The 144,179-nt window shown below is 42.2% G+C and overlaps 5 protein-coding genes and 1 long non-coding RNA gene across 6 annotated transcripts; 3 read left to right on the top strand and 3 right to left on the bottom strand.

Annotated features, from left to right (window-relative positions):
* Nucleotides 1-21,251: 21,251 nt before the first annotated feature.
* LOC137048268 (GTPase IMAP family member 4-like) lies at nt 21,252-25,399 on the bottom strand. Its single transcript, XM_067426368.1, has 4 exons — nt 24,814-25,399; nt 23,891-24,705; nt 23,559-23,782; nt 21,252-21,324 (listed from the first exon to the last, which is right to left on the bottom strand). Exons 1-4 carry the CDS (start codon nt 25,397-25,399, stop codon nt 21,252-21,254), a joined length of 1,698 nt encoding a protein of 565 aa, XP_067282469.1.
* A 16,824-nt stretch (nt 25,400-42,223) lies between these two features.
* Nucleotides 42,224-45,637, top strand: LOC137090957 (uncharacterized). Its single transcript, XM_067454988.1, has 2 exons — nt 42,224-45,010; nt 45,522-45,637. Exon 1 carries the CDS (start codon nt 42,377-42,379, stop codon nt 44,726-44,728), a length of 2,352 nt encoding a protein of 783 aa, XP_067311089.1. The 5' UTR covers nt 42,224-42,376; the 3' UTR covers nt 44,729-45,010; nt 45,522-45,637.
* Nucleotides 45,638-57,935: 12,298 nt separating this feature from the next.
* On the top strand, nt 57,936-59,082 carry LOC137048265 (GTPase IMAP family member 3-like). Its single transcript, XM_067426353.1, has one exon. The coding sequence runs from the start codon at nt 57,936-57,938 to the stop codon at nt 59,073-59,075; it is 1,140 nt and encodes a 379-aa protein (XP_067282454.1). The 3' UTR covers nt 59,076-59,082.
* A 13,541-nt stretch (nt 59,083-72,623) lies between these two features.
* LOC137091216 (uncharacterized) lies at nt 72,624-74,072 on the bottom strand. The gene is made up of 3 exons (XR_010908052.1): nt 73,665-74,072; nt 72,859-73,172; nt 72,624-72,703 (listed from the first exon to the last, which is right to left on the bottom strand). It is a non-coding gene; the product is annotated as an uncharacterized lncRNA (long non-coding RNA).
* Nucleotides 74,073-75,579: 1,507 nt separating this feature from the next.
* Nucleotides 75,580-89,206, top strand: micall1b.2 (MICAL like 1b, duplicate 2). Its single transcript, XM_067455021.1, has 14 exons — nt 75,580-76,185; nt 76,786-76,834; nt 77,682-77,823; nt 77,919-77,977; nt 80,154-80,272; nt 80,788-81,191; nt 81,357-81,532; nt 82,622-82,744; nt 83,132-83,258; nt 84,077-84,155; nt 84,458-84,531; nt 86,192-86,306; nt 86,388-86,434; nt 86,524-89,206. Exons 1-14 carry the CDS (start codon nt 76,043-76,045, stop codon nt 86,640-86,642), a joined length of 1,776 nt encoding a protein of 591 aa, XP_067311122.1. The 5' UTR covers nt 75,580-76,042; the 3' UTR covers nt 86,643-89,206.
* A 1,440-nt stretch (nt 89,207-90,646) lies between these two features.
* LOC137048258 (uncharacterized) lies at nt 90,647-105,902 on the bottom strand. Its single transcript, XM_067426341.1, has 5 exons — nt 105,759-105,902; nt 104,563-104,663; nt 95,580-98,236; nt 95,447-95,474; nt 90,647-92,145 (listed from the first exon to the last, which is right to left on the bottom strand). The coding sequence occupies exons 2-5, from the start codon at nt 104,660-104,662 to the stop codon at nt 90,647-90,649; spliced, it is 4,284 nt and encodes a 1,427-aa protein (XP_067282442.1). The 5' UTR covers nt 104,663; nt 105,759-105,902.
* Between the last annotated feature and the right edge of the window lie 38,277 nt (nt 105,903-144,179).

Below are 144,179 nucleotides of genomic sequence, written 5' to 3'. Positions count from 1 at the left end.
AATCATATTTAATAATTTACTTCTTGAAGCCATATGTGGCTCAATATGATTCATATCTAAATCATTACCTGTACAATTAAAGTCACCACCCAATACTAAAAAACTTTCCATATTACATTGTTTTAGATTATCACATAGAGTTTCAAGGAACAACATTCTTTCCATTGATTTTACAGGAGCATAAACATTTATTAGTTCCATAGTAACATTTTCAAACTTTGCTGTTACCTTAATTAATCTACCTTGTATTATTTCTAAAACGTCATACGATATTGGTAGACAAGTCTTTGAAAAAAGAACAGCCACTCCAGCACTAAGAGAAGTCTTATGGCTCAGCACAATCCTTCCTTCCCACTCCTTCATCCACTCAACTTCATTGTCCTTTGTGCTATGAGTTTCTTGCAAAAACATGACGTCTATATTCTTTAATTTCATTAACTCATAAACCTGCGCTCTTTTGCCTGCATCCCTCGCCCCATTTACATTCAGGGAAGATATTTTAAAATTACTCATTATGAGGGATAAAAGCACCACAAAAAGCCAGGTCCATTTAACTCCGTTATTCCTGTGACATATCATTATGCATTGTTTGGGGACGCACTTTTTGCACAATCTTTTTTAAACGATAGACCTCAGGATTTGACAAACATCTTTCACCTTTTTGCTTCATTAAACTTTTTGCTGAGTCAATGAATAAAGAAAGATCAGGAAAATAGTCTACAGCTTCAACATTCCTCATTCCTTTAGTACGCTGCAGGAAGTTTTTCATTCTTTCCAAACTGTAACCATTATAATCTTGTTCCTTAGCTTGAACATCCGAACATTCTCGCTCACTTTCTGAGCCAGAAAAATCACTTGCGTTCACAACCTCATCAGAACTTTTACTGACAGACTCATCTTGTGCCTTTTTCTTCGATGTACTTGGTGTCTCACAAGAATTCGACTTCCTTTTCACTGATGGCATTTTAAATACTGCTTCGTCCTCTTTAAGTATTTCACCCTCCATCTCTTCAAATTCAATATCCATTGTATCGTCTATTCTTTTCTCACTTCCCTTTACTTTACTACCTTCTGGTTCTTCTTTGTCCACACTCAAATCCGAACCCCCTACAACTTCACTTTCTTTTTCCACACTCTGCCCTTCATTCTGACTTTGAGAACCAGTTTCATCTTCTGTACCATTTGACACCTTTTTTTCCGGACAAACGCGTACCAAATGCCAGACTTTCCCACAGCCAAAACACTTCATGCTCTCAGATGTTGCAAAAATTACATAATGAAAACTGTCAATTTTAAATTTAAAAGCCACATTCAACTCATCAATATCACTCCTCAAAATCATAAACACTTGCCTACGGAAAGACACAACGTGTTTCAACAACGGGGATTTGCAACCCAGAGGAATTTTTTTAATCGCAGAAACCAACTGTCCATATCGAGACAATTCCCGTTTCAGCGCGTCATCACTAATAAACGGGGCACATTAGAAAGTAAAACCCTTCTCGCTGGATTATCAAGTGGAAACACCTTAATCAAACTATCATTGAGATCTATCCCGTGTTCAACCACTGCATTCACTTTTTCGACTTTGTCTAAAAATAACACAACAGCCCCATTCATTCTAGACGCCGAACGCACGCTACTGTGACCAACCACCTCACCTACCGCTAACACACACTCTTCAACGGAGCACTCAACTCCAACCGGCACTTTTATTCCATGCTGCCGGGTGAGTTGCTCGTAACTCCCCATCTCCGAATTCGCCATGGCAGCCAGTTAAGAAACTGGCTGACTGACACAACCTGCTTTCACCACAATTTGTTCAGTGCTTTGTGACCATACACATTAGAAAAAAAAAATACTTAGATAAAACCCGTGAGAGAAACAACACTTAAGTAAACAGACCTTTGAAACTGGAAAGGACTCCACAGTCGCGCTCTGATTCAAACTCCACTCAATCAACAAACGCCCACGCATGCGCACGAGAGAGAGAGAGAGAGAGAGAGAGAGAGAGAGAGAGAGAGAGAGAGAGAGAGAGAGAGAGAGAGAGAGAGAGAGAGACTTAGGCAACATAGATAATGGTGACCAAATATTTTGAATAAATCAACATCTAAACCTCTGTTATTCAACAATCAATCAATCAACATTTATTTATACAGCCCTTTACAACACACAAAGTGAACCAAAGTGCTTTCCAATAAAAAAAATTACGACAACTAATAAAACAAAACATATTAAAAAGAAACCAACAGCAACAGAATACACAGAATGCCGCAGCAACCACTAAACATTGAAAGCCAGTCTAAAATGAGTTTTAAGCTTAGCCTTAAAGAGGCCCAGGTCAGTGATTATACGTAAATCAGCCGGTAGCTGGTTCCAAAGTCTGGGCCCAGCTACGAAAAAAGCCCAATCACCCCAGTGTTTGTACCGTGTCCTTGGGACTTCCAGCAAAAGTTGGTTTGCTAATCCAAGAGTCCTATGTGGCTGATGCAAAGCTAGAATCTCAGTTATGTACTGTGGTGCAAGGCCATTGAAAGCTTTAAAAACGTCTCGGTTACGTATGTAACCCTTGTTCCCTGAAAGAGGGAATGGAGATGTACGTCGGAGTGACCGATGAATTTGGATCACTTCTGGGAGCCCCTATCAGCTTCGAGATATAGAAAACGGGCCAAGGAACATTGGCGTGTGTGCTTTGCATATCGCACCCCGCCCCGCTGCGCGGGTATAAAGCGGCAGCGATCGCCACGCACTGTTGTTTTTCACTGAGGAGCCGAACCCGTGGCTTGAACTGCAGTGATGGTACAGCAACTGTGGCGATGGGACGTACGTTTCCATTCCCTCCTTCGGGGAACGAGGGTTACATACGTAACCGAGACGTTCCCTTTCAGACGGTCACGTTCGACGTACGGAAAACGCCACAGTTACTACCACATCCAGCGCCCTGCGGGAGTCCCTCGGACCCCGTCTCAACGGGCGGGGAATTTCCTGCAGGGAGAGTCACACTGCCATCCCACAAGACCCAATCAGTGGACTATTGGATAACGCTGGGAAAGCGTGCCCCTGGAGGCCGCTACCTAAGCCACACTCCCCCGAAGGGGATACCTTGTGGAAATTACATGAATGGACTGGCCGTAGGCAGTACAACATATGGGAATCCGAGCGGTGGCCCCGGCCCTGACTTCAACGGAAACATAGAACACTCACAGCGGGCTCTGGAGGCGGCGGAGCGGGCTCTGGGCAGCCTGGGTGCGGCTCTGGGAGCAGAGGAGCGGACTCTGGAGGGAGCGGAGCGGGTTCATGAGGCTGCGGAGCGGCCTCTTGAGGCAGCGGAGCGGGCTCTGGAGGGAGCGGAGTGGGTTCAGCCCAGAGATCTATAAGCCAGCCCTCTTCTGGCTCTGATGTGGTGGTGGCGATCATAGGGCTTGGGGCGTGGCTCTTCTGTGGGCCCTCCTCGGCCTCCTTGACTGCTTGACTGGCGTTGTGGGCTCGTGGAGGGTTGGAGCCGACTCTGGAAGCCCTTGGGCAGACTCTGGGAGCGCTGGGGCGGTGATGCTCAACCGACAGCTACCTTCAGAACCGCGAGTCAACAATCCATCCTGTTATGCCGGTGAGCCCACTGAGTGCAGAGCCTTTCTCATACAATATGAGGTCTTCGATCTTCGATTGTGAGGCTTCACGGCGTTTGTTGGGGGCGTGGCCAGCGAGGTATTAAAAGCCTTGTGTGTTTGTAGCATTTTGGCTAGAGGTGAAGCATTGATTGACTGATAGACAACTACTCTGTAAGTGTTTGTAACTTTTCTCATTTGATTGTTTGTTCATTTGTTGTTGGATAAGTGTGTCTGTGTAGTGCAGTGGTGTGTATTATTAGTTCCCTTTCCAAAGGGAACTCGAGCTGCGTCAGCTGACGCTATGGGGAACGCCTCCAGCGTGACCGGTGTCTGAGCTACTTTCAAATCACAGCAATCCTATTGACAGGCGACAGCCTATGATGTCATCAAGGTGCAACCAGGAAGTATATTATAAGGGCGCCTTGCAAACATGACACCAGCTTCTTCGTCTTCAGGGACTGTTTTTGTCTGAATGCTTCAAGTCAAAGGTAATCCAAATTCATTTATTTTCTGCCTGTGATTAAGAGCATGAACAATCAAGCTCTTGTGGAGTCATTTGTTCGATTGTGTGTAATGTGAGCGAGGTTTTCAATCCGAGATCGCTCCGTTCTCGTCTAGCGCTCTTCCTGAGGGAAGAGCGTTTTTGCATCTGAGAGTAGTGATGTGGTCCCCGCTCACGCCGAGGCTGAGCGCAGATGCGCGTTACAGTCCCTCGGATGGGGTCGCCGATCGTCGCGAGGGGATGTTTCCCTCCGGCGATCTAGCGATTGACGAGATTAATCACGAATGCTCATAGGGATGGCTGGTGAGAAGGGAAATACATTTCTCGGCCATCCTGACCGTGTATGCTGAGCCGATGGCTATTATGAGCGCGCTGCATGCAGGCTGCGGCCGTCATGCGGGCGCATTAAAGGAGACATCGCTCATTTAAACGGAACGATCGACTTCTCCCTGGCCATAAAACCATCGGCTCAGTTGAGCTTTTCCATTCCTTCCTGATCTCCTGACTGAGATCGTGAGGGTATGGAAGAACCCATATTCAATGTATTCACGGACATCAGCGGGTGGTTAATGCTGATGTTTGGAGGATGGGTGGATATGGGTATGTGTTCTTGCCCCGGATTGCTGTTAAGAATAATCTAGAAAGATCCGTGTAGGCGGGGACACTAAGAGCTCCAACCCTGCCATCTGAGATTCTTTCAACTATGTTTCAAGAAGTTTAGATGGCAGGGCATACACGGCAGCGGGTCAGCCTGGTGCTACTTTTACGCCATGTCGGTGTTGCAAGTGTACTGGGAAGACCTACTGAGGGATCTCAATCAGGGAAAATACCCTGACGCACTGTGCAGCTGTGCGCCATATCAGTGATAGCAGGGCCCGAGGGCCAGTGTCGCAGAAGAATGGGTGGTGGTGTCCGAGGACCCGCATACCGCTCAGATCCGGGTCCCAGGCAGGCGGGAGGCGTCACGGTATACGGACCAGAGACGGGGCCTGAGTGCCAACATCGCCTCTCGTGCTCCCCGCCGTTAAGGGCAGGGCGCAAAGAGGCGGACTCCCACAGAAGAGGAATAGTATCACAACTCTGTTGGCGTGAATGAAATATCCCTCCCTTAGGTCGGTGAGTTAAGAATTACATCTAATTTACTGCTCTTCTTCATTGTCTCCCCAGGCGCTTCTTACATCCGGCCCTGAGTGGGGCCATGACAATGATACTCTAGATCCCGCCTGGCTGGCAGAGGTGTCAAGTAACGAAGTACAAATACTTCGTTACCTTACTTAAGTAGAAATTTGGGGTATCTATACTTTACTGGAGTAATTATTTTTCTGCCTTTTTTTTACTTCTACTCCTTACATTTTTACGCAATTATCTGTACTTTTTACTCCTTACTTTTTAAAAATAGCCTCGTTACTCCTCTTTCATTTCATCTTGTTTAAAAAAAAAACTATGCAGATAAATCGCATCATCCAGATAGTGTGAATTTGATTGTGGTTGGATGAGAAGTGTAAACATATACCATTCCAACACCCTATTGGTTACTACGCGATCCATCGCGTATGTATTCATGACAGCCAGGTTTTTAGCGCGATAACTCGTCGTAGATGTATATTCAAGTGATTGCTATGCTAAAGTGGCATACATACAGTATATATACACAAGCCGTTTCTACAGTAAGGAGTCGTAGAGTGAACAAACTCTCAAACTTGGATTACACCTGTGACTCGAAGACTCTTTATAAATATAATCATGATTCCTGTCCATCATAATATACACACTCAGGACATCTGCCCAACCCCAACAGCTGCTGAAAGAGGTTTGAATCAATGATGAATCAGTTTTGACTGGACTAAGTGCATGTCCTATGAACTTCACAAGGGTACTGTAGTTTTGTCAGAGTAAAGCTAAGCGCATTGTTGTTATTTTTTTGTCTGCGGATTATTGTACAGTATCAATAAATTACGCATTTTGGGTGTGGTGTTTTTTAATGTGTGTTTTAGTGTGGTGTGTGTGAAATGCCTGTTAATTATGTGCTTTTTCTATCTCTTATATTGGGCACTGTTTGCACTTAAAGTGGCTTCTTCAATAAAATATCATCACATTATTTTTGGCAGTTTTGGTGACTTTTGAGCCCTGCACAGGCCCTGCACAATCCTTCTTATGACACACTCCTGCAGTCATTAAAATAGTTCAGCTTTGTTTGTAATGTCCAAGTAGTTATATTTCGTTTAGTTTCTTTATTAAAGTTAATTTAGAAAAATGTTTGGATAATTTGTTTGTTTGTTAATTTTTTTTAAAGTGACAACCAAGCAGTCAGCGGCCAGTGGGTATGAGGTTAGGGGTGTAAAAAAAGTCAGGGCCCGTTGGGCTCTAAAGAGTCGACTCAATCTGGCAACACTGATCACACATGTAGCCTACATTTACATTCCGATAAAGGTTATTCATTACTTATAGGCAACTAGTCATCATATCTTCCGCTTCAGGAAACATGTTAATGCTCAGCAGTACACATAATGGTATATTTCCATTGTACTAAAATGCATTAATTTTCAATGGGTATATATGCGGCTGAAACAGGTAGCCAGTGCATCCCAAATTTTTCAACATTAACATTTTAATATAACATTATAGTCATTATGGCCTTTAGAAAAGTGTTTTTCTTGAGGAGGTGGGGTAGTGCACTCCAGGCCCCTGTGGTGTGGCCTAAGCTTTTGTCTTTAATAGTATTTTTTTCCTTACATTACTTTTACTTTTATACTTTAAGTAGTTTTGAAAACCAGTACTTTTACACTTTTACTTAAGTAAAAAGCTTGAGTTGATACTTCAACTTCTACAGAAGTATTTTTAAACCCTAGTATCTATACTTCCACTTGAGTAATGTATGTGAGTACTTTTGACACCTCTGCTGGCTGGGCTGTGAGAAGCGCACCCTCAGGCGGTTTGCCTCCTAAGCATGCATACTGTGAGTAAAACTTATGCGTGGATATCGTCGCGCGCAGGAGGCGAGCTAGTAAGTCCCCCTTGTGAGGGAAACATTTATTCTTTATGTTGTGTGAGACTTCATGCTCCCCGCCGAGGGTTTGGGGATCACGGTATCGTGGAGGACACCATAGGGCCCTGTAGTTCCCCTGTCCGGTGGCTAGAACGATTTTTTAGATACCATTATGTGGTATGTTTAGAGCTAGCTTTGCTAGGAGAGAATAGCCGCCGTTGTATGTACAGCTGTGCAAACAGTTTTTGCCTTCTCTCTGTGTGATGAAGAAGTATTGAGGCAACCGCTCATTCTTGTGGGAATGTGCTGTTGTTTTAGGCGAGTGTGCTCTCCTAGTCAAACAGGAAGCTCTTAGCCACCCCAGTGTAAAGCGGTTAACGTTGCCTCTCGTGGAATTTCATAGACGGGAGGGTGAGTTCAGGCTGATGCACGAACTACGGATTTATGTCTAGCCTCGCAGGGCTTGGACGGAGAATTATCGAGGTTTTTTCGCTCCCCCAGCCGCGGATAATACTCTAATGCAGGCTGGCCCTCTCCGGGCCGCCGCATCTGTTGGCCTAGGCTTTTTCGGGATGGGGGGCATTTCTTTCCAAAGAAGGAAAGTAATTATCGCCCGAGGCCCTCTGTTTGAATATTGCAGGGCGTTTTCTTTCGCATCCCTAGTCAGCCTCCTCTTAGATTAGAGTCGTCCGGCCAAGGCCCGCCCCCTTCTCTGCGTTTTTAGTAATGCAGGTTGGTGTGAAGCAGAATGAACAGCGACTTAGCCAGTGGTCGTGGGGCGGGGTTTGGCGTCCCACGCTTGTATGCGGGTGGGCTAGTTTTGCGAAAACCCCGCTTTCCAGAGCTTGTTGTGGCCGCCACCTACTGGCGGCCCCTGGCCCCATCCTGGAGGATGTTGGGCCGGTGGGTAGCATATTTGTGAATATTTTTTGCCCTCTGCTCTGTGTCTTCTGCTCCACCTTTTAGGGCTCGGGTTGAGCTGCACTCGCAACTTGGGTGCTTCGTGATGGTTCGGTCGGATACTCCCCTGGAAGCTGAAGGATTGCCATGGCTGACGCCCTAGCGTGAACGGTAGGCCGCTGCATGAAGGAAGAGCAGCCGCCCCAACGCAGGTGACGTAAGTTGTACTCCCCTCGCTTTGAGGGTCTAGGTACTTTCTGCTGAGTACACTGCTTTTGGCAATGTGTTTAGGCTATGTCTGTAGGCACTGCCGGATGGGACTGCGTCATCGCATGGAGGACCCCGTGAGCCTCTGGGATGAAGCCAGCCCCGTGAGGGGCATGGGTTGCCAGCTGGCTGTGAGCAGCCAGCTTGGGCAGTCCTGGCAGTGGACTCTGAGCAGGAGGCCTCCTTGCGGGTGAGTCGCGACAACGGGCCAATGTGCGCCAGGGAGGAATATCCCCCACGATGTCGGCTTCAGCAGTACCTCGTCGGCAAGCAGGCCCATCATGGCCTCCCTGGGGATGAGTCCCCAGGTGGTAACTGGATGTCTAGTTCTTCGTCAGCCAAGCAGACAGCCACTGTCAGCACGACTTGGAGCGGCCAGCATTCATCCAACCTGCCAGCGAGCATTTGTCGCTGGCATGGCTACAAGCCCAGTTAGTAGGCCTCGCTAGGCCTCCCTGAGGGCCTGCTGGGGTGCAGCAGGCCTTGCCGGGCTTCCCTTGAGGGGGTATTACCGTGCTTCAGGTGTTAGACGGCAGGTAGTAGGCCTCACCAGGCCTCCCTGAGGGCCTGCTGTGGTAGCAGTAGGCCTCGTCTGGCTTCCCCCGAGGGGTTGTTCCTGGGCTTCAGTCACTGGATGACAGGTAGTAGGCCTCGTGGGGCCTCCCTGAGGGCCTGCTGGGATGCAGCAGGCCTCATCTGGCTTCCCCTGAGGGGGTACTCAAGGGAATCAGCGCTGGATGACAGGTAGTAGGCCTCTTCAGGCCTCCCTGAGGGCCTGCTGAGGTACAGCAGGCCTCCCTGAGGGCCTGCTGAGGTACAGCAGGCCTCCTCTGGCCTCCCCTGAGGGGGTGTTCCTGGGCTCCAGTCACCAGATGGCAGGTAGCAGGCCTCACCAGGCCTACCGGAGGGCCTGCTGGGTTGCAGCAGGCCTCATCTGGCTTCCCCTGAGGGGGTGGTCCAGGGCCTCGGCCTCTCTAGGCCTCCCGGAGGGTGAGCCCCGGTTCCCAGTTCCCATGATAGTGAGCATGGTTGCTAGCCAGGGCGGCTAGCATGGTCTGCTATCAGGTAGCAGGCCTCACCAGGCCTCCCTGAGGTCGTTCCCCGGCCTCAGTGCCGGCTATGAGTATCCTGGCAAGTAGTAGGCCCTCGGGGCCTCCCTGGGGGGAATGAGTTCCTTGGACGGAGACGCATAACTGGATCAAGCTGACATCTAGTGGTTCCTGCCATCAAGCTTCGGTCCTAGCCGGCAGTACCTGATGGCGGTCGCATACTCTTGCACGACGAGATGACGCTGCTGCTATGCGGTCCCTACACGAACGGGGACCTGCATAGGTTGCCTACACCATGGTACCTACCAGGCAGGCTTAAGAGCTCCCCTCTTATGAGGGTCGTCTGTGAGCTTACGGCTGCCTGGGCCTGATCAGTTGGTCGTAGGCCCCTCGGGGCCTCCCTGTGAGATCAGCCTGTAGGCCTTCTCAGGCCTCCTGAGCACCCCTGTAATGTATGTGCTCGGTAGATCCTAGGATCGAGCAGCTGACTCCCCTCGCTATCCCGGGTCGGAAGGCACTGAGGCGGACACTGCCAGTTTGCAAACCCTCAGCTGGATGCCTCTCCAGAGGTGAGTTTCCAGAGGCTCTGTTTTTTGAGAGACAGGGCTGGTCAACGGAAGCGTCCCGCGTTGTGAAGCCAGGTCAGGCCTCCCTGGTGGCATTCGGTGAAATTCTTCCTGAATAGTGACTGGCTGGGGCGCCCTCGGGTCCCCTAGCCACATTCCCTTAAACCCCTTCTGTCGAACAGGTTGGTTCCAGGCCTTTGAGCGGCGGGGGTAAGGTACATGAAGGTGCCCCAAGGCCATGGCTCGGGCTATGACCGTAGGGAATGCTGTCACTGACAGCCTAATGTGACCAGAGGGGGAGTGGTTCAGGCATTTCAGTTGAATATGCTTGTTCTGACAGTTGTCACTGCCAGTAGGCATGCACTCCCCTCGGCATGGCGGCGTGGGTATATCATTCCCCATAGCGTCAGCTGACGCAGTTCGAGTTCCCTTTCGAAAGGGAACGTCCCCGGTTACGACTGTAACCTTAGTGCCCTGAGAACAGGGAACGAGACGCTGCGTCACTTTGCCATGCCTCGGGGCCTGCCTGCGAACAGTCCCTTCAGACGAAGAAGCTGGTGTCATGTTTGCAAGGCGCCCTTATATACTTCCTGGTCGCACCTTGAGGACATCATAGGCTGTCAGGATGGCACTTGATAAACACATAGCCACAGACTTCAGCACTCTACTGACTTCATTTGACCTTAAGTTAGTATCTACTACGACTACTCACAGATCAGGTAACCAATTAGACCTCATCTACACACGCAACTGCTCCACGGACAACACTTTAGTTACTCCATTACACATCTCAGACCACTTTCTCATCACTCTTAACCTCATACTGCTCCCTGATACAACACGTACTCCTACACAGATTACCTTTCGGCGTAATCTACGCTCACTCTCTCCCTCTCGCCTATCCACTATGGTTTCATCTTCACTCCCTCCACCTGATCAGTTCTCAGCACTGGATGCTAACAGTGCTACTGACACTCTTTGCTCCACTCTAACATCCTCCTTAGACAGTTTTTGCCCCCTTTTATCCAGACCAGCCCGCCCCACCCCAAGCAGCTTCCAAATCCTCTGCTGGATCTGTCTGCTACTTTTGACACAGTTAACCACCAGATCCTCCTGTCAACAGACGGGGATCTCAGGAACTGCTCTCCAGTGGTTCAGGTCTTACCTCTCTGGTAGGTCCTGCAGGGTGTCATGGAGAGGTGAAGTGTCTAAGTCACATCATCTAGCTACTGGGGTTCCCCAGGGCTCAGTCCTTGGACCACTTCTCTTCTCCATCTACATGTCATCATTAGGTTCTGTCATTCAGAAACACGGCTTCTCTTATCACTGCTATGCTGATGACACGCAACTCTACTTCTCATTTCAACCAGATGATCCTACAGTCAGTGTTCGTATCGCTGCCTGTCTGACAGACATTTCTGACTGGATGAAGGAGCATCACTGTAGCAAGTTCGTGAATGTGAGGAAGGAAGAGGACACGGGGGTCGGCTGGACGGTTGATGCTTTCTTTATTTAGTATCTCAATACTCAGCAGCACACTCAGCGTGTGACTTCTATCAAACTCAAAACACAATGATCACTTCCGGGTCGGCACTTCCGGCTTCCGGTTTCTCAGTCTCTGGGTCTCTGGCATCAACCGTCCGAATCTCTCTCTCCCTGGTCTCCGGTTCCACTGGCGTTTTATCCCCTCTCCACGCCCATTACTAGAACAAGATACAGGTGTTATTAATCTGTGTCCAACCCACTCACTTACCGCTCGTCCCGCGGCTCTCTCTCCCGCTGCAGACCTCGCTGAACCACGCCCCCTTGCCACAATCACCTTAAACTCAATCTTGCAAAGACAGAATTACTTGTTTTCTCAACCAACCCAGCACTTCATCAAAATTTATCCATTCAGCTTGGTTCATTGACCATAACTCCATCAGGGACAGCCAGGAACCTTGGAGTTGTGATCGATGACCAGTTAAACTTCACTGACCACATTACTGCAACAGCCCGGTCCTGCAGATTTGCTTTATACAACATTAGAAAGATTAGACCCTTCCTATCAGAACAGGCTGCACAACTCCTGGTTCAAGCTCTTGTTTTCTGCAGACTGGACTATTGTAATGCTCTTCTGGCTGGGCTTCCAGCATGCACTATCAAACCCTTGCAGCTGATCCAGAATGCAGCGGCGAGAGTGGTCTTTAATGAGCCGAAGAGAGCGCATGTTACGCCTCGCTTCATCAGACTGCACTAGTTGCCAGTGGCTGCTCGGATCAAATTCAAGGCCCCTACAAAACAACCACTGGCTCTGCACCAATATACCTAAACTCACTTGTTCAGACTTACACACCCTCCAGAAGCTTGCGTTCTGCGAGTGAGCGGCGTCTCGTGGTTCCATCCCAAAGAGGCATGAAATTGCTCTCACAGACATTTTCCTGGACCGTTCCCACCTGGTGGAATGACCTGCTGATCTCAATTCGTGCTGCCGAGTCTGTAGCCATTTTTAAAAAACATCTTAAGACACATCTTTTCCGATTGCACCTGACCAATACAGAATAGCACTTACTGATCACCACAGCAATGACCAAAAAGTGCACACTCCTGGATCATATCTACGTCTCTCATCCGGATTTGTGCCTTCAGGCGGGTGTGTTACATAGTTATCATAGCTATCATAATCGGGTGTTCTGTATTTTGCGTACGTGAGTTTTTGTTGTAGATGCCTATTGCTGCGCGTTTAGCTAGAATGCCATACAAAACCAACCCATTGGGCCACTGAATCTGCATTAACGACAACAGTTTTTATTTTTAAACCTACAAAATGTTTTGTCCCTTATCTAAAGTTATCTATTAAGTGATTATCTATGTTCAAATTATATTTGTGACACAAACATCAGTGCAAGAGAGTTTCTTTATTTAAAGCGGATTACTTTCAGCAGCTGAATGCTTTTTTGTTGTCTAAGTTCTATCGCATTTATTATTATATTTTAATAATTTAGTATAAATGTATACTTTAAATTTAATTTGTTTTATACATAAAATATATACTAAAACTCTACAACATTTATCAGTGACATGTCAGTGACAGTAATTTGTTGTTCTTTTTTCCATTTATTATCCTTTTTAACTCTACAATACACCTTATTCGACTCCACAACACCATAAGATCTGCAACATATATATATATATATATATCATCCATATATATATGATATATATATATCTATATATGATATATATATATATATGATATATATATATATATATATATAGATATATATATATATCATCCATATGAGCTATAACATCAACTTAATGTCAATTATGCAAACACATATAGGCATTAAAATAAGCGTAAAATCAAATGATGGCATATAAACAGTTAGAGTGTGCAATGTTGTGGAATGTATATGCCAAAACTCATTTTGGTGTGCATATTCTATGCTGTTTTGGTGTGCATATGATATGCACTTTATGGCATATTACACGCACAAACCACCCACCCCACCACCCCCATCCTACCCAAAAGTGTGTCATATACACGCCATAAAGTGCGGATCATATGCACGCCAAAATGAGTATTGGCGAATACATTCCATGACATTGCACGCTCTTACTATTTATACACATTCACATGTGATCGGGTTGGCCATATCAATGCATAAATATACAGTCTTGTTCAAAATAATAGCAGTACAATGTGACTTACCAGAATAATCAAGGTTTTTAGTATATTTTTTATTGCTACGTGGCAAACAAGTTACCAGTAGGTTCAGTAGATTCTCAGAAAACAAATGAGACCCAGCATTCATGATATGCACGCTCTTAAGGCTGTGCAATTGGGCAATTTGTTGAATTAGTTGAAAGGGGTGTGTTCAAAAAAATAGCAGTGTGGTATTCAATTACTTGAGGTCATCAATTTTGTGAAGAAACAGGTGTGAATCAGGTGGCCCCTATTTAAGGATGAAGCCAACACTTGTTGAACATGCATTTGAAAGCTGAGGAAAATGGGTCGTTCAAGACATTGTTCAGAAGAACAGCGTACTTTGATAAAAAAGTTGATTAGAGAGGGGAAAACCTATAAAGAGGTGCAAAAAATGATAGGCTGTTCAGCTAAAATGATCTCCAATGCCTTAAAAATTGAGAGCAAAACCAGAGAGACGTGGAAGAAAACGGAAGACAACCATCAAAATGGATAGAAGAATAACCAGAATGGCAAAGGCTCAGCCAATGATCACCTCCAGGATGATCAAAGACAGTCTGGAGTTACCTGTAAGTACTGTGACAGTTAGAAGACGTCTGTGTGAAGCTAATCTATTTTCAAGAATCCCCCGCAAAGTCCCTCTGTTAAAAAAAAGGCATGTGCAGAAGAGGTTACAATTTGCCAAAGAACACATCAACTGGCCTAAAGAGAAATGGAGGAACATTTTGTGGACTGATGAGAGTAAAATTGTTCTTTTTGGGTCCAAGGGCCACAGGCAGTTTGTGAGACGACCCCCAAACTCTGAATTCAAGCCACAGTACACAGTGAAGACAGTGAAGCATGGAGGTGCAAGCATCATGATATGGGCATGTTTCTCCTACTATGGTGTTGGGCCTATTTAGCGCATACCAGGGATCATGGATCAGTTTGCATATGTTAAAATACTTGAAGAGGTCATGTTGCCCTATGCTGAAGAGAACATGCCCTTGAAACGGTTGTTTCAACAAGACAATGACCCAAAACACACTAGTAAACGGGCAAAGTCTTGGTTCCAAACCAACAAAATTAATGTTATGGAGTGGCCAGCCCAATCTCCAGACCTTAATCCAATTGAGAACTTGTGGGGTGATATCAAAAATGCTGTTTCTGAAGCAAAACCAAGAAATGTGAATGAATTGTGGAATGTTGTTAAAGAATAATGGAGTGGAATAACAGCTGAGAGGTGCCACAAGTTGGTTGACTCCATGCCACACAGATGTCAAGCAGTTTTAAAAAACTGTGGTCATACAACTAAATATTAGTTTAGTGATTCACAGGATTGCTAAATCCCAGAAAAAAAAAATGTTTGTACAAAATAGTTTTGAGTTTGTACAGTCAAAGGTAGACACTGCTATTTTTTTGAACACACGCCTTTCAACTAATTCAACTAATTGCCCAATTGCACAGCCTTAAGAGCGTGCATATCATGAATGCTGGGTCTCATTTGTTTTCTGAGAATCTACTGAACCTACTGGTAACTTGTTTGCCACGTAGCAATAAAAATATACTAAAAACCTTGATTATTCTGGTTAGTCACATTGTACTGGTATTATTTTGAACAAGACTGTACATAACTGACATTTTGCTCCTTTTCAACCATGTACTAAAATATTATGTGTGTTTGGTTTTATTGGAAATGTCTCAGTGCGACTGGTACAAATATCTCATCACCACAGAAGTAAACCAGAACATAATAAATGATTTAAGAGTTTAGAGATATCTTTTCTTAGCATGATGGGTGTGGCTTTCAACCATTTGGTCTTTGGTCAGTAGAGGTCTAAATGCAAATTTCCATTGTTAACATATGTTTCCATTTGAAAGACTTTTTGCATCTGGTTCTGGGTATTTAAAGGAATGTTGCAAAGAAATCAGGGCTTGATTCTGTAATCAGGTCAGCCCGTAATGCTTGATCTCTTAAGATAACCCAGCATTATGTAATTTTCAGAAGTCAGGTATATATTTTATTCTTTACTTCAGAGTATTTGATGTTATTTATGGATTAGGCTATCTTTGAATTGATTGTATAATTGGCTTTATACATTTACCTGACTGTTAATAAATTGTTAAACTTTGATTTATTCTAACTTACTCTGGAATTATTATTTATATTATTGGTTATGAATGGGTATAATTTCAACAAAGGATTAAACAGAATAATTAAATGTGTGGTTAGTTATTAAATATAAATTACCAAATAAACAACTGGCGTTCTAACCTAGATTTGAGGTCATAATAAAATGGAGTCAGATTAAGAGGAATTGGAATAAAATCCCTTTTCCCAGCTGAAAAGACCGAACGCGCAGCAACCTTCACTCACCAATCGTTAGCCTCCTTTGGGACAATTTGGGCGGGCCTTATTATGATTATACCAGTGTAGCAAAGTTCGATATGATAAGGAAGGAAGAGGACAAGGGGTCGGCTGGACGGTTGATGCTGTATCTTTATTAAACTCAATATCTTTGCCAACACACACTGTGGTGTGGTATCTCAATGAACAACGATCGCTCAGTCACTTCCGGGTCGGCACTTCCGGCTTCCGGTAACTCAGTCTCTGTAAGGGGGGTTTGGCATCAACTGTCCGGGCTCTCTCTCTCCTCGATCTCCGGTTCCACTGATGTTTTATCCCCTCTCCGCGCTCATTACTAGAACAAGAGACAGGTGTTATTAATCTGCTTCCAACCCACTCACGTACCGCTTGTCCCGCGGCTCTCTCTCCCGCTGCAGACCTCGCTGAACCACGCCCCCCTTGCCACATACCCCCACCGCCCGACTCAGGCCGGGGAGCCGTCCGGCCTGCAGCCCCCCCCCCCCCATTTCTGGAGAGGAAGTCGGCCACAGCCATCTGAGCACCCGGCCTGTGGACCACCTGGAACTTAAAAGGCTGAAGAGCTAGATACCAACGAGTGATCCGCGCGTTGGTATCCTTCATGCGGTGGAGCCATTGGAGAGGAGCGTGGTCCGAACAGAGGGTGAACTCCCGCCCCAGAAGGTAGTAGCGGAGGGTGAGAACGGCCCACCTGATGGCAAGGCACTCTTTTTCGATGGTGCTGTACTTAGCCTCTCTCTTCGAGAGCTTACGGCTAATGTACAGCACCGGCCGCTCTCCCCCCTCCACCTCCTGGGCCAGGACTGCGCCCAGCCCCCTGTCCGACGCGTCAGTCTGCAACAGAAAAGGGAGAGAAAAGTCAGGGGAGTGTAACAGCGGCCCGCCACATAGAGCAGCCTTAACTCGGGTGAAGGCCTGCTGGCACGGCTCCGTCCATTGGACCGTATCTGGTAGCCCCTTTTTAGTAAGGTCAGTCAGAGGGCTGGTGAGGTCCGAATAATTTGGAATAAACCGTCTATAATATCCCGCCAGCCCCAAGAACTGCCTTACCTCCTTTTTGGTCTTGGGCCTCGGACAGGTTGCAATTGCGGCGGTCTTATCAATTTGGGGACGCACCTGCCCATGACCCAAGTGGAAGCCCAGATACCTTACCTCCACCCGCCCAATTGCACACTTCTTCGGGTTGGCCGTGAGCCCCGCTCCCCTCAACGACCTCAAGACCGCCCGGACATGCTGCATATGCCGCTGCCAATCGTGACTGTAAATCACGATATCGTCCAGGTAGGCAGCAGCATATGCGGCATGGGGACGCAAAATCCTGTCCATGAGTCGCTGAAAGGTAGCGGGTGCCCCGAACAAGCCGAAGGGAAGCGTGACGAATTGGTGCAATCCGAACGGCGTGGTGAAGGCCGTCTTTTCTTTGGACAATGGAGACAAGGGGATCTGCCAATAGCCCTTCGTTAAGTCCAATGTCGAATAAAATCGAGCCGTGCCCAGCCGATCAAGCAACTCGTCAACCCGCGGCATTGGATACGCGTCGAATTTCGACACTGCGTTCACCTTGCGGTAGTCCACACAGAACCTGACCGAGCCGTCGGTTTTAGGAACTAAAACGATCGGGCTCGCCCAGTCACTGTTGGACTCCTCTATTACTCCCATATCGAGCATTGCCCCTAATTCTTCCTGAACTACTTTTTTCTTGTGTTCAGGTAAGCGATACGGCCGGCTGCGAACTACCACGCCCGGCTCGGTCTCGATATGGTGCTGAATTAAGTCGGTACGTCCCGGTAGGGGCGAGAACACGTCGGCGAATTCCGCCTGTAGCTTTGAGAGATCAGTGAGTTGGGACGGTGAGAGGTGATCTCCCCCAGGGGCCAATGCGACCGATTGTGCTTTGATGCTCGCCTCTGGCCCGAGATCATCCTCTCCCCCGATCACCGTCGCCAACAACACTGATTCCACCTCATTCCATTTTTTCAGGAGGTTGAGGTGATAAATTTGCTGTGCCCCGTTCCTATCGGACCGTATCACTTCATAATCGAGGTCTCCCACCTGTCGTGCGACCTCAAACGGCCCCTGCCACTTCGACATTAATTTAGAGCTCGATGTAGGGAGTAATACGAGCACTTTCTCTCCCGGTGTAAATTTGCGTAGTCTCGTACCCCTGTTATACGACCGGCTTTGGCGGTCCTGGGCTTGCAACAAATTCTCCCTAGATAGCCGCCCCAAGGTGTGGAGTTTTGTTCGCAAGTCCAGCACATATTGAATTTCGTTTTTGGCCAAAGAAGGTCCCTCCTCCCAAGTTTCTCGTAGGACGTCCAGCACCCCCCGGGGCTGTCGTCCGTAGAGAAGCTCGAAGGGGGAAAACCCCGTGGAGGCTTGTGGGACCTCCCGCACAGCGAATAAGAGGGGTTCTAACCACCGATCCCAATTTTTGGCGTCTTCCTGTACGAATTTACGGATCATGGATTTAAGAGTGCGATTAAATCGTTCGACCAAGCCGTCTGTTTGTGGGTGATAGACGCTTGTCCGAATCGATTTGATGCCCAATAACCCGTATAATTCGCTTAGCGTGCGTGACATAAACGCCGTGCCTTGATCAGTGAGGATTTCCTTCGGAATCCCCACTCGGGAGATTAAACGAAACAGTGCGTCCGCAACACTCTTCGCCGAGATGTTGCGGAGAGCCACTGCTTCCGGATATCGCGTTGCGTAGTCCACGATAACTAGCGCAAAACGATGTCCGCGTGCGGATCGCTCTAATGGCCCGATGAGGTCCATCGCAATTCTCTCGAAGGGGACCTGCATTAATGGAAGGGGGCGCAATGGCGCTTTTGGGGAGGCCAGTGGATTCACCAACTGACATTCAGGACAAGACGCGCACCACCTGCGCACATTGTCGTGAATGCCTGGCCAAAAAAATCGGGTCATTAAACGATTCAGCGTGGCCGCCTGTCCCAGGTGGCCCGCCATTGGGTTAGAATGAGCCGCCTGGAAAAGCATTTCCCGGCGGCTCTTTGGTACTAACAACTGGGTTGTATCTACCTTTGTCTGAGCGTCTTGGGTCACTCGATACAACCTGTCCTTAATTATGGCAAAATAAGGATACGTGACGGGCAGGGCGGGTTGAAGGGACTGACCGTCGATAGTGCGGACCTGTTGGAAAGCATGTTTTAGGGTATCGTCCTGAGACTGCTCCAGAGGAAAGTCATCGCGGTCCGAGAGAATCAGTCTCTCGACCCCGCTCGGTTCCTCTGAAGCCGTTTCCGAGGGCCCCGTATCAGTCTCGCCAACCTGCACCCGCACCGCCCCGTTCCTAGCCTGGCTCCCCCAAGCGGCATCCGCGCATATCGACCCCAATAACGCCGGAAAGGCGGGCCAATTCGTCCCCAGAATTAGCGGATGCCGGAGGTGGGGACTAACCGCCACCTCAACACTATGATTTTCTCCCCTGAACTGAATCGTGACTGGTACAAGCGGATATTCCACCACATCCCCGTGCACACACCGCACCTTAACCATGCGGCTTGTATCCAATGCCCCAGGCTGCATCAGGCTTTGATGGATCGAGGTTTGGTTACATCCTGAATCCACCAAGGCCTGATATGTACCCCCCTTGATACTCACAGGAACTTGGTACTCTCCTGCTTGATCAGGGGTGGTCCGCTGGACGTCCGGGACCCGGATCATTGTCCCGATATCCATCATTGGACATCGGTCCACAAAATGGTCCGGGTCACCGCACCGCCAGCAGGCCAGCCCAGGCCTGCCCGCCGCCCCTGCGGCGGGGAGTGGGTTGGAATATGAGCGCGGAGGGGGGGTGGAACCGGAACCGATATCCCCGCCCGACCCCAGCAGCCCCGCCCCCCTGGGCGGGGCCCTCGAACTCCCGTATTGCCCTGGGCCCATTCCACCCCGACCTCTGGGGGGAATACGAGGGGGCCCTGGAGGGCGGGACCTAGGGAGAGGGACAGGAGGAGAAGGAGAGACAGAGGGGGGAGAGAAAGAGGGAGAAGTTAAACGGGGTTCGCCGACCCCTGGGCACGCCACCAGATGGTCCTCCGCCAGGTTGATGGCCGTCGTCAGCGACGTGGGCCGGTGGCACTGGACCCACTCGGCGGTCTTCTTGGGAAGCCGAGCGATGAACTGTTCCAGTACCACCAGATCGACGATGTGGTCCACGTCGCTTCCACCGGCCAATAGCCATTTGCGGCAGGCGTCCCGGAGCTGGTGGGCCATCGCGAAGGGCCGGCCGGTCTCCCCCCACTCAAGCGAGCGGAAACGCTGACGGTGTTGTTCGGGGGTCCGACCGACCCGCTGAATGATGGCCCTCTTCAGATCGTCGTAATCCAGGAGGTTCGCCACCGGCAGTTGTTGGGCGGCCGCCTGGGCTTCTCCGCTGAGCAATGGAATAAGGCGCACCGGCCACTGTGCCCGGGGCCACCCGCAGGCCTCCGCCGCTTTCTGAAAAAGGTCTATGAAGGCCTCGGGATCGTCCTGTGGCCCCATCTTGTGTAGGGGCACGTGGACCGGTGCGCTGGCGAGCCCGGCGGCTTCGGTGTGAACCTCCCGGTCTATCCAGCTCCGGAACCTCTCGCGGTCCTCTTGCTGGCCGCGGACGATGGCCTCGAATCGACGCTCCTGGTCCGCCCGCAGCTCCAGCATGGCCTGATGTTGATTCTGGTGGAGGGCCGCGAGAGAGGTGATAATGTCCGCAAACGGCGTGGCGGAGGGCGTTGGAGTAGTCATGGCGGCGGCGCGGTCCTACTTCCTTCCCGGGTTTTCGGCACCACTGTAGCAAAGTTCGATATGATAAGGAAGGAAGAGGACAAGGGGTCGGCTGGACGGTTGATGCTGTATCTTTATTAAACTCAATATCTTTGCCAACACACACTGTGGTGTGGTATCTCAATGAACAACGATCGCTCAGTCACTTCCGGGTCGGCACTTCCGGCTTCCGGTAACTCAGTCTCTGTAAGGGGGGTTTGGCATCAACCGTCCGGGCTCTCTCTCTCCTCGATCTCCGGTTCCACTGATGTTTTATCCCCTCTCCGCGCTCATTACTAGAACAAGAGACAGGTGTTATTAATCTGCTTCCAACCCACTCACGTACCGCTTGTCCCGCGGCTCTCTCTCCCGCTGCAGACCTCGCTGAACCACGCCCCCCTTGCCACAACCAGGGGTCCCCAAACTCAGCCCTGGAGGGCCGCTGTCCTGGAGAGTTTAGCTCCAGGACAGCGGCCCTCCAACCCCAATCAAACACACCTGCAACAGCTAATCAATGCTTTTATAGGACCTAATAAGACATTGATGAGCTGTTTCAGGTTTGTTTGATTGGGGTTGGAGCTAAACTCTGCAGGACAACGGCCCTCCAGGAGCGCGTCTGGGGACCCCTGGATTATACAAATATACTTTATTAAACATGGCTTCAAATATTTGTTAGCCTACATATATTTTAATAAAGTTATGAACATTTCCTGTCAACCATACTTTGCAGTTACTCGTGATCCGGTTTTAAACAATTTGACAGTGTAGACTGCCCAAAATTAAATAAAATCCTATATAAGCATATTGAATGTTTGCATATGTTGTTTAAATAAACTTGCATAAATTCATCATATATTGTTCACATACATGGCATTAACATACAGTACCATATAAAAAGTCATCATATAAGTCATTTTAATATATGTATATATAATAATTCTTCTATGGGTATTTCATACATTGTATCAGGAAAGTCACTAGGATTGAAAGACAGGGGGGGCTTAGCCCCAGGGTTTTTGTAACTTGCAAAAATGTATTTGCTTGTTCACTGTAGCTAGACTGCAGTTTTCCATAGTAAACCAAAATATCCCCTTTTCTTTACCTCAAGAATACGTAGCTAAAGGTATAAGCAGGTAATTAAAAACAACTTACAATTGGACTCTGTATCACGATTCACGATACTTACCAATCTTCCTTTCACCATTAGCGTGTGTATCGGTGTATGTGTGTGTGGGCAGGAGGGTGCATACCGAGTTCAGACCAAACTAAAGTTGCCGATGCAGGAGCCGCGCTCGCTTATTGTGCTTTATGCTGCATTTGCAGTGCGCAACTGATCTGCGGCTGTATACCAGAAAAACAGCATTTTTTCATAATTTTTTATTTCAAATCTAAAAGTTGTTAGGCTACTGAACATGATTTCTCATCATTGCAATTCTTTTGTATACACTCTTTCATAGATGACACGTTTAAAAGCACTAATATAAACAACATTTTATTCAATTTCTTTATTCCAATTTCTTTATATTTATGTAGCTTTTAGATTTATATATTACATTGCTCACACAAGGCAAGTGGTAAATCATTTAAACATATGTTATAGTCAATGTTAAAAATCACACATTAGACAAAATAATCTTGTATTTCTTTCGTAATTTTTGTTTTAATTTACAAAAAATCCAACAGGCCATAAAGAACTTCCGAGGAAGGACGAGTGTTATCCATTGTCTTCTTATTTAGGTAAATACTAGGTACGATGTTGTTTTCCTTGCTTTACCTGAGGCAAAAAGCCTCATGATGACTTTGAAACAGAGTATAATTGTAAATTATATTCAAATTATAATAGTCTGTGGTGAAATTACTAGATTTTTGTGTCAATACATGTTTATTTTCATGTGAACATTGCGCTGTCACTTAAATTCAGCGCATCTAGCACAGCAAAAAAGAGTCGTTGCGGCATCGATCGCCGCACTGCTCTATACGCACCACTCCTGGGGTCTCATTTATAAAACTGTGCGTAGGATCCCTACTAATAGTTTACGTGCGCCCCAAAAGCCAAATATTTTGTACGCCAAAAAATATTCAGATTCATAAAACCGTGCGTATGCACACTTCTAGGCAATGTTCCCTTCCCCAGATGTGTGTATGTGAACCAGCCTCATATCCCACCCTGTACATTTTTATCCATAAATAGTCAATGCAAATCACCTCATGAATGCTGATCAGCATGTAAATGAGGCTGCAAGCCCATATACCTGGAAAGCTGGCATGCGACCCGCCAATTAATTAATCCAAGAAAGTGAAAAAGTGTATTTCTGTTACTTTGAATAATGGCGACAGGTCAGAAAAGAGGAAACAAATTAATTTCTCAGACACTATAGGTACTCGGTATTGGTAAGTACTCAAATGTAAGTACCTGTAATTGGTACTTACAGGTACTTAAGAACATTTTGGGGTAGCTTCAGCCCATATATAATTTTGGGGTAGCTTCATGTTCATATATCATGAGAATGTATGTGCTTATAGTGTATTTCCTTATGAAACATATGACATATACTACTTGGATATAGGGGCATGTATGTGCATATATTACATTTCCATATTAACAAACCTATTCTATGAAATTCTGATAAAATGTATAGATTCATTTTTTTTAATATATTGTCATTGATCAACTTTAACCTACATTTAATTTTGTATTCTTTGTATCTTTCATGATACTTACAATATAGTAAAAGTAATAAAGTAAAAGTAAACACTGGACAAGTAAAAGAAACAGATCTCTGATTAATCTGCTAACATTTTATGAAGTAAGGCAGTAAGTCCACCAACTCCAATGCCTATTAAAAAATATTTTTTATACTTTGAAAAAAACTTATTAAATCCATTGTTCTCATTTTGTCCCTTTGCTCTCTCCTCTGCCTCCTTTTTTGCTCTCTCTTTCTCTTGTCTTTGTTTATCCTCTTGTTGTTCTATCTCCCCTTCCTCTTTCTGTTTTTCTGCTTTAAGTTTTTCTAGTTCAGATCTCAGAGCTTCCATCTTTGCTCGTATTCTCTCCTCCGTCTCCTTTTTCACTCTCTCAATCTCGTCTCGTCTTTGTTTATCCTCTTGTTGTTCTATCTCCCCTTCCTCTTTCTGTTTTTCTGCTTTAAGTTTTTCTAGTTCAGATCTCAGAGCTTCTATCTCTCCTCTGATTCTCTCCTCTGTTTCTTTTCTCACTCTTTCAATCTCTTGTCTCCTCTTTTCTTCATCTTGTCTTTGTTTCTCATGCTCATGTTTTCTCTCCTCTTCCTCTCTCAGTCTCTGCTCCTCTTCCTCTTGTCTGAATCTCTGAGCATCTTCAAACATCTGATTACTGTAGTGTCCTCCTCCATTCTGCTCTATCATTGAGTCAATCTTCTGCAGTAGATCATTCACCTGCTCTCTGTTATTCTGAGCTTTATTGTTGAAGACGTGAAATCTGCCTCCACACTGATCAACTAGATCTCTTAATCTACAGTTCTCCTGAATGAGCTCCTCTACAGACTCTCGTCTCAGCTGATCTCCATGAGTGAAGAGAATGATGGAGTATTTTAACACCTCCTGACCAAACAACATCTCAATTTGCTGAGGAATCTGCTGCTCATGTTCAGTGAATCTGTCATTTACTCTAAACACAATGAGAAAAGCGTGCGGTCCAGGACTGGATATATAAACACTTCTGGCTATCTCCATCGCTAACTCCTCAGGGTTCATCTGTGTGTCGAAGAATCCAGGAGTATCAACTACAGACACAGATCTGCCTGAAACAGTGGAGTGAGTATTTGAACAAACACTGGTGACTGAATTCATTCTCAACACAGAGTCAAACTCTCCCTTTCCCAGTATTGTGTTTCCAGCTGCACTCTTCCCAACTCCAGTTTTACCTAGAAGAACAATCCGTCTGGATGAAGGACTGGAGACAGGAGCGGCTGGTTCAAAATCTGTTGTAATTTTTCTTTTCAGTCGATTCAGTATCTCTTCTACTTCTCCTGCATAAAAAGAAACAACATAATTAATACTATTTTTAACAGTCACTTACCACTAAGAATTGTAATTATAGAGTGTATATTTATTTAATATTATTATAAAAGACTAACCCTGTATGTCAATGTATGTCTGAAGTATTTTTATAAGGAGGTCTTGAGCTTGTCCACTGGGTCCTTTCTTCTTGTTGTTGAACACGTGGTATCTCTGCTTATATTTCTGAACGAGTCTCTTCAGTGGTTCGGTGTCATCGATGAACTCTTTTATAGTCATGTTTTCATCCTCCAGTTCGTCTCCTCTGGTGAAGAGAATCCAGGTTTTCTTCAGTCGTTTTTTTCCCAGCAGCTTCTCAATCTTCTCCACAGTTTTTCTCTCTTCTTCACTGAATCTGTCAGCTTTGATGACCAGCAGAAACACACAGCGACCAGATTCACATTTCTGCAGAACCTCTTCATATTTCTGCTGAATCTCTTCATCTTTCAGCTCTGTGTGCCAGAATCCTGGTGTGTCATAAACATTGACTGTAATGCCACCAACAGTTCCAGATTCAACAGCTACGTCTTGAGTGACTGACTTTGAGCTTTTCTTTGAGATGAAAGCTTGTCGTCCCAGGATTGTGTTTCCTGTTGCACTTATCCCAGCTCTGGTTTTTCCCAGCAGGACCACATTCAATGTTTTGTCTGTATTTGTTTCCCCCATTTTCAGTGTTTAACCTAAAACTAAATAAAACAACTTCTTGTGAGATAGAATCAATTATTATACAAGTTTTATTATATTCATTATTATATGTTTAACATCTAACCCAGTCAACAATTTGAACTATCAGTGATCTCACCATGTGGTCAAAATGTGACAATGACTACGTTTACATGCTCCCTCATAATGCTATTATTGGGTTTTGGTAATATTGGGATTAAACTTTTAGATTATTTAAAAGCAATATTTCGTTCAAAAGTATGCGATTAAGTACATAATCACTTTAAACTATTACTTATAAATAGCAATGTAACACCATCATTGCTGAGAAATATAATGTAGATCCAGCGGTGACGGTATTTTATTGCTAAAAGTCATGGGGCGGCATTGATACGTTTCTGTGCTCCTGAATCTGCAGCGCAATCTCCATTCTCTGTCACTCGCATACACAGTGTTGCCAACTTAGCGACTTTGTCGCTATATTTAGCGGCTTTTCAGGCCCCTCTAGTGACTTTTTTTCAAACTTTTGACAACAACTTTTTTTGTTTTTTAGCAACAAATCTAGAGACTTTTTGGACAAACTTTAGCTACTTGAAATGTCGCTAGTACTGTCCTGCGAGCGCAAGGTCTTTTTTTCCCCTCTGCTGTCACACGCAACTCTTTTCAGTGAATGGCTGAGAGGAGCTGCAGGCAGCGCATGCCGGTGAATTTACACAGACAGCAGCTGATAGACGTGAATGAGCGATCAAGCTACACATGAGCACACAGGGTTGCCACAGATTTCTCACTTAATGTTATCTGCTTATTTTGTTTTATATTTAAATAAATTCGTTATAATGACGTCCATCTCTTGTGCTTATCACTTATATTACTCACTATCACAGAGCTTTAGTTCATCAAGTTTCTCAATTCAGATTTTACACATATACCTTTTTTTTGTAATTAACTATATCATACTCATATTGTATGATAAAAACAGTCGGCTGTATTATATTATTGTAAAATACAGTAAATGAGCACGGATTAGGAGAGAAAAAACGTTAGGCAGGCTGAGCGCAAGGACGTCAGATGACGTCACTGATATGCTAATTAACGCATGATGTCATCTCGCGACATTTAGCGACTTTTTGGGCAGGCTTTAGCTACTTTCCTTGGAAAATAGTTGGAAAAATAGTTGGCAACACTGCGCATACAGAGAGCGGAAATCATGCTGCAGAGATTCAGGAGGAGCACAGAAACGTACACGGACGTGTGCATGTGTGTGTGCTTCATAATGAAAACATCCCATTAATATAGAACAATAATTCATCTGACTTGGAACTACCTGTGCATCAAACGATTTTCTTGCTCACCTTCCAGCCAATCAGAATTGAATATTCAGACAGACCATGGCATAAATTACTTTAGTTATTGTTAAACTTAAAATATTATGATAGTTTTACTTAAAGGTTAAAGATTTTTTCAGTAAAATATATTTTTTTTAAAAACAGCAGGCCAGTGTTATATATTTTGTTCAGTTGAGTTCTTAAAATATCCCAAATGTTTCCAACTATTTGTAAATTGTGAGAAAATTGCTATTTTAACCAATGAACCAGGATGTGTGAGGGCATGGCCTGTCGAGGACATCATATCTGCGTTACTCTCGGTTTCTGGTTTTATTTGGCAGAAACGCTTTACTTTTACTGCAGTGTGAACAAGAGCAGCAGCCGCTGAGCGAACTCACAGAGTAAAGTCAGAACATAATTTTAAACACACTCAAATGTATCTATTATGACAAACGGAGCTGCATTCCCTAACACTCATGACCAGAAAAGTGGAAATGGTGCCGGTGACTGTGTCCCATCATATTAATAAAAGTCCTGTTCCTTGCATTCAGCAGAGTTAAAAATTATGTCTCTTAAGACAGCACTCCTGACTGCATTGGCCTCTATCAAGATGGTGGGGGACCTGCAGGCATTTTCGGTCGACGAATCATGGCTGGAATTCGGGCCGGACATCTCTCACGTGATCCTTAGACCCCGGCCTGGATATGTGCCCAAGGTTCTCACCACTCCCTTCCGGGACCAGGTGGTGAGCCTGCAAGCGCTGCCCTCGGAGGAGGCAGACCCAGCCCTGGCTTTTCTCTGTCCTGTCCGGGCCCTACAGACTTACGTAGACAGAACGCAAAGCTTTAGGACCTAAGAGCAGCTCTTCATCTATTATGGAGGCCAGCAGAAGGGAAAGGCTTTCTCCAAGCAGAGGATGGACCACTGGATAGTGGATGCCATCGTCTTGGCGTATGAATCCCAAGACGTGCCCTGGGGTGTGGCCTCTTCCTGGGCATTGGCTCGTGGCACCTCGCTGGCAGCTATTTGTAGAGCTGCGGGCTGAGCGACACCCAACACGTTCGCTAGATTCTATACCCTGCGATTAGAGCCGGTAGCTTCCCATTTACTCACTTCCCATAGTCAGTGACACAGAAGCGCCCTTTCTCGGTGTCAGCTTGCTGCGCCACACCCTTTTTCCGTGGAACGAATACATGCGCTTATATGCTCCAGTCGAGTTCCCCTAAAGAAGGCGAACCCTGTTGAGTCCTCCGCAACCCGCGGAAGTCAGATGTGGCGTAGCGTCTGACGCCAGGTCTAACACTTGTATGCAATGATGGAACTTGTGTTAGGCTGGGTTCCATATGTTGTGACCCCCATGGGGGTCCCAAATGTGTATCTTCCATGGTAGTGCTCCCTACGGCGGGCTCTGCCGTCTCAGTTTGGTGTTGCTCCCCCGCTTATAATGGCCCGGGCCACCCCTGGGACTTCCATATGTTGTACTGCCCACAGCCAGTCCATATATGTATTCTTCAAATGGTAACTCCCTTTGGGCATGATGTGGCTTCCGCAGTGGAAGAGACTGATACAAGGTAAGGTCAGAAGAGTTTTTAAATTTCTGCCATTTCCTTCCTGCTGCCGAGTCCAGAGCAATGTTCACGGAGAACATCAGACAGCCGGGGGGCAGATGGGGTGGGGCGGGCTGGTCTGGATGAAAGGGGACAAAAGCTGTCTAAGGAGGATGTTAGAGTGGAGCAAAGAGTGTCGGTAGCACTGTTAGTGTCCAGTGCTGAGAACTGAGCAGGTGGAGGGAGTGAAGTTGAAACCATAGTGGATAGGCGAGATGGAGAGAGCTAGCGTAGATTATGCCGAAAGATAATCTGTGGAGGAGTGTGTTATGTTCGGAGTCAGTATGAGGTTTAGAGTGGTGAGAAAGTGGTCTGAGGTGTGCAATGGAGTAACTAAAGTGTTGTCCGTGGAGCAGTAGCATGTGAAGACAAGGTCTAATTGGTTACCTGATTTGTGAGTAGCTGTAGTAGATACTAACTTAAGGTCAAATGAGGTCAGTAGAGTGCTGAAGTCTGTGGCTATGTGTTTATCAAGATGGATGTTGAAGTCACCTAGCAGAACCAGAGGAGTGCCATCCTCAAGGAAGTTAGAAAGTAACACATCCAACTCCTCCAAGAAGTTACCGAGGTGACCTGGAGGACGATAGACCACTACCACATGGATTTAAACAGGGTGAGTAATAGTGATTGAGTGTGATTCAAATGAACTGCCCGATAGAGATGGTAAGGGATTAAATGTCCAATGATTTGAGATAAGCAAACCAGTACCCACAACACCCTGAATTGGCCGAGGGGTGTGTGAAAAAAAGTAAAATTAGTTGAGAGGGCTGCAGGAGTGGCAGTGTCCTCTGCTTTGATCCAGGTCTCAGTTAGGGCCATGAGGCTGAGCTGAGAATGAGTCTCAATAAATGAAATAAAGTCTGCTTTGTTTAGAGCAAACTGGCAATTCCAGAGACCAATTGGAATAGAGAGTAAAGTAGCAGAGGATTTGGGTAGACTACGCAAATTATTCGAATTGCGGCGTCTCACTCTTCGAGAAGGGTGATCAGGCTCGCATTCCCTCTGGTTCTGGACCCACTGCTGCCAAGGCCCAGTGGAAAACGAAATCATGGGAATCGCAGATGGATATCACAGAGGTATTTAAGAGGCGCGCGAGTGCTCATTCTCTGCCATCACCCGGGAGATCTGTCACTTAATCCTTGGTGTCTGAAGCCCGTCTGCGGCTTCATCTGCCCAGGGTGAGAGCCCGTTGTTTCAACTCTCCAGATACAAGGAGGTGGATGTGTTGAGTGTCAGAGTGGGGGAAGATGATTCGCCATCTCTTTCCCCAGCGCAAGAAGAGCTGGTGGAGGTGATAACTCGCGGTGTGGCTAAAGTAAATGTCGAATGGCCAGCTGAGAACCAAGGTGCTTGTCCTAAAAGTTAGATGAGCACATTCTTACACCAAATGTCCCAGCCAACATGTGTATGTGGGGCCCACGTGGATTAAACATGGGCTACAAGGGTACAGAGTGAGCATGGGCTCAAAATGGGCATCTTATCTGGGGCCCACTTGGGTGAACTAAGTACATCCCACATGGGCAAACCCAGCTGGGCTCCCATTTTGTGGGACCTAGTTGGTTCACTAATGGGAAATTAACTACATGGGTTGAAAATGAGCAACTCAGTGGTCTAATTCATTCACAGTCGAGACAAGTGCAGACACAGTCCATTCCAAAGTTAGATTGGGTAGATAGCACACAAATATAACCCTTGAAATATTTTTTATTGTTATTTTGACACTTAAAACACAATGTGACTTCAATCTAATCAAAATCTACCAAATATTTTACCAAATATTCTGCCATATAGTGGTAACAGGCATCAAGAACCTGTGGATACAGAGAAAAAAGGCAATGAAAAGTTTATTTTGTGAGCACAGAACAGCGCCGTACAGGGACCATTTTAGCTTTTATTCTAAAAGTGTGCACATTGAGTGAAATATTTCCATTCTCAAATGTTTAATTTTAAATAGATCTTTAATAAATGTTTATTTTCTCACAGAGCAACTAGTTTCCACTGAGCAATTAGATTTGAGGAGCTTTGTCCATCTCCTCACTCAGCTGTCTGTGCTTGTTTCTCTTTTTTTATTTAGTGCCAATTCAAATGAAAAGATGCACAAAAGATACCAAATATACACTCTAAAAATGGCTGGGTTAAAAACAACCCAATTGGCAACCCAGCACTGGGTAAATATTGGACAGAACACATGCTGGGTTAAATTAACCCAGTGGCATTTTAACCCAGCAGGCTGGGCTGTTGAGAAAACCCAAAATGTAGTCAATTTTTTACCATTAATGGATTTGCTATTCTGGGTTATTCTTGCTGGGTTGTTCTTAAAATTTCTCCTGTGCATTGGCCTACTGTAAAACTAGACAGTCATGAACGAACAAATGAAGAATGCATGTTTAAACTGTTAAAACAATCATTTTTTTTACTTGACAAATGGTACAACACACAAATGTGTTAAAATTGGCAACAATGACAACTGCAAACCTAATATATTCTGTCAATGTATTCACATTTAAATCAAACTTTTATTTTGACGGGTTGTCGTGATCTTCGAGTGTCTGTGTTCATGATATGACAGTTTACTCAAATGAAACGGTAAATTCTCATGTCCTCAGTGACACGGCAGAGTCTAAAAAGACAGCGAGCGTGTGGCGCCCCCGTCATTCACACAGAGACGCAAAACATGGAAGAGTTATATTTAAATAGTATTTAATATACACAGACACTGGTATATATTCGGCTACAGTCTGGAGCCCTGCGTGACGCGACTGAACGCAGCTGCGGGACCGAATATAGTCTACTTGTGAGTCGATGCTATACAGATACTATCGTCACATTTTTAACATTTCAGTATGTAACTTACTTGGTACCGAAGTACCGGTACTTGTGACATCCCAACATACAACCATGTTTAATTCTCGTAAGGGGATCATGGTTCTGTGTAATCACAAACTGTATTAAACTAACACGAGTCAGTACATTGCATCGGATTCTGAGGTAAAACTTTTGTCATCTTAACGTCATGTATGCTTAAGAATTGTTGCCGCGAAGAAGAAAAAAAAAACTATAATTATGCTAATGAAAATGATTATTAATGAAAATATATTAACTTATCTTAAAACATCTGCAACCAGTGGCTTTGGCTTTTGGATTGTCCTTTCAAAATGAATTTAAACGAATCAAGGTGGGAAGCACGTGAAACAACCAAGTGCTGGGTAGAATCAACCAAGCATTGCGACCCAGCAGGTTTAACCCAACGACTGGAAATTTGAAACTACCCAATGGTGTTTAAAATGTGATCAAATAAACTAACAAAAATTACCGTCTTAAAACAGTACAAAAAACAGTCTTAACCCAGCATTTTGGGTTAAAAAATAACCCAGCATTATTTAGAGTGTGGTAACACTTTAGAATACTGTTACAAATAATTCTGTCATTTTTAGTAGACTAAACCAGAATCTTCACTTTATAATTCATTGTATAAGGTCTCCCACATCTATCACACCTGATTCAACTCATGAGCTCATTAGACTGAAAAACCTGAAATGGGTGTGTCAGAACATTTGCAGGGCTGGTTATATTCCAAGACAGGTTAGTAGCCATAACCATAACCAAGTATTTTACAACACATCTGCTTGTGATTCTTATTAAGTAGGATTCATTTTTTTTAGGATTCTTTAGCTAACTGAAGTGTCTGAGATCCTCACACCTTCACTTCTGGAGACTTCAGGTAGGTTGCAGTTCTGGAAAAGTGTGGTGCTGGAGACTAAAGGGTTTCTGATGGGTTCACACTTAAGTCTTAATTATTTTGCAATGTGTGTCGTTTCTTCGCCATCTGTTTTTTTCTGACCCTGCTGAGCATTTCATCTAGATAAACTTGACGTGGGGTACCAAAAGGTGGCACAATGGTTGATTCATTTGTTTGGTCTTTTTCAAGGGCTGTTGTGAGAGCGATGACAGAGTGAGGAGCTGCACTGTTTTTCTTTTGTTTGTGAAATACATTATTTTAGACTGTACTTTTGATACTTTTTTATTATAAAGTTGTAAATGTAGTCATTTTCAAATTATTCCAAATAAACCTTGCATAATAAACTAAAGCATGAACTACTGGTTTCTGTTCATTGAATACTTTTAACATTTTAGTGTAGTTAGTGGATTACATGTAATGTTTGTATTTAGGGGTTTACTATAAGATAACCCAAACAGAAAATATGGTAGCCCATCTATATACCCATTGTGGCCCATAAGAGCCCTACATAACACCCATCTGGATCCCGTCATCAACCCATATGGGCAGACCCATGTAGGCCCCAAATGGGTGCTACCTGGGTTACCCATATGGGCCCAGTATGAGCCCATCAAGAGACTGTCATCAACCCATTTGGGCCCCATAAGGGTTCTGTATGTGGTCCACATTGGCCCCATTTATTAGAACCCTATAATGAACACACAAATGGGCCCCACTTAGAGCCCACTATGGACCCATCATGTGCCCCTGTGGGCTAACATCATGTGCCCCTGTGGGCTAACCATGTGGAGCCAATGGACAAAATGATATGGGCCCCATATGGGTTGCCCATGCAGGGCCCAAGTGAGAGCCCATTAAAAACCCACATGGGGCCCACATGGCAATGTTAGCTGGGGTGTCACCTTCACCACGGGGCCTTTCTTTCTTTCCTGATTTACACAGTATGCTGTGTAGATCGTCCCTGAAGGCCCCCACACTCCCCACTAAGCCACTAAAGACTACATCAGGGTTGGTGGAGAAAGCGTATACAGCAGCAGGGCAGGCTGGTGCTTTTTTGCATACTATGAGCATTTTTCAAGCATACCAAGCTGAACGCCTTGGGGATTTGGAGGGCAGTTAGGGGATTGGCCCTGATGCAGTTCGCGAAAGAGAGACATCTGTGGCTCAACCTCTCTGAGATCAAAGATAAAGTTAAGGTTTTTCTCCTCAATGCTCCAATTGATCCCTCTGGTCTGTTCAGCGACGCTATAAATATAGTCGTCGACAGATTTCAGGAGAGTAGGAAGCAAGCGGAAGCCTTTAAGAAATATCTTCCGTGCCGCCATCAACCCTCTGGGGATGCTGGGCATGAGCAGCCCCAGCCATCAAGCTCTTCATAGAGGCAACAGCAAAAGGAAAGTGTCGCATCTCGTGCTACACCTCAAGATTTGGTGGGCCAGGTCGGCACTCTCAGCCAAAGCTTTCAAAGCCGAAGACTGACCTGAGGGTCGTGCTTCAGGCAAAGAAGGCTTCAGGTCAAAAGAGGACCATGATCTGCTTTTCAAAGGAAAGCTTGACTCGCAAACAAACAAAGCAATGTGCAAATACAAAGAACAGTTTAAAGGAGTTACAAATATATGTATTGTGTTTTGCAAATAAATGAGTGAGCATACATATTTCATAAATAAAAACAAACCATCCTACAAATTGCATGTAACGTTTGAACAAATACCAAATCAAGCCACACAAATGCATTTGTCTGTTAAAATCTCTCAGCTTAATTTTCTCACAAATGCAGTTTGAACAGATTTTCTCACAATTGGAGTTTGCGTAGCCTGACGTGGTCATGCTCAATTCTAGTCAGAATATGAGTCTGATGCTCCATTGGGCTGTGATTATGGGGCGTGTTTCAACCGAACCAGGAAAGACCTCGATTGGACAGACCTATAACCAATTAGATCAGCGGAATTTTGAATTTAAAAAGAATTTAAGGATACACAGAATACTTACCAACATGATCATCATTTTTAGAGAAATAGTGAAGGTGAATGCAGATAAGAACAAGTTCTCCGTTTAGGATTCGGACGAATATAACCCAAGCCCCTTTGATGACGTGATGATTACGTTACTGTTGATCATCTGTCCGTCATCGTCTAAAGCCCGCCCTGATGATCTCATTGGTCCGAACAGTTTCTGTTCAGGCATAATTTCTCCTCTATGAAGCGAGGCCAGACCGAACCGCCTGAGCTCAAATGTTGTGGAGGGTTGCCAAGTTTTTACAACAAAACCCGCCAACTACAAGCCCAAAACAAGCCCCATTGTTTTTAAAGGAGGTTCTCCGGAGAAAAAAAATGCGGTTTGGGGGGTAAAATGTGTTATTTTGTAAAGGTTACCCACTAAAATTTGCATTCCTGGGTCTATATATCACATAATTGAGTTCGCTTCAACCCGCGGACATGGAAAACAACCTACAGTAAAAACGCAGACTTGACAACACAGTGCAGTTGAGTTCTGTTGACGTTATGCGTTTCTCTAATTGGTTGTAGATCTTTCCTGGTTCGGTTGAAACATGCCCCATAACAATGGAGCAGTATCAGACTCATATTCTGACTAGAATTGAGTTTGACGAAATCAGGCTAGAAGAGAACTGCAGTTGTGAGAAAATCTGCACGAACGACATTTGTGACAAAATCTGCGCAAACTGCATTTGCACATCGCTTTCTGTTTGTTTGCATGTCGTGTTTTCCTTTGCAAAGCAGATCGTGTCTGTTTGTAAAATGCTGGATTTGTGTAATTATGGCACAAAAATCATTCCATAACAATCTTACATAAACTTCCTTTAGCGACAGTCGGACTGGTGCACAGCAGCATGCGGGAGCGTTCTTCACCAAGCACACTTATGCATTTAAAGTTTAAAGCAGCTTCTGTCAGTGAGTTTCATATTTTTATATATAAGTCCACTGCATTACATAATCGCTTTATGGAGCATTTGTAAGAAAAAATATCGCAGGGCGAGTTCGTACACTGTGTGTGAGCGTAACATCAAGCAAAGCGCTCGCGAGGGTGTGTGTGAAGAATTTGAAGCAAGCAGAAAAGGGATGTTTTTAAAGCACACAGCGCCATCGCGCATTCACGGTTAAAAGCTCGAATCGATTCTCAAATTATCAGAATTGATCCAGAATCATTGGAGATTTTTTTATTATTATTACAAAATAAACAGATAAAGGCATACAACATGTCTTATTGTAGTGTATTTTATAGTGTTTCACTTTAAGTGGTAGCCTATTTTTAAAGGATTTAAGTGGTAGCCTATAAACCACGCCAAAGAATAAAAAATGTATAATCTCAAAACAAATTAATTAATTTCGATCTTTAAACAGCCCAAATTAAATTTGATAAAGTATGTTACTAGGAATCTAATTTTCTATAGGCCTATTGTTATTTAGCCTAAATAAGTACATTTGGTAAATAAGGAATTAATGTCAATTAATCAAATTATTAATGTGATTGAGAGTTTTGACAATATAGTGTTTTAAATGATAGGCTAGATTAAGTATGAAATATCAATGTAATTGCTCAACATCATTTTAAATTAGTAATGATTCTTAACAATAATTCAATTAATTTCTCAAATAGAGGCTGTGAAAGTTATTTAACTTGTTTTGCACAACTTAATTATACTAAAACTAAATTAGCAGGAGTGAAGCTTACCTGAAGACACGGCTAGCTACTTCGAAATTCAAGTGAAAGAGTAAAAGCCTTACAAGAAGCCTTTCGGTATTAACTTGACAAAGATGTGTTTGAGTTGTAGAGTCTAGCTGTGATGATTTATATAACGATTTTGCATAATGTGGTGCCGCCTATTTAATAATCGGTCTGATCTCCCCCCCTTTGAGGTCAAGCCTCAAGTCTCGACTAAAACTGTGTAATCATATCATTATTAGTATGTATTTTCGCTTATATCACAGCGCTCATTCTGTTTTTAATACAAACAGCGGCTCAGTGCGTCACGCGATCCTTTAAACGCCTTTGTGAAAGTGAAAGTCTCGTCTATTCTTAAAGCTCGCTTCATCTCGACTGCAGTGTGCGCTTCACGGTGAGTGTTTGAGTTACAGGCAAATGTCATGAAAAAATGCTATATCCCTTGTGAAAATATTACACAAACCAAAACTGTTATTAGTCTGTGAATGATAAAATACTGTATAGTGACTAATAGCAAATATTGCATGTCACGAAATGTACCGTCGGACTGTAATGTAAAAAGGTTTTGAATCACTGATTAAGAGTGTCAGATCGCTTATTCATTTGATAATGATTCACTTATTTTATTTTATGTCCAGAAAGATAAATTACTATCAGTGTGATTCTTTCAGATGTTTGGCAAAGAAATTGAGATTTCTGCTTATTAACAATTCAACTGTCTATCTCACTTTGATAATGGCATACAAATTTCATAGTTTTTCAGTCAATATTAAACAAACAAAAAAAAAACTATATATCTTTTTGTGCTGCTTGCATAACTTGTGCCATTGTTGCTATTTAATTTAGACCGTTTTATGAAAAAATATTGTTGGTTTCATCGGTGGGAATGTCTTTGAGCAAGATAAAAGACCCTCAGATGATGGAGCAGGTGAGTGTCTCTCTTTGTCATTATCGTATAATAGGTGAATTATATATACGTATATCGTATAATATCATAATGTTATTAAATATAGTTTTTTTTTTGGGGGGGGGGGGGGGGGGGGGGTTATAAAAACCTCCTACTCCTTCCTGGTTTTCGGTGTTTTTTTTCGTTTTTTTATATCTTTTCAACATATTTGTCACAAGAGGCGTATATTTAAAAGACGTCCACTGAAGAGCCAGAATACAAGTTTTTATGATGTATGATGTTTTTTGACGTTCTCTGCACATCCGATATTGACGTTCATGGAACCTCAAGGTTAAAAACGCTCATCAGCGTGTGTTTGTCACAACACACATTATTTTATAACACACAATACATTATATATATATATATTAGTTTCTGGATAATATGATTTTTTTTCACGGTTCTCCCATGATTCTGAAAACTAAACATTAGACAACTAAACAAAATAACATTGATACTACTTGAGTTGTACTATAAATGAGTCTATTAAAATATATATATATATTACATTTTATATATATAAAATATATATATTACACTACATTTTATCCATAGGTTTTATCAGTCACTGGTGACACCTAGTGGAATAATATTGTATTATTTAAAGCTTAGCATTACATTCAAACATAATTTACTAATTTTAGTCACGGCTGCCACAACATCAGTGATTATATTTCCGACCATAAACCTTACAATACTTTTATAGTTATTATTTGATGTTTGCAAAACATAAATAGCCGTATTTTAATAAATAATAGCTCAAACAAGCCTTAAAATACATATTGTTGTATATTGTCTTATTAGTGATGAAGCCAGATGAATAGATAAAACCAGCCCCAGCTTATTTGAAGAAATTGGTCTTGCAATATTCCTAACTTGTAAGTTGTTTTAATGGGCTAAATATTAAAAACATGTATACAGATTAGGCTAAATAACAAAGTGGATACAATCTAAGCTTTTATTTCAAGAACTAAAGCTAAATATAGCTGGCTGCAGTTTTTGAAAATGGTATTTCAATTAAATAAGACACATTCCCGAAATCAATCTGTTTCTGTTTCCGTTGGGCGATGTAAAAAAATGATGTTGAATATCTCCTGCTTTTCCGAATTATAGCCGTCAAAGTTTGCCAGTTTTGTTAATAATAGCCTCGGATCTGTATTCAATTTTAACACATGTAGTGTGTGTGCTCAGGGACAACACATGTTGTGTAGATTTTAACACATGTAGTGTGTGTGCTCAGGGACAACACATGTTGTGTAGATTTTAACACATGTAGTGTGTGTGCTCAGGGACAACACATGTTGTGTAGATTTTAACACATGTAGTGTGTGTGTGTGTGCTCAGGGACAACACATGTTGTGTTACAAAGGACACTTATTCAGCACTTCAGGTAATAGATTTATATTAGTAGTGTTTCAAACGGGGAGTTATTCAATGACTATGGACCATTAATGCCCCCTTGTGGAATAACCGAGTAATATGACTGTGCTGGAAAGTGCGTCATTCAGTCGTTGCTATGACCATCCATAGAGTGTGGACTGTGGAACGTATGAGAGTTTGCCTCAGTTCAGAAAGAGGTGCTATTAATCGTGTGTGTGCATCTAAAAGTAAGTTTCTCTGTTTATTGATCTTCTGTAAATTGTTCTTTATGGATTACCACCATAATTACAGTTTGTTACATACAGTAGGTCGAGTTATTGCCGCCTATACGGCCGATCAACCAGACTATATTATCAGATTGCATGCATATAACGTAATTTCAACATTTCTTCCTTGCTGTTCAGATCAAGCGTAAGTGTAATAGCTTTTTGTTGTGTATATTTATATACTTTGTTGAAATTGCTGCGTTCACGAGGCAAATGCATAGTCATTCTGTTATGCACGGACTTTCTATATGACGTCATTGACGCTACAGCCGCGGGTTCGAGCCCCGGTCTAACCAAAGTTAAATAATTTTGAGATAAGATGACAAAAGTGAGTAATATGACTTCTGGATATGCTTTAATGTCTTTCTAAGTATTGAAAACATTTTGTATCTTTGTTATTGATTATTTTGTTATGCTATTATTTGTATTAATGTTAAGCACTGATATATATTGGTTTCTATTTGTCTTATAGAACCACACATGCACCCAATAAATCCTCAACAAACCCTATAAGCATCTTCATTGCGTCCTGACCAGACGTACCACAGTGATTAATTTAACCCGATCCACATTAGTTGCTACAAAACATATGGTCCTTCGAGCCGGAGGCAGTAATTGCTGTGGATAGATTGAAGATGTTTTCAGACAAGATGACCAGAGATGGACGGCCAGCTGACGTTCGTCCTAAGCGGCGTATACAGCCTCCAGCCTGGTTGGAGGATTATGAGGTGGCTCTCCCTCACTATGGCCAACAGTCTCAAGCAGCTCATGCATTCCTTCATCACAGAGAGTTACAGGCAAGTCACATTGAAAGGGTAGCCGAGATGACCCCTCTCATGTATCCGTCCGCAAGTGACGAGGCCATGTGGGCAGAACGAAGAGCCATAAGTAGTTCACCCCCCCCTGGACCAAGATATGAAAGCACACCTGTAGTTCACCCGGTGGCAACGGAGGATGTATCTGAGATTCTGAAAATGATGCAACAGCTTAGACGAGAAAACCAACAACTACAGTCTACAGTGCTAGATATGCAACAGCAAATGGGCATTGGCAAAGCCTCCTCAATCCACCAAAGAGCGGAGCCTTCGCGATATGACATGGCTCGGTTGCCATCAAGCCGAGCACCTGTACCAGAACATGAAGACTGGCCATTGCCACCTCCTCCTGTAGTGGATGATGACATCTCTCCCCCCATAAGGGATGTACCACCCCCACCTCCTAGACACAATGTATCAGATATGGTGGAGGAATTAACCACTAAACTGCGGAGATTACAGAATAAGGACCAAACACCCTCTGGCATATCAACACCTGAGTACTGTGAACCTGAGATGTACCCTATGGCAACAACTCCACTGCAGAGGGCGCAATATTATTCACAGTCGAGGCATCCCCAAACAGCCCCTACCGCCAACCTGCCATCCTATAGAGACACAGGACAGCATCCTTACTACCATCAACAAGAGAAGATATACAGAGGCCCTACACCCACAATTCCTGACTTCACCAAGGGAGACCCACGGGAGTTTGCACGACTGAAGGTCTCATTAGACAATCTTCTACCTGAGGATGCTACTGAGAGATTAAAATATCAAGTTCTCTTGGAGCACTTGAAGTTTGAGGATGCTCTCCTCATTGCAGACTCTTACATCAATTCCTGCAAGCCCTATTCAGATACCATGGCTTCTCTTGCTGAGCAATATGGGCAACCTCACCAGTTAGCCTTACGGCGGATTGCTGATTTGATGGATGATGCTACTATCCGTAGCCATGATGCCAGTGGATTCAAAAGGTTTGCACTGAGAGTCAGAGCATTGGTCGGCATGTTGGACCAGCTGGGGGATAGCGGCAGGGTTGAGCTCCAGTGCGGTTCGCATGTGACAAGACTGTTGTCGAAGTTGCCCCACGACTTGCGAGCTGATTTCAAAAGGTATATGTACCCCTTAAATGTTCGCATACCCACTCTTTTACACTTTGCAGACTGGCTTGAATATGAGCTAAAAATACAGGAGAGTGGTTTCGAGTTTCTTGGAAGTGACAGAAGGGAGCATACTGCCCAGAGGAGAGACAGGCGCCTAGATTTTAAATCCACCAAGACAATGGCTATATTCCACAGTGCGGACCCTGCTCTCAATACCACATCTCCCGAAGAGTCCAGTTTGAGTGTGGCTAAACCTCAGGACAAACCAAAAATGTTCTGCCCCTACTGCACGAATACCCAGCATTATTTGAATCAGTGCCATAATTTCAGCCAGCTCACAAAGGATCAGAAAACTAACTGGGTGAAAACCAATAAGAGATGCTGGCGTTGTGGTCGGTCTCATCAGGCAGCGCAGTGCCGTTTGAGAAACAGCTGTAAAGTATGCAAGGGTAAACATCTCGAGGCACTTCATGAGTTGAATGAGAGGCCAGTCAATGAGAACACTTGTCTTGTCAACAAGACCAATGATGTCCTGTACCTAGACCGACCGTTAGGATGTAGTCAGGTCCTGTTAAAGGTTACGAAAGTAATTCTTCGGAATGGGGAACAGGCCATTGAGACGTTTGCAATTTTGGATGATGGCTCAGAACGCACCATACTTTTGCAAGCAGCTGCTCAGAAACTGAAGCTACAGGGTGAACCAGAAGACCTAGCTCTGAGAACTGTTAGACAGGACATGAGAATCATACATGGAACTTCTGTGTCCTTTACCATCTCTCCAGCTTGTCAGCCTCAAAGAGTCTTTAAGATACACAGGGCCTTTACTGCAGACCAATTGGGGCTCGCTGAGCACACATGTCCAGCTGTGACACTACAGAATAAATACAGACATCTTAGAGGGCTGCCAATCCCTTCCTTTGACAGTGTACGGCCCCTTCTATTAATCGGCTCTGACTATCCCCACTTAGTTACCCCGATTGAGCCAGTGCGATTGGGTCCTCCTGGTGGACCGGCAGCAGTGAAGACCCGACTAGGCTGGACAGTCCAAGGACCTGCTAAGCTTGTGCAACATCCACTTCTTACCCATCAATGTCTCAACATATCAATTCGTTCCCCTTCCAGTGAGCTGTTCAGACATATTGAGAAACTTTGGCAACTTGATGTACTGCCCTACCGGAGTGAGAAACTTGCCACCAGATCCAAACAAGATCAAGAAGCCATCGACCTGCTAGAGGCAAAGACAACTCGAATTGATATCAAAGGAACCCAACGCTATGCTACGCCCCTCTTAAGAATTAAGAATATGCCGAAATTACATGCCACAAAGCAAGCGGTAATGCCTAATCTTCGTAGCACAGAAAATCGCCTGGCTAAGGATCCTGCGAAATTGGAGGCTTACAGAACGGAAATTCAGAGACTGATACAGGCAGGCTATGTAGTTGCAGTACCGGAGGAGAAGCTCACTGGGGAAGAAGAATCATGGTTCATCCCCCACCACATGGTGAGCCATAATGGAAAGAACAGAGTTGTTTTCAATTGTTCTTTCTCATACAGAGGAGAAAATCTGAATGACCTGCTTCTACCTGGACCAACTCTGGGGTCCTCCTTGCTCGGGGTACTGCTACGATTCCGGGAGCATCCAGTAGCCTTTAGTAGTGATATAAAAGGCATGTTCCATCAAGTAAGACTACTTCCTGAGGACAAGCCGCTCCTCCGATTTCTATGGCGTGATCTGAACAGAGAGGAGTTTCCTAGTATCTATGAGTGGCAAGTACTCCCGTTTGGAACGACTTGTAGTCCGTGCTGTGCCACATACGCACTACAGAAGCACGTAGTCGACCACAGTGAGCCAGGAGATCATTGCAGACACTCCATCGAAAGGTGTTTCTATGTAGATAACTGTCTACAGAGTGTCGCTACACCTGAGGAGGCTAAAGGCTGGTGAATACACTGAGGAATCTGTTAGCGGAAGGAGGATTTGAACTACGGCAATGGGCATGCAATTCTCCTAATGTCATCAATCATCTGCCACTGGAAGCCAGATCAGAAAGCAGTGAGCTTTGGCTTAACCAAACCAAATCAGATCCTCAAGAACTTGCATTAGGGTTGCGCTGGATGTGTCAATCTGATACTCTCGGATACCAAAGCCGCCTCGCTGACTGCTCAACTCCCACAATGAGAAACATATACAAGGTAGTGGCAAGCCAGTATGACCCCCTTGGGTTTCTTGTTCCATACATCACTCGGGCTAAGATACTTATACAGAGTCTGTGGGCGAAACAGAGAGAGTGGGATGATCCACTACTGCCAAATGACATTCTTCAAACATGGCATGATTGGCAACGAGAACTGCCACATCTAACTGAAATCACACTACCCCGCTGCTATGTGAGTTCCCAGATGGACTCCCTGCATTGTAGTCGGCAAGTACATATTTTCAGTGATGCCTCTGAACAGGCCTATGGGTCTGTAGCATACTTGCGCACTGAGGATCCAAGGGGAGGTGTAGAGGTGTCTTTTCTCACAGCCAGGTCAAGAGTAGCCCCTAAACGGCAGTTATCTGTGCCTAGATTGGAATTGTGTGCTGCTCTCACTGGTGCACAGTTAGCTTCATTATTGGCCAAAGAGCTCACCCTGAACATCGAATCCTTTGTTCTCTGGACTGACTCCACTACAGTCCTGACATGGCTGCAGTCGGAATCCTGTCGCTACAAAGTATTTGTGGGAACCAGAATTGCCGAAATACAAGAACTCACAAGTGGGCACACCTGGCGGTATGTGGAATCAGCCAATAATCCAGCTGACTACATTACTCATGGGAAGACTCTAAAAGAGCTGGCAACAGACAAAATATGGAGACATGGACCAGAATGCCTCTTGCTCTCACCCAGCTGCTGGCCCATTATCCCCAAAGTAAGTACCGCTGAAAATCCTGCTGAACTGAAGAAGGCTACCTTTTGTAGTCACCTAACAGTTGCTGATGCTCAGTCCTTGCCTGACCCCCAACAGTTCAGCAGTTTTAAAGCTTTGGTCGAAGCTGCAGCACTTCTTCGCCATGGGGCGGCCGGTAAAGAAGGGGATCCCTCCGCTGAGGATCATCAATTAGCAGAAAGAGACATTCTAAGGAAATCTCAATGTGATAGCTTCCCTGAGGACTTCCACTGTTTAGTGGCAGGGAAACCAGTACCGTACTCTAGCCGACTACTAACATTGGCACCCGAATATGATCACACAGTAGGGCTCATTCGAGTTGGTGGGAGACTTCGCCACAGTCAACAGCTGGACGCAGATATCATCCACCCAGTTGTCCTGGATCCCTCTCACAAAATAACCCAACTACTCATTCAGAACATAGATAAAGAGCTTCATCACCCTGGTTCTGAACGGGTCTTTGCGGAGATCCGCCGTAAATATTGGATTTTGCGCGGTAGAGAAGCAGTTAAACGGCACCAATTTTCATGTCCTGACTGTCAAAGATGGCGAGCTAAGCCAACTGTGCCTCGTATGGCAGACCTCCCTCAGGCCAGACTGCAAATATTCAAACCTCCGTTCTTCTCCACTGGAATGGACTGTTTCGGACCCTTTACCGTTAAAATAGGTAGAAGATGTGAGAAACGTTGGGGCATTTTGTTTAAATGCCTGACTACCCGTGCTGTCCACATCGACCTTTTAAGCAGCCTTGACACTGACTCGTTCCTGATGGCTCTAAGACGCTTTACAGCACGCCGGGGGAAACCTTCAGAATTACTATCCGATCAGGGCACAAAATTTAAAGGTGGAGAAAGAGAGCTCCAAGAGTCATTCAAATCATTGGGTCCCACCCTGCAGATGGAGCTGGCCAAACAGCAAATTCAATTCCGATTTAATCCTCCAAGTAGTCCCCATTTTGGAGGAGTTTGGGAACGTGAGATTAGATCCATCAAGTCAGCTCTGTATGCCATTTTACAAGGGCAAAGTACAACTGAGGAGGTCCTGAACACAGTTCTCACTGAAATAGAAGGAATTTTGAATTCCAAACCTCTGGGTTACGTCTCTACCGACATTGCTGACCCCAACCCAGTAACTCCAAACCTTCTTCTTATGGGGCGGCTTGATCCATCACTCCCCCAGACAGTGTATCATGAAACAGAACTCCTAAGTCGGCGTAGATGGAGACACTCTCAGGTGCTTGCAGATCAGTTCTGGACACACTTCACCAGGTACTATCTACCCAACTTACAAACCCGTGCTAAATGGCAGCGGGACAAGGACCAGTTGCAGCCGAATATGATTGTTCTGATTGTGGACCCACAGTTACCTAGAGCCCTCTGGCCAGTTGGGAGGATCACTGATGTTTTCCCCGGGGCTGATGGACGAATCAGGACAGCTGAGGTGAAAATTAAGGACAGAACCTACATCAGACCCGTAGCGCGCCTCATAAAATTACCAGCACTCCCAGACATTGGTGTAGTAGCAGGCCCTCCTTAATATGCAAATTTGACAGTGCAAATTTGGGGGCGGCTGTTACAAAGGACACTTATTCAGCACTTCAGGTAATAGATTTATATTAGTAGTGTTTTAAACGGGGAGTTATTCAATGACTATGGACCATTAATGCCCCCTTGTGGAATAACCGAGTAATATGACTGTGCTGGAAAGTGCGTCATTCAGTCGTTGCTATGACCATCCATAGAGTGTGGACTGTGGAACGTATGAGAGTTTGCCTCAGTTCAGAAAGAGGTGCTATTAATCGTGTGCGTGCATCTAAAAGTAAGTTTCTCTGTTTATTGATCTTCTGTAAATTGTTCTTTATGGATTACCACCATAATTACAGTTTGTTACATACAGTAGGTCGAGTTATTGCCGCCTATACGGCCGATCAACCAGACTATATTATCAGATTGCATGCATATAACGTAATTTCAACATTTCTTCCTTGCTGTTCAGATCAAGCGTAAGTGTAATAGCTTTTTGTTGTGTATATTTATATACTTTGTTGAAATTGCTGCGTTCACGAGGCAAATGCATAGTCATTCTGTTATGCACGGACTTTCTATATGACGTCATTGACGCTACAGCCGCGGGTTCGAGCCCCGGTCTAACCAAAGTTAAATAATTTTGAGATAAGATGACAAAAGTGAGTAATATGACTTCTGGATATGCTTTAATGTCTTTCTAAGTATTGAAAACATTTTGTATCTTTGTTATTGATTATTTTGTTATGCTATTATTTGTATTAATGTTAAGCACTGATATATATTGGTTTCTATTTGTCTTATAGAACCACACATGCACCCAATAAATCCTCAACAAACCCTATAAGCATCTTCATTGCGTCCTGACCAGACGTACCACAGTGATTAATTTAACCCGATCCACATTAGTTGCTACAAAACATGTTGTGTAGATTTTAACACATGTAGTGTGTGTGTTCTCAGGGTCAACACATGTTGTGTAGATTTTAACACATGTAGTGTATGTGTGCTCAGGGATGACACTTGTTGTGTAGATATTAACACATGTAGTGTGTGTGTTCTCAGGGTCGACACATGTAGTGTGTGTGTGCTCAGGGTCAACACATGTTGTGTAGATTTTAACACATGTAGTGTGTGTGTGCTCAGGGACTACACTACATTTGCGGCAAATGTGGGCCCCATTATGGGTTTGCACCCGGGATGCACATTGGGGTAAGACGTGGAAGCCCAGACATGCTAAAAGTGGAACCTGTAAGGGTACTGCATGGGTCTTAATTGGGCAATTCATGTCAGACCCATTTGGGCCCCATCTGCTTAAAGGGCATTTAAAATGGGCTTGCACTCGGGATCCACACAGGGGCCAGGCGTGAATGCCCAGATGGGTTTTAAGGGGGTCCTGTAAAGGTCTTACCTGGGTAATTAATGTCAGACCCAGACGGGCTTTGAAAGGGATCTATAAGGGGGTTATCTGGGATCTTAACCGGGCAATTCATGACAGACCCATTTGGGCCCCACCTGCCTAAAGGGCGTTTAAAATGGGCTTGCACCCGCAATCCACACGGGGGCCAGCCGTTGATGCCCAGATGGGTTTTAAGTGGGACCTGTAAGGGTCTTATGTGGGTTAACTGGGTAATTCATGTCAGACCCATTTGGCCCTCACCTGCCTATAGGGGTTTAAAGTGGGCTTAAACCAGGATTCAACCGTGAATGCCCATATGGGCTTAAAGTGGGCTCTGTAAGGATCTTATGTGGGTCCTTACTGGGCAATTCATGCAAGGCCTATCCAAGCCCAACCATGCCAAATGGTTTAAGGAAACAACCTAAGAAAAACTAAAAACGAAGAATTAATAAAAGGCCAAGATAAATACAAGACACTTGACGGTTTGAACTACAATAAATGTATTGTTAAATTGAACAACTAAAATAATATTAAAAAAAAAAAAAAAAAAACATTTAAAGGTCACAACATACCGGTAAACAAATAAAAAAAAAATAGATAAAAAAAAAAAATCTCTGAAGAAAACATCTCTCCAAAAAATACATTAATACAAAATTGTTACATAGAACAACAAACAAACTTAAAAAAAGAAAATAAAGTAATGTCACAACATACCGGTAAAGAAATCAAATATTTTATATATATATATATATATATATATATATATATATATATATATATATATATATATGCAAACATCTCAACAAAAAATACATTAATACAAAATACACTCATGGCGTCTGTGTGGTGGACGCTCTTTTTCTCTTTGGGCTCTTGCAGCCCTCTGCTCTCCACGGTCACGTGCGACGGTAAACAACTTCCCCACCGCTGTTTCCATTTCTTTGTGGTTCACATTGAGTCATTGCATTACTCTTCAGTGCACCTAAAAACAAAGGAGCATAAGTCAAATTCAGCAATGCTCTTTTTTGCTCCAACTTGCAACTCTTCAAATCATTTAGTCAAGTAAAACATTTCCCCAGGTTGTAAGCTAAATGTTTGCATTTTACCTCAATTTGTGAATGTCTGATATGAAGTTTCCTCGAAGTCACAGCAGCAGTGTTTTCCGATTGGACTGTTAACGTTTTGAGCGCGAAACAAGGCTTTCGTATAAAGGCCCCTTATATTTGTCCTAATAACTGCGTGATCAAATGTTACGACCCCCTTTTTGTCTAGGGGTTGGTCTGGGGAATTAACAATTAACAGGGATTGAAGGTAACACTTCAATCTTGGGTAGGGGTGTAACGATTCGTTTAACAACGATTCGATTCGTATCACGATTTGAGGTTGTCGATACGATTTAAGGACGATATTGGTTCATTTAGAACGATATGATCCGAAACGATTCAGTGACTTGAAATCGATTCAGTAGCTTTTAAGCCAAAAATTTAAATCAATGTTTTATTTCAGTCGATTCGAATCGTTGTTAAAACGAATCGTTACAGCCCTAATCTCCAGTCCCAGAGTGAAGGAATTCACACGAGTCTGCTTATTTGCAGGAAAAAGTAGGAATTTAATTACAAAAATAAACAGTAAGTTTAACAGAGGACAATCTGGAAGCACTTGCCAAGGGGAGAGCAAGCCTTAAAATAACAACAAAAAAACACGATCAACTAACTCAATTTTGGAGCAGCTAACTTACCTCAACTACTCAAAAGAAAAGGGAAAAATAAACAAAATACTTCCCTTAACTCCTTAACTGCACCAAAAACAGGGATGAAATGATAGTCAAAGTAAAAGGCTCTCCCTCTATGCATCCATTTTAAGTTTACACCAATCTTTGACAAGAAACAAAATTAAGAAGAAAAAGGTAAAACTCTTGATCACCACAGCACACTTAGCCAACTCATCACAAAAAAACCTCAAGCTCTCAACAAACAATTGCACCAATGTTCAGTCAGGAGCAGAAGAGAATAGCACACCTCCAAATGGCATTATAATCTCCACTCTCAGCCGCAAACACACTGACATAACGAACTACAGGTGTATGTCATCCTGCACTGTGAGGAGCAGAGAGAGAGAGAGAGAGAGAGAGAGAGAGAGAGAGAGAGAGAGAGAGAGAGAGAGAGAGAGAGAGAGAGAGAGAGAGAGAGAGAGAGAGAGAGAGAGAGAGAGAGAGAGATTTTTTTTGATTTTTCAAAAATCTTTATTTACATCAAATCAAAACAACAAACATCTTTTTCCACAAACATCCTAAAAAATCTATTTTATATATAAAGTGCAAAGTGCAGTTCATTTTCTACAACAGAACATAAAGCACCTCTATGGCACCATATTTCTTCAAACACTGCTACTGATTTCATAGTTTTGTAAAAAAGAAAATCAATTGACAGTCTTGCTTTAATCAAAGCAGCAAATACCTTTTCCACATCACATTCTCTATTGTGCTCAATTTTATCTCTTCTACTGACATAAATAGACATTTTGGCTTGACCTAAAATAAAATTAATCACCTGACATTCTTGCTTTCTTTTTTGTACATATTTAAAACCCAAAATAAAAGTTTGTACAGAAAATTCCTCATTAAAACAATTTAACAGACTTTGTAAAACATAAAACAGAGGCTTCAGTCTTGAACACTGCATAAAAGTGTGAAAAACAGTCTCTCTTTTAAAACAAAAAGGACACTCTTGGCTAACATTTGGATTTAAAACAGAAATAAAAGCATTAACCGCAATAATACCATGAAGAATTCGCCACTGTAAATCTCCAACTCGTTTGGCTAACGGTGGCTTATAAAGTGCTCTCCACTCTGGTTTAACATCTTTACTCATTTTAAAAACATCACGCCAAGGTGAATCAACTCTTCCATGTAAGCCCTTTTTATTAAAAGATTTTACACAAGCTTTATACCATTTTTTACCATTATTTTCACACAGCTCCATGTCTGTCAATTTTTCAATGTCCAAAAAAAAACCCATTGTTTCCTCCAACCTGGGTGAAAGAAGCAAGTTTGGAAAAGAGTCTTTTTCATCTGGGATTAACTCCCCTTTACAAAAACTTTGAAGCATGATTTTTTCCTCTGTTGTAAAAAACGACTGTAATTTTTGAAGTACCTGTGCAACAACTCGACACGATTTAACATTTAAACCATTAGCAACATCATTAACATTTACAAAACTTGGTCCAGCCACTTTCATTAAACATTCAAGTGTTACAATTTTGGCTTTAATAAATGTTGCAGTCATTGCTCCGCATTCGCCCAGAATGTCCAAACGTGAGCCATAGATCAAAGGCTCTTTCAAAAACCAGAATAGAGAGATTTCAGTGTCATCTCTTTTCACATTAAAAAGGTTCCATACTTTAAAAAGATTTCTGTAAAAGTCTGGCATCCTGGATGTATTTAACTTTCCGGGATCCAACAAGAACAATGATTTGTCCAAACATAGTCCTTCAGCAGTCCTCAAAATCATACAAGCCAAGGGCCTCCAACATAAATTGTCCGGTCCAACAATAAAACGTTGGATAAAATGCAATCTAAAAGCAGCAGTCCGACTTTGCAAATGTATAAGCCCTTGCCCTCCTTCTTCTTTAGGCAAATACAAGACGTTATGAGGAATCCAATGCATTTTTTCCCAAAAAAAATCAACTAAAAGAGACTGAATTTTTGAAATTAACCAAACAGGCGGATCCATACAAGCCAATCGATGCCACAGTAAAGAGGCTACTAAGTTATTAGTAATCAAAGTACGTCCTCTATATGATAAACTTTTTACAATCCATTTCCACTTCAAGAGACGACTTTTAACTTTTTCAATTAGTCCTTCCCAGTTTTTTTGAACAATTATATCTTCCCCTAAAAACACTCCCAGATATTTTAAACCATCTCTTTTCCAACTTAAGCCATTTGGGAGTAATGGTATTTCTCTTTCCCATTTTCCAACCAGCACTGCTTCACTTTTACCCCAGTTAATTCTTGCTGAAGAAATAATTTCGAAGTCACTCAATGTCTTTGATAATAAATGCACATCATTTTGTTTTTGAAGTATTATAATAACGTTATCCGCGTACGCTGATAAACAAAAATGACTGGCTTGTAAGGATACCCCTTCTAAAACTCTTCTTAAATTATTTAAAAGTGGTTCTATTGACAATGTATAAAGTATTCCTGATAAAGAACACCCCTGTCTCACACCACAACATACTTTAAAAGGAGCACATAAGCCACCGTTAATTTTCAGTACACTTTCAATATCATTATATAGCGTTTTAACATAACCTATAAAATCAGAATTAAAACCAAAAGCATCTAAGGTCTTCCACAAATAGCCATGTTCTACGCGGTCAAACGCTTTCTCCTGATCTAGGGAAATCAAACCCATATCTACACCCATTAATTTAGAAACATTAAACAAATCTCTTATTAAATGAATGTTGTCAAAAATTGATCTGCCGGGTACACAGTACGACTGACCGGGGTGAATTACTTCCTCCAAAACTCTTCCTAGTCTAGTAGCTAACACTTTTGATAGCACTTTGTAGTCACAGCACAATAAGGACACAGGTCGCCAGTTTTTTATGTCTCTCACGTCACCTTTTTTTGGCAAAAGGGTGAGGACCGCTCTTCTACAGCTCAGCGGCAGAAGTCCTCCAACTAGACTGTCACTGAGAACTGCTAGCAGATCCTCCCCTAACACAGGCCAAAAGGCTTTATAGAACTCTACTGGGATTCCATCTATCCCAGGAGCCTTGCCATTCTCCATACTTTGGAGAGCTTCATGCAGTTCACTCAGGCCTATAGCTCTCTTGAGTGTTGCATTAGCGTTTTCAGAGACTTTTGGTAGCCCTTCATAAAAAAACTGCTCAACAACCTGATCTTCCTTGTGCTCACACCTATACAGCTCTTCATAAAAACTGATTGCTCTTTTCCGAATTCCAGTAGGATCTGATACAAGAGAACCGGTCTCAGAAAATAAAGAATGAATAAAGCGTTTTTGACCGTTCTTTTTTTCTAGACTAAAGAAGAATTTTGATGGAATATCCATCTGGTCTATATCTTTAAAACGAGATCGAACTAGTGCACCCTGTGCTTTCACTCTTTGTATGTCAGACAACACAGATTTTTTTTAAAAAAAGGGATTCAATATGTGTTTGATTTCCACTTGACTGTGCCACTTCTTGAAAATTCAAAATTTCATCTTCTAAAATTTTAATAGATTTAATCATATCTTTTGTGACATTGTAAGTGTACTGTTGACATAATTGCTTTATTTGTACTTTACCAAACTCCCACCACTTTTGTAAAGACTGAAACTGATCTTTTTCATTCTTAAAGTTGTCCCAAAAAAAATTAAAAGTATCTTTAAAATGTGCGTCACTTAGTAAATTTGTATTAAAATGCCAATAAGCACTTTTTGGCTTTACAGAGTTTAAAGTTACTGTACATATAACAAGACTATGATCAGAAAACCCAATTGGGGTTATGAAACAATTCTTAAAAATACTTAGCTGATGTTTAAAACAATAGAAACGATCCAGTCTTGCCAAAGACAATGTGTTATCACGGGCATGTGCCCATGTGTACTGCTTTAAATTCCCATTTAAACTCCTCCATACATCACATAAATCATTTGTTCCAATCATTTGAATAAGTCGTTTACGAGAAAGTAAATGTGGTTCTACATGATTTCTGTCCATATCACTTTCAACACAATTAAAATCTCCACCTAAAAATAAATGTTCTTCAGACTTACATTTTAACAATGTTTCACACAGAGTATCCAGAAAAACCATTCGTTCTGCTGCTAGAGTTGGCGTATACACACAAATAAAAACAAAGATATGATTCTCAAACTGGGCTCGAATCTTTAGCAGTCTACCTTTTACAACCTCTTCCATATCACAAGAAAAAGGAGTAAAACTACTTGCAAATAAAATGGCAACACCTCCACTAAGTGAGGTTTTATGACTTAAAAAAGAGAGCCCTTTAAATTCTTTAGTCCATTCAATAGAATTTGTTATATCACTGTGTGTCTCCTGCACAAATAAAACATCAATTTTCTTCTGATTCATGATTTCATATAGAGCAGCACGTTTTATACAATCTCTGGCTCCATTTACATTCAGAGATGCTATGCGAATGTCACCCATATGAAAAAGAAAAAAAAATAAACCATAAAGAAAAAAGCAGCCAATAAGGGCTAGTAATTTTGGCCAGTTTACTGCCATAAAACATTCAGTTGTTGTTGAAGTTTGGTGACAATTTTTTTCAAACGATATACTTCTTTGTTTGAAAAGCATCCCTCGCTCATGAAAGTCCTACTGTTTTCAACAAAGCGTTTAATGTCTGGGAAGTATTCAGCTACTTGTACACCCCTCAGGTTTTTTGTCAGTTTTAAAAACTTCTTGATTTCCTCAGTGTCATAATTTTGACATGTCCATTCATTTTGAGAAGAACTAGACGCCCCAGAGTCAGAAAAATCACTGTCATTGCCAATATCATCCATATCAGACTCCTTTTTATTTTCTGTTTTTCTAGCTTGTTTTGATTCTGAAACTTTGTCCTTCTTTTTTCTCTTTAATGGTGTTTTAAAAACGGCCTGCTCTAGATCCATCGTCAAATTATTACTTAGACAAACACTCTCTAAAGGAGAATGTGTGTCCGACACTACTGGGACATGTAAAACATCCATACCCTCCTCAGGCCTGGACTCGTCTCTAACACTGACAGGGACAGCTACCTCAATCTGCCCATTACTTCCAGACATGGTCTGATTTACCTTTTCTGTCTGTAAATCAAGAAATACATCAGATAAGTCAGTCGTGGATGGCCCAGGTTCAGTTTGAGAATGTTCCAGAACATTATCTGTTCCTCCACCCACGACTTGCACACCGTTCTCAGCTGAGACCCCCTGCGTGTTTGTGCCGTTACTGTCTGGACATGCACGCACTAAATGGCCAGTTTTGCCGCACGCAAAGCACTTCATTACATCCGTAGACACAAAGACGGTGTAATCAAATTCATCAATCCTGAATTTCAAATTCAGATTAAGTTCAGAACGATTATCCTTCAGAATCATATAAATAAATCTCCTGAAAGACACTACATGTTTAATCAGACCTGATTTACTACCGAGAGTGATTTTTTTCATAGGACTTACTACCTTTCCAAAACGTGACAGTTCTTGTACTAACATTTCGTCTTTAATAAACGGTGGAACATTAGACAAAGTAACTTTTTTCGCGGGGGTAGAAAGAGGAAGCACTGGGGTAAACAAACCACTAATCACTATTCCTTTCTCCACTACTTCGTTTGCTTTTTCAACCGAATTTAAAAACAGAACCATAGCGTTGTTCATTCTTGATGCCGCTAAAACGCACTCATGGCCGACAACATCTCCAACAGCTAGTCTACACTCTTCCACATTCACCGCGGACACCACTTTCACTCCGTGGCGCCGTTTGAGAGAATCCAAACAGGTGTTTGTGGTTTGGGCTGCCATGCTTCCAGTGATTCACTGGTTGCCGACACCCGAAAACCCCTCAATGAAAAAACCTGTTTCACTACACCTCAAAAAACAAACAACACAAAAAAGAAAAAGGGATAGAAAAGATTGAAAGAGAAAAAACAAATGTTTCAGCCACAGCGGGCCACTCGCACTCACCACGCGCTTCTCGCACTCAATCACACTCACGCATGCTTAGAGAGAGAGAGAGAGAGAGAGAGAGACATGGCCACAAAGCATTACACAGGTGCATGGCATCTCACCACGCCCACACAGGTATTTACACAACTGAATAAAACAAATTTCAGAGCAACCATGGAAAAATACGTCCAAGGACGTAACACCAAATAACAAATAAATACAGTAAAATTTCGTAAATTAAATGCTATGTGAGAGAATTAACAAACATTAACTGCTTCGCTGGCTTCATTATGAATGAGCCTAATAGAGGGAGTGCATGTGATGTCACCGTCAGCTGGCGATTACGCCCCACTGAGTGGCAGAAAGACTGAGAGGCAGCAGGGGCGGAGCCAGACGATGTAAACATTCGGGGCTTAGCCCAAACCTATGGGGGTCCGGGGGCATACTCCCCCAGGGAGATTTTTTTCCCATTAAGATCAGCTAAATGCACTATTTCAGGCTGTTTGAGATAATAGAATGCCTAAAAAATCTGGGAAAATTATAAGTTATTCAGTAAAAAAAATAAAATAATAATAATTACCCAGTAGAGCCTACAACCTGTTTTGTATTTTACTGTTCTCCAGCTGTAGTGAATCCAAAACACCACAAAAAGGTTAAGGATGACTCATTTTAATCCCTGGAAAATAAAAAAGGCAACCATTATCTGACAATTTTTCAGTTAGCCTGCATAGGTAAAATTGGAATTTGGTGTAAACATCATTATTAATCTTTAGAGTTCAGTTTGGTTTACTTTGTGCTTAGCTGACAAATTTGCTACATCAGAATCCATGACCAATCAGATGTTGTTTTCGGCTGCAAACTTTCGCGGTTGGTTAGCTCTTCAAAGGAAATGCCCATATTTGGATTAGACAGTGCTGTGTGTGAGACTGAGAGCTTTATAATGATATCAGGCATGACATGTTTCTGTGAATGGAGACGGCACAGGAGCTCGCGTTAGAGTAACTTTGGATGATTTCAGGTAGAAATCTAAAGGCGCACGATGACAAAATATAATGAAATAACCACCTTAAATGTGTAATGTTGCCTTTTTTTTATTTTGACATGAAAGCTTACATGTTAAGGGAGTAAACTGGCCCTAAATCTTAAAATTGACCATGTTTTCACCTGTCGTGTCTCGTCTTAATAAGTAACACCTAACGTTTACTCGCTATAGCTAGCCAGCAATACAGTCATGTAACTCAAGTGTTACAAAGGCGGATTCACAAACCTGTAACACTTTCGTCTGACGCAGAATCTCTTTCTGGCCGGTGAGGTTTAGTGTTCCTTTTAAAAAATGTGTAATGTCCATGTTAACTATAGTTAACTACGACGCCGGTGAAATACAAAAGCCCGCCAATCCCTGATGACAACGATGAAGAAGAAGATGTATATTCTTCTTCGTTAGTTTTTATTGGCAGTTGGCATTGGCAAACAAGCTGAGTGATGTGCGATGCATTGCCGACCGCCACTTGATAATAACGTGCAATGTTTTCACTCAAACCACAAACCAACTGCTGCCTCTGCTTTAAAGAAAACTCAACGTAAAGTCCAGGCCTGGGGCCCGTTCTTCGTACCTCGTACCTCGCTTAATACATCTGTGATGATTTGACAGATCCCAGATCTTTTAAATTTGCTGTGCCCGCATTACATTCGTTTTGTTTATTTATTTGAATAAAAGTTGTTAAACATTCGCCGGTTCCCGCCTCCTTCCTTCCCATTTCTACAAAGTTAATTACACTTCGCTCACCCCTTTAGACACTTTAGAAAACAGCATCTGTAATTCACACATCTTTGAATCATGAGATACATCAGACCTGAAGGAAATACTCTATGGCACAGCTGGGATTCTGTCCAGGATCTTCTTGCTGTGAGGAGCCAGTGTTTCCCTCTGAGAAACTGGTGCTGCCCTTAATTAGATTGTAATAAAAATGACTATGAGTTTAATGTCTCGGGGAATAATTAACTCAAAAGGGATTCAATATTCAATATTCATGAATTTATGAATATAATTTGCTAGTCGTTCATTACGTATTAACATTTTCCGATAAGGAAAAATGTTTAATTAAATACAAGTAACCCTTTACGAAATTGCTTGAAATTATCTTACTAAGTTTGTCCTGCATATTAGTTATAGACTTTCAAATCAATTCTCAATAAGGGATTACTGCTTTACGAGCGCATAAGAAACATTAACTTTACTGATCAGGGCAAATCATGTTTCATATGTTCGTACAGTTTACTTTACTAAAATAGTAGCATAAGCAGTTTAGGTAACGTTAGGATGGTAAGTTTCATTGACTTCGTGTATGTGGAGAGTAACAGATTCAATTCAAAAATGTCTTTTGGAAGTTTAATAAACACAGACTAAAAATAACACTACAATTCACACAGAAAGTACATACTAAATATTAATAAAGAGAGTAGAAATATAGATAGTAAACGAAAAGAATATGGTACATAAACGAAAAGAATGAATAGACCAAAAATAGAGAGAGAGAGAGAGAGAGAGAGAGAGAGAGAGAGAGAGAGAGAGAGAGAGAGAGAGAGAGAGAGACAGCTTTTACTTCAGTTGTTACACAGAGCCCTCACGGAGTTAACTTGTCCCAAACGGGAAATAACACGACCTTTTTAACAGCCTTTTTGGCTTCTCGCGTGTGTGCGTGTATTCTGAGTTCAAATGTCCTGCGTGTCCGGCGGTTCTTTCCGAGGTCGGTGTGGAGCGGAGGGTCTCTGGAAGTGTGCTGAGTTCTCTCTCTCTGAAGAATGCCCTCAGGGGCTGGAAAGTTGGTGGCAGATGGCCCTGCGGCGTTTGATGCGATGCAAAAGCGAAAGGGTGAGGGTCACATTGGCATTTTTAGACCAGGTCGAGCGACGCCCATTTCCTGGATGGTCCAATCCATCAGAGCGTTTTCGGCGCAAAACAAAGTTCTTTGTTTAGTCCCTCCTTTTTTGGTTCTTTCCGAGGAAGATATGCTTAATGCATTTTTCTTTACAACGCTGGTAATTTTGTTATAATGCATGTTCTGTAAATTCTTTTACAAGATTCGGTACAATCACATTTTTCTGATTACAAGGATACCAGGGATCATAAGTCTGAGATCTGGGAATACACAAATACAGGCTTTCCACTGTCTGTCGCCCTACACCGCTTGAGTTATATACAATAATTCTCAGAATTGTTTCAGACACATATAAAAACACTTTAAGCAGAAAAGCATACATTTAATACCTTTTGGGAGTGACTTTTAATTATACATTCCTTTGATACTGGCGGTGCTCTATGGGTGTGTGTGTGGGGGGTGTCAGGTATCGTGCAGGGCTATTTGGGGCTATAAAAGTCACTACGGAGCCTGCTTGATGTCTCCCAAGGGAGATCAAAGAGTGGTCTCCAGACATCGTGGTGCCTTTCCCCGGCCATCAATCGTATTAACATGATCTGATAAGCGCCACGCGAGAGACGAGAGGCATCCGGCCGTTTGCCAGATGAACAGACCCCGTCGTTGTGGCTACAAGATATAAGAGACACTTTGACTATTTCTGTCAGATGTCTACAGAAGCTCTTACTGATAATTTAACAGAGGTTCAGAAGTTGATGATTTATGTTTATATTTGAAGTCACCATTGTGGTGGAAAGTGTTTGCTTTAGTAGGGCTCTTGGTCCCAGTACTTCTTGTGTTAGCTTTTCTTTGGCTGCTGTAACTGTGTTTGTGAAACACAATAGTTGTGGGTGAGGAAGCCAAGATAAAGTCATATCAGGTGTTATCAGTTCCTTTTTGGACAAACACATGCGGTCTGTGAGTTGCTTTGCAATTACAAATGAAAATATGTCCACAATGAGCACATTTTAACTAGTTTTTAACCTTGCGGTTCCATGAACGTCTATATTGGACATGCAGAACACGTCAAAAACAGAAAACTTTCATTCTGGCTCCAGTGGACGTCTTTTCAACGTACGCCTCTTGTGACAAAGATGTTGAAAAGATGTCTTTTGGACACAACTTTTCTCTATAGCAGGCCAAATCTGTTTACCCCTTACACTAAGATTACATTTGCACATGAACTCGTTTTTATGCAATTTTAACATGTTTCAGAACAAAAGAATGAAAGAGGAAGATGGAGGTCTCCGGATGCTGTTGATCGGTAAAACCGGATCCGGGAAAAGCGCCACAGGAAACGCGATCTTTAATGATCGAATGTTTGAGTCAGAAATGAGATCTTCATCAGTGACCAGAGTCTGTCAGACACACACCGCTGCTGTTAATAACAGGAGCGTGACACTCATTGATACTCCAGACTTCATCTTCTCCACTCACACTGACTTTGATTCATACTCAGAGCTGAAGAAAGCTCTTGAATTATGTTCTCCAGGAGCTCATGTGATCCTGCTTCTTCTGTCTTTGAGCACTTTCACTGAGCAGGAGATGGACTTCATTCGCTGGTTTGAGCTGAAGTTTGGAGCAGAAGCTCTCAGATTTACTCTAGTGCTCTTCACTCATGCAGATCAGAGACACATGAGAACACTAGGAGAAATGATCAGGAGAAACACTCAGTTATCTGATTTTATTAATCGATGTGGTCAGAGATATCATGAGTTTAACATTAAAGCTCCAGCAAATAGACGGCAGGTGACTGAACTCATGGAGAAGATCGACAGACTCATGACTGAGAACACAAACTCCTGCTACACACTAGACATGATGAAGGAGAACGAGAGGAGGATAGAGGATGAGAAGAGAAGAGAGGAGGAGAGGAAAGAGAGAGAACATCAAATGACATTAGACAGAGTCAGAGTCAGAAGAGAGACTGAGATACGTGTGAAAAGAGATTATGATCAGGATAAACTGGAGAAACTTTGGAAGAGGCTCAAACTTAACATAAAGCAGAAACCTTTCTGTGTGATTTTGGTGTTTGCTGTAGTGACAGGAGGTGTGTTAATGTGGAGGAAACATTCTTCTCAGGGATGGATGTTCATGAGGGGTTTCTTTACAGGAGGATCTGCATCAACTGCAGGAGTTTTCTCTGGGATTCTCTGGAGATTGATGTGGAAGAGTCCGTTTGTGTGTTCATCTTCTCCTGAGCGTCCCAGAGCTGTTAGACAGTTACTGATGAAGACAGCAGGCGCTGTGTGTGGTTTATCAGCTGGAGCTGTGATTGGTCACTTTCTAGGAGAAAATGTGCTTCCTGTCACAGTGTTGGCAGGACTAGCTGGAGCTGCTGGAGCTTTCACTGCAATACAGTGAAGCTGATGATGCTTTACAGATCATGATAAAATATTCCAGACATACTATTTGTGAACATCATTTTCAACTTCTCAGGTAATCACAAAATAAAATTTACAAAATAAAATGTAATCATCCATATTTTAAAGAATATGCATTATACTTTAATATGTTGTGATGTTTTGTTTGTTCTTGGTTTCTTTGAGCTACGAGATAAAATGTTCCTGAAATGTCTTTCTTTTGATTTCAATTTAAACTCTAAGATCGTAAAAGATGTATAAATAGTATGTGTGCAATCTCGTGGAATGTATACGCCAAAATGATTGTGGCGTATCCATTCCACGAGATTGCACACTCGTACTATTGATGCGCATTACCATGAGATCGTGTTGGAGCAAAACAGGTTGTGAAAAGGGGATGATGACATGCTGAAGTATAGTTCTGGAATATGAAACGTCTCAGCCCTTTATAATGAGGTGTGTCTTAAACATGAATAAAAACGATCTAATCTGCACGCATGACTCAGTGTCCTCAGTTAATTAAATATTAACATCTCATTAAACATTTAGGTTTTAGAAATTTCTATTCATTATTAGCCAGAATAGATCATTTTTAATGTTAAGATCCCAATACAAAATAAAACACAAAGTATTGTTAATTTGTTAAATCAATTTTTAATTATGAACAATACTGAAAAAAAGGGTTTCATTTATGCAAGAAGGCTCACTGAGGGAAACGCATACTTGCGTAGACCCTGGGGCCAGCTGTGCACCAGTGCATCTGTGCCGAGGGTACCCCCGGTCAGGGAATAGTACCACTGGCAATGGGTCGAGTCCGGAGAGGCAAACAGATCTAGACGTCAAATTTGCTTCAGGAACCTGAAAAAGATTAACCAAGACTCTTTAACTACAGACCTTCAGCAATTCTCCTCTGTTGATCTCTCCTCAGTCTCTGAGTCGGTTGACTTCTACAACAAGTCTCTGAGCAGCCTTCTAGATCTTCACGCACCTGTCATAACTAGAATGGTCACCTTCTCACGCTCAGCACCCTGGTACACCAGCGAACTGCGGAAGATGAAGACGGTTGGGCGCGTACTTGAGAGGCGTCTCAAGCTCTCAGGACTCACTGTTCATAGGCAAGCCTATAGAGATCATCAGAAGGCCTACGCAAGGTGTTTAAGAGATGCTCAGTCACAGTTCTACTCTAGCATCATCAACAATAACCCTGGAAACTCCAAGAAGCTTTTCTCCACTATTAATCACATTCTCAAACCGCAAACTCACTCTTTTTCAGAAGCCACAGAAGAGAGGTGCAATAAGTTCATGACCTTTTTTAGGAACAAAGTAGACAACATCCACTTGCTCCTATCTAGCACCTCCGCTCTGCCTGTCCCGTCTGTTGATCCACAGCCAGGGACCTTCCAACATCTCTGCTGCTTCTCCATCATCACACAGCTCGAGGTTGAGGACATCATCAGAAAAATGAAACCATCCACCTGTGCACTGGATCCTTTTCCTACAGCCTTGGTAAAATCTAACCTCAGTGTCTTAAGTCCATTCATTACCAAGATTATTAATAATTCCCTCCAGGCTGGCCATGTCCCTTTATCTCTTAAAACTGCTATCATCAGACCACTTCTGAAAAAACCTACTTTAGACCCAGATGTTAATGACAACTACAGGCCCATCTCCAACCTCCCATACCTCTCTAAGGTGCTGGAAAAAGTTGTTGCTGCACAGCTTCAGGTCCATTTGGAGCATAACCATCTTTATGAGAAATTTCAGTCTGGTTTCCGCTCAGGACACAGCACAGAAACAGCTTTGGTCAGGGTCACAAACGATCTTTTGATGGCGGCAGATGCTGGTTCCCCATCCCTTCTCATCCTCCTGGACTTAACTGCAGCTTTCGATACAGTTGACCATAACATCCTCCTTCACCGTTTACATTCCACCATTGGTCTCTCTGACTCGGTCCACAACTGGTTTTCTTCTTATCTCACTGGGAGAACTGAATATGTTGCGTTAGGAGAAGCTACATCCCTGTCACACAATGTCACCTGCGGTGTCCCTCAAGGCTCTGTGCTCGGACCCACCCTGTTCATACTCTACATGCTCCCCCTTGGCCGTCTCATCAACCGGCATGGGATTTCTTTTCACTGCTATGCTGATGACACTCAACAGCTCCAAAACTGAAGCTATCCTAGTCGGCACTCCACTTCAGGTCCAGAAGTCCGTTATCACCAGCATTGCTTTCTCTGATCAGGTCATTCCTCTTTCCACTTCAGTCACGAATCTGGGGGTCAGAATGGAATCACAGCTTACTTTTGAAGCGCACATCAAACACCTGTGTAAGACCTCCTTCTTCCACCTCAGAAACATTGCCAAACTTTGTCCCATTCTATCACTGGCTGATGCGGAGAAGCTTGTCCATGCCTTTATCTCCTCCAGGCTGGACTACTGCAATGCGCTCCTTATTGGCATCCCTAGCAAAAATCTCCAGAGGCTGCAGTGTATTCAGAACAGCGCTGCTAGGATCCTCATGAGGGTGCGCAAATACGACCATATCACCCCCATTCTAAAATCACTCCACTGGCTTCCTGTGTCGTTCAGGATCGAGTACAAGATCTCTCTCCTTACCCACCAGTGCATCCATGGTGATGCTCCCTCCTATCTCAAGGAACTCCTCACCACACAAACAGCCACTCGTAACCTCCGCTCTGTTTCGCTGTATCGCCTCAAAACTCCCACAGCCAATCTCCGTACTATGGGGGATCGGGCCTTCTGCTCTGCAGCCCCCAGTCTGTGGAATGCTCTCCCTGACCACCTGCGGACTCCACAGACTATAGATACTTTTAAGCGTGGTCTTAAAACCCACCTTTTTAGCAGAGCTTTTAATTGACTTTTAATTGACTTGCTACTTGTTTAATTTATTTTATTTTATTTTTCGGTTTTATTTATTTATTGTTGTTGATTGTTTTGTTTTTGTTTTTAAATTCTGTAGCACTTTGAGATTTTGTTTAATATAAAGTGCATTATAAATAAAATTTATTATTATTATTATTATTATTATTACCTGTGCGGCTCCGAACTGGTCCAATATCAGCTGGACCGCCTGGGGGTGGAGTTGCCACTCTCCCAGAGGTGCTGGCTGCCGAGAGCTGGAACATGCGACGGGAGCGTAGACCACCCTGACAGTTGATGTACGCAACGGCCGCCATGCTGTCCGTACGGACCAGTACATGTTTGCCACGTAGCAGCCCCTTGAGGCGGCGCAGTGCCAAATGTACTGCTAGCAACTCGAGGCAATTGATATGCCAATGCAGTGCGGTTCCGTCCACAGACCCGCAACTGTATGCCCGTTGTACATGGCCCCCCAGCCCGTGGTAGAGGCATCCGTGAATAGTACAGCATGCCTGGACACTTGCTCTAAGGGCACCCCGGCCCGGAGAAACGTCGTGTCTGACCAAGGACTGAAGGTTTGGCAGCAGTACGGAGTCACTGGGACCCGGTACTGGCCGCTCTGCCACGCCCACCTCGGGACTTGGCCATGAAGCCAGTGTTGGAGCGGTCTCATATGAAGCAATCCAAGCGGCGTCACCGCGGCTGCAGATGCCATATGCCCCAGGAGCCTCTGAAAAAGTTTCAGTGGGACTGCTGTCCTGCCCTTGAATGCATTCAAGCAGTTCAACGCCGACCGGACTCGCTCCTCCGTGAGGCGCGCAGTCTGGCTGACCGAATCCAGCTCCATACCGAGGTAAGAGATTCTCTGAGTAGGACAGAGCTTGCTCTTCTCTCGGTTGTCCCCTTAGGCCCCACAGGCTGAGGTGACTGAGCACCATGTACCTGTGTTCGCACAACTGCTCCCGAGCCTGGGCGAGAATGAGCCAGTCGTCGAGATAGTTGAGGATGCGAACGTCACGCATCTCGGAGGGGAACAATGGCTGCCTCCGCGATCTTCGTGAAGACGCAAGGCGACAGGGACAGCCCGAAGGGCAGGACCTTGTACTGGTATGCCTTTCCCTCGAATGCAAAGCGTATTGCAGACTCAAGCAGGGTAAAGTCTATAGCAAGTACCTCTAATGGCTGACTGGCTAGCAGGACCCCTGTTAAGTCTTTACTCTGGGCTGGATGGCTTTAGACAGCACACAGAATTGGCAGTTCTAACAGTACCTCAATTTCTGCTCCCATCCCTGGCCAGTAACACCGCTGCCTCACCAGGTCAGTAGTCCGCCGTACTCCCTGATGTCTATGTTGGTCATGGAGACCCCAAAGAAGCTCCTGTTAGAGGCACTGGGGCAGGAGTAACTGGGTGTATGGCTCTCCATAAGGGGCAACTGTCTTCCGGTACTAGCCTGACAAGCCAGACCCACATCAGATGTTTGGTCTGGAAACTCACCATTGACAGGGCTCAATCCGAGGGGCTGGATAAACGGTTGTCTTTCAAACTCCCTCTGCATGCGATAGGATAGGGCTACCACCAACCAGAGCAACGAAGGTGAAGCAGATCTTGTTGATAGATTAAACTATGCCCCCCCATCCCACAAAACCACTATTTGTCCATTTACCCACTAAAGTTACAGATTGACCCCTAGACCCCAGCTGACCGATGCTGACCACCGCCCCACCCCCAGGCCCCGCCCCACAGCCTACAAAATCACTATTTGTCCACTAACCCACTAAAGTGACGGAATGACCCCTAGCCCCCAGCTGACCGATGTTGACCACCGCCTCACCCCCAGGCCCCGCCCCCCAGCCCACAAAACCACTATTTGTCCACTTACCCACTAAAGTGACAGATTGAACCCTAGCCCCCAGCTGACCGATGCTGACCACCGCCCCACCCCCAGCCCACAAAACCACTATTTGTCCACTTACCCACTAAAGTGACAGAATGACCCCTAGCCCCCAGCTGACCGATGTTGACCACCGCCTCACCCCCAGGCCATGCCCCCCATCCCACAAAACCACTGTTTGTCCATTTACCCAATAAAGTGACAGATTGACCCCTAGCCCCCAGCTGACTGATGCTGACAACTGCCCCACCCCCAGGCCCTGCCCCGCCCCGCATCCCAGCCCACAAAACCACTATTTGACCACTTACCCACTAAAGTGACGGAATGACCCCTAGCCCCCAGCTGACCGATGCTGACCACCGCCCCTACCCCAGGCCCCGCCCCATCCCACAAAACCACTATTTGTCCACTTAGCCACTAAAGTGACGGAATGACCCCTAGCCCCTAGCTGACCAATGCTGACCACCAGTATCAGAAATGGGATGTTCCTGTAATATTTGGTGCAAAAAAGGGAAAACATCCCAATAGCAATGTATTCAGAGCACTCCAGATAGTGCTTAGGTTGATTTTTTTTTTAAGTCAAGTTCTTGTCATGATATGAACTATTAACTGCACTCAACAGGTCCCCCTGAGTCCATAGCATCACGTTTCACCACAAAATTTCACTGTCCATGAAACTAGTATTTTGTATAATGAGAAAAGTTGCATGTGGGATCTCCATATCTCAGATCTGGAGGGGTCTAGAGAGCCAGGACTTGCATTCCTATGTACGTCTCAGTGCCTTATATTAGAATCCAGAGTTCAAAGAAGATCCGAGAAACTCTGAAATTTTCCACAAAAAAACTCAAAGGGTTTTTTGCCTTACAGATTTTTTGGGACAGTGGACACCTTGTAATGGACCTGTGGACACATGTTAATTAAGTTAATAATTATTACCAATATTATTGATAAAACCACCTCTACTGTACTCTACACACTCAGTGGAACCAATCCATGTCTGTTTCATGTCACAACAGTGTATAGTTTGAATAAAAACTGAATGTCCACGAAACCAGTATCAAGGGCCCACTGAATACATCAGAAACGGGATGTTTTTTGTAAGTAAAAAACAACAAGAAAACATCCCACTTCTAATGTATTCGGTGGACACCTTGTAAAGGCCATGTGGACACATGTTAATTAAGTGTATTTTTCATAATTATAGTCAATATTTCTTATAAAACCACCTCTTCTGTACTCTACACACGCAGTGGACCCAGTCCATGTCTGTTTCATGCTACAATAGTGTATAGTTTGCATAAAAAAATGAATGTCCACGAAACCAGTATCAAGGGCCCACTGAATACATCAGAAATGGGATGTTTTTGTGTTAGTAAAAAAAGACAAGAAAACATCCCACTTCTGATGTATTCAGTGGACAACTTGTAAAGGCCCTGTGGACACATTTTAATTAAGTGTATTTTAAGAGGCTATTGAGTTTATCTTTGACACTTGGACCCAGAGACTGCATATTCAGATGTTGAGGAGGCATTTGTTGCTATCCTTGATCTAGATATGGATTAGTAATTGAAGCTTGTCTTGTCTATGCTGAAACTGTGAGAAATGTTGGTGAAATAGGCATAGATTCAATGTTTTAGTTCAAAATACCACTGTTTCACGCATCATAGTGTGTGTGCATGTGTGTACACGCTCGTATGCGTTGCATGTGTTTGCGTGTGTTCATGTGTTTGCATGCATGTCATTCATGTGTTTGCGTGTGTTCATGTGTTTTCATGCATGTGTATCCGTTCATGTGTTTACATGTGTGTATACATCAATCAAATAAACTAAAGATTATTTGTTATTAACTATATTAGTTATATTACTTGTAATGTAAATTACAAAATCATATACTGATAATATACAACAATGCCAGTTAATAACCAATAATCTTTCGTTTATTTGTTTGATACATAATAAGGTTCTTCACCTTAATTTCAGAGAAACAACAGTTTATCTTTCCATAAGATAATGTAACTCTTCTATAGCCACACTTAACTTACTCACATGTATTTTATGCATTTTACGCACTTTATTCCTTTATCATTCATTGTATTCATTTAGTAGTTGTGTTAATTGTTCTGTTTATCTTTTGTTAATAAATTCTATTTTATTTTCAATTGTGTCTTCCTTGTGCTGATAAAGCAGAAAAGGCTCTACAAGTTAGAAATCTCACCAATCTTTCAGATAAATCAGCTGACCAACTCTCCCCCCTTTACATTAATTATAAATGACTGGGCAGCCTCCTGTGCAGAGTGTTCTCATACAGCCAAGGTAAAAGGCCTTGACTAGTGTCCCAAACTAAGAGGGGGGGAAGGTGGTCATCTGATGTACTACCTTACTTAGTGTCCTTGGGTGGACAAAAGTAAAAATCACTACATAATTGGCGTCCCTGGGTGGGCTAACTTAGAATGAAATGAGCCTTCTGTTTTGTCAACACAAGTTAATACACTGAAAGATAAAAAGGAAGTAACTTTAGCAGGAAACTAAGTCTTTCACCAAGTCAGAAACCAATTGCATCGCAATGAGTGGTTCCCTCCAAGCCTGATGGATAGTTTCCCTGCTCAACTCCTTGGTACGGTTTATGACTAGGATTAGTTGCAAAGTTTGTAGAATTTTTATTGTGGCATAGATCTCGCAATGTTTTTTAAGCACACGTTATAATTGTTGATTATAACTAATTGCTAATATAAGAATAGAGCATAGTGTTCACCTAAGTCTACCATACTGTTTTAGAATTTTTATAAAAGTGTCAGATAAGGGTAGTGCCTTCTGATAAATTGAAGACAAGTGCTAGAATTCTCACCCCTTAGTGTGTGTGTGACATTCATTGTCTTAGTGGCTTAGAGCTGCCTACACTTGTGGTAAACTTTCAGAGTTTAGGCTGGTTTGGGTGGTATATTTATTTATTATATATACAACACAAGTATATATATATTAAATAAAGATGGCTGATATGACCGTTGAAGCAGTGAGCCAGGCCTTAAAGGGCGCTTCACTAATAAAGCTTCTTGCTAGCCTATCACTAAATTGGCCTGTACAACAAACCCAAGCCACAGACAAAATATTCCTTGCCCAAGAACAGAATAAAGAATTGTTCCAGGAACTCAAAAATTAGCTGTCTGATCTGCGTAGGGATAATTTGACATTAAGAGCTAAAATATGTAGATTGTCATCTGAGACAAAAAGCTTACAGTCTATTACTGTTATTCAGGAAGCAGAACTTGAAAGAGTCAAAACTGGCATGGCCACTCTGCAGACAGAGTTTGCCCATACCCAAAATGACCTGCTAGAACAGTGAACTAGGTAGACAAACTGAAAGCATTAATTCAATTATTATATTGTAATGTTTTTTCCAGATATTCAAATACTCAGATTTTGCAGTGGTTTCCAGCTGAATCACTGAATGCCAATACAGATAAAGAGCCTTCCTCTAAGCAGGAGTCTGATGGTATGTCTTCACTACTCTTAAAAAAAAAAAAAAGCTTTGTCATTTATCAGTTAAATTTCCAGCAGATTCAGGACTGGAGATTTGACGTTTCACTGTTTCTCCAACAGGAAAATCGAGTTCTGCTGAAGCTTCAGACATCAGTGCAACTGTTTTCATATTTTACCTCTCTCTCATATTTCATTCATTCTGGATATTTTGAAGCACTTTGCTAAAACTAAAAATGTAATTGTATGAATTCAACTCAAATTGAATGGTATGAATATATTGAAACTTAGCCATTAAAAAATGTAATGAATCAAACGTTATTATTTTCAATCATAAAATCAAGTACATTTTTTCAGACATGCACATTAACAAATCAATGTCTCTTGACATACATTGCAAAAGATACATTTTACATCTATATTTTTTTTTAACTGAAAGATCATGTTTAGCAGGGTATATTCTGAAAAAGTCTAAAAGATATAACAATTAAATAAAGTAATGTTTTTTCCTTTCACTTGACATCATCCACAAACTGACTGCAGTATGTAACACTGTAAAATCGAATTAGTCATACTTAAAAATGCATGCAAACCGATTGCCTAAGAAAACATGTAAAGTACAGTGTGTTGTGGTAATAAATGCTAAGTATAGTTCACCTACACAAGAGTTCTAGTGACTAAAAACTGTAAAGAGTACTTGATCATTTACTTTAGATTTACTGCTGACTTAGTATCGCTACCATTGTTGTGTTTTGATGCTGAATGTTGAAGTGTGTGTGCGTGCGTGTGTGTGTGTGTGTGTGAATCACGCATGATCTACTGCAAGATATTGATACAAATATAGAGGAATTATATCAACACAATTAAAAGTGTTCATGATGCATGTCTTAGCAATCCAATTGTAAACAATCATTATACAACATGAAGGGAAGTATTAGCCTAGAAATCTAGACGCACCCTAGCGGCAGCAAATTTAATCTGCTCACGAGTGTCTAGCAACTCTCAATACCCTTCTGAGCTGTAAACGCCTAACTCTTGCCGGGCCAATCACATCGTGTGTAGAGTCAGTGGGCGGGGCCATAATGACGACGGCCGAGTTGCGTTTGCGTGCTTCTAGTAAACACAGAAACTGGCGAACGGCGGTCTTTCGAATCAGCTTTGACCACGACTCTGGAAGACTTGGAGTTAAGCTTTCCTCTGAGAAAAGAACAAAGAACGGCACTGAAGTCATTCTTAAAAAGGGAAGATGTGTTCGGAGTTTAGCCGACCGGATACGGCGAATGTTTAATCTGTCAGCGAGCTCTGCTTCACCTTCGTTGCTCTGGTTGGTGTAGTGCTATCCTATCGCGTGCAAGGAGAGTTTGAAAGACAACCGTTTATCCGCCCCTCGGATTGAGCTGTCAATGGTGTTTATCAAAACATAATTTGTTGTAACGGAAGCCAAAAAAAATAAATAAATAAAAAAAAACTGATGATCAGGTGATATTTTTAAAAGTACAATGAATCACTGGTCTCATCTCTGATCTAAAGTTGTTCTTTGTTATTTTATGATACTTTCACAAATGACAATGCCACATATCAGAAATTCAGAATATAGATTTTTAAATGCATTGTCAGGAAAAATCTTTAGACACGTTCAGCATTAATCTCAACAATGGTCACATGCTTCATGCAGCAATGCATGCTGGGAGCCCCACCATGTTACGAAACTTGTGACTCCCCTCATGCATTGCGGCATTAAGTATGTCACCATTGTTTGCCAAATCACCATATTTCTTCACTGTTAATAGTTTCATGGTAAATTACTGTAAACGTGGTGGTGCTGGATTGAGAAGCTAGGCAGTCAGTGGCAAAAAATAAATAAATAAATAATAATGAATGAATACCCTTGTGAAAAAAAAGTGCACTTTAGTGTACTTTTATAAAGTGTACTTATTACACAGATAATATACTTATACTAAATACACTTAATTGTGCAATTAAATGCAATGTTTTCGGTGTACTTAACACACATTATATGTAATTGATTTCAAATTTATCACAAATTAAGTTGAAATAAAATACAATAAGTTGCAATTAAGAGTGATTTTTTGGAACAACTTAAGTGGTACTTAAATACAACTTTATATGTACTTTCATAATCACTTCTAGTGTATTAAAATTGTAATTAAAGTGCACTGCTCAATGTACTGACAAGCAATTAATGTGAACTAAAACATACTTTAATGTCAGCTAAATATACACTTAAGTGTGAATTAAATGCAATGTTTTCGGTGTACTTAACACAGATTATATGAAATTGATTTCAAATTTATCATATATTAAGTTGAAATAAAATACAATAAGTTGCAATTAAGAGTGATTTTTTGGAACAACTTAAGTGGTACTTAAATACAACTTTATATGTACTTTCATAATCACTTCTAGTGTATTAAAATTGTAATTAAAGTGCACTGCTCAATGTACTGACAAGCAATTAATGTGAACTAAAACATACTTTAATGTCAGCTAAATATACACTTAAGTGTGAATTAAATGCAATGTTTTCGGTGTACTTAACACACATTATATGTAATTGATTTCAAATTTATCACATATTAAGTTGAAATAAAATACAATAAGTTGCAATTAAGAGTGATTTTTTGGAACAACTTAAGTGGTACTTAAATACAACTTTATATGTACTTTCATAATCGCTTCTAGTGTATTAAAATTGTAATTAAAGTGCACTGCTCAATGTACTGACATCCATTCTACTGTCTTAAAAACAAGCAATTAATATGAACTAAAATATACCTTAACGTAATTTACATGTACACTCTAATATAATGAAATACATTCATAATTACATTTTTCAAATAATACAGCTGCAATTTCGTATAATAAACACATCCAAATTTAAATCCTCTACATTTATTGACAAAACAATCTGTAAAACAAATATACAAAAAAAACTTTTTTTTGATGCCCAAGAAAAACCCAAAAAACTATTTACACAAACACAAATTCATTTAGAAAGAGTCTGGAGGACAATGAGGATTATATGTAATTATATGTAATTATATGCATTATTATATATCTCCCTCATTCAAAGGTACCTAAATCTACCCATCACAGAAAATTACCTCACACAACAGATGAATAAATACAAACAAATGGAAAGAAAAGAATCGTTTCATGTACAACACTAAGATTCAAAACTTTGGGTAACGTTTAATTAGTTAACTACTTAATTTAACATGAACTTAGAATGAATAATAATATAAACATTTATTTATCTTAGTTAATGTTAATTTCAACATTTACTAATTAGGGGTGTAACGGCACATGTATTCATACCAAACCGGTTCGGTACAGGACTTCCGGTACAGTGCACGTGTGTACCGAGCGGTACGAATGCAATCTTTAACAGTTAACAGACGGCTTGTTTAATGAGTGGAACACACTTCAATACAAGTTTTCATAAGAACATATGTATTCTGTCAATTTTATCATGAAATTCAAGTGATGCCATATTGATGCTCTTTAATGTGACATGACAGATCACTGTAAAGACACATCAGTTCAAGCAGCACCGCGGCACGAGTGAATGTGATCACCTTGTCATAGTCAAAGAATAAACATGAATTAACATCAGAAGGTATGTTAAGGATACATTACAACTTACTAAAATGTATCACATTGTGTAATCGTTCAGTGTTTCAACAACAGAAAGACGTCGATAAAACACGAGAGAGATGAACTCTTTCACTAAATGTATGCATTATATTAGCCTATATATTCATCATATTCTACTTAACCTGAAAACCTGAAAAAAATCTAACCTATAATTAGATTTATAAGTTAATGCAAAAACGGTCTTATGAGAAGTTTACACGTTTGCATACAATGGGAGTGCAAGTAAAGCCTCCCTATATAGTCTACACTATACAGCATTCTTTGTCGTTTGATTAAACAGAAACAACAAGGCAATTATATATTACATTCTGAATCAAATTATAATCTTTGTGTGCCCTTTGTTAGAGTTAAGCTTGGTAAAACGTCCTTCAAATATGTCGCAGCCTCAGATTGGAATTTGCTCCAGACTGAGTTGAAGCTAAAAGATCTGGTGACATTTAGTCATTTTAAAATTTTACTACATCATTTTGAGAGTAAATTAATGGTGTGTAATTGTTTTTGACTGGTTGTATGTTTTATGTTTTTTATGTGACTTTTTATGTATAACTGTACATGCAAACACAGCTGCCTATCTTGGCCAGGACAGGACATTTTAATCTCAGTGAGTTTTTCTCCTGGTTAAATAAAGGTAATAATAATAATAATTAGTAGAGATATTTTTTATATTATATTTTTAATTCTTTAAGAAACCTTTAGTTTAGGACAATTACAATTTGTTCAGTAAACCAATAAAAAAAAAGAAAGCATTTTTATATTTAGTGTTCTCTCCCCGAACTGTCAGCTTTGTGTACTGTTACACCCCTATTATTAATGCAATCTTAAAATCAAAAGGTGTATATGTTAATTATTTAATGCATTGTTAACTTGCATGAACAATGACTATAAATTTAATTAACTAGCTTTGAACTATAATTGATTAAGCAAGGTCAACAACTATTAATAAACACTGTAAAAAATTAAATAAAATAAATAAATAAAAAGAAATCACTGTTAGATCATGTTGGTCAATTCATTAAATAACGTTAACAAATTAGATCTTATTGTAAAGTGTTACTGAACTTATAAGCTCTTAAACCTTTACTAGCACCAAAATTAGGACCAAAAGGTTTATTCTAAAATCTTATTCCAGCATTACAGTGAATGAAAAAAAAAAAAAAAAAAAAACTGAAGAACTCCAAAGGCACACAAAATTGTTTGTCACCAACTCTTTTCAAGTTGTTTGGAAAGTGCTGTTTATGTCAGTGTCCCAGAAGCTCTCCATCAGTAGGAAACTGGTGCACCATCTCTCCGCACTAGATGTGAATGGACATGTTCCAAAGAGGCAGGAAAGCAAAAAAATATACCTTGAGGAAAGAAAAAGAAAACGCAAAGAAAAAACTTGTTTATAAAACAGATCTATCCATTATTATAATTGGCTCAATTAAATTAAAACGATAGATGTACAGTATATATTCACACAGCAGTATCTGTATGAAAAAAAGAAGAAAAAAAAGAAATAGCCATAAGAGGGATCATAAAAATGAGCATGTTGTCTCTTTTTTATCTAGTACTGCCCTGATGAAGCAGTTTATTCTGCTCGGTGTGTGTAAGCTTTTGACCACAACTGCATCCCCTATGTGATGAATTACCTCAGTCGTCAGGGTAGAATGATTGGAGAGGTTCCTTCACGTATCCCACTGAGCACATCATCTTCACTGACACTGGACTTTAAAAATAGAGAACATTTTAATAATGGTTTTTATTCCTACTTTACAGGGAATTAAACATAACTTAAATATAGATAAATAACCCAAGACCAATGTAAATTGAGAAAAGTATTCTTGCATTTTTCCTCATCTTGCCTTGCAAGTTTCAGCTTACCTCGTACCATCTCCATGAAGGATGTTCCTGTATTTACCACGCCTGGCACAGCAATGCTGCGGCTCCATTCCTTTGGGTGTGTGGCCTGTAAAATATATAATGATTAGGGGATCTGTAAATGCACAAGTGGGAATGTATTACTTACAAATGGACAAGATGCAAAGCATTTAAAAGCTAAAGACTTGATAGCAATGTTTTAGCTTGTGTCATGGCTGGGCATAAATTCATAATTAACATTAACTTGACCTCATCAAGATGGCTCTGTGATTCCACACAGCTTGCACTGGATCTCCAATAACACATCTGTATTGATCCTACAAAATAAAAAATAAAAAAATAAAATAAGCACAAAATATTAAAAACACAAATAGTACTTTAACATCTTACTCTCCAAATGCAAAAAGAAAAGAAAATATTAAAATCATTATTTCATTACTGGTTGTTGTTATACGTTAAGTTAATATATGGAATAAATGTATATAACGTTAAATGTCTTCTGTCCATTCAAAAAGTAGGAGTTCGATTCAAATATTGTATGTACAGCAGGCAAATTCATTGAACATGCCCACACCGGCGATCACATTCCGATTTAAGAAATTATTATAATGCAATCTTAGATAACAAGTTACATGAATATGAATAATACAATAAATACATAGGAAACATGATTAACGTTAATTCACCTCCCGAGTCCATAGTGCGTCTATCCTATCTGCGATTAAACTAAATAACTACACAGTAATAGAGAGCTACCATGTTACGGTGAAAATGTAAAATCAAGAGAGCTTATATCAAGATATACTTACTTGACTCGTTATTTGTAGCATATAACGTCTCATCTGTAATGATCCAAACGGTTCACTCCTCTGTTGTCTGTTCTCTTCAGCTTCATTTCCCTCACGCATCGAGATGACGCAATCATGGCGGACCGCGCATTTTTCAAAATCATGACGTAGTATTTTTGGCGCATGCGCATTGAAATATTAAGTATAAATATAAAATAAGATATTTCGTGCATTAAATGTTGATTATAAATCACTTATTAATTATCCATTTCTGTTCAGGTTGTTCTAACACACTGTGTAGTTGGACTGTATTTCAGAGAACTTGACTCATTCACCTAACTAAAAGTCAATCATGTTTAGAGTCTGATTAAAATTAAATGTAGCCTATTTTAACTGAATTTTAATGCAAATTAATTTGGTTTAGATTTGTTCAACTTTTTCTTGCAATTAATGCAATTAAATGTGTGTTTAATCGCCATACAACAACATAATATTGCAAATATTCTGTACACAGATGTAAAGTAGCCTACAGTACATTAGACAACTCCTCTCATAAAGATTGACAATGTCAAATTATGTAGAAAACTGACACTTGTAGTTGAGTTCATAGGAGCTAGTTATAACATTTCAACAGTATGTTGTACTGGAGTGTAAGCGAGTGAAATTTTGAAGAAAAATACATTAACCAATGTAAATTTGGACAACTAATTTAAAAAAAAAAGCATTTATTTTCCATGTGCTTTGTCATTAGTAAAATAAGTGTACTTTATGAAACAAACTCATAATTAAAATGGTTTAAGTAAATTTAGGTGTAGACATTACAAGGTGCATTTTTAAAAAGCGCACTTAAGTGTGTTTATAAATATTGTCATACAAGTGTACTTTCTTTAAGTAAAAATTAACTAGATATTATTACAAAGTACACTTATTATAAGTGTACTAAAGTGTGTTTATAAATATTGTCATGAAAGTGTACTTTTTTAAAGTACAAATTAATGATATATTATTACAAAGTACACTTATTATAAGTGTACTAAAGTGTGTTTATAAATATTGTCATGAAAGTGTACATTTTTAAAGTACAAATTAATTATATATTATTACAAAGTACACTTATTATAAGTGTACTAAAGTGTGTTTATAAATATTGTCATGAAAGTGTACTTTTTAAAGTACAAATTAATTAGATATTATTATAAAGTGCACTGATTAAAAGTGCACTAAAGTGTGTTTATAAATATCGTCATGAAAGTGTACATTTTTAAAGTACAAATTAATTATATATTATTACAAAGTACACTTATTATAAGTGTATTAAAGTGTGTTTATAAATATCGTCATGAAAGTGTACTTTTTAAAAATACAAATTAATTAGATATTATTACAAAGTGAATTTTAAAAAAGTGTACTTAAGTGTGTTTAGAAATATTGTCATTAAAGTGTATTCTCTTTAAGTACACTTAAGTGGCACTTAATTTTAATTATATCATATTATCTACAAGTGCAGTTTTAAAAAAATATACTTTAAATATATTAAGTGCACAAAAAATACACTTTCAATACAATTAAGTACACTTCTTTTTCACAAGGGTAACCATGTACTGGAAAAAATACCTGGTATGCCCGAATACAATTCCAGCCCTGATGTTGGGTTAATTTAAAATATTAGCGATATATAGTTGCTGTAAATAATGTAAAGCTCTTTAAATGGTGATCTATCTACATATTTACGCCCTGGTGTGATCCAGCAGGTGGCGTGTGATATGTGAAAACTCCCTGCATGTGTGTGTGTGTGTGTGTGTGTGTGTGTGTGTGTGTGTGTGTGTGTGTGTGTGTGTGTGTCGCATGCGCACAGCTTTCTTTTCTTTCTTTTTTTGCTCAACCACAACCTGAAGGGAAACGTCTTTTTCTTTGTGTTTGTTTTCAGATGTGTTGAAGTGTTTTTTATAGAAGTATTTTAAGAACTCTCTGATGAAATCACAGCGCAAGTTTTTGGATCTGTATGTTTATTTGATTCTCTGAACGCGATCATCTTACCGGTTTGATCTGAACATTAAAGTGTACCGTTAAACCCGAGCAGCGGATTGACGAACCGAGACACTGAAAACAGAAACGCGGATCCTGAACGGGTTTGAAGTTGTGGAGTTATGGAGTTGTTTGTAGGTCTACATGTATAAAAGAGACGGTGTTTTTATAGCAGTTTGAAAGGAAACGAACTGCAGTGGACCCGCAACAGATGAACAGAGACATGACTGATCCCGTGTTTGTCTCCATTCCTGTGTGAAGAAGAAGAAGAAGAAGAAGAAGAAGAAGAAGAAGAAGAAGAAGAAGAAGAAGAATTGCGAGCGCGTCCTCGATGATTTAACCGGTGACTGAAGTGAAGAAGTGTTGTCCCGGTCATGTGTTCAGTGAGAGCTCTTCAGGACTGGTGTCGAGATGTTTGTGAAGGTTACTCTGATGTTCAGATCACAGATATGAGTTCCTCATTCACAGATGGACTGGCTTTCTGTGCGATCATCCACAAACACAGACCTGAGCTACTGTAAGAATCATGAGTTTAATATTATTTACTGTAAGAAGGATGAGTTTAATATGATCTACTGCAGGGCTATTCAAATCTTACCCTGGAGGCTAATGCGGTGCAGAGTTTAGCTCCAACCCTAATCAAACACACCTGAACATGCTAATCAATGTCTTCAGGATCATTAGAAAATCACAGGTGGGTGTGTTTGATCAGGGTTGGAGCGAAACTCAGCACCGCAATGGCCCTCCAGGGTAAGATTTGAATAGCCCTGATCTACTGTAATAATGATGAGATTAATATGATCTACTGTAAGAATGATGAGATTAATAATGAAGCAGAATAAACCAGAATGAAATAATGAAATGAAATTGCAGTTTTCACAAATGTCAGTGTCCAATATGAAACATTATATGAGTTGCACATTTTATTTTCATCTGCCTATATATTCATTATATATATATATATATATATATATATATATATATATATATATATATATATATATATATATATATATATATATATATATATATACGATCTTGGGTCCGTTTCTTCTCATATCCAGATGTTTCTGCATGTGTCTGATGTATCTTCATTTCTGTTTGTTTCTCTCTGCAGAGATTTTCACTCTCTGTCCAAACACAACGTCTACGAGAACATGCGTCTGGTGAGTGTCTGTAGATTTCAGCTGGACAGTTCCTGTAGCTGAAGATGTTGAAGCTTCACATGTGAGAAGGAGAAATCTGTTCAGATGAAATAACTGAGTTTATCCTTAGAAATGACACTAATCATCTCAGATCTCAGGTTTTTGCTCCAGAGAGACTCCCTGTCATTACCGTACCTGTGGTTACTGTAACGTTACCCGTGGTTACTGTACCCGTGATTACCGTACCTGTAGTTACTGTACCTGTAGTTACTGTACCTGTGGTTACTGTACCTGTAGTTACCGTACATGTGGTTACTGTACCTGTGATTACCGTACCTGTAGTTACTGTACCTGTGGTTACTGTACCTGTAGTTACCGTACATGTGGTTACTGTACCTGTGGTTACCGTACCTGTGGTTACTGTACCTGTGGTTACCGTACCTGTGGTTACTGTACCTGTGGTTACTGTACCTGTGGTTACTGTACCTGTGGTTACTGTACCCGTGGTTACCGTACCCGTGGTTACCGTACCCGTGGTTACTGTACCCGTGATTACTGTACCTGTGGCTACTGTACCTGTGGTTACCGTACCTGTGGTTACCGTACCTGTGGTTGCCGTACCCGTGGTTACCGTACCCGTGGTTACCGTACCTGTGATTACGTACCTGTGGTTACTGTACCTGTGATTACTTTACCTGTGGTTACTGTAACTGTGGTTACTGTACCCATGGTTACTGTACCTGTGGTTACTGTACTTGTGATTACTGTACCTGTGGTTACTGTACCCATGGTTACTGTACCTGTGATGAAAGTTCTAGTTGAGTAGTTTGTCCATCTCATGTCCTTTATGTCTCTTCTTCATCATCAGGCATTTGTGGTTGCGGAGCGCGAGTTGGGAATTCCTGCTCTGCTGGATCCGGATGAGCTGATGTGTGTGGAAGAGCCGGATCTTCTGTCCATCATCACTTACATCTCTCAGCTCTACTGTGTCTTCAGTGGGAAACCTCATGGTATGGAGCATACTGAAGATCTCACGTGTTCTTCAGGATTCAGTAGAGCTGAAATTTCTGATTTTAATTGATTGATAATCTCTGGATCTGATCAGATAGTCAGAAGATTCCTGAACCTGGCAGCACCAGAACACATGAACAGACACACACTCAGGTATCTATCTATCTATCTATCTATCTATCTATCTATCTATCTATCTATCTATCTATCTATCTATCTATCTATCTATCTATCTATCTATCTATCTATCTATCTATCTATCCATCCATCCATCCATCCATCCATCCATCCATCTGATTTATTTATTTATTTATTCTTTTTGCGGCTGTGATCAAGCAAGAGTTTTCTCATTGAATATGAATACATTTTTGGGAATTTGGTTGTGCTATAAAATTTGGTTGAAGTTGTTGGAATTTATTGAAATAGTTTGATCTGATATGGTGATAGTAATCACAGTGTGGCAGGAAGTGTTCTTCTGTCTCCACCTCTCTATGGCCAGACTGTGGTCACTCAGCCTGTTATTTGGTTAGGGTCTGTGGCTCTGTTTACTTGTAGGATGCTTTTACAAATGTGGGTATGCAGTTTCAATTTCTTCTTTTTCCCATTTTGAAAATTCTTGTAATTAGGGGTCCCCATATCTCGCTACCGTATAGTGCAATTGGTTCAGTTACTGCTTTTAGTATTTTTAGTCAGGTTTGAATTGGAATTTCATGTCAAATTGCATTTTGAATAATGTAGAAGATTCTACATGAAGAATTGCTTCTGCTTTCAGCTCATTTACAGCCAGATTGAAGTTCCCTGTTGAAGTCCGTTTTAGTCCCAGATAGGTGTATTCATGGGTGTGCTGGAGGACCTGGTTTCCTGCTCTGAAGGTGTATTGTTTTCCCCTACACCTGGATTTATTTTGAAAAATCATTATTTTAGTTTTTGCAGGGTCATTTTAAGAGCCCATGTTTGACTGAATGTCTCTATGATGTCGAGGAGCTTCTGAAGCCCTTTTGTTTTAGACAGAATGACTAAATCATCTGCAAAGAGGAGACATTTGATTTCTGATTCAGTCAGGGTTGGGCTGGGGGTAGTCAAATTATTTAATGCTTTTGGCTAATTAGTTCAAATAAATATTAAATAGTGTAGGGCTCAATGGACAACCTTGTCTGACTCCTTGTTTTAAGGGAGAACAATTATGAACATTTGTTCCCTATTTTTACAGCATATGTTGTAGTTTTTATATATGGTGCTGATCAAATCAAATGTTTTCCCTCCAGTCCCAGTTTCCAGTAGGTTTAGGAAGAGTCCTTTGTGACAGATCGAATCAAAAGCCTTCTCAAATTCGACAAATGTCAATGATTGTCTGAATCAGAATCATCCTCTTGGATCTGCTGTTTCCATCTGTCACTGATGCCGTTTCTAATGACTGTGGGGTAATGAAGTCTGATCGCTGAGTGCCAGGCTTCTGGGTCTTCTGTATAGAATATGATGTTATGCACCTCTCTGTTCTTGTATAAATCTGAGTACAGTGTTTCTGGTCTGTCCTTGAGGAGTCTGTCTTTTTTTATGATCTCATTGGTAGCTTTAATTGGGTGTATTATGGGTATTGATTCTGTCATTGGTCAAAAATTCTGTCAGGTGTTGTTTTTTGAATATGCAGATGTCCACTGCAGTTACGCCTTATACCGTATCATGATTTGATTTCTTGCAGACCTTGTGCAGTGTATGTGTACTCACTTTGAGAGTTCTTCCTCTTTCTTCTTGAATGTAGGAAGTCTTACAGTCTTGAATTTGATCTCAACTGAATGTTTGTCTTATTTTAAAACAACATTAAATAAAATAAAAAAATCAGGAGCTAATCTCTAATTTCTTGCTGCTGTTCAGCGGAATCTTCATCAGTCCGTTCTTCTGTCTGTCTGTCTGTCTGTCTGTCTGTCTGTCTCTGTCCATTTGTCTGTCTGTCTGTCTCTGTCTGTCAATCTGACTGTCCGTTGGTTTGTCTGTCTTTCTGTCCGTCCTTATGTCTGTCTCTATATCTGTCTGTCTGTCCATCTGTCTGTCTCTGTCTGTCTATTTGATGGTCTGTCTGTCTGTCAATCTGTCTGTCTGTCTGGTCGTCCTTATGTCTGTCCGTCCGTCCGTCCATCCGTCTGTCTGTCCATCTTTCTAATTGTCCATATTTCTATCTTTCCATATTTCTCTCTGTCTGTCTGACTGTCCATCTTTCTATCTGTCCATATTTCTATCTGTCCATATTTCTCTCTGTCTGTCTGACTGTCCATCTGTCTGTCTGGTCTTTCTTTCAGTCTGAAGATGAATCTCTCTGCTTTCATTCTTTCAGTTCTCAACAGACGTGATCAGATCTTCAGATAAAAGTGTCTGTAGTGTCTGTCACACACATGTTCATCTCATTCAGAGGGTTCTGGTGAAGGGATGCCTGTATCACCGCTCCTGCTTCAGGTACTTCACACACACACACACACACACACACACACACACACACACACACACACACACACACACACACACACACACACACACACACACATGTTGGTCTATGTGGTTTACACGGACTCTCCATAGGCGTAATGGTTTTTATACTGTACAAACCGTATTTTCTATCCCCTTACACTGCCCCTAAACCTGCCCAATCACACACACACACACTGCCCCTGCCCCTAAACCTACCCATCACAGGAAACATTCTGCATTTTTACTTTCTCAAAAAAACATCATTTAGTTTGTTTTTAAGGCCATTTGAATTATGGGGACATTTGATATGTCCTCATAAACCACATTTATAGTGTAATACCAGTGTAATACCCATGTAGTTATACAAATTTGTGTCCTCATAAACCACATAAACAGGTTCACACACACACACACACACACACACACACACACAAACACACACAAACACACATACACACGCACACACACAGTGATAGTGCTGATTGTATCAAGGTGTGTTTCAGATGCAGTCGCTGCCGTCGCTCTCTGCTGCCGATGTCTTTCTCAGAAGACAGTGAGACAGGTTTACTCCAGTGCAGTTATCCATGCAAACCTTCTCCTGAACACGACCGGCCCACAGATACTGCTGAGACAGACGGAGACAGAAGAGAGATGGACGGAGACAGAAGAGAAACAGATGGAGACAGAAGAGAAACAGACAGAGACAGAAGAGAAACAGACGGAGACACAAGAGAGATGGACGGAGACAGAAGAGAGATGAACAGGGCCATGATGATTGAAAGACATCTCTCCACCTCATCAGAGACTAACATACAAGAACCTCCCAAACCTGCTCCCAGAAAGAGGGCGGAGCCTCAGGAACCTCCTTGCCCCGCCCCCAGATCGCAGGACCATCACCCTGACAACGGTTAGACTCTTCACTCCCGTCTTACTATATAACAGTTATTATTGTTATAGTGTAAACATAATCAAACAGTTCAAGTTCTTCATTCTGATTACTACAGTGATTTACTGAGATGTTTTAAACTATTAGTTGAAACGCATGATTTATTGTGTCTTATGTTCATTTCAGTCTCAGTCTCGTCTCAGAGTGTCGTCCGTAAGGATCATCCCTGGATGAAGCTGGTGGATCCGGGTCCCTGGTTTCGTCTTCCTCCGACTCCGGCTCCATCTGCTCATTCCCGCCGCTGCCCTGCGACCTATAACCCCTTCCTGAAGGATGATGAGGATGAGTCGAAGGATAAAGAGGTACTGAATGAATCAACCGTTCACCATGTGACCCTGATCCGTTCATCATGTGACCCTGCTCCGTTCATCATGTGACCCTGCTCCGTTCATCATGTGACCCTGCTCCGTTCATCATGTGACCCTGATCCGTTCATCATGTGACCCTGATCCGTTCATCATGTGACCCTGATCCGTTCATCATGTGACCCTGATCCGTTCATCATGTGACTCTGCTCCGTTCATCATGTGACCCTGCTGATCCTCATAAAACTGGATTAAAGTCTGTTTTTCCTCAATTCTACACGATTCACATTCTCTGTTATATAGAAAATAAACCCGGCAATGAAATGTAAACCTGCTTGAACATATGCATTAAATACGTTAGATAAAAAATGGCAAGATAAACTAAATAAAGATAATAATATAAATGTATAGTTAAAATATCAAAATAGCAGTAACATTAATAAGGGTCAAAACCGAAGGAAGAGCCAGACTGTAAAGCTGTAGTAGTTTCTGAAGGACTGACACACACCCACAGGTTTGTTAAACCAGCACTGGTTCTTCTCCAGCTGAAGCTGGTTTATATTTAGACTCTAGTTTGGATGAGTCTTGTGTTCTGGGAATAGAGTTGCTGGCGTTGGCAGAGGCGCTCAGGATCAGGTTTATCTGAGAAACACACTGGTTGTGATTCACTACACACACTCGAAGATCCAGAAGAGACTCGACTGAACAAACCATTTGCTCTTAGATCGTAAAGAAAGAAAATCTCTGAAACTCTGTCAGATTTATCAAGGATCTTCAACAGTCATGATGAGATCAGAGTCGAGTCTAGACTCTCAGAAACCAGACTAGACCAGATTCAGATCTCCATTTTAATAATGGAGCATTAACTTCCCTTGCAGAGTCATGTGATGTCTGTATAACCTCCGTATAATATTATTACCTTTAACTAGTTGATATGTGTGAGCAGAATCACATGATCAGACGTCTGAAGCTCAGACTGAAGAGTCACGTCTTGTGGTTGTGGGTTGTTGTTGTTTCTTTGCAATCTCATGAGATATAGTGTGTGTGTTCACATCAGACCATCTCTGTGTTTTTCTCTTTATCAAGCACAGCCATCTCAGTTTCAAAACGGCAGTTGCACACAAACCACAAACCTCTTCTTCAGTTCCCACTCCCAGCATGCATCAGGCTGCAGCTCCTGCCCACGGTTTCCCGCTCATCAAGAGGAAGGTGAGACAGAAACCGAGTGTGCTGGTGGAGAGAACTCGCAGTACAAGACAGAGAAACAAGAAAAAGACTTCAGTTCAGATATTCGTATACGTATAACTTATATTTTATATGTGATTGAGCTTTGATAAACCATTTGTGACAATTTCAATTTTTCAAATGTGTCAAAATCTTAAATGATTTTGACATATCAACACACATCAAATTTTAGGTGTCCGGGCACTTATGACCGGGAAGACAACCAATGCAACCCCTAAACGAATTAATAAAGTACAAATCCAACACAGGATCATAAGATTCCCATCTGCTCCCATCTGGTTTGGGATTGAGCCATCAGATGTGTGAGTCTCTGTTCTTCTCTGACTGAAGGAGGATTTATTGTGTGTTCAGGTGATCACAGACACACTCGTGTCAGAGAAGGAGGTGTGTGAGGAGCAGAAGGAGCTGGAGGAGTGTCTGCTGAGGCTGGAGAAGAGAGGAGTGCAGCTGGAGAGAGAGATGAGGAGACGAACGGATGGTGAGAAACACTAAACTCCTTACAATAACAGACACGCTAATGCTAACTTTTCCTTGTATCAGTAATTGTCTCGCAGTAATTGTGTTTACGGACTTATACGAACATGTTTGCATTCCTGCACAAATCACGTATCTTCATCCATTTGCCAGTGGAGTTTAACTTCATTGGGCACTTGATGTGGCAGCGACTAATGGACATGAATCAAACAAACACAGAGGAGTTCATTAGTGGATCTGTGTAATGGCAAATCAAATTCCGTGGGTTTTCTGAATAAGAGACAAACATTAGCCAATTATCTTTATAATGGTTTATTTCTTGAAAGAAAGAGCCACAGTCAACACCGTCATCAGTGCCTGCATCGAGTGTGAACTGAAGAGATAACTGAAGTCACAATCTCTTATACCCCCAGTGTCAAAACAATCCCTCTCAGTAGTTTTCCACACATGATAAGAGTGTTAAACATAGCACAGATGTGTCCTGCATGGCACATATGAATACAAACACACTGGAAATAATCAATATTCTTCATCAGTGATTACATTTTTTCCATCACAATCTGAAACTTTGAACTTTTGAATTTTTAATCTCTAAGTGTGAATACAGAAGATTACACCTCAGCCCTCACTTAGAAAACAACCCATATACAAATAACAGTTCCCTCTTGTGGGCATTATGTGAATTACAGTCCAACATAAACTATTGTAGGAAGGATAGCACACACTGCTAGTGTTCAATAATCATCCGATCAGCTCTACTGAAGCTTGTTTGTCTGGAGGCCGGTGTCTGTTGTGTAGTTATAAATGATGTTATTGTTTCAGAGAATCTTCTAGTCGACTGGTTCATTCTGATTCATAAGAAGAACATGTTAGTGCGCAGAGACGGAGAGCTGGTGTACATGTGAGTATACACACACACACACACACACACGCACACACACACACACACACACACACACACACACACACACACACACACACACACACACAGGTATATTTTACACGCTATTATTATGAGGTCTTTCCATGGACATAATAATGAAATAACCCCTTAAATTAGCATTTAGGAAAAGTCAGTTTTTACGCCAATTTTTGCAGCTTGATGCATGTCAAAACAACATGAATACACAGCATGTTGACAAGAATTGTGTGTGTGTGTGTGTGTGTGTGTGTGTGTGTGTGTGTGTGTGTGTGTGTGTTCAGGTTGAGACAGTGCCGTCTGGAGCAGCGGCAGGCGGATGTAGAGTTTGAGCTCAGGTGCCTCTTCAACAAACCAGGTGCCAAACTCAATCAGTCATGTTTCTTAATGCCGATATGTTTGTTTTGATACTGTTTAATATTGATTGGCATGAATTCTTTCATCTCTGATGTCAATTCTACAAATTAATAGATGTAAATGATAATGCTAGCACATAAATGTCTCCAAAAACTTGATGTTAACTATGATGACTTAATGTTGCTAAACTTCAACTGGATGTGCACCAACAGAGATATTGCCCATTACTGTAGCAGTCATCTCTCACAGACTGCATCTATCATCAATTCCCTTGAAACTAAGTCCAGTTGTCCCAAGTCCATGTCCCAATATCCAATGCTTGTCACAAGTCCAAAGGTGCCACCTCAGGTGGTCCCAAGTCTAGTGGTCCCACATCCAATTGTCCCAAGTCCAATGGCCCCAAGACCAGTGGTCTGGTTTTTCCAATTCCTGTCTCAAGTCTGGTTGTTCCAAGTTTAGGTGTTCTATATCCAGTGGTCCCATAGTCAATGTTCCCTAGTCTGGTTGTCCCAAGTCCAGTGATCCTATATCCGATGTTCCCAAGTCTGGTTGTCCCAAGTCCAGTGATCCCATATCCGATGTTCCCAAGTCAGTCTGGTTGTCCCAAGTCCAGTGATCCCATATCCGATGTTCCCTAGTCTGGTTGTCCCAAGTCCAGTGATCCCATATCTGATGTTCCCTAGTCTGGTTGTCCCAAGTCCAGTGATCCCATATCCGATGTTCCCTAGTCTTGTTGTCCCAAGTCCAGTTGTCCCATATCCGATGTTCCCAAGTCTGGTTGTCCCAAGTCCAGTGGTCCCATATCCGATGTTCCCTAGTCTTGTTGTCCCAAGTCCAGTTGTCCCATATCCGATGTTCCCAAGTCTGGTTGTCCCAAGTCCAGTGATCCCATATCCGATGTTCCCTAGTCTGGTTGTCCCAAGTCCAGTGATCCCATATCCGATGTTCCCAAGTCTGGTTGTCCCAAGTCCAGTGGTCCCATATCCGATGTTCCCAAGTCTTGTTGTCCCAAGTCCAGTGGTCCCATAACCGATGTTCCCAAGTCTTGTTGTCCCAAGTCCAGTGGTCCCATATCCGATGTTCCCTAGTCTTGTTGTCCCAAGTCCAGTTGTCCCATATCCGATGTTCCCAAGTCTAGTTGTCCCATGCCCAATTGTTCCATTCTGGATGGTCCTAAGTCCATTAGCCTGTTTTTCCCCCAAATCCAGTGATTTGTATATTCAGCGTCCAATATATGTAGTAATGTATGTCTAGTTGTCCCAAGTCTAATGGTCCAAAAATCTGTTAGTCCCTGTACTTCTAGCCTGGCAGTCTTACAATATTTTGATACATTTTTAATTTAGCAATATTGTAGTGAAGTTCAGGGTAGAAGGAGGCAAGGACATTAATATCCCAAGCCTGGTTCTCTCTCATCTTGCACTGCTATCACGTTAACATTCGTTTAACCAGCCTTGCTCCACCGGCTCTCTGCCCCGCCCTGCTTCACTTCACCACGACTTCTTATTTAATGTAATTTTGCTTCTCAAGTAAATATATCTTGATGCATGATTGTTTAGATATTTGTTCTGGAAAACAAGAGGACAAATTAAGTAAATCACTTTTTGGTGTGTAGTTGGGTGTGTAGTTTATAGTTTCTGATGAATGTGTGTGTGATCGTCCAGAGGAAGACTGGAGCTCCGATGACAGACAGCGAGAACATCAGCTCATGTCACACCTACTGTCAATCATCCAGCAGAGGAATGACATCATCAGCAGCCTGGATCTGGACAGACAGAGGTCAGAGGTCACCTGACTCCAGCAGGTAGAGGTCACGTGATACTTGTGTGTGATTGATGTATGTGCTGTGTTCTTAATCAGGGAAGTGGAGGAGGACATGATGCTGTCTGCTGTGATCCAGAGCACAGGTGAGAATCGGCCCTCTTTTACTCTCACTGATTTACTGATTTTAATTGAAGTGTTTTTAGATTTACTTTAAGATTTTCTCTCTGTTTAGACCTCCTGACACAGACGGACAAAGAATTGGACAGATTCAGCCGGAAATTTAAAGGCCTTCAGATGTTCAAGGCATCCAGCTGTAGGACTAAAAACAGAAGCAGAAAGAAAAACAGCTGAAAGAGAGAACGAGACTGTAGATCAGGGGTCTCAGACTCAGCCCTAATCAAGCCCGTCTGAGACAGCCAATTAAGGTCTTCAGGATTATAAGAAAGTTCAGCTAGTTAAAGCTAAACTCTGGTCCTCCAGGAGCTGATTTTCAGATGTGTGCTGTACATGCTTATCAAATAAAGCAAAGCTGCATTTCTCAATGGGGCAGAACCACTGGACAACACTTTTGAAAGGGCAGCGTTTGTTTAAGGCGAGATTATACATAAGATTCATGATTTTTGAAGCTGATCATTGTAATACCTGCAAAACATAGGGTTGTTAAACGTTGTAAAACCACGTTGACACCAGATACGTCTGTCAAAGCAGACGTTCCATATCGATTTATCATTTGTCAGATGTGCCTTTAATGTCAGAAATCGAATGGAGCTTATGTTTACCATCTGTGACTTGACAAATCCAATATAGACCAGGGGTCCGTTCCTTGTACGTCACTAACCCAGTTAGCTGGATTTGATTGTTGGTGATTTGACTTGATCTCAGATACTTAAAATCTGTCCCATCCACCGCTACTTTATTACAAGAGTTCAACATTGAACTAAAAACTGTAAAGGGTGTACAAATACTATAAAATTGTGAATATAAATCATTTATAAAAAATAAATCATATTAAAAAAAACATTTATCATTTATCTATAATAAATTTAATGGTGTGTGTGTGTGTTGACGGCAACAAATCTCTGCTTTACTGATCATGGTTTCGAGTATCGATGCTTCTGTCCTCTTCACGGAACACTAGAACGCGCAGTAATTAACAGCAGCGACCCCACTCCTAAAACCATTCCATAAGTGCAGTATAGACAAATCATACGAATTCATATGAGTGAGGTTGTCACCTCGTACAAATACGTATAAATTGGTCGTGAGATAGCGTTGGCTGCACCGCTTGTTTTCACTTTACCTTATGAAAACCTCCATCCAGACCAACACGATACCAGTTTACTTCAGACATGAGTTTACAACACTTTGTGAAATAAGACACAAAATCACAGTTTTACTGCATTTTGTCTAGTAACCAAAACTACAGTTCTCTATCAACCCAAGAGCTAGACAGGAAGAAGAACGCAGGAGACAAAGTGAAGGTAAAATAAGCAGTTTATTGAGTATTCAATTCAATTCTGTTTTATTTGTAAGTACATTTAAAATCAACATCAGTTGGCCAAAGTTCTGTATGTAAAGTTGAAAAAAAAAACATAAAAGCACGTACAAATTACAAAAAATTAAAAGCACAAGAAAAAAATTATGTTTGAACATGTATTAAAATGTAACTAAAGTAGAAGTTGTGGCAGGCTGTTTTGTTTTGTATCGTTGTTAAGTAACACGAAGTTATTTGTGAGCCACAATTTGAGTTTGTGTAAGTAGGGTTACATGCTCTTATATAACGAGATATCTTTGCGTTTTATAGGTATATGGAGCTGTGCTCTGAGTAGCACTTATTCTTCATTGAGCCCATCGCAAACATAATAATGGTGCTAAAAATCGATCCCGAACTGATTTGCAGGTAATTCTGCAGCTGTATAAAAACTGCTTTTTGAGAATTTTAGATAAAAACAGGAAATTAGAGTAGTCAAATTAGAGAGTCAAGGAGGGTTTTTTGAGGATGAAAGTCACAGCGCCAATCTTGTTTCTGTTTTAATGCTCAGTCAAAACTTCATATGACCAGCACAAATCCTTATATTATTATATCACAAGCAAAATGGAAAATTGTTGCTTCACAAACGCCTCCCATGGCATTTAAAACCTTTAAACTGAGTCATTCTCTGATCTCTTCCTTGCTTGTGAAGACAACGGCACCTAACATTAACCAAACAAGATTAAACAGGAATGGAAGAATAATCTAAAAAAATGACTGAACGATGAATGTATCAGTGAAATGAATACATAAATGGTTATTTAAAATGTTATATGATAATAATTAAATGATAAATGATTATAAATGAAAAAACAAACAAAATAAACCACAACACAAATGCATGGTTGCTCTTTAGAAACTACATACACAGCATTATCCTTCAGTCTCCCGTCTTAATCTGAGAAATCACAAACTGACTGAATGCAAGCAAACTTTCATAATCATGATCATAACATACTTTGAAAGGCGCAGCTGATCTGGCCATGCTCTTCCCTTCTACATGTCCTTTAAAAGAAAAGAACAGGTCTCTTCTGTCCTACCGCGTACCGACGTCTGTTAGGAGGAGTGTGTCATAGACTGTTTCAGCAGTTAAGTGATCTGACCAAGCAAATCAACACACACACTGTGATGATAAATGATCCTAAAACTGCTTCAGATCCTTTCAAGTATCCCACTTAGACTTTCTGTTTCCGATGAGGGAAAATAGACATCTTCATTGAGTTTAACAACTTGTTCCCAAAGAACTTTAGCTAGATTGTTGACTAAATCCAACAGTTTGTCCATGTTTGTCCAGATATAGAGCTCAAATCAGACAGGAGTAAAACGTGCAAACATTTGACAAAATGTGAACCTTTAGAGATCTGACATAAGTGTAAAGTCAAAGACAGACAGTAAAGAGTACAATATTTGCCTCTCAAATGTACTTGAGTAAAGTCATGAGTACTACCCAAAAATGATACTCGAGTAAAGTGCAGATCACTCAAAATTGTACTGTCCAGCTCTGGTCTGGTGTAAGCTACTCATCATAGCCCCCCACCCACCTAATGGCTCTAATGCTAAAGTTTGCCACTTTCAGTTTTTTTCAAGATGTTCATGCTCAGCTTGTTCCCTTGTTTCTCTTTGAATTCTTTCCTGTAGATTTCAGGTATATTGGGACAAATCATAACTGCACTAGAAGCTTCTTCCCTCACCAAGACAGATGTCCTTGTGTGTGAACATAGTTGGCATTAAAAGCTCATTCTGATTCTGAAAACTGTGTGCAATCATTTTGTTTCTTTTGTTCAATGTAATTGTATAACTATTTCGAAAATGCAAGGGTTATTGAGATGTTTTTGGTTAGAGTTGACAAAATTTCAATACCAAAAGCAACTATACATACAACTCAAAGCCATTTTTTAGGAACTATATGTCTTTCTGGAAGCTTTGCACTGAAAGCTTAAAGCTACACTGTGATATTTTTCCCCATCTAGCGGTGTAAAGGTATATGACCATCGAGTGAATAATAGTTTCTGTTCCTCTAAAATTCTGGTTTCGTTTGAACTCCTACGGTGGCCGATTTAGATTAACATGACAATCCCCCTCTTCACATTCGACACGGTGCCATCGAGTGTTAAAACGCGAAAGGCGAAGCTTGATTTTACGGGTATGTCCCTCTTTGGCTAAAGTACTTTCAAGATGGAGGAGCAACATGGCGACCGGCATTCGAACCCCTCACCCGTATGTATTTTCAATGGCATATTATAAACTTACAAGTACTTTATTACTCGAAAGAAGTAAATATACATTAATGAACACATATATTTTTGTGCTTTTAAGTGTTTTTAGCTAAGAATAAACTAAAAAAGTTACACAGTGTAGCTTTAAATCAATATTTCATGTCTAATTATTTACAAGTAGCCATGTAATAAGCAGGATAATGTACATCCAGCCAGTTGTTGTCACAGAATAAACTCCTTCAGGGTGACGTAAGACCTCTCCACTTCAGTTTAGGATCCTCATCAGCTTGGTTTATTCTGCGATAATTACCGTCTGGATGTACATTATTCCTTACATGCACAACGAAAATGTCACTGAACCCAATGAAGTCTACAGTCTACCTGACCATTAAAGTGTGTTCTCTGGTCAGAATCAATTAAGTGTCTTACATTGCCCATCTGGGAATGATGTCTCAAACCAGTGTGTAGCCATTAAGACTGCAGTTACCTTTTGGTAGTGAAATTTTGTCCAACAATAACCAAAACATCCCAATAACCCTTGCATTTTGGAAAGAGTTATAATATTACATTGAACAAAAAATTGCCCCAATACAATTGAATTGATGTTATCAATACAGAATTGAGCTTGTGATGTCTTCAAAAGTACCAACTAAACTTCCAGCAGCTCCTCCAAAATAAGGAACATAGTAACTCCAGTCACCAGCTCGTTTTACTCTGTTTGGCACTTTTGCTTCCGCTTCAGCCTTTTCTTTCTTGTATTTTTCTTCAGCTTGTTTTAAAGCTTTAGCTCGTTCTATTTTTATTTTTTCTTCAGCTTCTTTTAAAACTTTAGCCTTTTCCTGCTTGAAATTTTCTTCGGCTGTTTTTAAAGCTTTAGCCTTGTTTTTTTCCTCAAATTTTAAGGCTACATACACTTCTTTCTTGTGTCTTTCTTCAGCAGCTTTTAAAGCTTCACCCACTTCTTTCTTGTGTTTTTTTTCTGCATCTTGTAAAGCTTCCTCCACTTCTTTGTTGTGTCGTTCTTCAGCTTCTTTTAAAGCTTTAGCCTTTTCTGTTTCATATTTTTCTTCAGCTTCTTTTAAAGCTTTAGCCACTCGTCTGTCAAGTTTTTCATTATATTCATGCTCTGCTTGTTCTCTTGTTTCTCTTTGAATTCTTTCCTGTAGGTTTTGTTTTTCTTCCATGTATTTTACAGAGATCTGTTGTTGTTGTTCACCTAGATATTTTTCTTTTCTTTTATTCTCCTCTTCAAATTCTCTCTGTTTCTCCTCCAGTTTTCTCTTCATCTCTTTTTGTACATTCTCATCTGTTTCTTTCTTGATCTCTTCCTCTCTATTTTTAAACTCCTCTTCTCTTTTTCTCAGTTCATTCTGCATCTCTTGTCCTTCTCTCTCTTTTTCTTTCTTCATTTCTTCTAGTTTTGCTTCATATTTGGCTCTCAGCTCTTCTTCTATTCTCTTGATCACTTCTTCTTTTTCCTTTATTATTATCTTTTGTCTCTCTTTGATGTTCTTCTCCACCTTCTGGAACATCTCATTGGTGTAGAAACTCCCTCCATTTTCTGCCACCATACAGTCAATCTTCTCCAGCAGCTCAGAAACCTGCGTCTGATCTTCAGTCTCCTTGTTATTGAACACATGGTATCTGTTTCCGCACTGCTGGAGGAGGTTCTTTAAACTGTCATCATCTTCAATAAAATCTTGAATACTTCTTCCTCTCAGTTTATCTCCCCTGGTGAACAGCACCATGGTGTACATTCTGGACTCATGACCAAAAGTCCCGTGGATCATCTTCACTGTGTCTTTCTCCTCTTGAGTGAACCGTCCCAGTTGAATCACCAGCAGAAACACATGTGGTCCAGGTGCCGCCATTGAGATGCACATCATAATCTCCTTCCTGGTCTCAACATTGTCAACTCCAGTATCATACAGGCCTGGAGTGTCTATGACAGTGATCTGTCTTCTGTTGAACTCAGCTGCTTCTTTCACAGAGCGTGAAGTCAGGATTGATTTAAAAGCTTCTCGTCTCAGTATGGTGTTTCCCGTTGCACTTTTTCCAACCCCCGCCTTTCCCAGCAGCACAATCCTCACATTATCATGTGTTACACCTGCTAACAAGAAAGACTGTGAAATTCTTAAAAAATATACACATCAATCATAATTGCATCAGTGTCACAGTGGGCATGGGTAAAAAGGAGCGAGGAATCAAGTGCAGGAAGAATGGTGGTCTTTATTAAATACCAAAATAAACAAACACAAACTAAACACCTACGAGAGGAAAAAACAAATTTGACTTTGACAAAACACAAGGATCAGAAACATGAAGCAGGCTGAAAGCACATGATGGGAACAGAAAACAACATTCCGACACAACTACAAATACAATGAAAATAAATGGGGAACAAACAAGGCAGGTAACGAGGGAGAACAGATGAGGCAAATAAATCAATAATCAGATAACAAGATGGAACAAATGGCACAAGGAACATATGACAAGCTATGTGCTCACACCAAACATGACAAATACAAGCACATGGATTGCAATGACAAGTTCCAGCCAAGTACTCACACAAAGACAAAACAGACATGACATTACTCTCCCCTTTGATAGGTGCAACCTCACGCCGTAGAAACTCCAACCGTGATTGGGGGAGAGTGCTGGCCAATCATGATTCCTGGCAGAGGGCCAGGAGGTGGAGTCCTCTCTGGATTCAGGACAGGAGGTGGAGTCTTCTTTGGATTTGGGACAGGAGGCAGAGTCCTGTCTTGACTTGGAACAGGGGCTGGAGCCATCAGTGGATGCTGGTCAGGGGGTGGAGCCTTCACTGGATGCTGGTCAAGGGCTGGAGCCTTCACTGGATTCTGGTCAGGAACTGCAGCCTTCACTGGATGCTGGTCAGGGGTTGGAGCCTTCATTGGTTGTGATCAGGGACTGGGAGCCTTCACTGGATGCTGATCAGTGACTGGAGCCTTCACAGGATGCTGGCCAGGGGCTAGAGCCTTCACTGGACGCTGATCAGGGACTGGAGACTTCAGTGGATGCTGGTCAGAGACTGGAGCCTTCACTGGACGCTGGTCAAGGGCTGGAGGCTTCACTGGATGCTGGTTAGGGGCTGGATCCTTCACTGGATGCTGGTCAGGGACTGGAGCCTTCACTGGATGCTGGTCAGAGACTGGAGTCTTCACTGGATGCTGGTCAAGGGCTGGAGCCTTCACTGGATGCTGGTCAGGGGCTGGAGCCTTCACTGGATGCTGGTCAAAGACTGGAGCCTTCACTGGATGCTGGTCAGGGGCTGGAGCCTTCACTGGATGCTGGTCAAGGGCTGGAGCCTTCACTGGATGCTGGTCAGGGGCTGGAGCCTTCACTGGATGCATGTCAGGGACTGGAGCCTTCACTGGATGCTGGTCAGGGGCTAGAGCCTTCACTGGACACTGGTCAGGGACAATAGCCTTCACTGGAGGCTGGTCAGGGGCTGGAGCCTTCACTGGACGTTGGTCAGGGGCTGGCCATTGCAGGGCAATGCACTTCGGCAGATCTGGGACATCCTCTAGGATGACCGCTGGCTTCTCTGGGAAGACCTCTGAAGTGCTAAAAGGACTGGAGGAATCCCATTGCTCATTCCAAGCATGCAGGACTGTCATAACATAAAATCCCAACACAGCCCCCTTGGCCATGTCTGGACTGAAAGGATCAACCTCCAGGTTGACGAGAAGGGTCCAGCTGCGGCTTGGGCTATTGGGCGTTTTGGGCGTTCCTGGTAGCATCTCATTGACCAATCGCGATGAGTTTCTCAAGGTACACTGGATATGATGTCATTTTCCTTTCCAAATGCGGTATTTTTTCCCCAAACCAGTTCAGTGGAAATGCCCTGCAACCGATTCTAAACATTTCATTGGCCATATCAATCACAATAACGATTGCCTACACCCAATCTCTATCCCTGATCCCTAAACCTACCCATCACAAGAAACATTCTGCATTTTTACATTTTCAAAAAAACATAATTTAGTATGTTTATAAATCCATTTACATTTTGGACACACACACATGGTTTTGGTGTAGACATACACGCAGAATCACATGCGGGGATAGCTCAAAATGCAGATAACAGATAACACGCCACTTGGCTTTAGAAAGTGGTGTGACTGTTTATGCAAAGTCATGATGTCATGTTGCAATACTATATCTTATTTTGAAGTTTCTGTTTGAGAAAAACTAACTAGTGAATGTTGAACATTTTAATCTGGATGTTGACAGCTAGCAGCTCAGCAGAAGAGGTGAAGAAGAAGTTCCAGTCTGTAAAAACGGTAACCCCCACCAGCACGATAACGCTCATTTGTGGCCACAGTTAGATGATATTGAGTTTGACAGCAGGCTCTCGGACTGTCTTCGGGCTTGGGAACACTGCAGTCAGGTTCTCCTCAGTAGAGGTGACCGTTGAGGTGGGCATGGTGTACCATGTCTACGATCATGGAGAGCCTGAATCTCCATGTCCAGCAGAGTCCCATCCGACTGACTGTACCCCTCTTCCTTCTGCAGTCAGTGGAAGTCCCAGCCCTTCAAGGACCCAGAAATGCAAAAGGAGGTGGAAGACAAAATCCCAGAAACCAAGATTCCCCAGCTTCTCCCTCTCTGCCTGGCTGAGAGGCATGTCCAGACAGAGAATGAACACCTGCTTAATCTCCACCTCACTGTGGACAATATGGTCAACTTCGATGAGGAAAACAAAGGTAAAGTCCCTCACGTCAGCCCTCCACTGATGGATGTAGTGAGAGTTGATTTATCTATTTGGCAGCTGGCGGTTGAAAGGTTCAGTGGAGGGAGACGGAAAAAGGAAAATGTCCATCTTCTGCTGAATCTTCTAATGGCTGGATTATGTCATGGTGTGTATGGGTGAAAAGGAGTGAGGACTCAATTGCAGGGAGAATAGAGGTCTTTATTAAATAGTCCAATAAAACAATAATCAGATAACAAGATGGGCAGGTTAGACAATAGACGAGAGCACATGGCACAAGGAACATTTGACAAGTCATGTGCTCACATAAAACATGACAATTACAAGAACATGGCCAGCAATGACAATATGCAGCCATGTGCTCACACAAAGACGAGACAGACATGTGACAATCAGGTATTAAAGGTTTATTTTTTCATCCATATATTATGCTCATTTTGCTAATGTGCCACAGTGCATAGTATATCAAAATATGTGGGAGAAACTGCATTTATGCCTCACTTCATAAGAGTCAAAACAATATAAATGTATGAATGTTTTCTTTCAAGTTTTGCATTGAATGAATGCAGAGACAATCAAAATAATTTTTTTTTTGGAAGCCATAACCTATATATGTACAGCATTTCTTTTCACAACATAGTTGTAAAGAGTTATGAAAAAGTATATGACTCACCAGTAACTGTTCTGTTCCTTGCACTTTTCTGAAAAACACATTTGAGACTGATTTGAAACTGGCAATAAGGGGATAACTTTAATATAACTGCACATATAGCTCCAATCAATCATTTAAATGTATTTGATCATACCTCTGTGGTGACTCTGATCACGTCACTGTCTCTGGTGTAGTTGAGTTTCCCCAGCGCTGAACATTTGATCTCATACTCCGTCTCTGCTCTCAGATCAGTCAGAGTAACTGTGAGTTGATCCTTCAGCACAGGTTCAGATGTCCAGATTGTGTCCTGCTTCGGTTTATACAGTAATCTGAGCTCCACTGTAGCAGGACATGATGGAGGAACCTTCAGAACCACAGTCTGACCTTTGACCTCTTCAGTGATTGGACGGGCTGGCTGTGATGGGGGAGTAAAGCAAACAGCTTCATCACATCCATGTTCATACAGGAGAATGCAGGAACCAGGATGATTCTCAATTTTCTTTGAGGAGACAATAAATTTAGTGGACTGATTGTCCTGTGAAGTCATCAGTTCCTTAAATATGATAACATTTTCTCTCATTTTCTCCCTGATGTGTCCAGAGAGCCACGTCAATGTTCGAGGAGTCGTTCCTGGATTCTTCCATGTTGTTTGAGCTTTCATGTAGTTCTCTTGTTCAGAAAGCAGCTCGTCTGGCTGCTCAAGGGAACTAAACGTGTAGCAAACCACATTCTGCACCTTAATATCTGACAGCACTGTGTCTAAACTCATGTTCACTTCAGCCCCAGACCCCAGTAATTGTTGAAGAAACGCCCCAACTGTGTTTATTTCTTTTTCTTTCCCTGTGATCCACTCCATAAGATCCTGTGTGTTAAACGGAGACTCATCGTGAGCTTGTAGAAGATTGGTCAAAGCACAAGTCTCTTCTTCACAGGCTTGAACTGATCGAATGAGCGATTGGCTTCTCTTGTTGAAATCTTGCCTGTAGATTTGGCAGAATCGCTTCATATCTTCAATCTTCTTTCGAAATACAGTAAATGTGTTTGCCCTGGTGTCTTTCAGAAGCTCACTGCACTTGTCTTCAGTAAAGCTCAGATTTTCAATGACCAAGTCCGTTGCCATGATGAGCTTCTTCTCAATGATCCTCAGATGGATCACGTCACTGTCTCTGGTGTAGTCGAGTTTCCCCAGCGCTGCACATTTGATCTCATACTCCGTCTCTGCTCTCAGATCAGTCAGAGTAACTGTGAGTTGATCCTTCAGCACAGGTTCAGATGTCCAGACTGTGTCCTGCTTCGGTTTATACAGTAATCTGAGCTCCACTGTAGCAGGACATGATGGAGGAACCTTCAGAACCACAGTCTGACCTTTGACCTCTTCAATGATTGGACAGGCTGGCTGTGATGGAGGAGTAAAGCAAACAGCTTCAAAACATTCACTATCATAAAAGAAAATGCCGGAACCAGGATAATTCTCCATTTCCTTTGAGGACACAATGAACTTGGTAGGTTTACAGCTGTCTTTTGAATTGATTAAGATCTCAAACATCTTTAAGTTTCTCTTCATGCTCTTTTTGATCTCAGCAGTGAGCCAAGACTTTTGATTTGAATCAGATTCACCTTGAGTTGAAGGATTCAGGTAGCCAGTTTGTTTAGAAAGAAACACGTCTGACCAGTCCAATGATGTGAACGTGTAACTCACAAGAATTTCATTTTTCAGGCCCATCCAGACGGCATCTACATTGAGCGCTACCTGTGCACCAGCATCCTTCAGCCGTCTGAGGAGTGACTTAATGATCTCAGACTCTCTTTCTCTCTCTTTCAGCCATTCTGTGAGGTCACTTGCATTGAATGGAGATGCATCATTTTCTTGTAGAAGATCATTCAGTGCAGTTTCCTTCATCACGTCTCCACGGATGTTTGGCAGCAGAAAGCCAAGTTTCTTCACCAGTCTCAACTTGTATGTGCAGCAGTTTTCTTTCATTTTCCGTATTTTATCATAAAATGCAGCAAATGTCTGAGCAGGAGAGTCTTCCATTAGGTCCCTACATTTCATCTCATTTTTATTTAAACTCTCAATCACTGATTCAATCTTTGTGATTAGATCCATGTTAATCTCTTTATGAAGTTTTGATGCTCTTGAGTTAAGTTTGTCCAGAGGATAAAGCCAAACTCTCAGTGGAACTGCCAGCTTTTGGTTTTCTTTCAGCAATTTTGGAAGTTCTGCAAAAATGTTCATCGCATCTTCAAAAGAGGTTGGATTAGATTCTAGCTGGAAGTCGCCATAAAATGTACAAGTGAATTTTTTGAGTGCATTTTTCTGATTGTCATTCATCTTCAGATCAACATTTGCATTCACTGAAACACCCTTCAGTTTCTCAAAGGCTACTTTTAATTCTCCTTCCACAGTGGTTTTGTCCTCATCTGATTCAACTTTTCTGTCAAAAACGAAATAGGCATCTGCTCCGTAAAGCACTCCTGTCACTACATGTGTAGCTGTATCATTATGATTGTCAGGCATATTTTGCATGCTAGGCAAATGGTTAATAAACAGTTCTTTAAATTCACAGGTTGCATGATAATGTAGCGTCAGTCTCTGCTGTATGAAAGACTTCTTGGTGTCTTTGAGATATTTTGCTGCTCCACTAACCTCGATGAGTCCACCTAAAACACTCAGGCTCATCCCACCATCAATATTTAGCAATTCAGATTTGTCCTGAATGGAGTCTGAAGCTGTGACTTGGAATCTTGTATTAATTTGGGGCCGAGAAGAAATAAATGGATTCGGCTCCTCTATTGTCCAAGGTCTGATCCCTGTAAAAGGAAAAACACTACTGAGAAACAATATTGAGTCCGCGTAAACACAACACAGTACAACAGGAAATGGAATGTTAATTACACTTTACACTATAATTCACTCCTACAATCTCACTTAAATATGCCATTAAGTACCAAACATGTTAGAAACACATTAAATCATCCAAAATTTGGTTAAGTGCTAACGTATACGATTAACGCCATGAAAGAGGAAGTTGTTGTAACTCAGGCAAACAATGGCCAATCTGCCCAAACTTCACGTTTAATAATAGTCCTGGCCTGAAGACATCTACATGCCAATATTCAGTTATAGTCAAAGTGCCTCCTTCTGGCTGCAGGTAATGTGGCACATTGAAGTGACTTTGCCATATTTCTTCTATATTTACCCGCTTAAATGCATGTCGCCAACTATTTGCTGTTTTCCGGGGTGCGAGGGCCCTTTAATCGCTGCTTTTTGATAATTGCAATCGTAGGGTCCGGCACAGCAACAACATTCCTGAGTAATCATATTATATCTAAACCAACTGTGGGTAATAATCCACAATACTAAAAGCGTGCAATCATAATGCACAGACTTAACAACAAAGCTAAATCAATGCAAATTCTGAAACTGCCCTAGCCTACACCGTGTTGTAACCAAATGTGACATGACGTTAGAAAATGTATATTTTCCATGTTAATTCGTTTTTTTGTACTAAACAGCCACAACAGAAATTCTCGACCAATTTTATTTTACAAACAGTTTCTACTCTATGCCACTGTGGCTGAAACATCATATGAGTATGATCAGGTACTTATTATGTGCTTTATTTAACTCTTTCCCCACAAAACACGGAGTATTCTGTTATTTGTGAGAACTCTTTCCTGCCAAACACAGAATTTCCCGGGCTTCTGTGTTTTCACTGCTATAGGCTAGGGGGCGCTTTAACCCATATTCTGAATTAGTACAGAATCTCCTGATCAAAACGCAGGTGAAGAAGACACAAATAAAACAAGTGATTATATAGCTGTGTCTCATTTCAGAAGGCTGCGTCCTCCAGAGGAGCATTTCAAAAAAGTGAGAAGGACACTCCAAATGCGACCTTCGAATGCGTCCTTCTTTCACAGGATTTCGGTGTGTGCATGAGGTGTATCCTCCACAGCTGGAGATAACCCACAATTCTTTGTGTCGGCGTTAACAACCGTCTTTGTTTTTGTTTTTTAAAGGGTTACTTCAGCGATTAGCATATGGCTTTGTATCAGTAGAAACCCTGGAGCATATTGAAATGATTGTGCTTTCCCCCCTCATATCCCCCTGACACAAGAGATTTATGCATTTTATTTCTGGAAAAATTCCTCCTATGATACAAATTGATGATTTTTGCATCATCGGAGGAATGTTTGCCCAAAGGCTAAAGACTACAGCCAGCAGAGGGAGCCATTTCCGCATGTTTTGAACCCGCACATGGGGGATGGAGATCACACTCAGAGCTGTAATGTAAGTCTTTTAACTTCTCAAATTTATTTCTATGAAAGTTAAGCTTGCAAAGGCATGAACTGAAACGCGCCAGACTGAACTCGCGTTGTGAATGTATGCCGCGAGTGTAGTCGCGATTACCTCAGCTGTCATCACTCCTGCAGTTAGTGCTCAGTGCTGTGATACTCGCGCGGTGACTCACTCATTATATTGAACAGACACGTTCAGTTTTTAATTGTAGTGTCTCTCTAACTGTCACAGTAATGAAGTTGGTGGCTTTGGGAATGGCCTCACAGGGCAGCGAAGCATTCTGGGAATTGTAGTCTTTCATCCCCATGGGACAAAAATACATACACTCAGTCTAGAAGGCAACAAATTCAAAAATAATTTCACATTTCTACTGCATTGATGACCCAGTTTAAATACAGATTCATCTTCCCAGCGCTGAAGTACCCCTTTAAGCTCTATTACCTCAAACAGATAGTTGTGGTAAGCAGGATTACAACTGTTTAGTACTTTTTTTAAACATTTAGAACAGTACATTGCTGTCAAGACAAGAAACATTTCAGTCATTTTCAAGTTATAAATAATTTTCATTCATATAACTGGCGTGAGAATGCAACGAGGCTGAACGTGTTGGACGTGATACTTCCTGCCTGTGTGTCCTACGAAGGACGTCTCGTTTAATTCTGATTGAGGACGCTCTGTATACTGCATCCTACACAGGACGTGTCCTCCGGAGGACGCAGCCTTCAAAATTTAACGAAATGAGACACCGCTTATGTAAGCAGATGTAAAAAAAATCAGATCTCTAATTTAAAAATTGTAATTCTAGTGACTGGTCACATCTACATTTTTCAGTTGGCCAAATTTGATTTCTGTGAATTGATACAATATAATTCACAGAAATATAATTTGGCCAACTAAAAAATTTAGATGTACCCAGCTGTTACATCCCAGTGTGTGTTTCCTTAGAAGGAGAATGTTTGTGTGCCCTGTCCTGTCTCTCTCTCTCTCTCTCTCTCTCTCTCTCTCTCTCTCTCTCTCTCTCTCTCTCTCTCTCTCTCTCTCTCTCTCAGGTTAATTACCATCAGCTGCAACTTGTTGTGAGCATGCCTAAGACTGAGCAGAGGGGTATATCAGGATCATTCAGAACATGAACACTTCTCCGCAGCCTCAGGCTGCAAATGGTCTTTCTCTGTGTGTATCAGAGACCAAGTGTTTATCCTTGAGTCAGAAGTGGAACCTGTACTCAATAGCTGTGTCATCTACCATTTTCTAGTTGTTCTCTACTGTGTGAAGAGGTATCATTCTAGGTGACTTGTGTGGGTAACTTAACTGTAGTGTCACTTTTAGTAATTAATTTGTTCCGGTAAATGGACTGCATTTATATAGCGCATTTAACAGACCCTTTGGCCATCCAAAGCGCTTTACATATTGCCTCACATTCACCCATTCATACACCGACGGCGATGTCTGCCATGCAAGACGCCATCCAGCTCGTCAGGAGCTGCTAGGGTTTGGTGTCTTCCACCTCGACACTTGGTCAGGTGGAACCGGGGATTGAACCACAAACCTTTCGGTTTGTAGACAACCTACATGAACTTCATATTATTATTAAGTTTTAATGCGAAATTCAAACAATAAATAGCGTTTTGGCGCTAATGTTAAAGCCAGAGGCGTTGAAAAGCGGAGTGGTAATGCTCTCATCTCTCCCGGCGGCGCGCGCGGTCACGTGGCTCATGAGCGCTCCACACTTCCAGTGCAGTGCCAATGCATTTGAATGGCTTCAGCAGATACACAACAGTTTCACTATACAGATGTTTGCAGCAGGTTTCGGTAACACATATTAAGTCAGCCATATTCACTGGATCGTTTTATTATGGAGAGTGATAGAGATGCAACATTAATGTTATTCTTGTATTTAGCCCTCAGGTATTCCTTACTAATTGGTCAAACTAATACTCATTGATGGTCAAATGTGACCATACACCGTAACTATTTTTCAATTAAATAATTGTTCTATATATAAAATTTCAATAATTTTTTTGAATATTTTAAAGAGATCTTTTGGTAGGCTACTAAATACTATTTGTGCAATAATTGTTGTCAACTAATGACCACTTAAAATATATTTCTTCTAATATTTTTATTATTATTTATATTTCAATTTGTGTATTAATTAAGGTTAAAATAGAGAATTCCAATTCAAAGAGGTAAATTACAGTCATTTTGTGGCTTAAAAAATAATAATGTTAATTTCTAATACCATTACCCAGTATGGTGCCTTATGGCTCTTTAATAAATATACATGTATCTAATCTAGTTACTCAAAAACAGTCTTGAATAAATATTTAGATATGATCAAACACTAGATTTCTCTTCCCCCCCCCCCCCCCCCACACACACAACCTGAACATACAAGTTGGTAACCCTGTTTTAAGGCATTTTCCCCCTAAGGAAAATACTTTTAAATGTTTTTTTGTTTTTGTTTTTTTTAATCAAAGATGAGTTTTAAATTATTGACCCCCCAGTTTTTTCACAGTTTATCCTATTTAACAGGAGTTGTAGCCTATATTTGTTTCTTTTTTCAAAAAGACTAATGTATAAAAGTAAGAAATTGTTTAAATGTTAAAAAGTGAATTTGATGTGATTTTCTGTCCCTGCTGACCTGCGACTGACTTGCCTGTTTCTAATTTCACTTCCGGTAACCATAGCTGTTATTATGAGACTTAAAACGAAAAACTAACTTAGTTTTTTGTCTGACGTTTTCTAATGCTTAATGTAAAAAATGTTATAATAATAATTTCCATTTTACAGAATGAATTGACTGACATTAATGCACTATAGATCATTTATTAAAATGTGTAATTATCAGATAAACCCAACTTTATTGCTGAAAACCTTAGGGTAAAGAGTATATGAAAAACATATTCATTATAAAATATTTAATCATGTGTTAATGTCTGAAATAAACACATTTTATATTTTAAAAGCCCTGAAAAGAAATTGGTGTAGAAAAAAAATGTACTCAGGAATTGCTAGAAAATTTCACAATTATGAAGAAACAGAAAGAAACGCATTGAATTACGCACAACTTTTGGAAGTAGAAAAACTGAAATATCATGTAAAATGCACATTGATAATATTTGTTTAGAATTTAGACAAATCATTTTATTGTAGATTGTGGCTAGAGCCCCTCTGCCCTCATCGGTTTAGGTGTCGTCCCATATTAACGGGTATACAGTCCACATACAGACAGTGGTTGATCCGCGGAACTAGTAATTTGTTTATTTCAACAGTTCAAACATGGATTCAAAGCTCCAGCATGCCAGCGGGTAAATCGTCATACTGTTGGCTATACTGAATATTGCTGACAGTTTGTCACTCTTTAACTCCTGAAAAATAAATTTCCGATTATAATCAATTTTACGAGTTAATAGGCTATCTATAACATACGTCATATTTATGGTATTTTATTTAGTCAATTGTATATACAATTAAAAAAAAGGTAATAAAGGCTATTATAGCTTAGATATTTTTGTATCAGGGTACAAATGGGCCAGGGCCGTGTCATAGGCGGAATAGGCAAATGCTAGGGGCGCCAAAATGAGTGATTTTTCCGGTTTTATTACTGCTACTTTTTATTAATATTAATTCGAAATATTACCAAAATAAAAACCTTGAATAAATACCCAGACTCTTCCCAGACCACCGCATCAATCTCCTCTCCTCTCGCGCATCTAACAGACAGGATTGCTTTCTAATGTGCCTGTTCGCTCGCGCCCGACAGTGAAAGTTGCCTAATTATTTATGACGGATGGCCAGTGTGTCAAAAAGACTGAAGCCCTCTGATACAGGAGAGATGCACACCCTAAGAAAATCATTGTTCAAAAAAGTTCATACTTGTGCAAAAACTCTCTAGCAACGTTTGCATTATTTTCTGTTTTGATGAATAAAATTATTATTTTTCGTTCAGTAAATATTAAAATGTTAGTATAAAAATATTTTTAAATAGAGGAGCAAATTTGTAAGTAAATAATTTGAAAACATTGAATGAATGAGATCCCAAACTAAATATATTTGTATTATATTATATGATTATTAGCCTACCATATTTTTATTATAAATATGATGTTGCCTCTATGATGGACACCCAAGATATTTACCAGCTGAATCTTAACCATGTCATGTCAACTAATGGAAGTCAGTCAGCTGTTTATCATCATGTTAAATATGCCTTTCACCACAAATACCATACTTTTACATATTCTGTTATTTAATAACTGTTGTCATAAATCATAAACAAGACCTTTGTCTCAAAATATATTCAATAATTTTAGTGATTCTCATTTGCTACTTATTCTCCAATAAAACAATAAAATAGAAAAGAGATCAAATTAGCCTAGAATCAACTTTTTGGAAGAATAATTAGAACAACATAAATGTAATTAGCACTAAAGCCTAACACTTTTATTTCCTGTATGATTATAAAAGGTTTGTTATTCAATCTCTATATTAAGATGATACTCAATCCCCTTTTTTGGTTTGGACCACTCCCCCTCAAAATGTCCGTGCACGGCCCTGGATAAATATATGTTATGTGATCTTAATTCAGTCTAAATATATTCATCTAATCCATGATGGTTGATGTCATGCTCGTTTAATTTATATTAATTAAACATTAGATCGAAAACATTGTTTGATTATTAACGTCCAACCTTCGAGACAAACAAAACGGGATTGTCCTGAAGAACATTCTGGGAACCAAAAATGTTTGGGTTGTTTTGTTTTTTTCCTCCGTTTTATTTTTGTATTGGATCGTGCACCTTTTTTCAATAAATAGTACATTTATATATTTTGGTACCTGGTACTAATGAATCTTTTCTGCAGTCATACAGCATTCCCAACTCGAAGGATCTCCCAAGAGCTGCTGTTTTGATCAGATTCACTCCAACTGATTCCATGCTAAAGACAACCCGATGAGAAAAAACAGGTCAGTGAGGTTACAGAGACTCTATGGGAACAACACACACTGGAAGCTGCCGAGAGAATAACGACGTAAAGAAAAATAGGTATAACTTTGTACCAATTGATCTCGGTACCAAGTGTCTTAGATACACAGATATGAATGCAGCACTGACATTATTTAAAACACTGGAGAAAGAAGTAAACTGGAGTTCTTCTGTTTGAACTCAAAATTGCGTATTGTATTATTGTCGGACTATTTATAAGCAGAAATTACTTTTCGCGTGCATGTGATAAGCTCCATTGACTATAATTCCGTGCTGAAAAAAAGGCAGAATTGCAAGATGTAAACTCAGAATTCAATGAAAATACAGTGAAAATTGTGAGATAAAATGTCGCAATTTTTTATCTTGTTACGGAAACAAGCATCCATAAGATAGGGCTATATATATATATATATATACACAAGTTTATATACAAGTATAGGCTATAGCCTATTTTCCGCTTTTTCCAGTATGTTGCGATAAATGTAATCACTGGAGAGAGACTGGGTTTTTAACTACATTAGTTAAGATTTACAGATCTACATATAACCTAATCATTTATTAGTAACATTAGTGAATGCACTTGTGAATATACGCGAACTGTTTTTTGTTTACTTTAGCAAAGGTTGATAAATGCAGCAAAAATATATAAGTTATAATGCCTCAACTAATGTCAACAAATGAGACATTATTGTAAAGTGTTACTGAAATATAGGCCTACACATTTATGGAAAACTAAAAGATGAATGTAGTATTATTATAATATATGAATATGAATAATGTATTTATGCTTTAAACTAAAGTATTGTACTTTTTATAACATCACTTTTCTGTAAATATTCGTCATAATTAAGCTCTTGCTCTGTTTATTTTACATCGTCATGTTTACGATTAATATTAGATAGTATATTAAAATACAGGCTTTATTTCCTCAGACCTGTAGACCAGGTAAAAACTATAAGATAAAAATTATTAGAGAAACAAGTTGTAGTGTAAGACATTTTTTAATATTTTCTTCGTATAAATGATTTCGTGGCATGTTTTCACTCACCTTCTCTGTCCTTCAAAGCTCTTCCTTCAGTTTATTCTGGTGAAGAGGAGCTGAACTCGTCTTTAGACCAATGACTCAAAGTAAGAAATTGTTTAAAAGTTTCTCTTGAAATGAATTTGATGTTGTTTTCTTCCCCTGTTGACCTTGAACTGACTTTTATAGCTGGGCAAATTTTACTTTCTGTTCCACTTTAAACTTTTTTTTCACACCAAACATAGGTTTGAAAAGTACCCACATCCTGATTATTTGACACCTTTATGTAAAACCAGTGGTTTCTTTTCTGTGCATCGTTTACTGGAAATCATGAATAAGCACCAAAAACCCCCCAAAAAAAACCAAAAAACACACCATGCACTTTTAAGGACTTTAGGGAGGATAGAGCCAGATTGTACACCCAAGCAAATGATGTAGAAACAACTTTGACTTGCTATAGTCACTTTAACAAACAACCACAAAGAAAAAGTAGCACACTGAATTAAACAGTTCTGAAGAAGATAAAAAACTAAATGGTATTTTCTTGTAAGACCCTATTTGGACTTGTGTTTTCTGTCCTGCACCTGTTTCTGCCGCTGGTCTATCAGCATTACTGGTTTGATTTATCATCACTGTCCACTGTGGTGCTCCTCGGTTGGGTTCCTTCACTCAAAAAGAAAAGTTCAGTCATTTCTCACCCTCATGTCCTACCTTCGATCATCTTCGGAGCACAAATTTAGAGATTTTTGATGAAATATTGGTAGACTAGGTACACAGTAAAGTGGTTTTACTTTTACATCACTTTGTGTGCTGTAATCTAAAGTATAGCCTAATAAAGATTAAGATATTTTTAAATGCAGAGTGAACAGTTTAGATCATTTGAAAGAGAACATGTATGAAACATTTACAAGAAAGACTTTTTTGTGTCTTTTTTACTTTGTTTGTGGTGGACAAGATGCTGCGAAATCTAGTAATTTCACCACAGATGCATATCATTTAAAATATACTCTTGTTTCAAAGTCAACACATGGCCTTTTTTCTCAAGTTAAGCAACAAAACGACACCTTACCTGGCATTTAGGTTTAAAAAAAAGTGCCATAATGGAGAGCACTCGTACTTTCTTGGAGGTGAAAAGCAAAGTTATTTTTGACCTGCAGGATTTCTTTTAAAAGGGTGTAAAAACGAAAGAAAAGACGAGAGTCGGCTGTTTTTGAATAGTCTATTGTAAGTTTCTAATTTAAAATGTTTGTGATTTAAGGCTATAAACTATGTTTAAATGTTTTGCCTCTTGTGTGAGCTAAATCTAAAGTATATAAATATGAATAATTGTGTGGTGTTCATATTTGTGTTACTCAGCCAGTGTTCGTGGGTCTGATGGACCCGCTGCATTTTTGAGTTTTTAATTCAACTCAAACTAAAATGTTATGTTAAAATACTCAACAGATGTTTACTTCATCCCAATTACAAGCAAACAGCATATATTGTTAATATTTTCTCTGTACCTTTGTTATATCACATTTAAGAATTGCTACCTCGTGTGGGAACGGCAGGGGTAGAAACAAAACTCACTCTTGTAGCTACTCTCTCACACTCACACACAATCTCTCTCTCTCGCTCTCTCTCTCTCTCTCTCTCTCTCTCTCTCTCTCTCTCTCTCACACACACACACACACACACACACACACACACACACACACACACACACACACACACACACACATACGCACATACACACACACACAACCATAACACACACACACACACACACACGCACACACCCCCACACCCCCCACACAGGCACGCACACTTGGATATGTGGTGTATGGTTACTCTCCATACTGGTTTTTCTAATGTACAGACTGTATAATCGATCCCCCTACACTAACCATACCCCTAAACCTGCAATTCCCACACTTTTATGAGCCCCGGGTCCAGTGGACCGGAACATCCTGTGTGTAATATAAATGTGTAGGGGGGTGTACAGTGTGTGGTCATTGAAAATGTGTTCTGATATTCCTCACAGAAAATGAGCCAAGGCCAATGAGTCTCAGTTTGAAAAAATAATTAATCATATCATTTTTCTTTCGATAAAAAATGAAAACGGGTCCAACAGACCCGAACACCATACAGGGATTAAATGTTGTAGCCTACAATACCTGACTTCTATTAAAGAGTAAACAAAGAGAATTGAGCCATGTTCAGTAACATCTTTTGGATTTAAAATAAAAAATCATTAATAAATGCTGTGTTTGTGGTATGCAACAGCGGATCAGTTGCGGACTGCGGACTGCGGACTGCAAACGCAGCATATGTGAAAGCACAACAGGGCGTGCGGATCCTGCAACGCAACGCAACACAACACAAACACGCACCGCACACGCACTGCAGACGGAGTATGTGTGAAATGAGCGTAAATCCCTCCTCATGTATGAGGCAGCGTGTCTGTCTTCCTGCCATTAAATGTGTGAAATACAGACTTTTTCGCCTTCACGCTCTTTATTTTAATGTTTCAACAAGAGCTATCTGGGTCGAAGCGTTACAAGTTCCCAGACCCAACATCTTGAATTGGCTCTGGCTTGTCAGGCTACATATCAGCATTATTTAGAGAAAAAATTGCGCCAAAATTAAAAAATATTTGTAAGATATCAGTGAACATTTAATTAACCACAGCAAAAGTACATTTCTTAAGTTATTTGACATCTCTTTTTTTTTGTTTATTTAAAATAAGACAAATCTGATATTATTGTAATCTTATATCTGTTATTTAACAGTTGAGATGTTTTTTAATGCTGATCTAACAGCAGAAGACACAAGCCGGGGTTTATGTATTTGCTGTCACAAAGTTCTCTGTCTATAATGTTAATTTCCACTAGATGGCGCTTGTGTACTTCAGCACTCATTTACTTAAGCTACTTTTGACTAGTCTAATTTTGTATATTTTGAATACCTTATAATGCTCATTGTGATTTCTATACTGAATTGTTGTTTATTTGTGCAAGATTTAATCTTTCTAAGAGTTTTTGGGTTATATTTTATTTTATTCCCATCATGCTTTTGTATGTCACTTCCTGTTTTGTCATTCACATGAAGAGAAGGAATGATGTAGTCATCGCAAATTAAAAGGTGTTTCTCTCTTTAATCATAAGTCATCCAACTAAGAATCTTCAAGATATAACCCCCTCTCTTAGCTCACAAGCAGGCAAAAGTGGTATGTGGATATATTTTCTGTTTATTTGCTAATTTAATGTGATATGTTTTCCATGTAACTGAATGTGTGATTGATACTATGTTGTATATTTCATTGTTGCTCAGTTCTACGGTGTTGGTGTCTATGTCCATGAGATCATTAAACATCTGTGAAAAGGAACCTCAGCCTTCGCATCGTGACTAAGGGCGGCATAGTAGAACACTTCACTGCGTCGGTGAAGGCAAAGAGCATCAGATGGAAAAGTGGGATGAGGAAGTCGGCCAGCAAGCGGTGCTACATATTGGATAAGAGAAGTACACCTTTTAAAGTTCGCAATTGACTGACTAATGAAGCCAGTGGGCAAGTAAAGGCTGAACAAGCATGCACTTTTAAGTTAGTGACTTGGTTGCAGCACAAGGTCTTGTGAACTGTGCTAAAGTTTCAATTGCACTGGTATTTCCATCATCTTCATTCTAAGAAAAGTTGAATTTTTTCTGTTATATTCAAGCATTTTTGCTTTATCATTTAAGTGTGCAGAATTTTACATTGTACAACTTATTTATTTAACGTATTCATACTTCTGCTACTTGACAGCCCAGTAGTTATGGTTAGCATGGTTGTTTCACATAAGTCTATCTGAGTTAGTGACTATACACTACTCTTTGGATATCACATTGTAGAACATCACAGTATTGACATGTCTTACACAAGTAAAAATACAGTGCTGTCCACTAAAGAAGTTAGCTATGCAGCCCCAACTACACAAGACTTAGACAATACAGAGCAGGTCATCCCACCACTGCAGGCTGATATAGCTAACCAAATTGAAGTTGCTGCACAAGTACAACAACCACAAGTCACAGATATTAGAAGAAGTCAGCGTGCACGCTCACTCACTGAAAGGGGTAAATCATTCCAAGATGCTAAACTAAACGAACTGAAAAGAAGCTTTGAGCAGAAGTACAGAAGATGGAAATATCACATCAATGGTTTGAAAAGAGCCATTAAGAACAACGATGATGCTGAATTGGTTTCTGAAGTTGTAAGCACTATTAATGCCATTCAGTCTGAGGTCGACCATATTTATGATGACATAAGAAGCATTACAAGCCCTGAACCTGAAATTCGGAGGAAAATTGACACTTGTCTTGCCATTACTAGTACTGCAAATGAGAAGGCTCAACGCTTCCTCAATGGGGATCTTGAGGACATTCCCTGGCCTGATTCAGATTCAGTGTTTGAAGCCACTGTGTCCAGTGTCATCTCAGCAACCTCCATTAAGTCAAGGTCAGGTTCCAAGATGTCCAGTCAATCTTCCCATGATTCCCAGCAGAAAAGACAAGAAGCAGCAGCTGAAGTAGCGGCTACACAAGAGGTGATTAAAATAATGAAGACACAACATCAATTTGAAGAAGAAATCAGGAAACTTGAGGCAGAGGATGAACGGTTAACAGCCGAGAGAGAAGCTCAAGAAAAGGAAATAGAAGCTGAGCATGCAAGAAAAAGGGCTCAATTTATCTCGGAAAGTACTACGAGGAAAATAAAGCTGGAAGAAAAGAAAAAGGAAGTGGAACGATTGGAGGAACTAAAAAGGCATAATGCAGCACAAGCAAGACTACAAGTTTATGCTGAAAGCATCAAAGGTGATGAGTTTGAACAGTGTTTTGTTCCTCTTCAGCAAAGACAAGAAGATTGTACTACTCCACTAAATGTTCCCATTTCTCAGCCATTCGTGTTCACTCAAGTCACTGCCCCTTTAAACCAACCCTCTTGTTCTCCTCAAAAGGTCCCAGTCACGCAATCTCATATCTCTCAGTCAGCTACATTGGCTGCTCCAAATGAAGCTTCTAATGATCTTGTGAAGGCACTTGCTGAAGCAATTACAGCCAATAGGATTCCGATTCCAGAACCAGTTGTTTTCTCTGGAGATCCTCTTAAGTATAATGACTGGAAACTGTCCTTCCAAACGTTAATTGATCGCAAGAACTTGCCAGCCCAAGAAAAGCTCTTCTTTCTGCGCAAGTATGTGAGTGGTCAAGCCAAGAGAGCTATTGAAGGACACTTCCTGGTTGGAACAGAGACTGCTTACATGGCTGCTTGGAACATACTTGAGGACAGGTTTGGCAATCCGTTTGTAGTTGGCAAGTCCTATCGTGACAAAATACAGTCATGGCACAAGATTGCTGCCAAAGATACCAAAGACCTACGTGAATTTGTAGATTTCCTGAGCAGTGTTGAATCGGCTATGCCTTATGTTCAAGGTTTACAAGCTCTAAATGACTGTGTTGAAAATCAAAGGATATCAGCCAAATTGCCAGAATGGTTGAGTTCACGTTGGAATAGAGCAGCAACCAAGTTCCAAGATGAATTCAGAAGATTCCCTGATTTCAAGTATTTTGTTGAATTTCTCAACAAAGAAGCTAGAATAGCATGCAACCCTATCACCTCACTGCAAGCAATAAAACCAGCAGAGCAAGAAAGAACCAAGCACACTGATCAAGATAATTATAAATTTCAACGGAATCACAACTCAACTGCCAAGACATTCATCACTAGTTCCAGTGAAGGGACTAGTATTATGTGTGTCTTTTGTAAGAGATACGGCCATACTCTTTGTAAGTGTCACAAGATTATGGAAAGACCAGTTGAAGAAAGACTGAAATTTGTACAGTCGGAGAAGTTGTGCTTTGGTTGTCTTAAGACTGGTCATAACTCAAAGGGCTACACCTCTAGGAGTGTGTGTGAAAAATGTGAGAAGCGTCACCCAACGTGCCTACATCAGGATCGTGTAAATAAATACCAAGGCCAAAGAGCTAGAACCAATCAAGATCAGTCAAAGGTCAATCATGGATCTGCAGACAGAACAGCTGAATCTCAGAAGGTACAAGAGACTAAGCCTGTGACTTCAAACAGAGTAGTTCAAGACAGTAAAAACACTCATACTTCATCGATCATTCCAGTATATGTCTCAACAACAGCTGAACCAAGGAAGGAGATTTTAGTGTACGCCTTGCTTGATACCCAGAGTGACACTACTTTCATTTTGAGGGATACAGCTGAGACACTTGATATCAAGAAAGAACCAGTTAAACTTAAGATCTCTACAATAACTTCCAAAACAAAGGTTGTGTCAAGTCACAAATTGAACGGACTACAAGTAAGAGGTATTAAGTCCGAAGTGAAAATCAAACTTCCAACGACCTACACTAGAGACTACATACCTGTCAATAGATCTCATATACCCACATGTGAAACCGCCAAAAACTGGCCTCATCTAGAACATCTGGCAGATGAAATGGCTCCTGCACTTGATTGTGAAGTGGGTTTGCTAATAGGTTATAACTGTCCTCAAGCCTTACTTCCCAAAGATGTTCTCAGTGGTAATGAAGATCAGCCGTTTGCACAAAGATCTGTGTTGGGTTGGAGTATCATTGGATACAACCACTACGACGAGGACTGTGAAGATGAAATCGGTGTGAGTCATAGGATTATCCTGAAGCAAGTTCTAACAGCCGGTGAACCGTCTCACAAACTCAGGTCTGAAGTGTGCTTTATACACAGGAACAAGGTTAAAGAGATGATCACTCCAGAAGAGGTACTGAAGGTTTTTGAGTCTGACTTTGTTGAAAGGAATAATGAGGAAGTCTCTACATCACAAGAAGACTTAAGGTTTTTGACAAAGTTAAGCAAAAGCATTAATCAAGTGCAAGATGGGCACTATCAGATGCCATTACCGTTTAAGGGTGAGAGACCAGACTTGTCAAATAACATAGTGTGTGCAGAGCATCGACTCAAATCTTTAGAGAAGCGTTTAAAGAGAGATGAGCAATACAACAAGGACTACCTGGCTTTCATGAAAGACATATTAGCAAGAGGCGATGCTGAAAAGGTCCCAGAGATTGAGTTGGGCAATCAGCCAGCATGGTATATCCCTCACCATGGGGTTTACAACCCGCAGAAGCCAGGAAAGATTCGCATTGTCTTTGATTGCTCTGCAAGATTTCAGAATACTTCTCTGAATGAGCATCTACTGACTGGGCCTGACCTCACGAACACCCTTGTTGGGGTCTTGTGTCGTTTCCGCAAGGGGCAAGTAGCCATTATGTGTGATGTGGAGCGTATGTTCCACCAGTTTTACGTTGCTCCTAAGGATCGGGACTACCTCAGGTTCTTATGGTGGGAGGAAGGCAACATGGGAACCCCACCAGCAGTTTTTCGGATGAAAGTCCACTTGTTCGGAGCTGCCTCCTCACCAGGATGTGCAAACTTTGGGCTCAAGTACATTGCTGCACAAGGTGAAGGAAAGTTTAATCAAGCCACCGTGAAGTTTATACAACGTAATTTTTATGTTGACGATGGTTTAACAAGTGTGGACACCGAAGCAGAGGCAATCCAGCTCATAAAGGAAGCCAGGGATCTCTGCAATACCGGGAAACTCCGCTTGCACAAATTCATCACCAACAGTAAGAAGGTAACTGCCACAATTCCAAGGGAGGAATGCACTGAAAGTGCGACTGACTTTGACTTGGCGCTAGGAGAACCTAAAGTAGAGAGGGCGCTTGGAATTCAATGGTGCGTAGCTTCAGACGAGTTTCATTTCAGAGTGCTAGTAAAAGAAAACCCTTTTACTAGAAGAGGAGTGCTGTCTACAGTTGCTTCCATTTTTGATCCTCTGGGATTTGTAGCTCCCTTCATTTTAGTTGGGAAAAGAATCCTACAAAGGATGTGTCAAAACAAGACAGGCTGGGATGAACCACTTTCTGATGACCTCAAGCCGCATTGGGAAGCGTGGTTACGAGACCTTCTTAACCTGTCTTCGATAAAGATAGCACGTTGCTATGTGCCATCACCATTGGAGGATGTTCATCAATATGAGCTACACCATTTTTCGGACGCCAGTCTGTCAGGCTATGGAGGATGTTCATACCTCAGGTCTGTGACCAAGTCTGGAGAGGTTTACTGCACTCTCATTATGGGTAAAGCTAGGGTTGCCCCAACAAAGGTAACAACAATTCCCAGACTGGAGCTCTCAGCTGCTGTGGTTGCCACAAGAACTGGTGATCTGCTCAAAAGAGAACTAGAATTGGATGGCCTTCGTGAATATTATTGGACAGACTCCAAGGTTGTCCTTGGCTATATTAACAACGATGCATGACGGTTCCATGTATTTGTAGCCAACCGAATTCAGCAGATCAGAACAAGCACTGAGCCTAGTCAATGGAGATACGTGGCTTCAGATCAAAATCCAGCTGACCATGCCTCTCGGGGGCTCACTGTAAAGGAACTCATGGGATCCAACTGGTTTACGGGTCCAAGTTTCTTGTGGCAAAAAGAACTTCCTAATGAGGACATTACGGTGGGAGAGGTTGACGATGGAGACCCGGAGCTTAAAAAGGCACAGGTTCTTATGACCAAGGCAAAGGAAGAGTGGTCTCTTTCAGATCGCCTGCGAAGGTTCTCAGATTGGAAGAGGGCAGTGAAAGGCATAGCAAGACTCAAACGTTATGCAAGGAGGGTGAAAGGTTTGGTAGAAAGATCGAACAAATCCACAACTCTTGAAGAAAGAAAGGATGCTGAACAATTCATAATTCATACAGTCCAAGAGGAAGTTTTCAGTGCTGAAATTAAGTGTCTAAGACAAGGGAAAGAAGTTAATTCAAATCAGTCCAACAAGCTGTACAAGTTAAGCCCGTTTATTGACGATCATGATATCCTACGGGTTGGAGGAAGATTGACGCAAGCACAACTTCACCCTCATATCAAGCATCCAGCCATTCTTCCTAAAGGGCATCATGTATCTCGTCTACTCATAAAACACTTCCATGAGAAGGTACAACATCAAGGTCGTGGTATGACCATCAATGAAATCCGTTCCAATGGTGTTTGGATCCTGGGATGCAGTAGTGAAGTGTCATCTCTCATCTACAAGTGCATTAAGTGTAGGAAGCTAAGGAAATGCAATCAGGAACAAAGAATGGCTGACCTGCCACCAGAGAGGTTGGAAGCTACCCCTCCGTTTACTTATAGTGGCATGGACTGCTTTGGACCATTCTATGTTAAAGAGGGAAGAAGAGAGTTAAAGAGGTACGGACTCTTGTTCACCTGCATGTGTTCACGTGCTGTTCATCTTGAGGTGTTGGATGATCTTACCACTGATGCCTTTCTTAACGCACTGCGCTGCTTTATTGCAATACGTGGCAATGTAAGTCAACTGCACAGTGATCAGGGTACCAACTTTATCGGTGCAAAGAGAGTGTTCCTAGAGTTGATGAAGCAGATGGACCAGGAACGTGTGAAAGAGTTAGGATGTACCTTCATCATGAACCCGCCTGCTTCTAGTCACATGGGTGGTGTCTGGGAGAGACAGATCCGGACTGTAAGGAGTGTATTGGCGTCCATCCTAGATCAGTCAGCAGCGAGACTGGACAGTTCTTCCTTAAGAACATTCATGTATGAAGTAATGGCGATCATAAATAGTCGACCATTGACCTCAGAGCACATCAATGATCCTGTGGGACCAGAACCATTGACGCCGAATCATATTCTAACAATGAAGCCTACTATCATTGCACCACCTCCTGGAGAGTTTGTAAAGGAGGATCTCTATCTTCAGAAGAGATGGAAAAGAGTTCAGTTTCTGGCGAATGAGATTTGGACCAGGTGGAGAAAGGAATATCTGTTGAATTTGCAGCAGAGACAGAAGTGGAATAAGAGCAGGAGAAATGCCAAGATAAATGATGTTGTTCTGCTCCAAGACGACTTGGCACCGCGAAATCAGTGGAAGCTAGCCAAAGTGGTAAAGGTCTTCTCAGGAACTGATGGAAGGGTGAGAAGACTTAAACTTCTCATTAGTGATGCAACACTAGATAGCAAGGGTGCACGCACAAGTAAGTCAGTCTACTTAGAAAGACCCATACACAAAACAGTGTTACTACTTGAAGCTGATTAAAGGGTTAAGTTTGACAAGAATGTTTAACAGTGTATGCTTAAGTATACAAAATACTTACCCCCTAAATGTTTATAAGTTTATGCTGAGTTCAGCACTCATTTACTTAAGCTACTTTTGACTAGTCTAATTTTGTATATTTTGAATACCTTATAATGCTCATTGTGATTTCTATACTGAATTGTTGTTTATTTGTGCAAGATTTAATCTTTCTAAGAGTTTTTGGGTTATATTTTATTTTATTCCCATCATGCTTTTGTATGTCACTTCCTGTTTTGTCATTCACATGAAGAGAAGGAATGATGTAGTCATCGCAAATTAAAAGGTGTTTCTCTCTTTAATCATAAGTCATCCAACTAAGAATCTTCAAGATATAACCCCCTCTCTTAGCTCACAAGCAGGCAAAAGTGGTAAATTTTCTGTTTATTTGCTAATTTAATGTGATATGTTTTCCATGTAACTGAATGTGTGATTGATACTATGTTGTATATTTCATTGTTGCTCAGTTCTACGGTGTTGGTGTCTATGTCCATGAGATCATTAAACATCTGTGAAAAGGAACCTCAGCCTTCGCATCGTGACTAAGGGCGGCATAGTTTATTTTGAATTATTATAAAATAATAATAATTGTATTTGATTGACATAACCAAACAAATACATGACAAACTAAAAAAAAATATCAAGCATGTTTTCACATTTCACTTCCATTCTTTCGGGGTAAATCAAGAAAAAAATTATTTACTATTAATGAAACACAACAACATCTAGACGTGTGAAATTAATGTGCGAAAAAATAAATACTCTGAACCACAAGAGGATTTACACAAACTGAGACAGTCAAAAAGCTTTAGGTTGTGCCCTGCTCGCCCCTAACTGTCTTTCATTTGAAATGAGCTTTAGCACAAAGTCACAATTTATTTTGTGTCTTTGTGTGTGTGCGTGTGCTTGTGTGTGTTTGTGTGAATGCAGTTTCTACCTGTGGGTGTGTTTAGCTGACATTACTGTTGAGTGCCACCTGCAGGTATAACAGAGGAAACAATACGTTGGTGAATAATCAACCAAGCTTCACACTAAAATAATAATAATAATAATAATAATAATAATAATAATAACACCACAAAATAGTCTACTAACATAACAAAAACAAAAAATATTTAAAGCAATAAAAACAGAGCACAAAAATACTCAAACTTGTATCTGTAGATTGTAATTTAGAACCAAACCAAACCACATTATACTATTTAAGTTTACCTTATTTATCCCTCCTATTATCCTCAAATTTGACAAAAACATTTTACCCACTGGGGTCAATTTGACCCCAGAAATTTAAACCTCCAGAATATTATTATTTTTTTTGTACATGGGTTTGTGTATCAGGTAATTTATGTCTTTGTTAACTACATAAATAGCCTTTTAAATTGACATCCACCATTCACCCCCACCACCCCACTCCCTATACATCCAGAATACCCATTGCACGACTAAGGACAACTTTGCAAATCACCATACAATCTTACTGATTGACCTAAAATGGGAAAAGGATTTAAATTTGTTATATTATATTATATTATATTATATTATATTATTTCTAAATATATTTTTTTGTAATTTATAACATTTGGAAAGAAAAAATATTTATTTTATCAAGGATAGGTGGCCACCGCCACACATGTAAGAGATGTCTTTCCTCAAGCTCTCAAGTCTCTTCGAGCCCTCTCCAGCTCTCCACGAGTTCTATAAAAGATCCGCCAAGGCCGCCTGAAGCTCCTGATCCGCCAAGGCCGCCTGAAGCTCCTGATCCGCCAAGGCCGCCTGAAGCTCCTGATCCGCCAAGGCCGCCTGAAGCTCCTGATCCGCCAAGGCCGCCTGAAGCTCCTGATCCGCCAAGGCCGCCTGAAGCTCCTGATCCGCCAAGGCCGCCTGAAGCTCCTGATCCGCCAAGGCCGCCTGAAGCTCCTGATCCGCCAAGGCCGCCTGAAGCTCCTGATCCGCCAAGTCCAACCTGAAGCTCCTGATCCGCCAAGTCCAGCCTGAAGCTCCTGATCCGCCAAGGCCGCCTGATGCTCTGGATCCGCAAAGGCCGTCTGAAGCTCATGATCCGCCAAGGCCGGCTAAAGCTCCTGATCCGCAAAGGCCACCTGAAGCTCCTGATCCGCAAAGGCCGCCTGAAGCTCCTGATCCGCCAAGTCCAGCACGAAGCTCCTGATCCGCCAAGGCCGCCTGAAGCTCCTGATCCGCCAAGGCCGCCCGAAGCTCCTGATCCGCCAAGGCCGCCCGAAGCTCCTGATCCGCCAAGGCCGCCCGAAGCTCCTGATCCGCCAAGGCCGCCCGAAGCTCCTGATCCGCCAAGGCCGCCCGAAGCTCCTGATCCGCCAAGGCCGCCGGAAGCTCCTGATCCACCAAGGCCGCCCGAAGCTCCTGATCCGCCAAGGCCACCTGAAGCTCCTGATCCGCCAAGGCCACCTGAAGCTCCTGATCCGCCAAGGCCGCCCGAAGCTCCTGATCCGCCAAGGCCGCCCAAAGCTCCTGATCCGCAAAGGCCGCCTGAATTTCCTGATCCGCAAAGGCCGCCTGAAGCTCCTGATCCGCAAAGGCCGCCCGAAGCTCCTGATCCGCCAAGGCCGCCCGAAGCTCCTGATCCGCCAAGGCCGCCCAAAGCTCCTGATACGCCAAGTCCAACCCGAAGCTCCTGATACGCCAAGTCCAACCCGAAGCTCCTGATACGCCAAGTCCAGCCCGAAGCTCCTGATCCGCCAAGTCCAGCCTGAAGCTCCTGATCCGCCAAGTCCAGCCCGAAGCTCCTGATCCGCCAAGTCCAGCCCGAAGCTCCTGATCCGCCAAGTCCAGCCCGAAGCTCCTGATCCGCCAAGTCCAGCCCGAAGCTCCTGATCCGCCAAGTCCAGCCCGAAGCTCCTGATCCGCCAAGTCCAGCCCGAATCTCCTGATCCGCCAAGTCCAGCCCGAAGCTCCTGATCCGCCAAGGCCGCCCGAAGCTCCTGATCTGCCTAGTCCAGCCCGAAGCTCCTGATCCGCCAAGTTCAGCCCGAAGCTCCTAGTTCCGCCACAAAATTCCGTACAAAATATAATTAAATATAAAATCGAAACAAAACAATGTTTAGATTTTTTCACTAACTTATAACTATTGATGACAGTCATTACCAGGAAATATATAGCGATCGACCAATCAGAATCAAGTGTTGCAGAGAGCTGTGTAATAATGGAGTTTTAAAGGGGTGGTAAAACACGATTTCACTTTTCTTACTTTAGCTAGTGTGTGATGCTGCTGTTTGAGCATAAACAACTACAAATCTACGACGCAAAGCAGTGAGAGAGACATGGAGAACAATCAAGCATGCAAATTACAGAATACACAATACAGAATTGATTTTAAATTACTTCTACTTGTATACAAATCCCTGCATGGCCTTGCACCGTCTTATTTATCAGACCTGTTAATTAAACATCAATCAGGAAGAACTTTGAGATCAACAACTCAAAATTTGCTTAAAATTCCAAGGACTAAATTAAGCCGGAAAGGGGATCGTGCATTTGCGGCAGTAGCACCTAGACTTTGGAATAGCTTACCAATAAATGTCAAGGATGCTGATTCCATACACGTTTTTAAAATACAACTTAAGACACACTTGTTTTCCATGGCGTATCCCTAGTGTTGAAATGGATATTAATACATAGATAGAGAATATTTTTATTATGATTATTAATATGTGTATTGTCATTACTAATATTGTTTTTATTTATTTTATATATAGATGTTGTAAAGCACATTGGTCAACGTGTGTTGTTTGAATGGTGCTATATAAACAAAGCTGACATTGACATTGACATTGACATTGACAAATGGCAATGATCACGGCTGGAAAAATTATCAAGCTCATTATTTTTATTGTACGATTAATTGATTTATTGACTATCGTGACAGGCCTACGCCTAACAATGCCTGGCTGTGCCAAGCAACATTTAAAAAAAACGCTCACAATTCAATGTCTTAAAGGGGGGGTGAAATGCTGTTTCATGCATACTGATCTTTTTACACTGTTAAAGACTTGGAATCCCATACTAAACATAGACAAAGTTTCAAAAGTTAAGGTGGACGTTTGATGGGAGTATTTCTTTGTCAAAAATACTACTTCCGGTTAGTCATAAGTTTCGGCAAGTTTTTTAAGATCATGCGTCCTTTTTGACGTTAATGGGGGCGGAATTTCGTTGTATGGGCCTTACGGACAATTCTACCGGAAGCGCATGAGAGAGAGAGAGGGAGAGAGCGAAAGCAACAGGCTACGCCCATCAAAGCGCTGGCTCGTAGGCCGCTGCACAGGTGATGTGCACATAACAATGTCACCAAAAAAGTGCGTTTTTGGTTGCCAGACCAAGACAGTCCTGCACAGATTCCCCCAAAACCCCGCGTTAAGGCAACAGTGGATGTAATTTGCTTTTCCGGATCAGCAACTGAGTTGCGCGAATGTTTATATCTGTTCGCTGCATTTCGGTGCCGACTGTTTCATAAACAAGGCCCAGCTCGACGCCGGATTTTCCCAATCGCCTAATGCTGAATGATGGAGCAGTCCCAACGTTAGAAGGGTGAGTGAGACTGCTTCAAATGTCTGTGTTTTTTTTAGTCCGCTTACTGTCTACACAAACCACGCGTAAACACACAAACACACGTGCACAACTGCACTTCCCACATGTACACCTTCAAAGACAAAAATACGACGATATAATTCAAGTATAAATATGTAAATAACACAAGCCGCTAAGCATATTATATAGTTAGTGTATAACTTGTACCACATAGAGACGTCATGCTCTAGTCGTTTTTGCTGCTGCTCCTGTTCAACTGCAGCCTCTGGGTCTGATTCCGGATCATAGATGTATGGCTGTATCTGATTAAAAGCCATATTTTTATTTTGAATAAAGTTTTTTTCCCGTTGTTGACACAGCTTTACGACGCACTCGACTCAACACAAAAGCAGCAGCGAGCACACGTCATTATTTAGCTCCGCTCACACGACACGCCCCCACCCGCTCTGCTTTTTTCGGAAAGACTCGGAACAGCGCATCTTTCTTATATAATTATTAAAAAAATAAAGACTTTTCGGAGATATGCAGGATGCAATGCTACTCTATAGGTACTCAAGATTGACATGACACTGACTGAAACTGAGTGTTTCACCCCCCCTTTCAGTGGCGCAATCAGTAATGCATATGGCTAATGAATCATTGTTTTGATGCAATCAACCCAGGTTCGAATCTGCCTTTTGCTGAGCTCGCGCTTCTCTCTTTTCTCATCGGAAAGGCATTTACTTTCAATAAATGTGGAAATAAAGTGCCTAAAAAAATGTTTAATAATAAAAGCATTCATTGTGTAGGTGTAGGGAGGGATTTTCTTGTCTCATTAAGGTGGCATCCATTTAATAATTTAAATAAAAATAATAATTCACACTCTATTATTGCATCCTGTTAATGTACAACAATACTGAGGTGTAAATAGTCCGTCAACATGAATTACATATTTACTATGTTACTATGTATACTGCACAAACTGCTACTTTTATATGGTGTAAATATAATATATCACTATGTACACTTAGTAAATTGCATCTACACTTAGTGTAAATAGCCGCTGCCAAACAAATTGGCAGTGCCATACTAACTTCATGAATTAAGGAGAACAGGTGAAAGGGATGTTTCATTACCACCCACATGTGTGAATGAAATACTGAAGCCATAATCCAATTTGTGCTCAATAAAAAAAGAGAAATCAAGAAAAGAAAATAGAAAAATGAGCCATCTTTGCCTTTCTTGTTATTCCATTCCAAATAGGAAATTAAAGGATCAAAACTTAGATAGACCTAAATTATTCTATGTGTATTGTTTTTTTCTTTTCTCTTACACCATGTTAATGTTATTTATTCCTAGGTGGAGGAATAAAAATGGAGGGAACACACTTAATGCCAAAAGTGTGTTTGAATGTGGTCTTGCTGGGAAGAACAGGAGCTGGGAAAAGTTCAACAGGGAACACAATACTGGGACGAGAAGCTTTTAGTTTAATGCAAGGCCACAAATATATCACTCGAAATGTTTCTGGTGATGTTTGTGGATTACTGATCGTTGTTTATGACACACCAGGAGTTTCTGGTTCAACTCCTGTTTGTAAATCGGCTGTACACTCGTTATTGCGGTGCAACGTGAGACTGAATGACTGCACTCGAACATGTCCACTATGGTGTCGGACAACACTACAAATGGCCGTCCCTTCAAATAATGCCCTATTTCAGGGTATAGGGGGTCGATTTCAGATTCAGCCCCTGTCGTGGAGACTGAGCAGCCCAACATCTCGATTGAGACAGAGCAGTCTCTCAGGTGTGTGTGCCCGCCCACCGATCTGTTTGTGACTTGTGTAGGTGAGTTTGTTTGCACATGTATGTTTGAGTGTGTTTAAGTACAATTACAAAGCAATTCATTGGTTTTGTTTAACTCTGAAACAATTTTCGAGTTGCGTTGTGGTAAAAATAGCTACGGGTAACACCAGCTGATTGAGGAGTTCAACCATTCTAAGTCATCAACCTAGAACGCAAACAAGATGGCGCCGCCCATGGTCCAAATATAAAATCGATTTTTTTAAATAATGTAGATCTTTCATGGGTTTTCTACTACATATTTCAGTAAGAGATATCATTTATGTTATATTAAGCCATACAAGTCTCAACACCATGGGATCCCTTTAAGAGAAGCTGATTAGAAGACCTAAGAGTTCTCTTTGGGGAGAGTAAAGGAACACCAAAACAGCAATTTTAAAATAAATTCTAAACTTAACAGGAAGCCAATCTAAAGTCGCTAAAATAGTGGAAATGTGATAAAATAGTGGAGATTTTCTGTGCTTGGGAAAAGTCTCGCTACAGCTGCGGCATTTTGGACAATTTGCAATCGAGAAATCCCAGTTTGTAGGCAGGCCACAGTACAGGAAATTACAGCCCAGCAAACATTGGTCCGACGGCAACGTCGTGTCCCTGGCCAAAAATAGTCGCGGTAGGACGGCATGAATCAGTAAAAATGTGTAATACAGAAACATTTCTTAAAAATGTATTCAGATACGTTTGTTCATGTCTACAGTTCTCTGGAGTTGTATGTATAATTATTACTTTGACTTTTAGCTCCGTCTAGTTCAATATATACCCTGTTGTGATTCGGTTGTGAGAGGACGTCACCTGGCGACGTCTTTTACACGTGCAATTATAGTCCATCCTGACCCTTATGTTATGAAATCCTTGTGAAATATGCAAAAGCTGTGCTTACCTTACACATTGGTTAATACTGCAATAATTAATTTAAGTGCACCAAGTAGTTTTTAAGAGGTTGTGAATAAGACGTCCACTGACGTCAAGCGAGATTAATCTTTATGAAAGATTAATCAGAATAATAAACAGCAATTATCTTTATGAAATACACAGTTTGCATGCAAAATAAATATATTTACTTTATCTCATTTAATTAATTATAATCACAACGTGCCCATGTGGTTAAGTGATTGGAAAGCTGCATTTTAGTAATTTTTTTCCAATCAGTTTTAGGCTATTCGTTTTTATTTTTATGTAAAACAGATACATTTCCATTCACCATTTAGGTCTGAGTTGGATGAAGATAGCCAAAACTGTGCTGCCAAGATGTAGTAACAATATATAGTAATAGTGCGTTATAAATAAAATCTATTATTATGAATACATCTTGCGATATTACAAAATCCCGTGATAGGATATTATCTCGCGAGATATGCTCTCCCGGAAACCGGACGGGACCGTTGAACAACCACGAGGAGAGGAATTGAGGAGTTGTATCGATATATTATTAAAAATCTACTGTTGGGTAAGTACATTTTGTGTTATTTGATTAACATGCTTGAGTTTTACTTTTTTTTACACGAATGAAATGGAAGAAATGATGCTACATTGAACGTATACATAGAATACCGTTGTATAAGTATGTTAAATGATACAGTCAAAGTTATTACTGTAACTTATTAATGTATCCTTTATATGATGTACTTTATATGATGTACTTATATTGATGGGCCATATGCCAATCAAAAAAATATTTTTTTCCTTAATATAATTTTTATTGGTACCATTTATCTATTTAGGGGACATCTCAGCCCACCTGTCTTTCACTTTCTCACAGACACACACCTAGTTAAGGGTCTTTCTCACAGACACACACCTAGTTAAGGGTATTTCTCACAGACACACACCTAGTTAAGGGTCCTTCTCACAGACACACACCTAGTTAAGGGTCTTCCTCACAGACACAAACCTAGTTAAGGGTCTTTCTCACAGACACACACCTAGTTAAGGGTCTTTCTCACAGACACACACCTAGTTAAGGGTCTTTCTCACAGACACACACCTAGTTAAGGGTCCTTCTCACAGACACACACCTAGTTAAGGGTATTTCTCACAGACACACACCCAGCTAAGGGTCCTTCTCACAGACACACACCTAGTTAAGGGTCTTTCTCACAGACACACACCTAGTTAAGGGTCCTTCTCACAGACACACACCTAGTTAAGGGTCCTTCTCACAGACACACACCTAGTTAAGGGTCCTTCTCACAGTCAGACACCTAGTTAAGGGTCCTTCTCACAGACACACACCTAAGTTTTTTTTTTAGGGCAGCACAGTGGTATTGAAGAGGGAGCGGACAGATGCTGATCCCCCAACTGATGGACCCATCTAACAACCATTTAAAGCAGAACATCTTTTATACAATAAAATAAAATGTAATGCTTTTATGTGTTGATTGTTTTTATTATTATATCATTTTACTTATTTTTATTGATTTTTGTCATTTTCCCATGTAGCACTTTTGAGATTCTTCGGAATGAAGTGCGTTATAAATAAAATGTATTATTATTATTATTATTATTATTATTATTAAACATGTTGTTCCATTGTTTTTTTATTTTGCTGTACTCCATTAAGCTATTTTGAGAATACATGCATGTAATTTACCTCACATTTTCCCTTTTATTTATTAAAAATAAGATATATATTCTCTTCCCTCAGATGCTGTGAAGAGGTGGAACCCGAATGCTCCAGACTCTGAGATTGATGCAGCGATGGAGGAACACCTGAAGGCCTATACAGGAAGTGGTGGAAGTGGTGCTTACAAAAATGAGCCAAAACACTTTAATGTGTTTAAGCCAAGGATAGTTCACCCAAAAATGAAAATTGTCATCATTGTTATCCCTTTCAATGTTCTGCTGTACACAACTATATTTGGAAGCCAGTTTGTAACCAAGCAGATATAACTTCCCATTAACTAACATTATATTATTTGCCTACTTTAGTAGTTAATGTGTTGAGATCTGTTCGGTTACAAACGTTCTTCCAAATATCTTTGTGTTCAGCAGAACATAGAAAGGTAAACAGGTTTGAAACATGACAGAATTTTCATTTTTGGGTGAACTATCCCTTTATATAGGCAGTAACACTTTACAATAAGGTTGTATCAGTTAACATTAGTTAATGCATTAGTTAACATGAAACGAGCAATACATTTGTTACTGTATATTTGTTCATCTTTGTTAACATTAGTTAATAAAAATACAGCTGTTCATGTTAGTTCACAGTGCATTAACTAATGTTAACAAGATTTTAATAATGCATTAGTAAATGTTGAAATTAACAAAAATAAAGAAATTCTTTATAAGTGCAGTTCATTATTAGTTAATGTTAACTTTGAACCTTATTGTTAAATGTTATCTTAAAGGCTAATAATTCAGTATTTTGAATTTGGTGTTTTAGTTTGGTTAACAGATGTTAAACAATGATGAAAAATAAAAAAAGAGGAAAAGTTGTGGCTGTTCAAAACAATAAAATGTTGTGGTAAATCAGAACATGCTGTTTTTTTTTACTTATGTCCTCAATGTGTTCTTGTTTGTGATGCACGTGATTAAAACGTTGTATGGAGGTTCAGGTCTGACTGGACCTATTTTGGACCTTTTTTGAACCTTGTCAAGATGTGTTAAACCTCACGCCATAACTGATTGCCTTTCACGATGTTACACAATGGGTGTGTAATTATTTTATATATGCAGGCTTATAAATACACGTAAATTATGTAGCAACACATTTAAACAGCCAGAAGACGTCGCATTTAGACGTCCAGGGACGCGCAGAAGAGACGTGCAGTTCACGGCCAGATGACGTCAAAGACGTCGGTTCAACTTTCATTTTGGAACTATTTTTCAACCGGGACGGGACGTGTTGGATTGACGTCTTTTCAACGGTCATTAAACGTCCAAATGTTTGCTGGGAGTGGTCCAGACGTGATGTTATGCGAGCGAGGATTATGGACCTTAAAACTTTTAAGGTCTCTTAATTTCACAACTGATCTCAGGTGAAAGAAACTGCCCTTTTTGTAATATAGAGTCCATTTGTTAAAAGACTATATAGCCATTTAGAGTTCTCCCTCTGTCTGTAGATACTGAGTCTCATATGGAAATAGTTTGTGTCTAGACATCCAGGTGAAATCTGCGCAGTTTGGCAAATTATTTAATTTGATCCTTTCATGATGTGAGCCTTGATCTAACAGTAGGGAAAACATGTGTGTAGTGTTTGGCTTAACACCCTGCTTACAATGAAATAAAACCGTCTGCATTGCTGTCAGGATTAAGGTTTATTCTTGGTGTATTACGGTTTGGTTCTGATTCTCTACCACATGTACCTTGATAGTTTCTAAGGGGCTGTTTATGACACCGTATTCAACTAAAACGTAAAACTTTTTAAGTGTTTGGCCACTTATTTACGCGACAATGGTGTTTTGGGTGCCTAAAAACACAAACTTTGTGCAGGTGTACGTTTTTGAAAACGGTCTCAGAAAAATCTTGTGAGTCTTCACAGGTGCTAGTTTGGGTTTGGTAGAAGGCTATAGTTTGTCCACAATGATGATGTCTCACTCAGGTTATAATCCAGATTGTTGTCTTTATTAGATGTGTGGTTTTGCGAATAAAAAAATACAAATATACATATGGATATATACATATATAAAACACAACCCAATACTAATAAAGCTTATTTGGTGAATAAAAGTGAAATATGTGACATAACACAATCTCTATGGTCATATACTGGAATAAATGGCAATGGATGTTCAATACAATGCAAACGATGTGTGTGTGCTAACACTGTCCATGAGATGAAAACATATATCCATAATAAAGGCTAGATGTCTTACGGCGGAGTCCGCACCGTCATCACTGGTGGCCATCTTGTCACAGGCAAGCTTTCTGTCGGGCTCTGTGGAACCTGATGTAAGATGAGTGATCTGTACGAACATAAATACTCTGATCTCGATGAAATCTTGACGGATTTACAAATGGTTTGGTTTCTTACAAACGTTATTAACATGGCTACAAATCTGGATGCTTTAACACGTTGAAACTGCAGCTTTTCGTTTCGATAAACGACTCAATCGTGCAGCTTGTGTAAAAAAAAAATATATATATATTCTAGCCGTTATAACTCTGTGCCAGTACTTCACACAATTATTCTGCTCGTTTCCTCAGAAACTACAGGGTCTCAGCTTTCTAAAGAGGTAAGGCATTTAATGGTAGGCAACATTAGGTGGGAAAAATGATCTATGAAGTAGGCACAGTGAAATGTAGGGGGGAAAATCCTAGTAAATAGCGTTTTTGAAGTTAAAATAAACTTAGTTTGCATGTTTTTTTGTTTATTTTTTTAAAATGTATATATATATATATATATACAGCTCTGAATTTTTTTTCCAGAGCTAGCTATATATATGACTATATATACTGTGTAAAATATTTTATATATATATATATATCAGAGCTGACTAAATCCGAGCTGCATAGGTGTGTGTGTGTATATATATATATATATATATATATATATATATATATATATATATATATATATATATATATATATACTATTTTACACAGTTTTAGTAGCTGTAACAAGTTCGATAGGATAAGGAAGGAAGAGGACACGGGGGTCGGCTGGACTGTTGATGCTTTCTTTTATTTCTTTCAGCAAAGTCAATATCACACTTCAGTCGTGTGTTTTCAGTCAAACTCATAAGCAACAATAACTTCCGGTTCGCGGCACTTCCGGCTTCCGGGTCAACTCAGTCTCTGTGTGTTGCGCACCAACAGTCTGACTCTCTCTCTCCTCGGTCTCCGGTTCCACCGATGTCTTATACCCTCTCCGCGCTCATTACTGGAACGAGAGACAGGTGTTATTAATCTGCTTCCAACCCACTCACTTACCGCTCGTCCCGCGGCTCTCTCTCCCGCTGCAGACCTCGCTGAACCACGCCCCCCTTGCCACATACCCCCACCGCCCGACTCAGGCCGGGGAGCCGTCCGGCCTGCAGCCCCCCCCCCCCCCCATTTCTGGAGAGGAAGTCGGCCACAGCCATCTGAGCACCCGGCCTGTGGACCACCTGAAACTTAAAAGGCTGAAGAGCTAGATACCAACGGGTGATCCGCGCATTGGTATCCTTCATGCGGTGGAGCCATTGGAGAGGAGCGTGGTCCGAACAGAGGGTGAACTCCCGCCCCAGAAGGTAGTAGCGGAGGGTGAGAACGGCCCACCTGATGGCAAGGCACTCCTTTTCGACGGTGCTGTACTTAGCCTCTCTCTTTGAAAGCTTGAGGCTAATGTACAGCACCGGCCGCTCTCCCCCCTCCACCTCCTGGGCCAGGACTGCACCCAGCCCCCTGTCCGACGTGTCAGTCTGCAACAGAAAAGGGAGAGAAAAGTCAGGGGAGTGTAAAAGCGGCCCGCCACATAGAGCAGCCTTAACTCGGGTAAAGGCCTGCTGGCACGGCTCCGTCCATTGGACCGTATCTGGTAGCCCCTTTCTAGTAAGGTCAGTCAAAGGGCTGGTGAGGTCCGAATAATTTGGTATAAACCGTCTATAATATCCCGCCAGCCCCAAGAACTGCCTTACCTCCTTTTTGGTCTTGGGTCTCGGACCGGTTGCAATTGCGGCGGTCTTATCAATTTGGGGACGCACCTGTCCATGACCCAAGTGGAAGCCCAGATACCTTACTTCCACCCGCCCAATCGCACACTTCTTCGGGTTGGCCGTGAGCCCCGCTCCCCTCAGCGCCCTTAAGACCGCCCGGACATGCTGCATATGCCGCTGCCAATCGTGACTGTAAATCACGATATCATCCAGATAGGCAGCCGCATATGCGGCATGGGGACGCAAAATCCGTTCCATGAGGCGCTGAAAGGTCGCGGGCGCCCCGAACAACCCGAAGGGAAGCGTGACGAATTGGTGTAATCCAAACGGCGTGGTGAAAGCTGTCTTTTTTAAGTCCAATGTCGAATAAAATCGAGCCGTGCCCAGCCGATCAAGCAACTCGTCAACCCGCGGCATTGGATACGCGTCGAATTTCGACACTGCATTCACCTTGCGGTAGTCCACACAGAACCTGACCGAGCCGTCGGTCTTAGGGACCAAAACTATCGGGCTCGCCCAGTCACTGTTGGACTCCTCTATTACTCCCATATCGAGCATTGCCCCTAATTCTTCCTGAACTACTTTTTTCTTGTGTTCAGGCAAGTGATACGGCCGGCTGCGAACTACCACGCCCGGCTCGGTCTCGATATGGTGCTGAATTAAGTTGGTACGTCCCGGTAGGGGCGAGAACACGTCGGCGAACTCCGCCTGTAGTTTTGATAAATCAGTGAGTTGGGACGGTGAGGGGCTATCTCCCCCCGGGGCCAGCGCGACTGATTGTGCTTTGATGCTCGCCTCTGGCCCGAGATCATCCTCTCCCCCGATCACCGTCGCCAACAACACTGATTCCACCTCATTCCATTTCTTAAGGAGATTGAGGTGGTATATTTGACGTGCCCCGCTCCTATCGGATCGTATCACTTCATAATCGAGGTCTCCCACCTGTCGTGCGACCTCAAACGGCCCCTGCCACTTTGACATTAATTTAGAGCTCGATGTAGGGAGTAATACGAGCACTTTCTCTCCCGGTGTGAATTTGCGTAGTTTCGTACCCCTGTTATATGACCGGCTCTGGCGGTCCTGGGCTTGCAACAAATTCTCCCTAGATAGCCGCCCCAAGGTGTGGAGTTTTGTTCGCAAGTCCAGCACGTACTGAATTTCGTTTTTGGCCAAAGAAGGTCCCTCCTCCCAAGTTTCTCGTAGGACGTCCAGCACCCCCCGGGGCTGCCGTCCGTAGAGAAGCTCGAAGGGGGAAAACCCCGTGGAGGCTTGTGGAACCTCCCGCACGGCAAATAAGAGGGGTTCTAACCACCGATCCCAATTTTTGGCGTCTTCCTGTACGAACTTACGGATCATGGATTTAAGCGTGCGATTAAACCGTTCGACCAAGCCGTCCGTTTGTGGGTGATAGACGCTTGTTCGAATGGATTTAATGCCCAACAAACCGTAGAGTTCGCTCAACGTGCGTGACATAAACGCCGTGCCTTGATCAGTGAGGATTTCTTTCGGAATCCCCACTCGGGAGATCAGACGAAACAGTGCGTCCGCAACACTCTTCGCGGAGATGTTGCGGAGAGCCACTGCCTCCGGATATCGTGTTGCGTAGTCCACGATGACTAACGCAAAACGATGTCCGCGTGTGGATCGCTCTAATGGCCCGATGAGGTCCATCGCAATTCTCTCGAAGGGGACTTGCATTAATGGAAGGGGGCGCAATGGCGCTTTTGGGGCGGCCAGTGGATTCACCAACTGACATTCAGGGCAAGACGCGCACCACCTGCGCACATTGTCATGAATGCCTGGCCAAAAAAATCGGGTCATTAAGCGATTCAGTGTGGCCGCCTGCCCCAGGTGGCCCGCCATCGGGTTCGAGTGAGCCGCCTGGAAAAGCATTTCCCGGCGGCTCTTTGGTACTAATAACTGGGTTGTATCCACTTTTGTCTGAGTGTCTTGGGTCACTCGATACAACCGATCCTTAATTATGGCAAAATAAGGATACGTGACGGGCAATGCGGGTTGGAGAGACTGACCGTCGATAGAACGGACCTGCTGAAATGCATGTTTTAGGGTCTCATCTTGAGACTGCTCCAGAGGGAAGTCATCGCGGTCCGAGAGAATCAGTCTCTCGACCCCGCTCGGTTCCTCTGGAGCTGTTCCCAAGGGTCCCGTATCGGTCTCGCCAACCTGCACTCGCGCCGCCCCGTTCCTAGCCTTGTTCTCCCAAGCGGCATCCGCGCATAACGACCCCAATAACGCCGAAAAGGCGGGCCAATTCGTCCCCAGAATTAGCGGATGCCGGAGGTGGGGACTAACCGCCACCTCAATGCTATGTTTTTCTCCCCTGAACTGTATCGTGACTGGGACCAGCGGATACTCCACCACATCCCCGTGCACACACCGCACCTTAACCATGCGGCCAGTATCCAATGCCCCAGGCTGCATCAGGCTTTGATGGATCGAGGTTTGGTTACATCCTGAATCCACCAAGGCCTGATATGTAGCCCCCTTGATACTCACCGGCCAGCCCAGGCCTACCCGCCGCCCCTGCGGCGAGGAGTGGGTTGGAAAATGAGCGCGGAGAGGGGGTGGAACAGGATCCATTATCTCCGCCCGACCCCATCAGCCCCGCCCCCCTGGGCGGGGCCCTCGAACTCCTGAATTGCCCCGGGCCCATTCCACCCCGGCCTCTGGGGGAATGCGAGGGGGCCCCGGAGGGCGGGACCTAGGGAGAGGGACAGGGCGAGAGGGAGAGACAGAGGGGGGAGAGAGAGAGGGAGAGGTTAATAGGGGCTCGCCGACCCCCGGGCATGCCACCAGGTGGTCCTCCGCCAGATTGATGGCCGTCGTCAGCGACGTGGGCCGGTGGCACTGGACCCACTCGGCAGTCTTCTTTGGTAGCCGAGCGATGAATTGCTCCAGTACCACCAGATCGACGATGTGGTCCACGTCGCTTCCACCGGCCAGTAGCCATTTGCGGCAGGAGTCCCGGAGCTGCTGGGCCATCGCGAAGGGTCGGCCGGCCTCGCCCCACTCCGCGGAGGCAGTCCCGCGGGTCTTCGGCGGCCACCCGCCGCAGCATCTGCTTGAGCGTTTGGTTGAACCGCTCGACGAGGCCGTCGGTCTGGGGGTGGTACACCGTTGTGCGGAGCTGTTGGACCTTCAGGAGCCTGCAGAGATCTGCCATCATCCGGGACATGAACGGGGTGCCCTGGTCAGTCAGAATCTGGGCGGGGATGCCGACCCGGCTACAGAGAAGGAAGAGCTCCTGGGCGATGGCCTTGGTGGTGACTTTCCGGAGGGGGATGGCCTCTGGGTAGAGGGTGGCATAGTCCACGATGACGAGGATGTGTTCATACCCCCGGGCGGACTTCGGCAGCGGTCCAACCAGGTCCATTCCGATTCGCTCGAAGGGCACCTCTATGATGGGCAGCGGAATCAGCGGGCTGGGGGGAGGAACTCGTGGCGACGTCCGCTGGCAGGTGGGGCAGGCTTGGCAGAAGCGCTTCACCTCGGCCTCCAGGCCGGGCCAGTGAAAGCGGTCTCGGATCCGCTGGATGGTGTTCTGAGACCCGAGGTGGCCTGCCATGGGGTGTGCGTGGGCGATCTCCGTCACTGCCTCGGTCTTGCTTCGGGGCACGACGAGCAGGTTTTTTTCCTCCCCCCTTCGCTGAGCGACACAGTAGAGCAGGCCTTGTTCAATTTTGAAGTGGGGCGTAGGGTGCGGCGCGGGCTGTAGATCCTTCCCCTCCGCGACCCGTACTTGAGCCCAGCAGTGCTTCAGACGGTCGTCCTCGTGCTGCTCACGGGCGAACGCCCCGGCCCCCGAGACCTGCTGGAAGAGATCATAGAATAGGTTAGCAGCTTGGGGGGTGGACTCACCGTCCCGGGGGCTGTCCGAAGCCAGCAGCACAGGACGCCGTCTGGGTCTCCGCGCAGTCCGGCGCTTTGGGCGGTTCCCGGGCTGGCTGACAGGCTGTGTGGCGGCGGTGAGGAGACGGTCGAACCCCGGCCAGTCCCTTCTGAGCAACACGGGGACCGGCAGATCCTGAACGATTCCAACTTCGATGGCCCAGGAGCCCGGGGCGGCCTTGACGGACACGCGACGTGCGGGGACTTCTCGGGTATCGCCGTGCACACACACAATGGGGACGGAGGTCTTCGAATCCCCTCGCGGTGGCAGGATGGCCGCCTGTACGAGGCTGATGGCGCTGCCGGAGTCCAGGAGAGCCAGGATGGGACGGCCGTTGATCTTCACCTCCGCCCGTGGCGCGTTCTCGGTGTGCACAGCGCAGCCTGTCAGCCATGCTCGTCCAGGGGATCGCGGGGCTTCGGTGGGCATGGGCTCGTCCGGAGGCCCGGGAACCGCCGGCCTGTCTACTGGTCGCGAGGTACCCTCCGGCGTGCGTCGCTCCTGGACCACCCTTCGGGGAAAAGGCGACGCTCGCTCCCCGACCTCCCGGTGGAAGGTGGCATCCGCCAGCTCAATAGCCTCGACCAGCTCATCCTTGGTGGTGGGCTTCCGCATCCCCACGGCTTGACGGAGGTGGCGCGGGAGCGCGCGCAGGAGGCGGTCAATGACGACGCGCTCCGCTACCTGGATGGCGGTGGAACCCTCGGCCCAGCAACCAATGTTGTGCCAGACGTGAGAGATCCGCGGCTTGGAGTCTGGGCGGGCGCCGTGGATCATAGGACCAGTCATGGAAGAGTTGTGCAGCGCTGATCGAAGATAGCCCAACGCGGCCCAGGATCTCTTTCTTTAACACCCCATACGAAGTGCTTTGCGCAGGGGGAAGCGCGAAGTACGCCCGCTGCGCTTCCCCGGTCAACAGCGGGGCGACGATGCGAGCCCACTCATCCTCCGGCCACGCCTCGCGGGTAGCGATGGTCTCAAACATCTCGAGGTACATGCCGACAACGTCGTGATCAGTCATACGAGGCATGAGTTGGGTTGCTTGGGCGCGAGGGTCAGGCAGCGGAGCGCGTTGGGCAGCGGCCGCCCGCAGTGTGAGCAGCTCCTGCTCTGTAGTGTCTTGTCGAGAGGCCATATGCTCCATAATTTGCTGCTGGCGGATGCTCACCTCGGTGAGGTGTTTCAACAGTTCCTCCATCGTTGCAGGGAGGAGTGCCACCTGGGGAAACAAAAGGAAAAATCAATAAGTGCGGGGAAAAAATAAATCCAGGGAAAAAAGTCTCGGGGAACCGGGAACCACTCCACGTGAACCTGATGTCGGTACTTCTTCACGCTCTTACCTGCATTCTCCACCAGTGTGACGGGGTGAAGAAGTACACGACACAGGAGGGCAGGTGAATTTCCCCGAAGGGTGGATTTATTAATGAAAGTGGAAGTGAGAAGTGCGTCGAGTGGGGTGCTCCGTGCTCGGTGTGGTCTCTCTTGCGTCCTCGGTGCTCGCGGTGATCTGGATCCGTGCTCAGAGTGAGTGCTGGCCGTCACACGCTGCTCTCTGGAGGGAGAATGGAGACAACAGTTAGCCGAGTCTTCTGGAGACATCTCTCACCTCTTTGGGCGGCGGGCAGGCTTATAAAGCCGCCCGCTGATGAGCTGCAGCTGTGACGGCTCAGCCTGTGATGAGCGGGTGCAGGTGTTCCCGCCTTGTTTCCAGGGCGACGCTGATGAGCGCTCGGGACACTTGTCACAATATATTTTCTTGTCATGTAATTTAAAATGTGTAAATGAAAATAAATTGGTCTATTAGCCTACGTAGGCTTTTTACAACTATAGCCAATTTATAGACCAATAAAATAACTTAAGTTTAACATTAGAAACAACACATTTTTATTACCAGCCAAACCAGAAGAAAACCCCTTTCTACTCTTTCATTGCGCTGAGCGGGAGAAGCTGGAGCTGGACCGGGATGGGGAATAATGCACAATAGAGACTCTGGTAAGGCCTGAGCGGGACATCATCTTCTGGGATGAGTGCATATTTCCACTGTCCGCAGCTTTGCGGGGCCGAATCGGTCGACGGCTGCATGGCATGCCATAAAAAAAAACCATGGACGTATATAGGCTAAATGTTTAAAATATATTGTAACAGTTACATTTAACATAAGAAATAAACTGTTAACTAATATTTGCAATTTGACAATATTTAACCGGCTACAGATTTACATGCTTATGGTCCAGCCCATCGTCGCAGGCTTTGAAGCATGTCAAAACCCAATAGAAAGCTCAAAAAAAGTATATATATATATATATATATATATATATATATATATATATATATATATATATATATATATATATATATATATATATATTTCTCTTTTTAAATCTCCTCACGAACGTCCGCTGTCAGTTGTCAGAACCTGCTCCATTAACGGCGCTTTGTTTCATTGTTGCAAAGTCTGGAATGGGGTTGCATTTAGGCTACTGTTGCTTTGGGGTGTTTGTAGCCTATAGTCCACAGGTTAAGTTGTCTTTACTTAAGCAATATTTCTACTGCCCGCGCCCCGCATTTTGGGATATTTTGGCCCATTCTGGCTGTGATTCCGATACTTTTGAATAACAATTGGAGGGGTTTTATTATTCAGACCTGGCAACCCTGTCCCTCGGTTCGCCCTTCGTGCACTTCGTGCACTTTGAAGGCGTGGCCTAGTCTGGCCTTCGAAGTGCATGGCCTTCGAAGTGCGCACCCTTCACTTTGGGACACAGCTATCGAGTGAACTGGCTGATAGTAAAATAAAAAGAGTAAAAAGAGATAGAGTAAAAAACTATTCTGAACAGATCTGTCTCATGCAAGTTATTACATTTTGGCGACAAGGATGAAAGCAAAGAAAGATGTTTTTGAATGGACAAGAAGTTGAATCCGTTTATGTTGGAGCCTTGGGAAAGAAGATGGCCAACATATTAGGAACAGAACATTTGATAGTCAATCTTGGGTAGAACATTGCAAAATCTTGCTTCATTTCTTCGAGGTAAATGAATAATGAGAAGCAGCCAAGCAAAACGCAATATTGTTGATATTGTTGAGCACTGTAGGAAGTCAAACATACAGGCTGCTGAGGAATTTATTGAGCCCAGTTAACCAACAAAGATGTTTGGTGTAATTATGGAGAAAATTTAACAGAGATGCTTTGGGATAGACTGGTATGTGGCATAAATTATGAATGTATTAAATGTAGACTGTTGGCAAAAGCAGAGTTAACATTTGAAAAGGCATTAAAAGTAGCTCAAGCAATGGAAATGGCTAATATAAGGGCGTAATGGATTTGCAAGTTCAACACTTGTCCAGTTTAATGAGAGTTCATAATGTGTCTCTAAAGAAGATAGTCAAGGTACAGCATGTTACATATGTGGGAGTTTGCAACATTTGGCCAATGAGTGCAGATTTGCTAATGAGATCTGTCACAAACGTGGGAAACAAGGACACATAAGGAAAGTATGCAGATCAAAAAGATCCACCGGAGAAACAAACGTTCAAGGGGGAGAAAGATGCGAGAGAGTGGCCAGAGGAGAATAAAGATCGCATTATGTGAGTAGAGATGAAAAGAGTTGATGAAAGAAAGATGAAAAACCTTTCAGAGGACATGGGCTGTAGATATCCTAATTTGGACTTCTCTGATCACTCTGCTCCGATAGTTGCTAAAGAGACAGAGGAAACGGGCTGAGGGCATTCCTGGGGAAACCAATCCCTTTGAAACAGCTGGGGATTCCTCTCAAACTTCTGAGATGAGCCCTGATATGAACAAATCCATTAGTCCTGTTGTGAGACGGTCAAAGAGAACCAGGAAATTGCCTGGTCATTTGAAAGAATATGAACTGAAGAAAGAAAAAAAACTGTTATTGGAAGATTTGAAAGATTGTGAAAAAAAAAAAAAAAAAAAAAAAAAAAAATATATATATATATATATATATATATATATATATATATATATATATATATATATATATATATAACTGTGAACTGTGATGCGTTTGGGTGTGTAAGAAAGTTTCACTTTCATGATGTTATTTAAATATTTTTGTGGGTAACTATTGTGTTTACATGATGTGCATAGTATTGTGTTTATTATGGAGGAAATTTTGTCAACTTGGGGGGAAGGGGATATTATAGAGTGAGCTGTTGTGGACTGACCTGTAATCTAATGCTGTTCAACTTGACTTAAAAGTAGCAAAGAAGAACTTGTTAGTGTGCACATGGGCTGAATCAGAAATCGCCACTGTGGCAAGGGGGGCGTGGTTCAGCGAGGTCTGCAGCGGGAGAGAGAGCCGCGGGACGAGCGGTAAGTGAGTGGGTTGGACGCAGATTAATAACACCTGTATCTTGTTCCAGTAATGAGCGCGGAGAGGGGATAAAACGCCAGCGGAACCAGAGACCAGGGAGAGAGAGAGGGACTGCTGACGCGCACCCACACAAGAGACTGAGTTGACCCGGAAGCCGGAAGTGCTGTTACCCGGAAGTGTTACTGTTTATGAGTTTGAGAAAAGTCACACGCCTGAGTGTGTTGCTTTGTTCTGAGAAAGATAATAAAAGAAGCGTCAACAGTCCAGCCGACCCCCGTGTCCTCTTCCTTCCTCACAATACGAACTTTATCACAGCCACCTAATCACTATCCCTACGTTAGTCCACTAATACAGTTCACATGAAGGAGTGAATTAAAACGAGTGTGTGAAGTCAGACAGCCGTTGAGTGTACATCGACTGTACACTTGTTATTGCGGTGCATTGTAGGATTGAATGAGTGCACTCGAACATGTCCACTATGGTTTTGGACACCACTACAAATGGCTGTCCCTTTAAATGGTGCCCTATGTGATGGTATAGGGGGCGATTTTGGATTCAGCCATGGAGGCCAACTGTGATGCATCAGGTAAACTGGCAGATGATTTCCTCAAGTAAAGCACCATTCTGAACAGATCTGTCTCATGCAAGTCATTACAAGCAGAATATAATTACATAAAGAACATTAACTGTGAACACGGATACAGGCAGAATAGCGTTCGTTGAGAATGTTCAATAATTATGTGATTAGTTGCAGTGTGATGCAGTCAATACAATTCCTCCGATTTGGACTAACACTGTATTTTACTCTAAAATGAATGTAAAATAATTAGGTAAGAGGTAATAACCGAGGTAAGAGATTCTCTGAGTAGGACAGAGCTTGCTCTTCTCTCGGTTGACCCGAAGGCCCAACAGGCTGAGGTGACTGAGCACCATGTCCCTGTGTCCGCACAACTGCTCCCGAGACTGTGTGAGAAAGTTGAGAATGCGAACCCCGCGTTTTTGGAGTGGAACAATGGCTGCCTCCGCGATCCTCGTAAAGACGCAAGGGGACAGGGACAGTCCGAAAGGCAGGACCTTTTACTGGTATGCCTTTCCCTCAAATGCAAAGCGTAGGAACGGTCTGTGTCGAGGGAGGATAGAGACATGAAAGTACGCGTCCTTCAAGTCGATCGCTGCGAACTAATCCTGGGGACAGATGCATTGAAAAACATCCGCATTTCTGCATCAACATCCGGAAGGGGAGCTTGTGCAAGGCCCGATTCAGGATACGCAGGTCCAGGATTGGCCGTAGCCCACCCGCTTTCTTAGGCACGATGAAGTAGGGACTGTAGAACCCTGACTTCATCTCGGCTGGAGGAACCGGCTTGATCGCGTCCTTCGCCAGTAGGACCTCGATCTCCGGCCGCAAGACTTGGTCGAGGTGAAGAAGACGCCTTTGTACTTGGGTGGCCGGCGGGCGAACTGAATCGCATAGGCGAGTCTGATGGTACGGATGATCCAACGGGACGGTCGAGGGAGCTGTAACCACACTCCCAGGGACCGTACCAGCGGGACCAACGGCACCACAGACATGCCCGGGGTGGGGCAGCGCCAAGGAGTGCTCTTGCTCGACTCGGGAGGCCCGGAGTCGGCCCGAAGTGTCACACGAGTACTCCTGGTGCGGGCAGGGAGTGGGTGAGAAGGCCCGGAGGCGTCCTCGGAGCCCACTCGGCTGCCTGCTGCCCGAAGGCAGAGAGGTGGGATGCTCAAACCCGACACGGGAGGCCCATGGGCTTGGCAGGGGCGGAGGCGGACGCCCTCGGCGACAAGCAGGCAGGGGAGCTGCAGCTGGGGACTGGGTGGAGGCAGCAGCGGGTCGCCAGAGCAGGATGTTTTTGATGGCCTCCGTCTGCTTCTGGGCCACCGAGAACTGCTGGGCAAAGTCCTCGAAGGCCCTGAAGAGGCCGACCTGACAGATCGGGGCGTTCAGGAATCTCACCTTGTCCGCGTCTCTCATATCTGTCAGGTTCAGCCACAGGTAGCGTTCCTGGACCACCAGCGTGGCCATCGCCCCCCGACCCAGGGAGCGTGCAGTGACTTTTGTTGCCCGTAGAGCGAGGTCCATCGCCACGCACAGTTCCAGCACAGACCGTCCCGAGAAACCAATCATCCAACCGCCAAGTTTCGGGACACGGTGGAGGGTTCAACTCAAGCCCTACACTTGCAGTGGCACACGTTTTTTAATACCCGTTTCTATAGGGAAAATCAAATGTTCAAAATATACACTGACAATGTGGTAATGCTGTTTGTGGAGTTGTTTAATCCTCCTCTGATGAGATCTTCAGAGATTTAATCTCTTCTTTTATCTCCAGTTGATTTCATCTAAGTGTAAACTCCACCTGTTTGGCCCAATGTAGGAATCCAACAGCTGGTCGAAGGAATAATGCGTGTTCGTCTTTTCAGGCGCTTCTATAAAGGACACTGTAATTTATTAAAGTGTGAAGATCCAATTTTAAATCTGACTCCTTGTTTTAATTTAATCTGACTCTAATTGTATGTAGTTTCCTTGAGTTTGTTACGTTTATAAATTACGGCTGATCGTATGATTAGTTGTGATTTAATTTAGATCTTTGATCTCCCTAAGTATCTCTACTTCTCACTATCTTCGTTCATCAAGGGACCCGGTATCGCTTAGAGACATTAATGTTTCATGAATTATATTCTCAAACACAGACGGGCCAGTTCTGAAATTAGTCAGAGGATTGCAGAGTGAATATTTTACCTTTAAGTGGTTGCGCCTGCTTACTCATCTTAAAGCGTAATGGGAATAATAATCACAGGAACTGCAACTTGCTAATACAGTGACAGTCAGAAATCAGATTATCCCTAATGCTGTGCTCCATGCTCCATACATTGAGTCCTACGGTTTGATCTATCCTGACACAACGCCTGCGGAAATACCAGACTCCGATTGATCATACTTAAAGAAGCGGCCTTAGAATAATACAAGATTAATCAAAGTTAATGTTTATTTTAGCCAGGCAAAATCATCAAAATATAGTCAAATTAAAAGACAATTATACACAACTGATCAGCATACAATATTACTTAAGTATAAAATAGTATAAACATAGTTTCAAAGAGTCATCATTTACCTGGCATATAGAAACACACGGGAACAGTGTGGGAAGTTCTGGATACAGATGCTTCCCTGAGCGGTTTGCTCCTTCCCCTTAAATACTCCCCCAGATCAAAGAACAATAAACATTTAGCACCCAAATATTTATGCAGATCTTGGTTCTTTTCTCAGACCCAAATGGTCCCACCTATCCTTGAGGCCTGACAGCAAATGTTTGTCAAAAGATCTTTATGAGCATCTCCCCACACCAGAGGAACAAACCCGGTTGTCCTTCTTTAACGACCTGTTTTACTAGAGCTGGAATGTCACCAGTTCCACTGATGTGAGGTTGAAACCTGTTTACCAATCACACCAAAAGTATTTATATTGACAATACAGAAACAGCTTGTGGCAGTATCTGTGAGATTTGCATGTTTGTGTGACCCAGAGGGCGAGAGGGTCATATCTCAGCAGGGGTGAGGAAATAGGGCCAGGTGCAGTCTTGTTTACTCTTGTATTCAGAGAGTGAAGTTTTATTGTCCGTATTGCAGCTTTAATCCCTTGAGTTTGTTCTCAGGTGAAATCTATTCTTACATAAGGCTGTGGCTGAAGTCAGCTGGTACCAACACCAACCAACGAGACAAAAAGGCCTACCTTTTTTACCTACCTACGACCGGTAGATTAGTTATTAATTATCTTGTGGCCTGACACATCAAGGAAAGTTTTCAATGTTTGTAGGCCTACACTAAATTAATTGTGGGACCCTGCTTGCGGTAAATATGGGACTTTTATCTGTTTTCAGTTATATCTCTATTACTGTTTCACTAAATATTTCTGTTCAATTCTGAATTCTATGCTGAAAAAAAGGAAAACAAAACCCAGTATAGTTTTACTTTACCAATAGTCCTGTAGGAAATTGTTCCTGTGTCTTTGTGTGTCTCAGTCTCTGCTCAGCAATCAGTTACAGCTTCAGGATCCTGGGAGAGTGCAAGTCAATGAACCACACGAGTAGAGTCAATATGGTTTATTCAGAATGCAGCTCTCGAAGTACAACAGGAAAACAGTGATATTTATACCATTAATCCACGCCCTAATAGTTGGACGCACCCTACATAGGAAACAGAAAGATAACTCCATATATGTCAATAATATGATAGAAATGAACCAGGAACAGATAGCTCTGCAGTTGATGATAACAGCTGGGTGGGTGTGCGCTCTACATACACACGACAAAACAGGAAACAAACACCAGTTCCCCTTTTATGTTATCAGAAGGACAGTTTGCAGAAAACACATACACAGAATATATATGCACATATAATCTTTCAATCCCCTCTTTTAAGCTGAAAGCTTAACGTTTTGAAATTGGTTCATAGTGATGTGGCGGTGTCATGCTAGAGATCGTAGCATATACTCTATTCATCAAACATTGCATTAAGCATGGCCCAAAGATACACACGGCCAATAAAATCAGCAGTATTGGAATCAACATTGTCACAAAGGGTGTTACCCAACCAAACAGAGAATGCATCAGCCCCCAACCCCAATCCTTCTCTTTGGTTTCATCCCCATACAGCTTATGTGCCATCTTTCTCAGCTCTTCCACAGCATGGCCCACGGCTCCTTCAGCTTCATCCTCGGCAGGAACAAAGGTGCAGCACTGATCCCCCACCATGGCACAGACGCCCCCCTTATCAGCCAGGAGCATGTCCAATGCCAGGCGGTTTTGCGTGGTCATCAGGTGCAGGGCACCTAATTCTCTTCTCACCCCTGTCATACCATCAGTGGTGTCATTGACAAACTTTGCCAGTCGATAATTTAATATATATATTCTAATTTCAATATGTTCAGGTAAAAAAGGGTGTTGGGGCCTGGAGCCATTCTGACGATGGTCAACGCAGCGGGCTCTGGGCAGCCATGCATAGTCTCTTCCTCCAGGCCACTCATACAGAAACGTACAGGAATGATCATAAGCAGACTGGTCTAATACGGGCATGGAGATGCTGACAACAGATGACATTATTTGTTGACATACATAACAGGAGTCATTGGTGACATCCCGAGCAATAGAGTTGGCATATTGCCAAAACAGATTATCAGTCGGCCTTACAGCCAAGGTACAGGTCATACAGAGAGTAATTACACTCACATAATACAGCTGCATTCTGAAAATATGCATAATATCAATACAACAATAATAACAATGATAGTAATAATGGTTTCAAAGCAAATAAAATCAAAAGGATATTGGTGCTGATGAGTGTTATGTCATGAGCAGCGCTGCGTGTTCAGCTCCTCTGCTATGCAATAACAGACAGTCAGCAAAGCAAAGAATCGTGGTCAGTCCCAGTCAGTCCAGGTCACGCACCGCCCCAGCCTCTCCGTCCCCTGACGCAGTAGTGGTCTTCTTGGAAACCCTACCTAAGTGGCCCCTTGTTCCAGCCTCTCCGCCCCCTGACGCAGTAGTGGTCTTTTTGGAAACCCTACCTAAGTGGCTTGTTAAGGTATCGGACAGCTCCAGTACCTAGACAGACATAGTTACTTCTCTACAATTATTGCCATTGCATTTCCATCAATGCACACGTCCTGGGACACCTGTAACACACAATTATAGTTAGCAGTTTGTCCAGGGATTTTCTTCAGTACTGATAGCGTGGATCCACTGTGGAAAAGATTCCGTTAGTGCTGCAGTTCGAGTTACCGCCACGATTTTTGTTGGGGAGCTATATTTTGTAGGTTCAAAAGAATCCCCCATCTTTAAAAATTGTTTGACCATCACCTCGTCCCCAATTTTGAACGAGTGTGTCGGGTCTAACGGCAGTGGTGCAGAACTCGAATGCAGCTTCCTCCAGTTTTCATGGAGGGCCTCACATAATAACTTATATAGCATATTAGAGCAGGGGCACGTCACATCCAACGCCACATCCTTTAAGACCCTTATGGGGTGCCATTCTCATCTCGGCTAGGACAACGGGCAACAATTTTGGCCAGTCACTGTGGCCTACTGTATGCATTGCTTTTCTTAATTTGTCCTTAATGGTTCTGTTGGCCCTGCCCAAAAGCAGGGCCTTTGTCTGAGTCAATGGCGAGTGGTATACCATATCTGGGTATAATTTCCCTCATTAGATGTGTTACAACTGTCTTTGCATCTTCCTTAGCGCACAGGAAAGCCTCAATCCATCTTGAAAACTTATCAATAAATACCAATAAGTATTTATATGGACCTTTTTTAGGTAAATGCGTAAAATCTACTTGCCATTGTTGTAACGGGCTATCCGGTAGCGGTAAAGTCTGATGCTTTGCTACTGGTTTTGTGGTATTATTCATTGCACATGTCACACATCTCCCTAACGTATCTTGTATTCTTGCTTGCTTGCTGCCAAATCTTGTATGCATAAGAATTTAGACATATCCTCATATACCCCTCTTTGGCCGCGGTGTGTGACACCATGAAATTCCCAAATGAGGAACTAAGCGCATGAGGCTGGCACACAAACGCGGCCATTATTATCAATAACAATGCCCATCCCGTTCTTAGCACATCCAATTGTGCAATCAGCAATCCACTGCCGGCAATAATTAATCAAACCAAGCAATGCCATTAACGCATGCTTAGTGGCTGTTCGTTTTGTGTCAACAATTATTTTTATTCGCTCTGGTAAAAAGCAGCTTTTGGCCCTTTGAAAGCACATGGCCTAAATAGTTGACTTCTGATAAGCAGAACTACATCTTCTTTTTTGACACCTTCAAACCACAGTCAGCCAGTCGCTGCAAAAGGCAGACAGTAGCCTCCCTACAGTCTGCAGCGGTTTCACCATTAACCATGATGTCATCTTCATACTGCAACATGCATGAATTTGTGGGCAATTTAAGATCAGACAAGCAGTCCCTGATTACCTGTGTGAAGACTGCTGGTGAATCAACAAACCCTTGTGTCATTCTTATGTGTTGCCCATAAATGA

Source organism: Pseudorasbora parva, chromosome 2 (assembly GCF_024679245.1).
Source record: "Pseudorasbora parva isolate DD20220531a chromosome 2, ASM2467924v1, whole genome shotgun sequence".
Classification (NCBI taxonomy): Eukaryota; Metazoa; Chordata; class Actinopteri; order Cypriniformes; family Gobionidae; genus Pseudorasbora; species Pseudorasbora parva.
Note: the sequence above shows the minus strand (reverse complement) of the source record. Positions and strands in the feature narration are given on the sequence as shown.

What these genes read in the sequence shown, in the direction of transcription:
- LOC137048268 (XM_067426368.1), bottom strand. Translation starts at nt 25,399, where the DNA reads ATGGGGGAAACAAATACAGACAAAACATTGAATGTGGTCCTGCTGGGA. An exon ending in GACATACATTGACATACAGG is followed by an intron (nt 24,706 to 24,813) that starts GTTAGTCTTTTA and finishes CTTTTTATGCAG; the next exon opens with GAGAAGTAGAAGAGATACTG. An exon ending in GAAAAGAAACAGAGGAGAGA is followed by an intron (nt 23,783 to 23,890) that starts ATCAGAGGAGAG and finishes CAAAGACGAGAC; the next exon opens with GAGATTGAGAGAGTGAAAAA.
- LOC137090957 (XM_067454988.1), top strand. Translation starts at nt 42,377, where the DNA reads ATGTGTCAATCTGATACTCTCGGATACCAAAGCCGCCTCGCTGACTGC.
- LOC137048265 (XM_067426353.1), top strand. Translation starts at nt 57,936, where the DNA reads ATGAAAGAGGAAGATGGAGGTCTCCGGATGCTGTTGATCGGTAAAACC.
- micall1b.2 (XM_067455021.1), top strand. Translation starts at nt 76,043, where the DNA reads ATGTGTTCAGTGAGAGCTCTTCAGGACTGGTGTCGAGATGTTTGTGAA. An exon ending in CTTCAGTGGGAAACCTCATG is followed by an intron (nt 77,824 to 77,918) that starts GTATGGAGCATA and finishes GGATCTGATCAG; the next exon opens with ATAGTCAGAAGATTCCTGAA. An exon ending in TGCTGTGATCCAGAGCACAG is followed by an intron (nt 86,435 to 86,523) that starts GTGAGAATCGGC and finishes CTCTCTGTTTAG; the next exon opens with ACCTCCTGACACAGACGGAC.
- LOC137048258 (XM_067426341.1), bottom strand. Translation starts at nt 104,662, where the DNA reads ATGGAATCAGTTGGAGTGAATCTGATCAAAACAGCAGCTCTTGGGAGA. An exon ending in AAAAGATTCATTAGTACCAG is followed by an intron (nt 98,237 to 104,562) that starts GTACCAAAATAT and finishes TTCCTTTTACAG; the next exon opens with GGATCAGACCTTGGACAATA. An exon ending in TGATCAGAGTCACCACAGAG is followed by an intron (nt 95,475 to 95,579) that starts GTATGATCAAAT and finishes TGTGTTTTTCAG; the next exon opens with AAAAGTGCAAGGAACAGAAC.